At 37.8% G+C, this 144179-nt stretch overlaps 1 protein-coding gene across 2 annotated transcripts; it reads right to left on the bottom strand.

The window, feature by feature from the left end:
- Positions 1 to 40080: 40080 nt before the first annotated feature.
- On the bottom strand, positions 40081 to 107821 carry MAP6 (microtubule associated protein 6). 2 transcript variants are annotated; one of them, XM_053705085.1, is made up of 3 exons: positions 106648 to 107821; positions 73263 to 73476; positions 40081 to 40553 (listed from the first exon to the last, which is right to left on the bottom strand). In XM_053705085.1, exons 1-3 carry the CDS (start codon positions 107385 to 107387, stop codon positions 40344 to 40346), a joined length of 1164 nt encoding a protein of 387 aa, XP_053561060.1. In that variant the 5' UTR covers positions 107388 to 107821; the 3' UTR covers positions 40081 to 40343. The 2 variants fall into 2 exon arrangements, with proteins under 2 accessions (XP_053561060.1, XP_053561059.1); XM_053705084.1 differs by lacking the exon at positions 106648 to 107821 and adding an exon at positions 103652 to 104516.
- Between the last annotated feature and the right edge of the window lie 36358 nt (positions 107822 to 144179).

Genomic DNA, 144179 nt, shown 5'->3' with positions numbered 1-144179 from the left:
TCCGTTTCCGGTCTGTAGGGAGAGAATATGATTAGTACCATTATTGACATTTATCATTTCAATTGGTATATCTCTCGCCCCTCTTTCAGGTAATAATGCAGTATTTATGACTGTGCCTGTGGCCCACTGCTGGCCACTGGCTGTACCCCTAAAAAAGGATTGTTAGGTTGCTGGGCCATAAAAGCTTGACTCATATTAGTAAATAGTGTACAAATCTTCTATCTGAGCTACTAAACTTTGGTAATATTTTTGTAAGGTGGCCATGTTTTGGGCAAACTCATCAATTTTATTTTTGTCTATATTTAAATTCTCTTCGCATCTGCATGAGGAGCGAATACTATCTTCTAGCCCCTGTATTTGCAATTCCTTTTCTATACAGAGGAGGGACATTTCATCAATAATGCATATTACCAGGGGCCAAGATTGTAGTATTAACTCATTTTGCTTCTTAGAGTTTTTGCATTTATTCATTTTGGATAATTCTTGGAACAATTCACTTTTTTCATTCCAACTTCCATCATCAATAGCAATATTTTTAACCTTAATTGTAAGCATATCCATATAATCATTTAAATTACCTGCAATATTACACCTCTTTTTAATATGGCCTATAATGTCCATCTTAAGAACAGCGCCCTGAGTGCGGGGTAATATCGGGGAACAAATTTTTACACTATGTACAGATTCAAATGATTCACTTCTGGTTACAGACATTATTATATTGGCTTAGTATTTAGTTAAATTAAAACGCTAATACAATTTTGACCAACAAGAGAAAAAAAGATTATATTTTCAAAAATATTAATATTAATTTTGAAATATGAAAAATGTATTTATCAATTTTTCAAAATAATATTTTTGAATAATATTTCAAGATATTAATATTAATTTTGAAACATTTAATCACAAAAAAATTAATAATAATTTTTTTGGATTAATTTAAAAAAAAAATATATATTTTTTTAATAATTTCTATTTACTACAAATATATCATATCAATGTGACAAATATGAATAATATCTAAAGCAGTGCCTCCAAATAATATGTCAGTATATGGCCGGGTTATAATACAATATATTTAATAATTATTCTTTAAAACAAACCCCCAATCCCTATCAGGCAGAGTGGGTCTTATAAAAATGGTCTACTTCCCAAAAATACTTTATTTCTTCCAGACATTGCCTTTCCTACTTAAAAAGACAGACTTGCAGAACGTAGTGAGGATGGTCCTTCAATTTGTATGGTCCAATAAGAAACATAGGTTTAGCTATTCCAAACTTACAGCATCACGTGAGATGGGTGGCCTGGCATTACCTAACTTTGAATTTTATAACTGGGCAGCTCAGTGTAAGTTTGCTATTGATTGGTTGACGGGGCAAGGAAAATTCACAAACACTAAATTGGAAAACGCACTGATAAAACCTTGCACACTAGAAATTATACAACATATGACTCACTCACAGGCGACTAAATACCTCAATGACATTGACCTACTGAACCAACCGGCAAGAGCCTGGAGACTAACCTGTAAACATCTGGGAGGGGACCATAGGGTAATAGCTTATTTGCCATGGGGGGGAAATCCAGAATTCCCTGCGGGAATCACATCTGAAGCCTTCATTCACTGGAAAGAGCTAGGACTGCGCACAGTGGGCCAGATGTTGTTGCCAGAGGGGACTCACATGCAAACTTTTGATGGGCTGAGACAGGAGTTTGGGTTGCCTAGGACACACCATTATGCTTACTTGCAGGCTAGGCATTACTATTCAACACTACTGAGGGAGAAAAGAGGAGTTGAACAATCACAGATAGTGCAAAGTGTGCAGTTAGTAGAGCAGGGTATCACATCTATAACACCGCTATACAAGAAGCTGAATAGAGCAACGAACACCTCATGCTTAGGTAGACTTGCTGAGCTCTGGAGCTCCCTGTTGGGGGAAGAAGTGACTAGTAAGGAGATCGAGGAAAGTATACATAAGGTTAGACGAGCCACCCTCTCATCAGAAGTTAGGGAATCACATTTCAAACTCATACACGATAGCTATATAACACCTAAGAAATTCCAGAAATGGAAAGCAGAAAGAGATAATAAATGCCCAAAGTGTGGGAAGGAAGACGCAGACATTAGGCACATGCTATGGAACTGTCCCAAGCTAGTCAAATTTTGGAAGATGACATCTTACTGGGCAAACCTGAGTATGCATACCCACATTAATGAACTGACGCTTAGAAATATTACACTGGTAGACTTTGAGGGAATACAGAGAAATTCTAAACTATTTATGTCCAACATAGTTTTAATAGCTAGGCGTCTAATATTTCAGAACTGGCTCAAACGTAATCCACCTACTGTGACACAGTTGAATCAGACATTGCTAAATCAAATGCTCGTTGAACAATCAGACGGATTGGGAGACATGACTAAAAGAGTGAGGTCTTTTGTTACAAAATGGGAACCATTTATTCATACGCTCCCAATCACACGGCGTAAAATGGTTATGGCACCTTTCAGAAACACAGAATACATATAAGAGGCTAATCTGAGAGGCGAGTGGGAGTTTGACTAACCAGGGAACTGGGGGCTAGGGGAGATGAGGTGAAGCAATCCGAGTTGGCAAATGTTAGATTAAGTTAATAAAGATTATTTTGTCTATAAGTTAAAATATGCCTTATGGGAGGACCGACCCACTGTTCACAGGCCAAGATTATACCTTTAATAAGATTGCACTTTCCATGTAAGCCTTTGACCTTTCTACTGTTGAAGGTAAGAATCAGAATAGATAACCTTCATAATACCCTAGTCATGTTGAATTCTGTAACATTTTATCTATGTTGAATTATTAATGTTTTGGTTTTCCTGTATTTGGCACACAAAAATAAAGATATTTAAAAAAACAAACCCCCAATAAAATCCATGTACAAAACAATTAAAATGAATGTAAATTCCTAAATTCTTTATTTTAGTTAAAATTTATAGACACATTGAATTATATTTATAGGAACCAGGTTATGAATCAAACTATACATGTTTATGCTGTTATAATATGCTATACAAAAATCATAAAAATCCCCTTATTCACAATAATCTCCCAAATCAGAGTTGCATTTAAATGTAACAATGAGATGTCAAGGTATCGTGTGTTAACTTAAGCTATTTAGCCCACAAATGATCCAATATAACTCTAATTTAAAACATCAGAAATTATATATGTTATTTGTACAAACAACCAACTCCTATACCAATTTATCTGTGCTGAAATAAATTCTTAATTATCTACAATTAAGACAAATTCTAATATATTTGTCCCCAGGTTGCTGGGAACTTTGCAGCTGTCTGTCAGTGTTCAGGGCTGTGGAGTTAACAGTGGCTTAGGATGTGTACCCAGTCCAGTCTGTGAGCGCGGTCCATTCCTGTGTTTTGTATTTACATAGGGGAGGTTACAAAAGCCTGTGTCACCCTGGGAGGTTCCCAGTTGGTTTGTTTGGAAGCATGCATTGTGTGGGTGCTGGTTAGGGTCCCAGGAAGGGGGAGACCTTGTCGTGGTCCTGGGCTTGATCCTTTGGCGCCAAATGTAACTGACTTCCCCCAGTTTTGCTTTTAAACATTGCTGTGAATCTGCTAGTGAGTGCTGGGTTTTTTGTGTTTTGTGTTAATGTTTGTAATGCTCCCCTGCGGACCTGACACCCAGGTTGCTCGGGGGTTAACTGCCTGGGTTGCTGGGAACTTTGCAGCTGTCTGTCAGTGTTCAGGGCTGTGGAGTTAACAGTGGCTTAGGATGTGTACCCAGTCCAGTCTGTGAGTGCGGTCCATTCCTGTGTTTTGTATTTACATAGGGGAGGTTACAAAAGCCTGTGTCACCCTGGGAGGTTCCCAGTTGGTTTGTTTGGAAGCATGCATTGTGTGGGTGCTGGTTAGGGTCCCAGGAAGGGGGAGACCTTGTCGTGGTCCTGGGCTTGATCCTTTGGCGCCAAATGTAACTGACTTCCCCCAGTTTTGCTTTTAAACATTGCTGTGAATCTGCTAGTGAGTGCTGGGTTTTTTGTGTTTTGTGTTAATGTTTGTAATGCTCCCCTGCGGACCTGACACCCAGGTTGCTCGGGGGTTAACTGCCTGGGTTGCTGGGAACTTTGCAGCTGTCTGTCAGTGTTAAGGGCTGTGGAGTTAACAGTGGCTTAGGATGTGTACCCAGTCCAGTCTGTGAGTGCGGTCCATTCCTGTGTTTTGTATTTACATAGGGGAGGTTACAAAAGCCTGTGTCACCCTGGGAGGTTCCCAGTTGGTTTGTTTGGAAGCATGCATTGTGTGGGTGCTGGTTAGGGTCCCAGGAAGGGGGAGACCTTGTCGTGGTCCTGGGCTTGATCCTTTGGCGCCAAATGTAACTGACTTCCCCCAGTTTTGCTTTTAAACATTGCTGTGAATCTGCTAGTGAGTGCTGGGTTTTTTGTGTTTTGTGTTAATGTTTGTAATGCTCCCCTGCGGACCTGACACCCAGGTTGCTCGGGGGTTAACTGCCTGGGTTGCTGGGAACTTTGCAGCTGTCTGTCAGTGTTCAGGGCTGTGGAGTTAACAGTGGCTTAGGATGTGTACCCAGTCCAGTCTGTGAGTGCGGTCCATTCCTGTGTTTTGAATTTACATAGGGGAGGTTACAAAAGCCTGTGTCACCCTGGGAGGTTCCCAGTTGGTTTGTTTGGAAGCATGCATTGTGTGGGTGCTGGTTAGGGTCCCAGGAAGGGGGAGACCTTGTCGTGGTCCTGGGCTTGATCCTTTGGCGCCAAATGTAACTGACTTCCCCCAGTTTTGCTTTTAAACATTGCTGTGAATCTGCTAGTGAGTGCTGGGTTTTTTGTGTTTTATATATATATATATATATATGCAAAGATAAATTACTTAGCATTAATTATTAGTTTTAAAATACACAGGGCTATGAAACACAAGTTTAAAATACAAATTGGGCCCTTTTAAATATACTAACTGCAATTAGACTGTAGCAATAATGAATGTATTTGCTTTAAAATATCAAATGATATACTTTACCCAAACAAGCAAATCAATGTTTCATATTCCAGATTTTCTTGTGGGTCATCTATGGAGGGTTTACTCATAATGTGCACAGGTATAGGCTTCAAGAATTTTTAATCTTTCTTTGTTCAAGAAAGTGTCCCCCAAAATGGCAGAGAATATGCTTGGCATCAAAGCCTATGTATTTTCTCTCCAAAGTTAATGCTTCTTTTAGTCTCTCCTTGTCTCCTGTGTGTATCGGTCTATATCCAAAATAATAAAGAATCCCTCCTCCTTTTCTTTAATCATTCCCACAAGATTTTGATAGGCCCTTTGATGCTTGTCCCTGATCCGCACTTAATGGAGTTGAGCATTAATTGGTTATTTGGATTTGCATATGTTTTAAACAGTCAATTTGTTTGGCTGTCATACCAGTTTTTATCCCCTAGGGGGCAGCAAACAACCAGAAATGCAGTCTTATCATCAATGCTACTACAGTTTAATTATCTGACCTATAAAATGTTTATCTAACATATTATAATCTCTTTTATTAATAAATCATATGTTTCATATATGGTCCGCACTGTGTCATTTTCTCTGATCATTTTAAGACCAAACGTGAAAATATTCCACTTATAATATATTAAAATGCGTTTAAAATCATATTTTCTATGAAACAATTTAAAAGGATTATAATACCTTCATCAAGGATTCAATTACTTTCTCAGTCCTCATCTTAATAACGCATACATACCTTGAAGTCAGCAATCAGATGTCATTTTCATATAATTATATCTATATTGGATTACTATCCCATATAGATTAATATTTCATATATGTATATTTCTTTTTGAGTGTATAAAACATATGATATTATTTAAAACACCAATTATATATGTACTTATTAAATGCCTGAAAAATATAAAGAAATAGGTTATTAAAATTGGACATTTTAAATTGACTGTAAATTGACTGTATTGCTATTTATTAAATTCAGCATATATATCTCAATTTGTCCCTTAGATGTCTGACATTGTATTGTATCTCAATAGGAATGCAATATATTTCATATTTCTAATAAATTTTGAATGCATGGAACACCAGATGCAGGTCTGAAATGAGAGAAATAATGTTGTTATTAATTTTGAGACATTTTGAATCCTTAAGACATTCTATGCTTTCAAGGGACACATGTTTTTAAAACCATGATTTACATTTTCAGTTTATCTGGAAATGAGAATTTGGATTGTAACTCAGCAGGGTTAAACATGCCTCTCTGTTAGCTAGTACATATGTTTATCTAACACCGCAAGTACCAATTTGCATCGAAGTGTGAATGGTCACTTTCCCACAAATCTTGTCACTTGTCTCAGACTTTTAGGCTCTCTTGTAAGAATTAGGAAATCTTATTACACATTTCCAGGTAGTGGCTATAAGGTCTTTTGAAGTATATTGCCTTAACTAATGACCAAATGTTTCAGAGCAAGACAAATGGGGATTGTTTCACCCAGCCAAGACCATCTCATATCACTTTGGATTTTTAGCTACAAAATTAAAAATTAAATATGATATATCTGTAGTTTATTTAATGTTACTTACAGATACCCTGAAAATCCAATTGACATTTGTCCTTTGTTTTTTTGTTGACATGAACTCGTTTTCCTCCTCTACGTCCTCTATACGGGGGGTCGTATTTATTAATTCTTCCCTCTGCCTTTGGTTTGGAGCGTTTATTCTTGAATGATGTCCTAAAAAAACCTGGCTATTGTAATTGCTACTGGGATTACTCTTAGCTCCTCTATTATCGCCATGATAGTATGTGTTTTGATAGCGTGGAGTCACCTGTTTAGTAAACTCCCTATATTGTTGGTTTCTCATTTCTCTGTTCTCCTGATAATATCCCTTATTGGTATATGTTTGTGTATCTCTATATGAACTGTTTTGGATTTTGGTTTTGTGATAAAAAATTTTTTATTATAATTATTTTTGTAATGTATACCTTTGTTAGTACCTATGTATGCCTCAGGTTTTTTGCCTTGGTACTTGAGGGGTTGATATTCCTCCATTCGGGACTCAATCTTTCTTTTATCCATGCAAACGTACACATAATTTCTATTCCAATTCCCTCTTACTTTCCCTTCGCTGTTAAAATAAGGTGAACATAAATCCAGCCATTCCATACTGGATTTTCTATTATGAGAAGTTTCTAATGGGTCTTTCCATACTTCTGGAAACGGTTTTTCTACATAATCTCCCCTTTCATTTTCCCTTTTTTGTTCCTCATTTTCACTCCCACTTTTTAATTTTTCATTGTAGCCTCTCATAAAATTCCTCATTTTATTGTTTTCAACTTTTGCTTCAAATCCAGCAATTTTTGCCTTATTAGAGTTATCCAATTCTTTATAATATACGTCTCCCTTAAATACATTTAATCTAGTTCTAATGTCCTCTATTTCAGGTGTTAAATTGTCAAGTTTTTTTCTGTCTGTATCTAATCAGAATATTAATCATTGGAAGGGAGGCTTCCTCTAAGGCTGTATCCCACTCTGTGAGTAGTTCAACCACCGATTGATCTATAATTGAGTTTTTTTGTAACCTTAATCTTTGGACATAATTTTGATATTTAACATATCTCTCTAAATTTGTGCAATCATGCCAATTTAACAACTGTTAGCATGTCAATTTATCCAATTTTTCAAATAAATATTTAGGATTTGTAATTACCAAATTGTCCTCTAGGGATTGGGAACCCGTGCTAATAGAGAGCTTTTTCCCTTTGTTTTTAGTATCAAAGTATCCCCCATACTCAAACACAATAGGAGTAGCCATTAGGGAATCCCTATATTATAAAAGGCAGTGAATAGTATATAAAAATATATTATTATCGAATGTAGATCAACCTAAGGATAATATAAACAGAAACAGTAAGAAGAGATAATAATAATAATTGTATGTGGGGTATTAATAATAATAATAATAATAATAATAATTCTACCCCGGTGCTGCTATACCCTGAAAAAGGAATAAAAAGAATATCACAGCCCAAGAAGCTCAGGGTCTAAAAGCGCTCCAGAGTCATACAATAACTTATTAAATTAAAATATTAAAATACCATATAAGTAAAAAGCAAAATTGTTAATCAAAGAAAGTGTTCGATAAATAATGAATGAATATAGTAAGATAAAAGATCTGTAATCAAAAAAGAGGACCTGTGTAACAGAGCTGCAGCTACTCCCAAAAATGAAAAAAGAATCCTCAATTCCCCCTTCTATAGGGAAAAAAATAAAACAAGCAATACGAGGTAAGCAACAAGTCCCATAAGATATATGTAAATCTATATACTCATGACAAATGTATTGAAAATAAAAATAAAAAGTTCATAGGCAAATCAAATAAAAAAACAACAAAAATAATCCGCATGCTCTTGTCTTCTTATTAGTAATCCCCCTAAGGGAGTCCACTTACTTGAGTTTACCGTAATCAATATGAGGTAAGTAAAGACGTATCCACCAATACTCCCCACTGCTTGGGAAATCCGACAACGCTACTGTGTGTTCCTTCCTGACCCTTGGAGTCTCAGAAGAAGAACCTTAAGTCTTGCCCTCCTTGGCAGGTGCTGGAGCTGTGTAAGGACTCAGGCATGCTCATATAAAGACAAAGAGAAACACTAATAGTATATTAACCTTTATTGAGCTACAAATACACAGATACTCCTAACATAAACCTACTCACATTTAAAAACCTCAATATATATGAGGTATCAATATGGCACTTCAAGCAAAAGCATACGTCTTTACTTACCTCATATTGATTGAGGGGACTGTTGCTGCTGGAACACCGCTTACCTACTATTGCTTGTTTTATTTTTTTCCCTATAGAAGGGGGAATTGAGGATTCCCTTTTTGTTTTTGGGTGTAGCTGCAGCTCTGCTAGCACAGGTCCTTTTTTTTTATTACTGATCTTTTATCTTACTATTTGCATTATTTATTGAATACTTTCTTTGATTAACAATTTTGTCTATTTACTTATATAGTATTTTAATATTTTAATTTAATATTTTATTGTATGATTTTGGAGCTCTGGATTCCCTAATGGCTACTCCTATTGTGTTTGAGTATGGGGGATACTTTGATGCTAAAAGCAAAGTGAAAAAGCTCTCTATTAGCACGGATTCCCAATCCCTAGAGGAAAATTTGGAAATTACCAATCCTAAACATTTATTCAAAAAAATGGATAAATTGACACGCAAACAGTTGTTAAATTGGCATGATTGCACAAATTTAGAGAGATATGTTAAATATCAAAATTATCCCCAAACGTTTAATGTTAGAAGTAAACTCAATTATGGATCAATTGGAGGTTGAACTACTCACAGAGTGGGATACAGCCTTAGAGGAAGCCTCCTTTAAAATGATTAATATTCTGATTAGATACAGACAGAAAAAACTTGACAATTTAACAACTAAAATAGAGGACATTAGAACTAGATTAAATTTATTTAAGGGAAGACGTATATTATAAAGAATTGGATGACTCTAATAAGGTATAAATTGCTGGATTTGAAGCAATAATTTAAAATAATAAAATGAGGAAGTTTAAGAGAGACTACAATGAAAAATTAAATACTGGGAGTGAAAATGAGGAACAAAAAAGGGAGAATGAAAGGGGAGATGATGTAGAGACACCCTTTCGAGAAGTATGGAAGGACCCATTAGAAACCTCTCATGATAGAAAATTCAGTATGGAATGGCTGGATTTATATTCACTTAATTTTGACAGTTAAGGGAAAGTAAGAGGGAATTGCAATAGAAATTATGAGAAAGTTTGCATGCATAAAAGAAAGAATGAGTCATGAATGGAGGGATATCAACCCCACAAGTACCAAGGCAAAAAACCTGAGATATACATAGGTGCTAACAAAGGTATAAATTAGAAAAATAATCAGCTAGATTACAAGTTTTGCGGTAAGCTTAAAAAGCAGCGTTAACAGGTCCTAACGCTGCTTTTTTACGCCCGCTGGTATTACGAGTCTTGCAGGTTTAGGGGCACCGCACACTTTTTTGACCTTAACACAAATCAACTTACGTAAATTTCGTAAAGTCTTTTTTCAATGGTACTTGCATAGCGCCGGTATTACGAGTTTGTCCTGGGAGGCCAAAAAGTGAGCGGTACACCCTCTACCTCCAAGATTCCTAATGCATTTTAAAGTCAGTAGTTAAGAGTTTTAGGGTACAAAGCTGTAGCATAAAACTCATAACTAAAGTGCTAAAAAGTACACTAACACCCATAAACTACCTGTTAACCCCTAAACCGAGGCCCTCCCACATCACAAACACTAAAATAAAATCATTAACCCCTAATCTGCTGCTCCCGACATCGCCACCACTAGATTAAACATATTAACACCTAAACCGCTGCACTCCAGCCTCGCAAACACTAGTTAAATAACATTAACCACTAATCTGCTGCCTCTAACATCGTCGCCACCTACATTATACTTATTAACCCCTAATCTACCGTCCCCAACGTAGCCGCCACTATACTAAATTTATTAACCCCTAAACCTAAGTCTAACCCTAACCCTAACACCCCCAAACTTAAATATAATTTAAATAAATCTAAATAAAATTACTATCATTAACTAAATTATTCCTATTTAAAACTAAATACTTACCTATAAAATAAACCCTAAGTTAGCTACAATATAACTAATAGTTACATTGTAGCTAGCTTAGGGTTTATTTTTATTTTACAGGCAAGTTTGTATTTATTTTAACTAGGTAGAATAGTTACTAAATAGTTATTAACTATTTACTAACTACCTAGCTAAAATAAATACAAATTTACCTGTAAAATAAAACCTAACCTAAGTTACACTAACACCTAACACTACACTACAATTAAATAAATCAAATACAATTAGCTAAATTAAAAAAAAACAACAACATTAAATTACAGAAAATAAAAAACAAATTACAAGATCTTTAAACTAATTACACCTAATCTAATAGCCCTATCAAAATAAAAAGCCCACCCAAAATAAAAAAAAAACCCTAGCCTAAACTAAACTATCAATAGCCCTTAAAAGTGCCTTTTACGGGGAGCATCCTCTTCTTCCGACGTCTTCTTGCTGAATGAAGGTACCTTAAAATGACGTCATAGATGGCGTCCCTTAGATTCCGATTGGCTGATAGAATTCTATCAGCCAATCGGAATTAAGGTTGAAAAAATTATGTAAAAGGATGGATAATGATGTAAATCTAAAGTTCACAGAGAAATTCAATAAAATGGAGATAGAATTTCTAGACATAGTTTTAGTTCATGAGGGGGGTAAAATAGAAACTAAACTTTATAAAAAGGATACTGATAGTAATGGTTTTATCCATGCTACTAGTAATCACCATCCCAGCTGGATAAAAAAAACATTCCTTTTGGGCAGTTCCAGAGAATAAAAAGGAACTGCTAACGTTTGGAAGATTTCGAGAAGGAAGCTGTTAGCCTTAAAAATAAATTCCTGTAAAAGGGTTATGGAGAGAGAAAAATAAAGGCAGCATATATGAAAGCTAAGAACACTTTACCATTTGAGCAGGAATCAGACAGGGATGGAGGTATTGAAAATAAGAATATGAACAAAAATAAACATAACAATAATAATAAAAATAAGAATAAAAGTAATAATAAAGACAATAAAAGTAGAAATCAGTATGAAGATAACCCACAAAAAGACAGAATTAATTTTATTTTGACATACAATGAAGGATCAATAGGTGTCAAACATATCTTTCAAAAACATTGGCACATCTTAAAAAAGGACTCGATTCTTAATAAGATAATAGTAAAAAACTGCTTTTATTTTTTGAAAAAAACAGAAACCTAAAAAACATTCTTGCACCCAGTAAATTAAAGAAAACATGGTTGGGTGGAAGTGGGGCTAAGGGGGTCTATAAATGTAACAGATTAAATTGCTGTGCTTGTGATCATACACTAGACAGGTTCGTTCTACCCACTAGACAGGTTCCTTCTACGTCAAATGGTAAACTTTGTGAAATTCAATCATTATGTAATTGTAAGATGGATCATGTGGTTTATTTTCTACAGTGTATTTGTGACCTACAGTATATAGGTCATACAACCCTCCCCTTTAAGGAAAGAATGTATGAACATATTACGAATATTAAGGGGGGGGGTCTAAAATCCCATTGTCTGAACACCCATAATCAGGATCCTAAATGTTTGAAGGGCACTATTTTAGAACACGTAAAGATTGCAGAGAGAGAGGGGGATAAGGAATTAGTGCTTAGACAGAGGGAGACATATTGGATCCCTCTGCTCAATAGTATAATTCCATATGGTTTAATCAAGGAGATTGATATTGCTACTTTTTTATAAATATTTTTTTTATATATATTAATGTTTTAGGATTTTACATGTTTTTAACTATCCCTGATGGGTTCTTGGACTCTTTTATGTATATGTGTATGTATGTGTATGCACATATTAGTGGTTTTGGGTGCATATTAATGCATATACATGTGTTGAGATGTGGAGGTATTTATGAAGGCATACACAAATGCATGTATATGCAGATTTATGTATTTATATGTGGTCTTTCTGAGATAACTCCTCCTCTTTTACACTTATATAGCCTTCTCTATGTTTGATCAGTATCTATAGGGTTATCTTGTCCTTAAACAACAAATTGTCGGCTAGATTTAGAGTTTTGTCGGTAACGACCCGCGTATCTAACGCTGGCTTTTTTCTGGCCGCACCTTTAAAATAACTCTGGTATTGAGAGTCCACAGAATGGCTGCGTTAGGCTCCAAGAAAGGAGCGTAGAGCATATTTAACGCAACTTCAACTCTCGATACCAGAGTTGCTTACGGACGCGGCCAGCCTCAAAAACGTGCTCGTGCACGATTCCCCCATAGGAAACAATGGGGCTGTTTGAGCTGAAAAAAAACCTAACACCTGCAAAAAAGCCGCGTTCAGCTCCTAACGCAGCCCCATTGTTTGCTATGGGGAAACACTTCCTACGTCTGCACCTAACACTCTAACATGTACCCCGAGTCTAAACACCCCTAACCTTACACTTATTAACCCCTATTCTGCCGCCCCCGCTATCGCTGACCCCTGTATATTATTTTTAACCCCTAATCTGCCGCTCCGTAAACCGCCGCTACTTACATTATACCTATGTACCCCTAATCTGCTGCCCCTAACACCGCCAACCCCTATATTATATTTATTAACCCCTAATCTGCCCCCCACAACGTCGCCTCCACCTGCCTACACTTATTAACCCCTAATCTGCCAAGCGGACCTCACCGCTATTATTATAAAGTTATTAACCCCTAATCCGCCTCACTAACCCTATAATAAATAGTATTAACCCCTAATCTGCCCTCCCTAACATCGCTGACACCTAACTTCAAACATTAACCCCTAATCTGCCGACTGGAGCTCACCGCTATTCTAATAAATGTATTAACCCCTAAAGCTAAGTCTAACCCTAACACTAACACCCCCTAAGTTAAATATAATTTACATCTAACGAAATAAATTAACTCTTATTAAATAAATTATTCCTATTTAAAGCTAAATACTTACCTGTAAAATAAATCCTAATATAGCTACAATATAAATTATATTAATATTATAGCTATTTTAGGATTTACATTTATTTTACAGGTAACTTTGTATTTATTTTAACCAGGTACAATAGCTAAAATAGTTAAAATAATTACAAAATTACCTGTAAAATAAATCCTAACCTAAGTTACAATTAAACCTAACACTACACTATCAATAAATTAATTAAATAAAATACCTACAATTACCTACAATTAAACCTAACACTACACTATCAATACATTAATTAAATACAATATCTACAAATAAATACAATAAAATAAACTAACTAAAGTACAAAAATAAAAAAGAACTAAGTTACAAAAAATAAAAAAATATTTACAAACATCAGAAAAATATTACAACAATTTTAAACTAATTACACCTACTCTAAGCCCCCTAATAAAATAACAAAGACCCCCAAAATAAAAAAATGCCCTACCCTATTCTAAATTACTAAAGTTCAAAGCTCTTTTACCTTACCAGCCCTGAACATGGCCCTTTGCGGGGCATGCCCCAAAGAATTCAGCTCTTTTGCCTGTAAAAAAACACATACAATACCCCCCCCCAACATTACAACCCACCACCCACATACCCCTAATCTAACCCAAACCCCCCTTAAATAAACCTAACACTAAGCCCCTGAAGATCTTCCTACCTTATCTTCACATACCAGGTTCACTGATCGATCCAGAAGAGCTCCTCCGATGTCCTGATCCAAGCCCAAGCGGGGGGCTGAAGAGGTCCATGATCCGGCTGAAGTCATCATCCAAGCGGGAGCTGAAGAGGTCCATGATCCGGCTGAAGTCTTCATCCAAGCGGGAGCTGAAGAGGTCCATGATCCGGCTGAAGTCTTCTATCAACGGCATCTTCAATCTTCTTTCTTCGGGAGCCATCATCTTCCATCCGACGCGGAACATCCTCTTCTCCCGACGCCTACTCGCCAAATGACGGTTCCTTTAAATGACTTCATCCAAGATGGCGTCCCTCGAATTCCGATTGGCTGATAGGATTCTATCAGCCAATCGGAATTAAGGTAGGAATATTCTGATTGGCTGATGGAATCAGCCAATCAGAATCAAGTTCAGGTAATTTACAGGTAATTTTGTAATTATTTTAACTATTTTAGCTATTGTACCTGGTTAAAATAAATACAAAGTTACCTGTAAAATAAATATAAATCCTAAAATAGCTATAATATAAATATAATTTATATTGTAGCTATATTAGGATTTATTTTACAGGTAAGTAGCTTTAAATAGGAATAATTTATTTAATAAGAGTTAATTAATTTCGTTAGATGTAAATTATATTTAACTTAGGGGGGTGTTAGGGTTAGACTTAGCTTTAGGGGTTAATACATTTATTAGAATAGCGGTGAGCTCCAGTCGGCAGATTAGGGGTTAATGTTTGAAGTTAGGTGTCGGCGATGTTAGGGAGGGCAGATTAGGGGTTAATACTATTTATTATAGGGTTAGTGAGGTGGATTAGGGGTTAATAACTTTATTATAATAGCGGTGCGGTCCGGTCGGCAGATTAGGGGTTAATAAGTGTAGGCAGGTGGAGGCGACGTTGTGGGGGGCAGGTTAGGGGTTAATACATATAATATAGGGGTCGGCGGTGTTAGGGGCAGCAGATTAGGGGTACATAAGTATAACGTAGGTGGCGGTCGGCAGATTAGGGGTTAAAAAAATTTAATCGAGTGGCGGCGATGTGGGGGGACCTCGGTTTAGGGGTACATAGGTAGTTTATGGGTGTTAGTGTACTTTAGAGCACAGTAGTTAAGAGCTTTATAAACCGGCGTTAGCCCAGAAAGCTACTAACTACTGACTTTTTTCTGCGGCTGGAGTTTTGTCGTTAGATTTCTAACGCTCACTTCAGCCACGACTCTAAATACCGGAGTTAGAAAGATCCCATTGAAAAGATAGGATACGCAATTGACGTAAGGGGATCTGCGGTATGGAAAAGTCGCGGCTGAAAAGTGAGCGTTAGACCCTTTTTTGACTGACTCCAAATACCGGCGGTAGCTTAAAACCAGCGTTAGGAGCCTCTAACGCTGGTTTTCACGGCTACCGCCAAACTCCAAATCTAGGCCTGTATTTTTTGTTCCCATTACACCCTTTATTTATCACATATATGTTTAGTTGTTTTTCCCTGCATTTATCTTTTTATATATTTGCATATCTTACCCAGATTCCTTTGCTGCATTGGAAACAGTGTAGCCAGAGAGTTTCTGGGTTTAAAGCAAGTCTTCTGACTTGTTTAGATTTGTAAATGGTTTACACAATGAGTTATTTTATCGTTTCCTTTTTAACATGGTTTTAAATATTTTAAACATTGGTAATCTTTGTTTATATATGCGTTATTTCGCTATGCTCTTGTGAAGCAGAGATCCACCCCCTATGACGTAATGGCGCCTGGTGTCGTTAAATGACACGGAAGTTCCCCAGTAATTTCAAACCTCTGATGAAGAAGGCAGACGAATGTCATGGAGCCTTTGAAAGGCGTTAGGACTTTATTGTTTTACTTGAACTGGACTGTGATACAGGTGACCTGTACTCGCCTCTGCTGGAAACTCCTTGAGAACTGTGAGGAGTTAGTTTTTTTGTACGCTATTGTTTATGCGGTAATTAGATGCTGAGCCTCTTGTGGTTCTGTTTTGCTTTTTGCTTGAAGTGCTGTATTGATACTTCATATATATTGAGGTTTTTAAATGTGAGTAGGTTTATGCTAGGAGTATGTGTGTTTTTGTAGCTAAATAAAGGGTAATACACTATTAGTGTTTCTCTTTGTCTTTATATGAGCATACAGACAAGCAAAAGTTGTGTGTGTATATGCAGCACCAGTTCATATCAGAATAGGTTCCAGTCAGTAGTATTCATGTGCATATCTCAACAAAGTAGATATTGGTGTATAGGATAATAAACAGAAAGTCACTTACAGATATCTCACGCCAGCTGAACTTGTATCAAGATGGTGATCACGAAACCCACTCTGGGATCACACTTCCTCAGTGTTTTACTCAATTCGTATGCCCGATATACCTCCACTTGCTAGAATCCTCCGTGAAAAATTGAAGCCTTTTGGGCGCACAACCTCCGTGAGGATAACACTATCTGTGTTTTCCGTGCTCCGCCAAACACTCCTGGGTGTCACGCTTCAGCTGGAAGCCGGTCCGTAAGTACTTCCGGTCTGGTTGAAGTAATCTTGAAATTTTCTATGTGGATTACGAGCCCAATAGCCAGGTTCAAAACAGCAATATAGAGAATCCAAATGAGAGAGCTAGGGCAGCTCAGTAAAACACAGTTCATTTATTTACTTAAAAGACATGTTATTACACACAAAAAAGAAAAAAGCAGTTAGGGCTATCAACACAATAAAAACAAAGAGCTGTCACATCCCTAGCCAAAGGACGCATTTCGAGTTTCCCCGTATGAGCATACCTGAGTCCTTACACAGCTCCAGCACCTGCCAAGGAAAGCAAGACTGAAAGTTTCTTCTTCTGAGACTCCAAGGGTCAGGAAGGAACACACAGGCTGCGTTCGCTTGGAGCATTTTCTTAATACTTGCAAGTGAGACGCTGGCCATTTTTTAAGTGCTCTTCTGACGTAAGTCCCAATGCTTCCAGCATGCTGGAAAAGCTGGGACTTTTCAGAGCAAGCTCAGACACTTGACAACATGGCAGCCTCCACACATGTGTTGCTCATGGAGGCTGCCATGTTTTTATACGCAGCAGAGGAGGGACAGTAGGACAGATGGAGAGGTGGATAAGCCTAACAGCAGCATTTAGTACAGGCCAAAGTGGAGATAGGTTACTGAAACGTAAACCAACTAGCAGGGTGTTGCAGTAGTCAAAGAGTAATGTTTATGACACGGCACCATGTGTAAATAATTTCTCATTTAAAATTACTGTGACTAGAAAGAGGTGTGGGCTCTAGAGTAGCAATATTAACATACATATTCATTTGCTTATCCTGCCCCATTTATTTACATTAAATAACTTATGCTGCACAAACATTTTACAGGTGGCAGAGTTCCGATTTTTGCCGAAAGGCAGGGGAAACCAGAAACACAGGGGAAACCATTTTCGACGTAACACCGGCAATTATGAGTGGGGAATAGTGAGTGCACCCGACACAGACTGCAATATATATATATATATATATATATATATATATATATATATATATATATAGTCTATATCCAATAAGGGACTGCACTCGCTGGATTTGGTTTAAGAAACCTTCAAATCTTTATTATGGTAACGTTTCGGGGTTCGCAGACCCCTTCCTCTGCGAACCCCGAAACGTTACCATAATAAAGATTTGAAGGTTTCTTAAACCAAATCCAGCGAGTGCAGTCCCTTATTGGATATAGACTGTATACTTGATTGACTTTGCACCCTGGTCGATGACCACACAGCATTGGGAGTGCAGACACACACGGAGGATACATATATATATATATATATATATATATATATATATATATATATATATATATATATATATATATATATGTTGTAAACAAGCTACACACATGCTCAACTCTCTGCAGCCCATTGGCTATTTTTTAGCCCTATTTAGTAATAAATAGGGCTAATAAATAGGGCTAGTAAATAGCCAATATATATATATATATATAGTTATTTATACTACAAGGGAGCTTATAATAAACGTTATTATTGTGCAGCACATCCGTTTGCGCATGCAAACGTTTTTTCTAAGCTCCCTTGCTTGTGACGTCACCTAGTGCCACGTCATCGCTGGAGTAGAAGTGCCTCCACTAGCTCCTGAGCGCTGCCTGAACGCGGCCACAGTAGCGTTGTCGGATTTCCCAAGCAGTGTGGAGTATTGATATTAATTGAATATTGATTGAGGTAAGCTTAAGTAAGTGGACACCCTAGGGGGATTACTAATAAGAAGACAAGTGCATCCTGATTATTTTTTATTGTTTTTTGTTTTGATTTGCCTGTGAACTTTTTATTTGTATTTTTATTTTCAATACGTTTGTCATGAGTATATAGATTTACATATATCTTATGGGACTTATTGCTGCTGGAATATATATTTATATATATATTCACTAATAGATTTGTCATACCTTTACAGTTTTACCAACGCCAACATCCTCTTCATGTTTAGCAATTTCTAAGTTACTTTAAACAATTGAATCACTAAACTTTTTGGTTGGACAAAGGACATTGTACTGACACTGGAGAAACCTAGTGAATTTAGACAGCTAAATGCCTATTTTCATACATCCAGAGAAAATATTTGAAGGTGGAACTCTTGGAGTATTTTATTAGGTTAGAATTTTAGATTCTGAATGCAGGACCCTCAACCTTTAAGGTGTTTTGTGAACTAGGCATCTTATAAATGTCCCAATTTTAAAAGTGAAACTAGGGACCACTTACCCCCCTCTCCGCAGCCTGACCTCACTCACAATACTGCTAGATCTGTCCTCAGGTCTGACCATGGGGTTTTGTGAATCCACCACTGCTTCTCTCTGACTTTAGTTTCCTAGCCCCTGATTTCTGGTGGTGAAGGAAAACTTTTTTTATTTTTTTAAAATAGAATAGTAAGGACATTTAATTAAGAGGTTTTTATAATTTTCTTTTAAAAGTATTCTTTACAATCAAATATAAATAAAATTTTGGTGGGTATGTTTATTTTTAAGTGTTTAAAATAAATGTATGTAAGCCCCTTCAATTTTTAAATCATGCCTAATTCCAGTCTTACACCGTTCCTAGATTCCAAAAGGATACAACTCAATGACCTAAACCAAATTTCAGCCTTTTCCCTTGGTTAGTCCTCAGATGCTGCTCATTAGTTAATGAGTCTATGGGGCCGAATTATCAAGCCACTGTTTCTGTGTGAGCCTTCTAAAGACCAGTGCTCCATAACTTGTCCGCCTGCTCTGAGGCTGCGGACATCAATCCGCCCGATCCTATAAGATCGGGCTGATTGAAACCCCCTGCTAGCGGCCGATTGGCCGTGAATCTGCAGGGGGCGGCATTGCACATGCAGTTCACAAGAACTGCTTGTGCAGTGATAGATGCCGACAGCATTGTGCCGACATTGTGCTGACAGCAATGTGCGGCGGACATGATATGCTACATCACAGTGAACAAGTGCGCATGCGCACAAAACGCGTCTGTGTGTGAACCTGTTCATTTCACCTGTTGATTTTTAGATGTGCTGACTGCTTTGTTATTAAGTTAGTAAATAAAGCTTTTGAATTTTATCAGCGAGGTGTGGTTTGTATAACCTGCATAATGCGCTACTATACCTGGATCTATGTTGAGCTTGGCATGGATAGCAGAAAACGCCTAGTAGCAGCCTTTGCACTGGATCTACCTGGGGGTTTGTCCCCACCCATGCTCCATTGTGCTGTTTTACGGAGAACTTCTATACCGAGGAGACTGCGTGAGCGCTCCTATACACAGAGAATTCTGTTTTCCCTACATTGTATCATGTTCGCTCACACTTTCATAAATCAGCCCCAATGTATCAACTAGTTCTATATACAGTGAACAGGGATACAGGTTAGAGTCACACACCTTAGCAGTGACTGTGCAAAAAAGAATAGCTGTATGTGGAAATAAAATTAAATATACAACTAACTGGACTTTAAAGGGACAGTGTGGTCAAAATTAATCTTTCATGATTCAGATAGGGCATGCAATTTTAAACAACTTTCCAATTTACTTCTATTATCTAATTTGCTAAATTCTTTAGATATCCTTTGTTGAAGAAATAGCAATGCACATGTGTGAGCCAATCACACAAGGCCTCTATGTGCAGCAACCATTCAGCAGCTACTGGGCATATCTAGATATGCTTTTCAGCAAGTGATATCAAGAGAATGAAGCAAATTAGGTAATAGAAGTAAATTAGAAAGATGTTTAAAATGACATGCTCTTTCTAAATCACGAAAGAAAAAAATTGGGTTTCATGTCCCTTTAAGAGAATATATCATATTTCTTTACTTCATAAGGGTAAAAAGGGCATTTTAAATTTTAAAAAGTTGTGTTCTTGAGATGAAAAACAAACATTCTGCCGGTATTTAATGCTCCTGCTCGGAAGCTAACTCCGCTAGAAGTAAGCTTTTTGCACACATTGGGTAGCACTCATATTTCAAGTTGAAAGTAAAACGTTTTCACTTGCTAAACCGACACGTCTAAAAAGCCGAACTTTAAATATCATGTGCGCATAGACCTATTCCACCCATAGAAATCAATAAAGAAAAAAAAAGGGGGGGGGGGGAATCTAACTAGCACGCAAAGCCAATTACATATTTTAAAGTGCGCTAACACAACCAAATATATGAATATTTCGCATTCAAATGTTCTTCACATAGCAGAATATGTTCTAGATATATATTGGAAATATTACAGTAAATACAGTTGTGCTCACAAGTTTACATACCCTGGCAGAATTTATGATTTCTTGGCCATTTTTCAGAGAATATGAATGATAACACAAAAACTTTTCTTTCACTCATGGTTAGTGTTTGGCTGAAGCCGTTTATTATCAATCAACTGTGTTTACTCTTTTTAAATCATAATGACAACAGAAACTACCCAAATGACCCTGATCAAAAGTTTACATACACTGGTGATTTTGGCCTGATAACATGCACACAAGTTGACACAAAGGGGTTTGAATGGTTATTAAAGGTAACCATCCTGTGATCTGTTTGCTTGTAATTAGTGTGTGTGTATAAAAGGTCAATGAGTTTCTGGACTCCTGACAGACCCTTGCATCTTTCATCCAGTGCTGCACTGACGATTCTGGATTCTGAGTCATGGGGAAAGCAAAAGAATTGACAAAGGATCTGTGGGAAAAGGAAAATGAGGGGTTCTGATGAAACCAAACCACGGTCAGGTAGAACTAAAATTTCAGCCACAACTGCCAGGAAAATTGTTCGGGATGCAAAGACAAACCCACAAATAACTTCAGGTGAAATACAGGACATGTGGTGTGGCTGTTTCAAGATGCACAATAAGGAGGCACTTGAAGAAAGATGGGCTGCATGGTCGAGTCGCCAGAAGAAAGTCATTACCATGAAAATGCCCCAAAGTATGCCACTTACAAACAGCACAGAGAAAGCCTCAAACCTTCTGGCACAAAGTAATTTGGAGTGATGAGACCAAAATTGAGCTTTTTGGCCACAACCATAAACGCTACATTTGGAGAGGAGTCAACAAGGCCTATGATGAAAGGTACACCATTCCTACTGTGAAACACGGAGGTGGATCGCTGATGTTTTGGGGATGTGTGAGCTACAAAGGCACAGGAAATTTAGTCAGAATTGATGGCAAGATGAATGTAGTATGTTATCAAACAGAACCCCTCATTTTCCACTTCTTTATTAGAGTTTGAACACTGCTGATTGGCATTCTCAATTCCTTGGATATCTTTTTATATCCCTTTCCTGTTTTATACAGTTCAACTACCTTTTTCCCACAGATCCTTTAACAATTCTTTTTCTTTCCCCATGACTCAGAATCCAGAAACGTCAGTGCAACACTCGATGAAAGATGCAAGGGTCTGCCAGGAGTCCAGAAACGCATTGACCTTTTATACACACACACTAATTACAAGCAAACAGATCACAGGTGAGGATGGTTACCTTTAATAGCCATTCAAACCCCTTTGTGTCAACTTGTGTGCATGTTATCAGGCCAAAATCACCAGGGTATGTAAACTTTTGATTAGGGTCATTTGGGTAGTTTCTGTTGTCATTATGATTTAAAAAGAGTAAACATAATTGATTGATAATAAATGGCTTCAGCCAAACACTAACCATGAGTGATAGAAAAGTTTTTGTGTTATCATTCATATTCTCTGAAAAATGGCCAATAAATCATAAACTCTGCCCGGGTATGTAAACTTATGCACAAAGGGCTTCAATGCATATATGTGTATGTATATATATATATATATATATATATATATATATATATATATATATATATATATATATATATATATATATATATATATATATATGTGTGTCTATATACATTCACCGTACACTTTATTAGGTACACCTTGCTAGTATCGGGTTGGACCACCTTTTGCCTTCAGAACTGTCTTAATTCTTCGTGGCATAGATTCAACAAGGTGTTGGAAACATTCCTCAGACATTTTGGTCCATATTGACATGATAACATCACCCAGTTGCTGCAGATTTGTTGGCTGCACATCCATGATGCGAATCTCCCATTTCACCACATCCCAAAAGTGCTCTATTGGATTGAAATCTGGTGAATTTTGAGGCCATTGTAGTACAGTGAACTCATTATCATGTTCAAGAAACCAGTTTGAGATGATTTGAGCTTTGTGACATGGTGAATTATCCTGCTGGATGTAGTCATCAGAAGATGGGTACACTGTAGTAATAAAACTTGTAGCCTCAGTTTCCTGTTCTTAGCTGACAGGAGTGGCACCCAGTGTGGTCCTCTGCTACTGTAGCCCATCTGCTTCAAGGTTCGACATGTTGTGCGTTTAGAGATGGTTTTCTGCATACCTTGGTTGTAAAGAGTGGTTATTTGAGTTACTGTTGCCTTTCTATCATCTCAAACCAGTCTGCCCATTCTCCTCTGACCTCTGACATCAACAAGACATTTTTGTCCACACAACTGCCGCTCACTGTATATTTTCAGGCCATTCTCTGTAAACCCTAGAGATGGTGTGCATGAAAATACCAGTAGATCAGCAGTTCTTTAGACATGTATACGTATGTATCTCTATTTTATGCCCTTTGCCTGCCTTTTTTTTTTCTAACACCTGAGACCTCATATGTTTAAGCCCTTGTAACTTTTTTGGCCAATATTTTTTTAAATATTTTTTATCAGGTGTTAATATGAATACGCAGTAATCATTCTAGAGTAAATCCGCAATTGCCTTCACGCATTCCGTGTTTACTTGTAATATGAGCGCTAAACACCAGTGATAAACACCTTTTTGTGTCTGCATAACTGCTAGTGCACCACTCATAATCTGGCCCTTGGTGTTATGTTTCTGAATGAGCCTCGTCCCGCAATAAAACTATGAGTTTTCCATATCAGCCAGTGAGTTTTTATCACACAGACCAATTGAGCACTTGCAGTTAGTGTCAAAATCAAAACAACTTTAAATTAACCTTTTTAATGCAAAATATATTAAAAAGATTAAAGAGCTCCTATTTATATGCTGATAGGATAGGCTATGGTATGATAAACTGTATTAGTATAATGCCCCTTTAATTTGATTGTGTATCAATAAAGTCCTAAGGACACTTAAGAATATTCATCACTACAGCTACAATGTCCCCACAAAGCAACAATGCTTTTTGGAATTGTCTATATGATCCATAATTAAGTTCAGTAGTTTATACATGGCACTACTACGTGGTTCCACAGATTTGTCTAGGAATATTGTTTGGCTTTGATAATGCTAGGTTTACAATTTTATAATCTCCCACTGATTAAGAGGTATGGTGAGGTGGGTGATGATAATGCCACAATCTGAGAAATAGAAGAGGTACAGGGGGGCATATCATATGATTTAAATGCCAAGTGGTTAATCTTACTCTTTTAACAGTTGCACAGTTCTTGTTCCCAGGATTCAAATCCAAGCATAGAACTTTCCATTATTGTTTAAAACTCATCATAGACCCTTCTCATTACAGATCAGGATTTCTCTTGAGTCCTTCAATGAGTTAGGAGGTGCAGATTTTGTGTTCTTTGTTGGTGGCAAGTCTATTCCTCTAGATACAGATCCCATATGTGGAGATTGGAAATTTAATCTGGCAGGTAGGTTGGGGTTAGAGTATTATTGGGTTCTCTGATTTTTTGCCTTTGAATCACTTGTAATAACTGAACTACATGCTTCATATGTTTTCTTATTTAATTAGTAGAATTTGTGGAGTTGTTGGGTATTCAGAATCCCTTGACATTAGACATAATATTATATCACTTACATCATCAGCAGATGATGACTTATTCTCACATGCTGATCTACGATATAAGTTTTCTTTAGTTTTACACATTACTGTGTATGCATTTCTCTTGGAAACAAATATTCATCTTGTTTGTCTAGTCATTTTTATGACTTTTTCATGGGAACCTCTAGAAATGTTGCAGTGTGTGGGTTGAGGGGGTAAAAAGAAAATGACCCAAACATAATAGTATAAGTGTAGGCAAATACTGTATGCTATTAGATGAAAATGTACCTGTTGTGCACCCTAACCATAGAGATATGTGTGAATGTGTGTTTATGGTATTTGAACAGGGGCATTATCAGTGTATAGTGTTTTTGTTGGGTTATTAATTTGGCAAATTTTTATTTACTTTATTGATTGGGCATTTGTATCTGTTTGGTGATCTTGCTTCTTAACAATATCCAGAACGGTGATGGTAATGTATGGAAGGGTCTTTTGCACACGTGCAAAACCAATGTTACATACCAAAACCTTCAGGAAACACCGTAATAAGTCAAAAAGTGTTTTTTAGGGTGTATTGAACCCTTTTAGGTGTGGAATTCAATAAGTGAAAAATTACCATTTAAATTTGTTATTTAGTATTGGGACTTTGGTAGGGATCAGAAAAACAGGACTGGCACATGTAAAGTATAGGGCTGTTAATGAAAAAAGTGCTGCTGATGCTGATGAAAATGGCTGCTTGTGATAAGGGCTCATCTGCAGGTGTTAATATGCAGATGATTATAAAACAATCGATTATGATCAACCCCATAATCTATAGATGGTCATGTGACCTGTCATTTAATGATAAAAGACTCAGCTTCCTATAACGTGAGGTCACAGCTGTGTGTTAGTTTATCTTTTGCTTGAGAGGGTGATACAGCCTCTGTGCACAACATATTTTATTCCACCAAACTCAGTGTGTAGTGGGTTTAATTCTCACCATTGTTTCATTACCCATATAACATATTTTGCATTATGTATCTCCTAGGTGTAAACAGTTGTTTTTTCTGGAAAACACAAGCACAATCTCCCTTTTATGTATAATGGGTTAAGAAACTGAAATGTTTACACCTACCATGTGATCTAGAGAGTGAAGTGACCCCTTCTTTTAAAGAGGAAATGTCCTTTTGCTAAGGTCTCATGAGTGCAGATTTATTTTTTTGTGGACCCAAAAACACGTTTCCAAAGCTGTACCACATTTATTACTCCCAGTAAGAAAACTACCATTTTCACACTGTCAACGTAATATCCAGAGGGTCAAGTGATGTCTTCTTTTTCCATTGAGGGGTCACATGTACCTCTAAGTTTTATCTCTAAGTTGCACCTCTATGTTAAGAGCTCTTATACTGTCTATGCCAAGTTGCCGACTTTAGATGTGAGAAGGGGGCATTAGCACTATCTTGTCCCCAGGGGAGAGCAATGCAATGAATACTATTAATAAATCGCTCAATACCATAAATTGGTGCCAATAGAGGCACCTACAAAAGAATAAAATAATAGTGTTTACAAAACATAATAGTCCAGTCCAAAGAAATGGTATATGCAGCCGATGTAGGCTGTGAATATTCAGGAAGATCTCCTCAAGTGTCAAGCCAATCACATTAAGAATCCTATGAAATAAATTAGAGAAGTAATACAGCAAATCCCAGACTTCAAATTACCTGGTTAACTCGCCTCCCGTCACAGGAACATTTGCAACTGTGTGCAGGAGATCTACCAGCTAACTGCGGGCACTGAGCAGCGGGGAGTTAGCTAGGTGACTCTAAGGATCCGGTCTGCCTATATTGCACTTTGTGTGGATTCACCAAATGTGAGCTCTTTTCTTGCTTGATTTGAAGTGTGTGATTTCTGTATACGCTATGAGGCACCTTCTCTGTTTTATTTTATAACACTCAATACTATTGTCTTTTTCCTAGAAGATGTTCAAATGATATTATCCTGCTCATCATGATCTGAAATGCATTAGCCTATTTATTCTTTTATTTTGACAATACATTCATTTTTCAAATTAAAAAAATAATGTTCATGTTATTTAAGTCAAGTTCCATAACAGCACCCAACAAAAATATATGATTAAGGAACATAAAAATATATAAAAAAAAATATGAAATTTTGTTAAAGCATTTGAGGATTTTCATAGGTGCATTATTGCTACAGTGGGTGGGTGTGTTTTTGTGGTACATTTTGCTCATTTTTATTACAGTGAAAGAACTTATTAGCAATATTTTAACTTTAATTAATCAAGTGGTAGCATTTGTACGTGTTTGGTAACATTACTTCCTAATGTCATCCAAGATGGTTGCGGGTAATTACAGCATGTTTTGCCCAAGCCCAAACCCAACTTTTAGATTACTTGGTAATTTATTGAAGAGTTCTCAGGGGTTTACCAAGTCCTATTAGTTGTTGAATTCAATAAGTGAAACATTCCCCCATAAATGTGTCATTTAGTATAAAGAATTTGGATTGTGATAAGAAAAAAAGCAGTGCCACAAGTTAAAAAAAAACGATGTGGTGCAGGACACTTGTGGACTGAGTGATTGAGTCCCTGTGAATCTACGGCTGGTGAGTTTTGAGGAGGCTTTTTCTCTCTCTCCTGTACACCAGCGCTTCTAGGTAGTGCCAAGCCAGGGTGTGGCTTTGGTGTGGTAGGAGTTAGCTAGACATTCGTACTTTGGATGTGCTGATCGTTCTTTCTTGAGAGGCTCATCCGCACGATAGCGCTGGTCATATTTTTACTGTGGTGTGGCCGTCTCCCTTCCTGTATGGAACTAGAGGGTTGCCACTGAGCCAGTATTTTACCGACATGCTAGGTATTTTTAAGGTTCAGGTCAAAGTTGAAAATAAAGATTAAATATAGAAATAAAGATGTTATCATAGTGAAACATTGTACTTTTGTTAGAATATAATTAAGAATCAACTATCATTTAAAATAAGTCCTAGCAGCTTTAGTTTCTAATTTATGATGTAGAATTATTTATGCAAATCTATGCTAATGAGCATGGCCCGTATTTTTTTACAGAAAAGTTGGCAACTATAAACTGTACTGATTTCTGTATATGTATTGTGCCTTAACTAATCTGTATATATATTGCTCGGAGGGTCTTAGAGATCACCTGGTCTACAATTATTTTATGTATAGCATTTTGTATCTGTGTTGTGTTATTGAATTGTGGCTGTATCAATGGTCTGTTTATGTATTTCCACCTAATATTTTGTGTTTTATCGTTTTTGTAATTAATAAGCTAAATAAAATATTTTTTTATTATAAGAAAATAGTGCTGAATTCCCTTTCTATAGGTGGTGTTTAATTTCACCACTGGGTGCTTTCTTAAATTTGAAGTATATTCGTTTTTCAAGTCACCTTTGAGGAAGCAATGCATGACAGCATGACAGGCGTCACTGGTTTCCTTTATGTATTATAGCTGCTCTATAAAAATGCTAACTTTCATGACCTTGGATCTGCTTCTGTACGTGATCTAGAAGGTTACCGTCTACCATAAATGAGAACACTTGTTTAAAGTATTTATTAAAGGAACAATACATACATGACATTAATTCAGCTCCTGAGCAGGACATGGCTTCTGTATGCTACTGCTTCTCCTGATTGATTGGCTAGACATTTTCGGCTGGGGAGCTGCTTTGCTTATGAAAAGAGAGTTTGGACAAAGCTTTCCCCCTCGGCTCATCAAGTGTCAAACACAGATCAGGTAGGTCATTTTGAGATGTGACCAGCAATAACCAACACTGCTTCCAGAGACAGGTGACCAGTACAGCCAATCAGATCCATGCTCTCTGTGTGACTTTGCAGCGGACAGCCTGCTCACTTTACAGTCAATGCGGAACATGGTGCACATATGATTGACTGTACCACCCAACTATCGTATCGTATTGTAAAATAAAAAAAGCCTCTGGAAAGGGAGCTGGCAGTGCAGAGTGTGGGAGAGTACCTGAATAGGTGCAAAAAAATTTGTAAAGTAAAAATTTAAATTTCATGATTCAGATAGAGCATGCAATTTTAAATGACTTCCAATTTAGTTCTATTATCAAATTTGCTTTGTTCTGTTGGTATCCTTTGTTGAAAAGTAAACCTAGGTAGGCTGATAAGAGCTTAGGAGTGTCAGCAGTATTTCCAACATTGTAGCAAACACTTCTATCATATGGCTAAAGCACGTGCACGCTCCTGAGCTCACCTAGGATTTATCTTTAACAAAGGATACCAAGAGAACTACGCAAATTGATAATAGAGGCTAAGGGGCATATTTATCAAGCTCCGTATGGAGCTTGATGCCCCTTGTTAAAGACCACTGCTCCATAACCTGTCCGCCTGGTCTGAGGCGGCAGACTGAAATCAACCCGATCTAATACGATCGGGTTGAATCTGGCATTGCACCAGCAGTTCACAAGAATGCTGTCCGCTTGCACAATAATAAATAGACCCCTAACTGTAAAGTTGTTTAAAATTATATGCTCTGTCCAATCTTTTTCAGTTTAATTTTAACTTTACTGTTCCTTTAAGTAGAACTTCTGGGTGCATTCACAACATAAGAAGGGGGATAGTCTGGAGAAATTGTGAATTGCTCTAAGGCAGCAACGGAAAGAATTAGAATGAAAACACTGTATTAAATGGGATCACTATGAACAGCTGTGTTTTGTGACAAATGTTTTTACTTTCAGTACTAAATAAAACTGCAATTATAGAACATGATTTTCGTGTTATTTATCTAATATTAACAAATGTAACAAAGTAGCAAAGCTAACCAGCACTTCACTATCTGTTATACAGTTACATCTAGTTCAGTCTCATACTAACATCAGGAATGAATAAGCACCGAGGGATGGGAGTGGAACACATTACAAGAGGAAACAAAACTAGGTCACATAATATTAATTAGGTGTTTTCTATCTGCCATGAAACATACTGAGCGGAGAAAAATCCTGAATGATATTTTACATTCACAAGGGAGCAGTTCAGGGAAATAAAAAAACCTTTTGTAGAGATGTGTGCATATGTGTGTATAATGTTTATATAATAATAATATTAATAAATGTATAATTGCCAGAAATAACAATAATGTATAATGTTTCATTTAATTACAGGTACAAAATGATGCTTATTTCTTAAAGGACATTAAATACTAAATATATTTAATGCATCCCCCTCTAATGCTACCATTTTGGAACCTAGGTTACACTACAGGTATCTAAAGGAGAGTTGCTGCCCATGTGCAAACTGAAATGCAGCATTGAAATGCAACGAAAGCTTGATTTCAACACGGCAGCACCCATGACTAGAGGGAGAATGGGAATAACATTAATACTATACATATTAAATGTATTTCATGTTTTATGTCCCTTTAACCCCTTGTACCATATGGACATAAGTACTATGTCAGACAGTACTTTGCCCAGCATACTGTGTTGATATAGTACCTACGTCCAACACAAAGGCACATGCTGCGGTTCCTGCTGTATAAGCCTTGACAGCAGAGACTGCTTCTGGGGGCAGAAGGCATCTGCCTTTATATAGTAAGGGAGTGCTGATCATGCTCCCTTACTATATGAAGCCAGATCGCTGGGTCACTTTTGGTCACTCTCTGTAATGATCATCATTGGTGCCCTGTGGGAGGGAAGGAGGGAGTCAGGTGGATTGGCCTAGCAAGGAGGGGGGTGAGGGGGGGTTCATTTATTACACTATGGAAACAGAATGAGGAAGGGAGAGGGAGGAATGAGTCACTACACTATGAAACATGATTAGGAAGAGAGAGGGAGGGATGGGGCCCTACACTAAGGAAACAAGCGATCTTGGATAGGGGAGGGGGGAGCCTACAGAAAGAAAAAATAATTTAGTATGAAATAAAAAAAAAATCGTACTGGTACACTATCTGCCAATAAAAAAAAATGTCTCGCAGTGGGAGGGGGAGGGTTAGAGATCTGTTTGGGGGGAGTCAGGGAGGTGGGTGGATGAGGAGGGTTCCCTACACTACAGAAGTTAAAATATGTATGTGTGTGTATATATATATATATATATATATATATATATATATAAATTATAATAATAAACAACATTCTGGTAGTCTGTCTGCCAGTATCTAAGATGGCAGTGACCAGTGGGGGGTGAGTGAGGGAAGACAGAGAGCTGTTTAAGATGGGTTAAAGGGGTGGGAGATATCAGCTGAGAGCGTAATCTCTCTCTCTCTCAGCTAAAATTAACCTTACAAACTACCAGATTAATGCCTTCAGTGTTGGGAATTTCAGGTTGTTGTGAAGCTACATTTAGCAGCCTCCTAATTGCCAAAAACAATGGCAAAACCATGCATGTCTGCTGTTTCTGAACAAAGGAAATCCCAGGATAAGCTTTTACAACAATTTCTTCTTATGGTTGCAGTTGTTCTGTGTAAATAATTACAGTGAGAAATCCAAAGCTTGCAAAAACATTTACAATCTTTTTATATGACCGCATTTTGCAACCAAATAGTGGCATCAAATTTACCAAAATGGGACTAGATTAATACTTTGGGTTGTCTACTTAAAAATATATATATATTTTTTTTTTAATCTGTAAAAAAAAATTAACAAAGGCTCTATTTCTGTTTAAACGGAGTGGTAGCAAACATGCTATAAATTCTCTGTTATTTTGGGCAAGTTTTTGTCTGAAATTTCTGGTAGTGAAGGGGTTAAAAACAAACATCACTTTCATGAATATGAGAATTCAAAAGGAAGTTAGTCAACAATGCTCTATGAAGCATATGAACAGCAAGTAAACATAATATATTTTTGCATGGATAAAAAAAAAAAAAGTTAAAGCTATTAACAACAGGAAATGCATGTTTGTGCACATCTGATACATAAGTGTCAATTGCTCAATGATTGATAATGACAACTTACACAGCTGTAATGGTTGCCAGGTCTCTACAAAGATGAAAATAAAAAGTAGGTTTATAAAAAGAAAAACAAAACAGTATTACTATTTAAAATGTTGTCTTTTAGTTGCAATACAGAAAGTACATACTTCAATGTCCTTTTAAAAAGATGACACATTTTTATTTTACTAAACCCAATTTTTTTTCTTTCATGATTCAGATAGAGCAAGCAATTTTAAGCAACTTTCTAATTTACTCCTATTATTAATATGTCTTAATTCTCTTGCTATCTTTATTTAAAAAGCAGGAATGTGATGCATAGGAGCCGGCCCATTTTTCTTTGAGAACCTGGGTTATGCTTGCTTATTGGTGGGTTAATGTCAGCCTACAATAAGCAAGCGCTATCCATGGTGCTGAACATAAAATGGTCTGGCTGCTAAGATTTACATTCCTGCTTTTTAAAAAAAGATAGCAAGAGAATGAAGAAACATTGATAATAGGATTAAATTAGAAAGTTGTTTAAAATGTCATGCTCTATCTGAATCATGAAACAAAAAATTTTAAGGTTCAAACTCTTCTGTTCTTTAGGTCTGTAAGTCAGTATGAGTTAAATGTTTATAACAAAAAAATAAAAAAATTGTCTCATTGTGACAGGGGTGAGTCTGAACCATTGTTGGGGAATTAAATGTAAGTGAAAGACACTGTAATGACAATCACATGCTTTGTTTCATTCCAACAATGTTATACATTGTTGCAAACACTGTTGTTATAGGGGTCAATCAAAATCTATCTGCTCTTTTTAGCTCTTTTTCTGTCCGAAAAGACATCTCACAAAATAAAGAATAAAGTTCTCAGCCATAACAATCCATTTTCAAGAGACTTTTCAAAATATTTTCAAAACCAGTTTTGCCATTTCAAATTCAACACCTCAAGGCACTTGCTAAAGCCCTGAAATGGAATTGAATGGAAATGCTTTCAGGTTTTACAATGAATATTTGGTAGGTGTCTGGCGCACAACATGACAGGAAATAGTGCTGCCTTCTAGTGGCAACAAGTGGATAACATTCTTGCAAAACTGCTGCCATATACAGTACCTTGCAACGATATTAGATCCAATGGTCAAAATTGTAATTTTGATATTAAATTAATATTTATTCTTAACAGTGTTGATTGATTTTTCTGTTCTTTTGGATTGTGGGGATGATTTAAGCCCAAAACGGAAGTTCGCTTGCGGTTGACATCGCTATCTAAACCAAGAACTAACAGAAGAATTTGAGATATTTTAACTCAAAATAGGAAACTGCCTGCCAGAGTCTTGGCTAAACACATCAAAGTATCTGAGAGAACTGTTCAGTGATGATTAGCACCAGAGGGCCTGTAAGCCAGAAACCCTGCTCCAAAACCACCCTCACAGTCCATTTATTTCTTAATATTCTTTACACAACTACGTGATACGCCTACAATTTCAGCAATCTTGTACTGTGATATGTTTTTTGCCTTCAACAGGCCAACAATTTGACTTTCTTCAATTAGTTACTTTGTTTACCCATGTGTAAAAACATATACATTTGTTAATTTATCAAATATCTTAGTATATCAAATTACACGTAAATATGTATGGCAGATGTTGCCAATATAATACCGAATAGGAAATGGTTACAAAACTAATAAAAAAAAAAATTAACATTGTTAAGAATAATTATTTATAAATTAATATCAAAATTACGATTTATAACCAATGGGTCTAATAATTTGACAAGGTACCATACTGCTCTAGACATGCATGCGCCTGAGCATACAACACTGCTTTTTGACAAAAGATATCAAAAGAAAGAAGACAAATTTATAATAGAAGTAAATTTGGAAGTTGTTTAAATTGTCATATTCTACTTGAATCATAAAAGAAAAATTTTGGGGTTTCATGACCCCTTTATACAGTTCTTTCTTTTTAAAAGGACACAACTCAAAATGTAAATTCCCATAAATGTTTTAATTATGTTTAGTAAATGTAATTAAACATTGATCTATACTTTCAGTATTTAATGTATCCAGTTTCCCTGTAATTTAGCTCTGAAAACTGTTTTCTATACTGTATCCTACAGGAAACTGAATCTTTGCTGTCCTGCAAAAAAATACTTAGCAACCAACCGGTTATTAGGTTTTCAAGGGGTGTGTCAATTGACTGCAAAACAATTAAAATTTTACTCAAAATGCTAGATTACAAGAGGTGCGCTATTTAGCATTCTAACCAAAGGACTTTGCTCTATAGCGACCGCATTAACGTATTCTCCCTAAAAACTCAATGGAGAGTACAGAACAAATTAAACGTACACCTATCAATCATGTGCTAACCCAACAGGAATTATTCATATTTAACATTCTAGTTTTCTTCACTTACAGGATAATATCATTTTATTGTAAATACATATTTTTATATACATATATGTACACACCTATACCTGTATATCTATCCTATAAATATATAGCTATAGATAACTATTTTACATTAACATTATGACATCACAATATATATATATATATATAGATATATATTTTATTATAAAAAAAAAAATTCTATGTGAAGAACATTTTTTTCTGTCTTAAAAGGTCATCGAGATTCACGATTTAGGTCTAACACGATCTAGTGCACATGAAAAATACTACTCTAAAGGCACGTTATTGAAATATTACATATAAAATATTAACGTAAATGAATAATAATGATATAAAATTATTATAAATATTGTAATATATATATATATATATATTCTATGGATTATTTAGAATATTTTGCAGTATCTATAATACATTTTAATAATAATTATCCTAAATATTTTATATATACTATTTCAATAACGTGCCTTAAGATTAGTTTTTTTTATGTGCACTAACTCGACACTGCGTTAGATCTAAATCGCAAACCCAGATGCTCTTTTTATGCATATTTTATGTTTCTATGTTCTTCACATAGAATTTTTTTATTATTATAATATACTGTATATATATATATATATATATATATATATATATATATATGATAATGTTAATGTAAAATATGTATATAGGATGTATATATATATATATATATATATATATATATGATAATGTTAATGTAAAATATGTATATAGGATGTATATATATATATATATGATAATGTTAATGTAAAATATGTATATAGGATGTATATATATATATATATATATATATATATATATATATATATATATATATATGATAATGTTAATGTAAAATATGTATATAGGATGTGTATATATATATATATATATATATATATATATATATATATATAGGAATATGTATTTACAACAAAAAATATATTATCCTTTAAGTGAACATTGGAATGTTAATATGTACCTTAAATGTACAGTAAAACACAGTTATCATACAGTTCTCACATTTACTTTGAACTCTATTTCTGAAGCGTCCAAAAAGGTGATATTGCTCACGTGCAACAGTTAGCGTTACACTTGTAATCTAGCCCAAAAATCTCTTATTTATACACTAAACATGTCAGAGGAATTTATAGAAAATTCCAGACAGCTTTTTTTTTTAACATATATTCATTTAATTAGGGTAAACCTACATAATTATGCAATACAATAATTCATTAAGTGGGTTTTGTTTGTTTTCAAATACATGTTAAACAGTAGATTTATCAAGACCTTTTGAAATGCAAATGTGGCCCTGCCATTAAAATTAATGATGTGCACATTTCCCACAAGGACTAACAAGAGGGTGTAAAATGTAGACATTAGTATGACAGGTTGCAGATCTGCATTGTTGGTAAAAAAAAGGAAACAATAAAATATGCAAATTTCTAACATTATTTAAGTTAAATATGCAAATGATCTTAATGTCTTCCAATATTATTTGGCAAAAAAATAATATTCAGAACATCTATAAAGGGATATGAAACAAAATATATGTATAATGTTGCACATGAAATATCACTAAATAATATTTATTTTGTATACAGATATTTTGCAATGTCCTTTTAATGTGTGTTCAATGTATTGATCTGTAACTAATATGCACATAATGCAGAGTTGAATGTTGCATTGATTTATCTGTATAATGCCAAGAAAGCAAAATATATCTTACAACTACAACCACAGTGGTGCTAATGGATTTATAAAAAAAAAATGTTGTGTCACACAGTTTTTCCCCCATTTTTGTGATATTCAAGTATGTAACAGTGTGCGTTCGATAAACCCCAAAAACTGCATAGATTGCATGTGAAAATTCACAAAAGTGCTATTTTCATGCTTAATATGAGCAGTAACTTGCCGACGTCAGAGGTACACAGTAAGATATCATTAAAAAGAGTAAGTGCGTGCTCAGAACAGCAATGTTTATTGTCAAGAGACTTAGATCCTTCTGCGTGTAGCATGCATTTCAGATACAGAGAACACAATGTACCAGCATACTCTCAGTACAATAATTCACATTTTCACATTTCCTTTGAAATAAAAAGGGGGTATATTCACAATCAAGTGCACACACTTTGGTTTTCATACAAGTAAGACTGACTTGAAATACTTTGCCAAATTCTCATCGTTAGACTTAAATTCATAGCTGCCTTTGGCAGTTCCAACATGCTGAACAATACAAGTCACGCAATACATAGAGCTCCCTAGGGTTTTTTTTTTTGTCCCAGTGTACAACTGTTGCTATGACAACTGCATACTAAAAGCATTCCCCTGGCAGTTAGTACTAGAAAGTCATTGGGTTCTTCAATTTCCGCATTGTCTTTGTATTATTAACCCTTTAATGGCAAGCAAGGGCTGTAACGCAATGCGTTCCAGCCCTTCCTGACAACCAAGAGTTTAATCAACATGCTAATGTATTGTTTGCTCTAAAATAAACAATTTGTTCATTGACTCTTGCTTAGGTTCTTGTTGGAACAATGGGCATTTTTTACGTTTAATTATTTTTTAAACTAAAATTATTCTAATGTGTTACACTTTTTCTATGCAGAAAAAAATATATGTTTAATCCAACAACATAAATAAATAACACAGCATATCAAGTCATAATACACAGATTTCCCCCCCAAAATGGCTAAAAATGTCACTGATCCTCCTGTAATCAGTGATTTTTTTGAGGCAGTTTCATTAACATGTAGATCAACTGTACATCCCCTTTAAAGAGGGCATTTTATGAAAAATGTATAATAAAGGAATGTACCCTGCTCTACTTATTTAAGCAGTATTTCGTTTTTATAAGTCAATCTTTAAACGGGAAGTATGGCCTCCCAAATTTTCAGACTGTAAATGTTACATTTAGTGGCAGTACTCTATAATAAGCTTAACTGTAGTAAGAAATGTTTGTAATATCAAAAATCCTGCACCAATTCTGTTATTACACTAAGGAAACAGTTAGAGGAAGGTGCCTTTGACCAAATCCCCCCCCCCCCCCCCCGGGCGTAAGAAAATTGCTGAGAAGTAGGAGTACAATATAACTCTCCTGCCCTCCCTTTGAGTTTTGTATTATTGTCAAAGCATGTGAGCAGTAGTGGTAGCTCTCCCTGTTTTTTAGGTTAAATCATAATAGGCAGTTGGTGTTTTGGTACCTCCTGGGGTAAGTGGCCAGCAGATATAGTCATTGGACATGGGGTTTCTTGGAGAGACAATCATTTTATTTTTTATTATTGGGGAGGAGATGTCTAGAACCACTGGGGTCAATGAAAGTCATTTTATATTGATAATGTTATTTATGTCAGTTATTTACTGATGTTTATATATTTTGTTATCCGTAATTTTCTAATCAGCACGCAATGGGCAGTTTTGTGACCATACCCAGGTGTCACGCATCTTTATTCTGGGATAGGTGAAGGTTTATTGACTTGGGTGGGCTTGGAAGGCTTGAGAACCCATGATCTTTCCTTATAAGTAAAAACAATTAAATAAGCACAAATAAAATTAATAACTGCAATGAATACTGGGCATATATCTGTCTGTATCTTGGGAGAGAGGGCGGGTGAGTGAAAGAGAGCGAGAGAGAGGTAAAGAAAAAAAGAGAAATAGAAAGACAGGTATTTATGAGTCTCTAATCTAAATTTATTGACAACTAAGAGGCCTCAGTCTCAAGTAATTTATTTATGGAGTACTACAACAGAAACAGGCTCCCATACTCATTCTAATTGGAGAGACTTTGTCATATTTAATGAACTTAGGCCACTGTTGGATATATATTTGATTATCTTAAGATGGGATTAAGGAATTGCATAGGCGGTCATAAACTATCCATTAGGAACAGCTTGTACTAATACAAGAGCAGATCTTAGTCTTAATAAAACTTTTTCATGTTTTGTGTTTATTGTTCACTGGTCCCGGAAAAAAGTATGATCAAACAAAAAGTTGGAATATGCTTAAATGGGTTACTAAGATATAGTAATAAACAATTTCATAGGGAAAACAAATGATTTTTTATGCATATTATTTTGATAAAATGACATATTTTGAGGATCTGTAAGAACTTTATAAGGAATCACATCATCTTCTACTGTAATGTAATGCAATATTGTTTTCTTATTATAGTTTCTGTGCACATGAATATCACTTATAAAATATTTCTTTTTTAAAAATTAACCTTCTTTAGTACTTTTCTAAGCATTTAACATAAACAATCAATTATGGGTAGACTTGATGGGCCTTTTTGGTTCTTATCTACCGTCAAATTCTATGTTTCTAATCAGATATAATGAGTGATTTTTTCCAGCACTCTTTAAAAAAAACTAATTAAAAAATGTGTTAACCTTCTTTATTATTGTTAATGAATAATTTGTATTTAAAGGGACAATAAACCCAATTTTTTATTTCATGATTCAGGTAGAGCATGCAATTTTAAGCAACTTTCTAATTTACTCCTATTCAATTTTTCTTTGTTCTCTTGCTAAGGAGCCAGCCAATTTTTGGTTCAGTACCCCAGATAGCACTTGTTTATTAGTGCTGTCCAATCAGCAAGGACAACCCAGGTTGTGAACAAAACTGGGCCGGCTTCTAAACTTACATTCTTGATTTTCAAATAAAGATAGCAAGAGAATGAAGAAAAATTGATAATAGGAGTAAATTAGAAAGTTGCTTAAAATTGCATGCTCTATCTGAATCATGAAAGAAAAAATGTGGGTTCAGTGTCCCTTTAATGTCGTTTGTAAAAACAAAATATTGATATTACTAGCATTCACAAGAACAGCCTCAGTTACAACTATTCATAAAGTGCAGCATAATTATTCCCTAGGACAAAGTTCATTTTCCTAGGGGTGCAATTTCTCTTAAAAAGCCAGTGTTGTTTCAAGCGAAGTTACCTTAACTATGCACGTGCATCAAATGTGCATGCGTACAACCTGCTCTCTGTGTTTGGTCACGTGCACACTACTTAGTACACCTTGGTACCTTATAACTAAAGCAGCATTTTTTTAATGATTATTTTAAATAAAAAGAAATGGTTGCATTAATAATATACATGTAATATGGTTCAACTTTAATCAGAACCATTAATTAAGTTAAAAATATTACTTTTTATGAGAACTGGCTAAGTATAACATAAACAGAGGCTAGCGGGAAATGTAAGTTCCTCCTCAATGGATACTGAAGTATCATTTGCTCACTGACCAATATGGACAATTCACACTGTTTTATTGGAAGAGGGGAACAAGCCTTCACAAGCCTGATAAGAAAAAAACAAGTTTATTCAGCACTGGAACATCCATTTTACAAAAAAAAAAAAAAAAGAAAAGAAAAAGAAAGATATATATATATACAAATATTCTCTTTAAGATAGAACAAAGAAAGAAAATGTGTATAATGTTCTTTTAAAGGGGCATTGTATTAAAATATTCTATCATCCACATGAAAGCTCGTTATTTAAACATATTGACCTTTACATTGTCTAAATAAATATGAAGTAAAAGCTGTTTAAATTTAAACTGACATACCAGTATTAGTTGTGCATTTCCTACTAATGCTCGCTGACATATAGGTACTTCCTATATATTGGTCAGTTAACATTAGCAGGAAGTATTTATCCACCAATGAGCATTAGCAGGCAGTGGCTATCAACCAATCAGCATTAGCATCAAGTACCTACTCCAACCAATGAGCATTAACAGGAACTTGCTATCAACCAATAAGCATTAGTGGTAGGTACACAACCAATACTGTTGCGTTAGTAGGCATTTTATTTCAGACAGCTTTTAATTCACACTTCTTTGAAGCAAAAAAAAAAGAAGAAAAAGAAACAAATTAACATTTTAAATGCTGGTCTTTAATATGGATGACTAAAATAGTTTTTGTACAGTGTTCCTTTAAGGAAGATGATACCACATCCTTTCACATTTGTAATTATTTCTGGTACAGACATTTAACCCCTTGATTGCCAAAGAGGGCTACAGTGCATTGTGTGAGGGTGTGCTTTGTCGTCCTCTCTTGCAGCTCAAAATGAATTATTTGCAAAATCAGTTCCTACTATTGACTTCCACGTAGTGGTACATCTTACAACATCTAATGAGATATTTCTCAGGTAGGCAAGTCTGGTACACAAAGCAATACATTCTGATAATTAGCACCTTGAACAAGCATCTGAGTGGTCTGAGCCTATTCTGGATTTCAGATATTTATTTTCTGACCAAACAAATAACACTAAACACAAATAAATATACATATATATATATATAGCACTGAAGCATGAAATAATTTATATGTGAGATATATTCGGGGAAACCTGTGTAGATATCTAAGTTATGATGTCTACTCTGAGAGAAAAAAGATATATACTCTAGATCACAATCAAAGCAGATCAAAGTCTCTAATGCATTTTGTGGCCTTCAGAATATAAAATAAACAGTGTAAGTGCTATTAAATTACTCTTTTGCTTCAGCCAGTTTATTGTTCATCTCTTTGCTCTTTTCTTTGTCCTCTGGTTTTGTACTCGCGGTCGGGGTTGTTGTCTCAGGACCCTTCTTCTTTGAAACCCGGCCAGGAACGGTGGTCTTGTCTTTGGCCTTTTTCAATGGTTTATGGCTTGCGGTTATCTTTTTTGGTTTGGAAGTCTGAACACTAGGCTTTTCCACCTGGACAGACATACAGACAAACCACAAACACAGAAAACACACACAAAGAGGTGGAAAATATAGTTTAGAATATAGTTTAGAACATGGCTTTCAATAGATTGCTGTACTGTATCTTAGACTTAATCAGTGTATTAACCCCTTAGGTGCATCTTACTAATGCTTATTGGCTGAGAGGCACTTCCTACTTATAAGCCAATAAGTATTACTAAAAAATAACTAGCACTTCACATTCTCTCAGGGAACCCCCCAACTTTTTTTAAATGCTGCTGTTTCACGTGGATTATAGATTTTGTAGTAAAATGCCCCTCTACTTTAACTGTCCATACTTAAATAGCCAGATTAAGCTATTCAAATAACAACTTTATGGCAACAAGCAACAGATGTCACAGACAAAACATTTTTTTTTTATCAGAAAAGTAATTCAGGGAGTCAGAGTATCCCCCAGGGCCAGGGGACACTCCAATGCCAAATACAAAGCTAATCAAACAGATAATACATAGTTCTAAACAGAGTCCAAACTTGTATCCCCAAAAATGTATATATAATTATACATAATTATATTAGAATTGGTGCTTCAAAAAGTGTGCATATAAAAAGACTGTGCACAATTTAATAATAAATAGCTGTAAACTGGAAAGTGTTAAAATGTCATGCTCTATTGGATTCATGATAGTTTAACTTTAGTACAAAATTATCTTCACATTCTCAGCCACAGCAGAGACCAGGAACATGTGTTCAACCAGGTATTCTAAGGAGGTTATCCCTAGTTTACTTTGCAGTGGTAACATCCATATTATTTAACAATTCAAATTACTTAAGAACGGCTTCTGTATCCAAATGTTTTTCAGCTAGATTACAAGTTTTTGTCAGTAAGGCTGTGCGGTGCTAACGAGCCTTTTTTTCTTACCGCTTACTTAAGCCAACGCTGGTATTACAGGTTTTCTTCATCCGGCGTTAGCCTCAGAAAAGTGAGCGTTGAGCAAAATTTAGCTCCACATCTCACTGTAATACCAGCGCTGCTTACGGTAGCGGTAAACTGGCAAAACGTGCTTGTGCACAATTTTCCCATAGGAAACAATGGGGCTGAGCTGGCTGAAAAAAAACCTAACACCTGCAAAAAGCAGCGTTCACGTTCAGCTCCTAACGCAGCCCCATTGTTTCCTATTGGGAAATGAAAGTTATGTCTACACCTAACACCCTAACATGAGCCCCAATTCTAAGAACCCCTAATATTACACTTATTAACCCCTAATCTGCCGCCCCCAACATCGTCGACACCTACATTATATTATTAACCCCTAATCTGCCGCTCCAGACACCGCCGCCACCTACATTATAGTTATGAACCCCTAATCTGCCCCCCCCAACGTTGCCGCAACTATATTAAATTTATTAACCCCTAATCTGCTGCCGCCAATGTCGTTGCCACTATAATACATTTATTAACCCCTAAACCTAAGTCTAACCCTAACACCCCCCTAACTTAAATATAATTTAAATACATCTAAATAAATTTACTACAATTAAATAAATTATTCCTATTTAAAACTAAATACTTACCGATAAAATAAATCCTAAGCTAGCTACAATATAACTAATAGTTACTTTGTAGCTAGCTTAGGATTTATATTTATTTTACAGACAACTTTGTATTTATTTTAACTAGGTAGAATAGTTATTAAATAGTTATTAACTATTTAATAGCTACCTAGTTAAAATAAGTACAAATTTACCTGTAAAATAAATCCTAACCTAAATTACAATTACACCTAACACTACACTATCATTAAATTGATTACATAAATTACCTACAATTAACTACAATTAAATGAAATAAACTAAAGTACAAAAAAAACCCACTAAATGACAGAAAATAAAAAAGAATTACAATTTTTTAAACTAATTACACCTAATCTAATCCCCCTAATAAAATAAAAAAGCCCCCCAAAATAATAAAATTCCCTACCCTATACTAAATTACAAATAGCCCTTAAAAGGGCCTTTTGCGGGGCATTGCCCCAAAGTAATAAGCTCTTTTACCTGTAAAAAAAAAAGTTCTATCAGCCAATCGGAATTGAAGGGACACCATTTTGGATGATGTCACTTAAAGGAACCTTCATTCTTTAATCGCCGTCGGATGAAAGAGGATGCTCGCGTCGGATGTCTTCAAGATGGACCCGCTCCACTCCGGATGGAAAAAGATAGAAGATGCCTCCTGGATGAAGACTTCTGCTGCTTGGAGGACCTCTTCTGGCCTCTTCTGGCCGGACCGGATGAAGGTTTCTGCCCCTCTAGACGTCCACTTGTGCCCGGCTGGGTGAAGACGGCTCAAGGTAGGGTGATCTTCAAGGGGGTAGTGTTAGGTTTTTTTAAGGGGGGATTGGGTGGGTTTTAGAGTAGGGTTGGGTGTGCGGGTGGTGGGTTTTAATGTTGTGGGGGTATTGTCTTTTTTAAAAGAGCTGATTACTTTGGGGCAATGCCCCGCAAAAGGCCCTTTTAAGGGCTATTTGTAATTTAGCATAGGGTAGGGAATTTTATTATTTTGGGGGGCTTTTTTATTTTATTAGGGGGATTAGATTAGGTGTAATTAAAATTCTTGTAATTCTTTTTTTATTTTCTGTAATTTAGTGGGGGGGGTTTTGTACTTTAGTTTAATTTAATTGTAGTTAATTGTAGTTAATTGTAGGTAATTTATTTAATTAATTTAATGATAGTGTAGTGTTAGGTGTAATTGTAATTTAGGTTAGGATTTATTTTACAGGTAAATTTGTACTTATTTTAACTAGGAAGTTATTAAATAGTTAATAACTATTTAATAACTATTGTACCTAGTTAAAATAAATACAAAGTTGCCTGTAAAATAAAAATAAATCCTAATATAGCTACAATGTAACAATTAGTTATATTGTAGCTAGTTTAGGGTTTATTTTATCGGTAAGTATTTAGTTTTAAATAGGATTAATTTATTTAATAGTAGTACATTTATTTAGTTTTAGTTTAATTATATTTAAGTTAGGGGGGTGTTAGGGTTAGATTTAGGTTTAGGGATTAATAAATGTAATATAGTAGCGGTGACATTGGGGGCGGCAGATTAGGGGTTAATAAATGTAAGTAGGTGTCGGCGATGTTAGGGACGGCAGATTAGGGGTTAATAAAATTTAACTAGTGTTTGCGAGTGGGGAGTGCAGCGGTTTAGGGGTTAATAAATTTATTAAAGTGGCGGCGATGTCCGGTCGGCAGATTAGTGGTTAAACATTTTAGTTAAGTGTTTCCGATGTGGGGGGGCTTTGGTTTAGGGGTTAATATGTAGTTTATAGGTGTTAGTGTACTTTTTAGCACTTTAGTTAAGAGCTTTATGTTCTGGCGTTAGCCCATAAAACTCTTAACTACTGACTTTTAAATGCGGTAGGAGTCTTGCCAGGAGAGGGTGTACCGCTCACTTTTTCAGGGGATCGTAATACCAGCGTTAGGAAAATCCCATTAAAAAGATAGGATACGCAATTGACGTAAGGGGATTTGCGGTAAGCGAAAATCGCGAAAAAAAATGAGCGGTAGACCCTTTCCTGTCTGACTCGTAATACCAGCGGGCGTTAAAAAGCAGTGTTGGGACCCCTCAACGCTGCTTTTTAAGGCTAATGCAAGACTCGTAATCTAAACATTTGTTTTTTGTTTGCAATACAGTGCTTAAAGGGACAGTATACACCAAGTTTTATATAACTGCATGTATTAGACACTACTATAAAGAATAAAATGCACAGATAGTGATCTAAAAATCCAGTACAAAACCTTTTAAAAACTTACTTAGAAGCTCCCAGTTTAGCTCTGTTGATGAGGTTAGGCTGGGACACCCAGTGAAAGGGGCTGGCAAAACAAGAACAGTAGACAGCCCCCCCCCCTACCCCTTCCCTGCATATGAAAAGACAGATTATACAAACAGGAGCCGCAGATATCACTATCATCTAAAACTTTGGGGCTTGGTTAAGAATCTGAAAATCGGCACAATGTTATTAAAAAATAAGCAAAGCTATACCATTTTTATGAACATACTCCCAGATGGGCAATATAAATGGATCGTCAACAAAACTTTTATGCAAAGAAAAATCTAGTGTATAATGTCCCTTTAATTGTTTAACTTGCCCATAACCAAGTTTCATTTTACAGCGTTCCTATCTTTATTGAGGAAGCAGTTCCTAGTAGTAAGAAGAAACTTGAGTTTAAAGGGACATCACACTGTAAAATTGTTTTTATATTAATGTATTTATATATTTGTGTATATGAAATAGCTGGTTTTGTGCTTTTAAACCACAGCCTATTACAATGGGTTGAGCGTCAGGTAGTATCATATCTCATTATGTTATCACTTTGTGTACACACACACTAGCTTCCTTATCTTATATTTGTCTGTAAAACTAAAGCTCAATACATAGAGAGAACAATGGAAAAAAAGCATTTTATTACCTAACTATCCTGCACCCCACTGGGAGTGTTATTTCTGCTGATGGCTGTGTTTACTTAGGCTATTCAATAGCTGAGACTCCAGTATCAAATCTTTCAGTATAGGTTGGGAAACCACAAGCTAAATCAGCTATTTCAAAGGCTGAAATAGGGGTAAAGGAGCTACTTGTAAACAATTTAATATACTCCAGCAGGTAAAAGGGATCATTGAAACAATTTAAATGGGAGAACATTTTTGGGTGAACTGTCCCTTTAAACTTGCTTTCTTGTGGCATTCAGTGTCTGCTGGGTTTCTGTGTGCTTTTAGCGCATAGTCCCAGGAAGGATGAATAAAACATGCCAATAAAACATGCCTATGCATGTTTCAGTAGAAATACGTTGTGCAATGGGACATATTAACTGGAAAATGTTTTCTATAAACAGACTGTATGGCCTGGACTCGAGTACATTAAAACTCCCTTGCAAAAGCATCCTTTTTGTCTCCCTTGTTTTCTAAGCCATTCTCATCCATAAAAAGAACTGCCATTTTGCTAAAAAAAAAGATAGTTTTCAATGTAGCTTTTCACAAGTATTTTCACAGACCTTCAATAGGTAAAAGTATGGCTTCTAATTGATTCAGCAATACTGATAACTATATAGTGTATTTGAATGCAGGTTTTGTTTGCTTAAAGGGACATTATACACTAGATTTGTCTTTGAATAAATGTTTTGTAGATGATCCATTTATATAGCGTATATACAGCTTTTTCTTAAAAAAAACTAACGCTTAGATTACGAGTCTTGCGTTAGCCTTAAAAAGCTTTTTAACGCCCACTGGTATTACGAGTCTGGCAGGTACAGGTGTACCGCTCACTTTTTTTCTGCGACTCGATCATACCACAAATCCACTTACGTCAATTGCGTATCCTATCTTTTTAATGGGATTTGCCTAACGCCGGTATTACGAGTCTTGGAAAAAGTGAGTGGTAGACCCTCTCCTGTCAAGACTCCTACTGCATTTAAAAGTCAGTAGTTAAGAGTTTTATGGGCTAACGCAGTAACATAAAACTCTTAACTAAAGTGATAAAAAGTACACTAACACCCATAAACTACCTATTAACCCCTAAACCAAGGCCCCCCCGTACATCGCAAACACTTAATTACATTTTTTAAACCCTAATCTGCTGACCGGACATCGCCGCCACTGTAATAAATGTATTAACCCCTAAACTGCCGCACTCCCGCATTGCAAACACTAGTTAAATTTTATTAACCCCTAATCTGCGGTCCCTAACATCGCCGACACCTACCTACATTCATTAACCCTTAATCTGCCGCCCCCAATGTCTCCGCCACTATATTAAATGTATTAACCCCTAAAACTAAGTCTAACCCTAACCCTAACCCCCCCTAACTTAAATATAATTTAAAATAATAAAAAAAATTTACTACAATTAAATAAATTATTCCTATTTAAAACTAAATACTTACCCATAAAATAAACCCTAAGATAGCTACAATATAACTAATAATTACATTGCAGCTATCTAAGGGTTTATTTTTATTTTACAGGCAACTTTGTATTTATTTTAACTAGGTACAATAGTTATTAAATAGTTATTAACTATTTAATAACTTCCTAGTTAAAATAAGTACAAATTTACATGTAAAATAAACCCTAACCTACGTTACAATTACACCTAAGACTACACTATAATTAAATAAATTACCTAAATTAACTACAATTAATTACAATTAAATTAAATAAACTAAAGTAGGGAAAACATTTTTTTTTACAGAAAATAATAAAATAATTACAAGAATTTTAAAATAATTACACCTAATCTAATCCTAATAAAATAAAAAAGCCCCCCAAAATAATAAAAATATCTACCCTATACTAAATTACAAATAGCCCTTAAAAGGGCCTTTTGCAGGGCATTTCCCCAAAGTAATCAGCTCTTTTACCTGTAAAAAAAAATACAATACCCCCTCAACATTAAAACCCACCACCCACATACCCAACCCTACTCTACAACCCACCTAATCGCCCCTTAATAAAACCTCACACTAACCCCTTGAAGATCACCCTACCTTGAGACGTCTTCACCCAACCGGGCAGAAGTGATCCTCCAGACGGCCAGAAGTCTTCATCCGATCCGGGCAGAAGAGGACCTCCAGACGGAACAGCGAATAGAATGCAAGCTCAATCCTATTGGCTGATTGGATCAGCCAATAGGATTTTTTCTACCTTAATTCTGATTGGCTGATAGAATTCTATCAGCCAATCGGAATTGAAGGGACGCCATCTTGGATGACGTTACTTAAAGGTACCGTCATTTAGCGTTAGTCGTTGAATGGAAGAGGATGCTCCGCATCGGATGTCTTGAATATGGACCAACTCCGCTCCGGATGGATGAAGATAGAAGATGCCGCCTGGATGAAGATTTCTGGCCGTCTGGAGGACAACTTCTGCCCAGTTGGGTGAAGACGTCTCAAGGTAGAGTGATCTTCAAGGGGTTAGTGTTGGGATTTATTAAGGGGGGATTGGGTGGGTTTTAGAGTAGGGTTGGGTGTGTGGGTGGTGGGTTGTAAATGTTGGGGGGTATTGTATTTTTTTTTACAGGTAAAAGAGCTGATTACTTTGGGGCAATGACCCGCAAAAAGGCCCTTTTAAGGGCTATTTGTAATTTAGTATAGGGAAGGCCATTTTTTTATTTTTAGGGAACTCCTAATGCAGCCCCATTGATTCCTATGGGGAAACACATTTATGTCTACACCTAACACCCTAACATGAACCCCGAGTCTAAACACCCCTAATCTTACACTTATTAACCTCTAATCTGCCGTCCCCAACATTGTCGCCACCTACATTATAATTATTAACCCCTACTCTGCCGCTCCGGACACCGCCGCCACCTACATTATCCCTATGAACCCCTAATCTTATGCCCCTGACATCGCCGTACCCTACATTTTATTTATTTACCCCTAATCTGCCCCCCAACATCGCCACAACCTAACTGCATTTCTTAACCCCTAATCTGCCGCTGCCAAAGTCGCCGCCACTATAATAAAGTTATTAACCCCTAAACCTAAGTCTAACCCTAAGTCTAACCCCCCTAATTTAAATATAATTTAAATTAAACGAAATAAAATAACTACAATAAACTAAATTAATCCTATTTAAAACGAAATACTTACCTATAAAATAAACCATAAGAGAGCTACAATATAACTAATAGTTACATTGTAGCTATCTTAGGATTTATATTTATTTTACAGGCAAGTTTGTATTTATTTTAACTAGGTACAATAGTTATTAAATAATTATTAATTATTTAATAGCTACCTAGTTAAAATAAATACAACTTTACCTGTAAAATAAATCCTAACCTAAATTACAATTAAAACTAACACTAACACAATAATTAAATTAATTACATAAACTAACTACAATTAACTACAATTAAAATAAATAAACTAAAGTACAAAAAAAACAACACTAAATTACAGAAAATAAAAAAATAATTACAAGAATTTTAAACTAATTACACCTACTCTAATCCCTCTAATAAAATAAAAAAAATAAAAAAATTCCCTACCCTATACTAAATTAAAAATAGCCCTTAAATAGCCCAGGGCATTGCACCAAAGTAATCAGCTCTTTTACCTGTAAAAAAAAAAAAAGACAATACCCCCCCAACATTAAAACCCACCACCCACACACCCAACCCTACTCTAAAACCCACCCAATCCCCCCTTAAAAAACCTAACATTACCACCTTGAAGATCACCCTACCTTGAGACGTCTTCACCCAGCCGGGCACAAGTGGACCTCCAGAGCGGCAGAAGTCTTCATCTAATCCGGGCAGAAAAGGTCCTCCAAGCGGCAGAAGTCTTCATCCAGACGCATCTTCTATCTTCATCCATCTGGAGCGGAGTGGTCCATCTTCAATCCAGCCGGCGCGGAGCATCCTCTTCAAACAAAGTCCAAGCGAAGAATGAAGGTTCCTTTAAATTACGTCATCCAAGATGGCGTCCCTTGAATTCCGATTGGATGATTGGATACTATCAGCCAATCGGAATTAAGGTAGGAAAAATCCTATTGGCTGATCCAATCAGCCAATAGGATTGATAGTAGCGGCAACGTTGGGGCGGCAGATTAGGGGTTAATAAATGTAGATAGGTGTCGGCGATGTTAGGGACGGCAGATTAGGGGTTAGTAAAATTTAACTAGGCAGGAGTGCGGCGGTTTTGGGGTTATTATTTTTATTACAGTGGCGGCGATGTCCGGTCAGCAGATTAGGGGTTAAAAATTTTATTTAAATGTTTGAGATGTGGGGGGGAGGGCTCGGTTTAGGGGTTAATAGGTAGTTTATGGGTGTTAGTGTACTTTTTAGCACTTTAGTTAAGAGTTTTATGTTACAGCGTTAGCCCATAAAACTCTTAACTACTGACTTTTAAATGCGGTAGGAGTCTTGACAGGAGAGGGTGTACCGCTCACTTCTTCCATGACTCGTAATACCGGCGTTAGGCAAATCCCATTAAAAAGATAGGATACGCAATTGACGTAAGGGGATTTGCGGTATGCTCAAGTCACAGAAAAAAAGTGAGCGGTACACCTGTACCTGCAAGACTCGTAATATCAGCGGGTCTTAAAAAGCAGCATTGGGACCTCTCAATGCTGCTTTTTAAGGCTAACGCAAGACTCGTAATCTAGCAGCTTGTTAGGTGGGATCAGACTGATATACTTCAGAAAAATTCTCCTCTGTGAAAAGCACAATTGGGTTAAAAGAGGATGCACATAAGAAGTAGCTCACCATATAAAAAGCTACTGAGCTGCTGTTCATTCCTGGTAGAGCTCTTCTCTTTCTGTATGCATTTGACCATGGAAAGTCTCCCTAATGGTGATGGGGAAAACAGACATGGGCTCCATGCCCAAATGTGGTTTGAGGGATATGGCTGCACCTCACTGATAAGCCCCAAGAAAGGCTGAAACAACCACCTAGGGTTGTCATGTTCCTTGTTCAGAGGAGGATTACCTGGTATTTCGGGGCTTGACTGACCTTGCTAGGCAGGATCAGACTGATATACTTCAGGAAAGTTCTCTGATAAAAGCACAATAAGACTAGAAGAGGCTGCTCCTAGGAGGTAACTCACCATAGAACAAGCTACTGAGCTGTTGTTTGTTCCAGGTAGAGCTCTTTTCTTTCTGTATGCATAAACTATTTTCTAGCTGCAAACACTTTATCTGAGATACGTGTGGGCATACAGATGGCATAAAGGAGTTCTATGAACATGCACTTTATCCAAGGTTGTTGGGCCTACAGTTGCCATAAAGTAGTTGCTACATAATACTTTATCTGAGTTCTGTGTGGGCATATAACTGGAATTAATCTGAGGTGTTTTTGTCTAATATCAGATAAGACCTTCAAAAAACACAGTTTAAATGGACACTCAAGTTAAAATTAAAGTTTCATGATTCAGATAAAGCATGCAATTTAAAAAAAAACAACTTTCCAATATATGTCCATTATCAAAATGTGCACAATCTTTATATATACACATTTTCTGAGGCTCCAGCTCCAACTGAGCATGTGCAACGTGCATAGTATATACAATATTACATTTTGTGATTTACTGAAGGTTGTCAAATGATGCAGGGGACAGGAAAATTAGATTAAGTTTGAAATTTGCCAGAAACTATTCTATTGCTAATTTAAAATTCAAGTAAGTGCTATTGCGTTGTCTTTTTATTGTGTATTTTTCAGTTATCCAATTTGACTGTATTTAGTGGCCCTTTAATCATGAAATGCTGGGAAATTCTCCTGTAAACAAGACAAAAACAACTGACCTCAGATATATGTCATAGTGCCAGTGTTCTAATTAATGTAGCACTGCACAAATTGATTATATACTGTATGTCTAGCGCTGCAGAATCTGTTGGCACTCTACAAATATCCGATAATATATATATAAGAAAAAGAGGGGTTGTTGTCAGCAACACCAGTATTCCCCATTAAGGGCAAGTACAATTACCTGTGTTTAAATTACTTCCAGGCAATCAGTGCACGAAGAAAGTTACAATTTAAATACAGAATATATGAGAAAAAGGAGACTCTCCTACCCAGCACTCACTAATCCCTAATTCGTAATAAATGGATAAAGCTACCCAGAGAAATAAGGCAATTGGCACAGCAATCAATCACAATAATATAAATCACAGCAAATTAAAAAATGTGGAACAAAATAGCATTTATTTGATAGCAGTCATAAGAGCGGCTATACTTAAATCAATAATATAACCCCACATAATTCCATAATGCACTAATGGGAAAAAAAAGAGAGCTCTCAAAAAAAAAAAGAAGAAAAAATATATATTCAATTCAAAGTCTCAACATCCTGTTACAGCACAGGAACCAGCAATTGAACAAATAGTTCCCAAAATAGAAACACTGAACTCATTGAGGTTAATATATGATATGAGATGTGTTAGGAGACAAATACAGCATAGGCCCTTCACTATTGCAAAAGTGCTCACGCAGGGAGCTATGGGCAATCAAAGCTGTATATAATGCTTGTGTGTCAATCCCTCAATAGGGTTAGGTACTCACTCATACCCCCAGGGAAGCAATACTTCACTGCTGCTGTAAGATTTTCTCCGCCATAGCGGTCAGCATTCAGGACTGTTGGGGATCCCACTGTCGTGGTACCACACCTCCAAACCCTTTCCAGGTAACTTGGGTTATCCACCTAGTGTGTTATCCTCCCCAACAGGTGCATCCTCCAGCGGTTTGAAGTGAATTGAATCAACTCGTAGTAGCAAAGCTTTCTGACACGTCCTCTACGGTCTCTAGATAAATTTGGCCTGCTCGACTGTGTATCAAAACGTCAGCCAGCTATGCACGTTTCACCCCTAAGGCTCTGGGGCTTCTTCGGCTCCAAAAACAATCATGTTTGAGTAATTGTTCACACTATCCTTATAGGGAGAGACTGGAGGAAAACTCCTCCCTTAATGAAGCCATTTATTCATTTCATCTGGGGTGAAATAGTAACTATAACTTATTTAATTGATACTACATTGTTGATCTTACATAAACTTATATAATAGATACAATTTTACAGGATGTTTATCCCAATTTTGTTTGATATTGAGTAACTCATTTTTACGCTGTGAATGTTTCCAAATTCATTTCATATATACATTTTAAACTTAACATATGGTTATAAATCATCATAAGTTACATATAGTGAGAATTCATCATCATCTTGCAATTCAATAGACTTGATAAGCAAACTTGGTTGCTTGGCAGGGTTATATTATCCCTAAAATTAATCAACAGCATCTGTAATTAAAAAAAAACTGCCTTCAGTGTTTCTATTTTGGGAACTGTTTGTTCAATTGCTGGTTCCTGTGCAGGATTTTGAGACTTTGAATTGAATATATATATATTATTTTTTTTTGAGAGCTCTCTCTTTTTTTCCCATTAGTGCACTATGGAATTATGTGGGGTTATATTATTGATTGAAGTATAGCCGCTCTTATGACTGTTATCAAATAAATACTATCTTGTTCCACATTTTTTAATTTACTGTGATTTATATTATTGTGATTGATTGCTGTGCCAATTGCCTTCTTTCTCTGGGTGGCTTAATCCATTTATTACAAATTAGGGATTAGTGAGTGCTGGGTAGGAGAGTTTCCTTTTTTCATATATATATATATAATGTGACAGAAAGCAAGGCCTGGTTATAAATGGAAGATATTTAAGACCAAGCATTGTACATGCTTTTTCTCCTTTCAGTTAAAACCCCAGGGAGAAAGAGTGTGTATTTGATTATGTAGTTGATAAACTGTGTTCTGGGTCCCTGGGGTTTGGGATAATTGGAGAGAGGGTGGGCCATTATCCCAGACAGCTGTGAAGCTGTCCAGCAGCTAATCACAGGTGTGGCTAATTAGAAGTTGTGAGGGTTTAAATAGCAGCCTCACTTAGGCCTTGAGAGAGAGTTACACAGCTACAGAAGCTGGTGTGTGTGTTTGTTACACTGTGTAAAAGACTTTTGTTCCTGTGAACTGTAAAAGGACATTATTTTTACAAAGCACTTGTGGAATGCTCTGAAGTGCTGGGACACATTTAAAAGTACTTAACTTTGCTGCAGAGGAAGGATTTCCCTCTTTTGAAAATGAACTGCCTGTTTGTTATTGCTGTGAAAAATAAAGCCTTTTAAACTACAGTGGATTGTCCTGTGCTGCATTTGTGCCCTAGAAGACCGTGGTTAAAAGTGTTTACTGTTACACTTGGTGGAGAATGCGGGCAACCACGTTGTAAGTCTGTGGACATAATAATCTGCAAGCAACATGGAGGAAGTCATTAAAGCTTTGATCCATTCTGATGCTATACAGCAGGAGACTAATAGAAAAGCTGCTGAAAATAGTGCAGCACTGCAACAGTTGGTCTTGGCCCAGTCAGAGAGTGCTATGCTGCTGGCTAAATCACAGAAGGAGAATACTGAATTGTTGATACAACAGATGGCTGCTGTGCAAGCTGAGACATTCAGGAAGACCTGGGAGGAGCAGCAAAGTGTTACACAGACTCTGCAACGAGAGGTTCAAGCCAGATCAGAAAGACTGAACTCTGAATATGTTGGTGGCAGCCAAGGTTCCAGAGTAATAAGGGCTAGTCATTATCTTCAAAAAATTACAGCAGCTGATGATGTTGAGGCGTATCTTTTGGCATTTGAACGCACAGCAGAAAGAGAAAAATGGCCGACAGTTGAGTGGGCGAGTATACTTGCGCCATTTCTTAGTGGTGAACCTCAGAAGGCCTACTTTGATTTAGAGCCAGCACAAGCCAGTGACTATGAGAAATTGAAAGCAGAAATCCTTGCACGCCTGGGGGTGACTTCGGCAGTCCGTGCACAAAGATTCCATTCCTGGATGTTTTCATCTCATAATGCTGCAAGATCCCAGATGTTCGACCTTATACACCTTGCCAGGAAGTGGCTGCAACCAGAGGTTAATTTGGCTACCAAAATAGTGGAACTACTGGTGATGGACCGGTTTCAGCATGGATTACCTGCTTCCCTGCGGCGGTGGGTTAATCAAGGTGATACTCAAACAGCGGATCAGTTGATTGTATTGGTCGAAAGATTTATAGCTTCAGGAGAAGTTTTGCAACAATCTTCAATGGATCAGCCCCACAATCCCAAGTCCCAGAGCTCTACAAGAACTGGTAAGACTGTTCAGGGGATAAAGGGGATAAGAGAGCAGCAGGTGTATAGGCAAAACACCAGAGACATTTCCCCAGGAATTAAGGAAACATTTAAATATAACCAACCTGTAAGATGTTTTAAATGTAATGAGGTTGGGCATATTGCTAGAGACTGTGATAAAGATGAATTTATGGACTGTAATGTTGCACATTCACTATTGTCTAATAGCAACAGCTCTGTTAATAATGCTTCCCATTGGTGTACTGTGACGGTTAATGGTAAAGTGTCTAGGGCTTTGCTTGATTCAGGAAGTATGGTCACACTAGTGGCTAAATCTTTAGTACCAGATGCAGTATTAGATTATGGGAAAAAAAATGGGAATTGTCTGTGTTCATGGAGATAAACGGGAATATCCTACAGCTGAGGTGGAGATTGAGACTCAGTGTGGTAAATTAAAATATTGTGTTGGTGTAGTACCAAATTTAGCCCATGAGGTGGTGATAGGGAGAAATTTTCCAAAATTTCTGGAGTTATGGGAATCTCCAGAAATATGTCAAACTTCTGATATTTATGTATTTCCTTTCTCTGAAACTGATTTTGAAGGGGGTTCCATTGAAAAGAAGAAAAATAAGATTTATTGCCCTATGCCTGTATTAGTAGGTGATCAACCTTCTCAGAGTAATGAAGTACCAAGTACTAGCTCGGAAAATATTGATGATTTGATAGATCTGGTTGGTGGCCCTGGTAAGTTTAAAAAAGCCCAATGGGAGGATCCAACATTGGTAGAGCCAAGAAATAATATCAGGGTTATAAATGATGTTAATTACAAAGTAAGTCAGCCAGGGAGAAGGAAACCTGAGCAAATATATCATATAAATCTGTTAAAATCTTGGAAATATAGGAAAGTTTTAGTTACCTTAAAACCTACAGAACTCCCTGTCACTGAACCAGAGGTAAATATATCGGAAACCCTATCTGTACATCAGAAGCGAGAGGTCAAGGATTTTATTAGAATGAACAAAGAGGTATTTTCTGTGGTACAGGGGAAAAACTAATGTTATTAAGCATGACATAATAACAGAACCAGGGAAGAAGGTCTGCCTTAAACCCTATAGGGTCCCTGAGGCTCATAGAAAGGCTATTAAACTGGAGGTAGAACAAATGTTAAAGCTTGGGGTAATCGAGGAATCACAAAGTGAGTGGAACAGTCCAATCGTGCTTGTTCCAAAGCCGGATGGTTCATTAAGGTTCTGTAATGACTTTCGTAAGCTTAATTGTGTTTCCAAATTTGACACCTACCCAATGCCTAGAGTAGATGAGTTGATAGAAAAGCTAGGAAAAGCACGTTATCTCACTACAATTGATTTAGCAAAAGGGTATTGGCAGGTGCCTCTCACTAGTCAAGCAAAAGAAAAGACAGCTTTTTCAACCCCAGAGGGCTTATTTCAGTATACGGTGTTGCCATTTGGTTTACATGGGGCCCCGGCAACATTCCAGAGGATGATGGATAGAATTCTGAACCCCCATGTTCGTTATGCGGCAGCATATTTGGATGATGTTATAATTTATAGTACAGATTGGGAATCCCATCTTCCAAAAGTTCAAGCAGTACTTGATGCAATACGGTCCGCTGGGTTAACTGCCAATCCTGCAAAATGTACTGTTGGTTTACAGGAAGCTAAGTACTTGGGTTATACTATTGGTAGAGGATTAGTTAAACCTCAGACAACAAAAGTAGAGGCCATACAGAAGTGGCCACAGCCTCTAACTAAAAAACAAGTAAGAGCATTTATTGGGATAACTAGTTATTATAGAAGGTTTATCCCGAATTTCGCTACAATTGCGGCACCCTTGACAGATCTCACAAAAGCAAGGGCCCCAATTATGATAAAATGGTCCCCAGAAGCAGAACAAGCTTTTAAGCATTTGAAAGATGCCCTTTGTGCCCATCCAGTTTTGGTAACCCCCAATTTCGCTAAAGATTTTATTGTACAGACAGATGCCTCTGATGTTGGTTTAGGAGCAGTTCTCTCGCAGGAGTGTCAGGGAGAAGAGCATCCTGTCCTTTTCCTAAGCAGAAAACTTATTTCACCGGAAAAGAACTATTCTATAGTGGAGAAAGAATGCCTTGCCATTAAGTGGGCTTTAGAGACCCTTAGGTACTATCTGTTGGGAAGAAAATTTAAATTAATAACAGATCATGCTCCTCTCACATGGATGAGTCAGAATAAGGAAACAAATTCAAGGGTTACTAGGTGGTTTATTAGCTTGCAACCCTTCAATTTTACTGTTGAGCACAGGGCTGGTCTTTTGCAGGGCAATGCTGATGGTTTGTCTCGGGTACATTCATTGACGTCCATGGTCGCTCAACCCACTGGGTGTGAGCTGGGGGGGAGGATATGTGACAGAAAGCAAGGCCTGGTTATAAATGAAAGATATTTAAGACCAAGCATTGTACATGCTATTTCTCCTTTCAGTTAAAACCCCAGGGAGAAAGAGTGTGTATTTGATTATGCAGTTGATAAACTGTGTTCTGGGTCCCTGGGGTTTGGGATAATTGGAGAGAGGGTGGGCCATTATCCCAGACAGCTGTGAAGCTGTCCAGCAGCTAATCACAGGTGTGGCTAATTAGAAGTTGTGAGGGTTTAAATAGCAGCCTCACTTAGGCCTTGAGAGAGAGTTACACAGCTACAGAAGCTGGTGTGTGTGTTTGTTACACTGTGTAAAAGACTTTTGTTCCTGTGAACTGTAAAAGGACATTATTTTTACAAAGCACTTGTGGAATGCTCTGAAGTGCTGGGACACATTTAAAAGTACTTAACTTTGCTGCAGAGGAAGGATTTCCCTCTTTTGAAAATGAACTGCCTGTTTGTTATTGCTGTGAAAAATAAAGCCTTTTAAACTACAGTGGATTGTCCTGTGCTGCATTTGTGCCCTAGAAGACCGTGGTTAAAAGTGTTTCCTGTTACAATATACACACACACACACACACATATATATATATATATATATATATATATATATATATACACACACACACATATATATAAATATATATATACACACACACACAAATATATATATATATGCACACACACACACATATATATATATATATACACACACATATATATATATATATACATACACACACACACACACACACACACACACACATATATATATATATATATATATATATATATATATATATATATATATATATATATATACACACACACACACATATATATATATATATATATATATATATATATATATATATATATATATATATATATATATATATATATATATATATATATATATAAATGAATAAAAGGAAATTACATCTAATGGTAACAAATAATTTATCTCTGTAATTAGGAAACTGACAGTTCTCATCTTGCTTAGAAGCATACGATTAAAAAAAGTTTACAATTTACTCCTATTGTCACATTTTCTTTGTTCTAATGGTATTATTTGTTAAAGAGAATGCCTAGATGTGTCTGGAAATCTAGATGGTAGCAGTGTTTGCACAATGTATAAGTGCTGTGATAATAGTGCTCCAGACACGTGCACACTCCTGAGATTACTTACCTGCTTTTTAATAAAGGCCAAGAGAAATAAGGACATTTGATAATAGAAGCAAATTGGAATGTTTTTAATAGCTAAATCATGAAAGAAAACTGATTGGATTTATGCCCCTTTAATGTTGTTAATATTTTTTTTGGCCAATCAGAAATAGTCCTGCCATATTTTATAAATACCTCTCACTAAGAAATGCGGCATACATATGTACATTTGGAGGTGTTGTTCACTTTGTGATGCTCAGCTATTTTCGTTGCCGCATTTATTCTTGTGTAGCAGCAACACAGTAAAGTCTATGTATATCCTGATATTGGGGCCAATTTAACAATCTCTGTATTGGCCCCAATGCCTCTGTTTCGGCACGAGCCTTCAAGCTCGCCAGAAACCGGAGTTAAGAAGCAAAACTTGTCCGCTGCCTCTGAGGCTGCGGACATCAATCCGCCCGATCTCATACAATCGGGTTGATTGACACCCCCTGCTAGTGGCCAATTGGCCACGAATCTGCAGGGGGCGGCATAACACAAGCAGTTCACTAGAACTGCTTGTGCAATGATAAATGCCAACAGCGTATGCTACACCGGATCATGTCTGCCAGACACTTGACAAATCAGCCCCTTAGTGTGTTCCTGTGCACAAGAATAAATGTAGCAACAAAAATAGCCGAGCGGCACAAAGAGACTCTTTCTTCTGCATTCTGAGGTGAACGAAACCTGAGATATCAGCTTCAATGATCAAATATTTTACAAGCTGCTAAAAAAATATGTTCCTAAAAAAGAGTATCAATTCTAGTGTCACAAGTTAAGCGCACCAAAATTAGTATAAAGCAAGTTTTATGTTTGAAAGAAATATACCGCTATAGTTCTCACTATTGTCCCAATTAAGACTCACCAACATGAAAAAACATGCAAAGCACCCTTTTTCTTTGAGCAGTATATTGTAATAAATGTGTCTCATTCACATACAGAGCTACTCTTGTGAGATGCTGTAAGAAATCTCGCCTGTATTATGAAGCCCCTGTTGAACGTTGGTAAAGTCAGTTTTACCTTGAGAACAGTCTGTCTCACAAATGGGTGAAGTATATAACAGAGATATACTACAATAGAGCTTCCAAAAAATAAATAAATCATAATTTAAAAATGAAAATAAAACAAATAGTTGAAATTGTATTTTATGGAGAATTTAAAATTCATATTTGAATTACGCAGGTAAAAATATTAAAAATCGTAATAAAATTATACCTCAAAATTCTTATTTAACGTATGCAGGAAAACAAATAGTATTTAGTACACACAATAAAAATCTTATTTACTGTACAATGTAGCATAGGTAAAAAGTTAAAAACAAAAATGGCAAAGGCTACTTTGAGCTAGACTCATCAATTTGGGAATGAATAAGATTGACATGATGTGAACCTGTCCGCATTTGATCACAAATTGTGGGGTGCATTTGTTCCCCATATTTACCTGCCACCTCCCTACCCTAGTTTAACCAATTGCATGAGAGTGATGCTTGTCAATCACCCCCTCCCCAGTCTAATGAATCCGTGATGATTTTCATTCGCTAACTCTAATTTGGCAAGAGGGTTTATGAAACTGCTTCATAATAATCAGTTCAAGGCTCAAATGAGCTAGGCTTTAATCGATTGGGGCATTCGGACAATGATAAATCTAGCCCCATATGTTTCTATTTTGTGGGTGTCTGAGGATTTATTCTTTTCCCAAAGCATGCTACCCTATCAGCTGTTTTAAATAGCTGCATGTAATTTGGCACGTTTATCTAAAAATACATAATGCAAAAGTAGAAAAGAATCATGAAGTTCTCTGAAAACAGCATAATTTGATTTGTTTGTCATTCAAATGCACTCCAGAAAGCTTCATTAATTTCTTTTGGAAGGCAGCTTGCCACTCATCAGGACGTCCAGGTTCAGCCTGATTTTTCAGAGCGAGGGCTATCCATGGAGATATTTAACGCCATGCTGGAAAATTTTAGATTAAGCCCATAGACTTCTTATAAGATTTTTTTTTTGTGTGCAAATTACGGGAAAAAATGATTAACCGATTAACCTAAGTTATTGAAACTGATTTTTTTTCTTAGAAACTGAAACATTATAAACATCCTAACATGTACAACTAAATGTGTTTTCCACATAAGATTTTGCCAGCAGAGTGGTATTATGAAGTAGCAGGGTGGGGGCAGAATGGAGAGCACTGTGGGGCATATGTATCAAACTCCGAATGGAGCTTGATGCCCCGTGTTTCTGGCGAGCCTGCAGGCTCCCCAGAAACAGCAGTTATGAAGCAGCGTTCACAAAGACCGCTGCTCCATAACCTGTCCGTCTTCTCTGAGCAGGCGGACAGACATCGCCGAAAATCAACCCGATGGAGTACGATCGGGTTGATTGACACCTCCCTGCTGGCGGCCAATTGGCCGCGAGTCTGCAGGGGACGGCATTGCACCAGCAGCTCTTGTGAGCTGCTGGTGCAATGCTGAATACGGCGAGCAATACGCTGGTCCGACAGGTCCGACAGACATTGATAACTAGAGGCCTGTGTATCGAGTATGTGCTGGTAACAAACATATCAATTACATTTAAAAACTCTAAAGAGGGAACATAAATATGTTTTCAACATAATGGCTGCAACTGAATATAAAATCCAGCTACTGCAAACCCATTCAACAGTAATTTGTCTAAACAGCTAATAATAGGTGTGTAGCTGCTATGAAGACAGGGCACATTTAATCTTTTTTAGATTTAATTATATCTTGTGTTATGTTTTAACACAAGTAAATTTGTTTTTCATTGAAATAAAAATATTTGCAAACTCATGGCATGTTTTGGTGCTTAACCAGATATTTAGATTTTTTTATTTTACTATTATGCAGTTACAAACATAATTTAAAATGATATACAAATGAAGGCTACATTGTTAGCTTATGTTTGTTTGTTTTTTTACCATGATTCTTTAATAATAATAATAATATACCTAATTTTGGGCTACTTTGCTTGCCTTTATTGATAGTGACAAGTCAGACAATCGAGAGTTGGCCAATTGGCACACTCTAAAGTTTATTGGCTCATGTATCGTGACAGTCCGCAACTAATAGCCACTATTGCTGCAATGCACATATTTTTCCACAATCATGTTACAGCCACGGCAACAAAACAGACGGTGGAAGCAAGTTATATTATAGTCAACCCCATCCGCCAATAAACCTAACATGTTGTGTCATCAATATTCACGACAATGGCCCCCATTTATCAAGCTGCGTATGCAGTTCTAGGGGCCCATTGCTGCAGGCTCGCATGAGTGAGCCTGCAGCCAAAAGTTAGGAAGCAGTGATCATCAGACTGCCGCTTCCTAACCAGTATGCCAGCTATTAGGAGGCGGATTAAATTACTGGCTTGCACAAGCAGGGGGTGGCATTGCACAAGCAACCGCTTGTGCAATGTTAAATACTGGCATTGTATTGCTGCAATACGCTGCACACATTCTGCAATCCAAGGCAAACAGTGCCCATCTGGCAGATGCTAAGGGGCCTATCTATCAAGCTCCGAAAGGAGCTTGACGGCCGTGTTTCTGGCGAGCCTTCAGACTCGCTAGAAACAGCAGTTATGAAGCAGCAGTCACAAAGACCACTGCTCCATAACCCTGTCCGCCTGCTATGAGCAGGCGGACAGGAATCGCAACAATTCAACCCGATATAAATGCGGCACGTATATTTCACCCGTCGCCCGCAATTTTTAATCCCATAAGATAACATGGTATCCAATATTCAGCGCAAGGACTTACATGGCAAAAATTGAGAATTCTTACTCTATTTTCACCTCGCCACACAAGGCAGCCGCAGCAAGCCTTGCGCTGAGTATCGGAGCACAATAACTCCCGAAAATGCCTGCAAAAATAAACTAACAACTAACGCATGCGCAATATCTATCTACCTGTCAACCGCAATCCCCCACCGCAATAAATAATAAAGTGTATTAACCCCTATATCCGCCAACAAACCCACACCGCAAGTAATAACTAAACTATTAACCCCTAATCCTCCATTAACCCACAACGCAAACTACCTATTAAAGTATTAACCCATAAACCACCAAAGCCCATAACGCAATAAACCTATCAACGTATTAACCCCTAAACCACCAAAGCCCACAACGCAAATAAATAAATTACTAAGCCCCCTAACCTAACACCCCCTAACCTAACACCCCCTAAATGTACCCAAATTATAAGGTATCATTTTTTAAAATTTGGTAATTTTGTTTTTTATTTTATGTAATCTTAGATTTTTTTATTTTCTGTAATTTTAACTTAAAGGGACAGTCTACACCAGAATTTTAATTTTGACTAGACTGTCCCTTTAATTTATACTTAGGGGCCTATCTATCAAGCTCTGTACGGAGCTTGAGGGCCCGTGTTTCTGGCGGCCGATATTTCATAAATAGGCCTCTTAGTTTGTTTTTATTTTTAAAGTAGTGTTAGTTTTTTTTATTTTAATAGTAACTCTAGTATTTTGTAATTTAGGTAATTTGGGTACATTTAGGGGGTGTTAGGTTAGGGGGTGTTAGGTTAGGGGACTTAGTAATTTATTTATTTGCGTTGTGGGCTTTGGCAGTTTAGGGGCTAATATTTTAATAGGTAGTTTGCGTTGTTGGTTAATGGCGGATTAGGGGTTAATAGTTTTAATAGGTAGTTTGCGATGTTGGGGTTGGCGGATTTAGGGGTTAATAATTTAGTTATTACTTGTGGTGTAGGTTTGATTGCGGATATAGGGGTTAATAGATTAGGCATATTGGGTTGTGGGGGGTTTAGGGGTTAATATATTTATTATTAGTTGTGAGAGGGGGATTGCGGATGTAGAGGTTTTACGTGTCGGGTTTATTTTTGGGAGGCGTGTTAGACTTTTATGGGAGATTAGATTTTCTTTTTACTTTTCTTAGGCGCCAACAGTTTCTAAAGTGCCGTAAGTCACTAGCGACTCCAGAAATTTGTATTTACGCTCATTTCTGGACATCGCTAGTTTATGTGACTTACGGCACTTTATGAACGGTCGGCGGGGTTTATTGGATACCCCGATGTGCAAGGTGAAATTACGGGCGGCGCGGGTTGCAGCGCTTGCGCTGAACCCTGTGCCGTATATGTAATCTCGCCCAATGAGAGCTCTCTGCTATGTAAGTTCACAGTGTAGGACAAACTACACAAGAAGAACCCCGGCGTATGTTTAAAATTTAATATTACACCTAATATAAATCAAATTAAGCTGTTTTCAGTGCACTGTACCTTAAAATCGCTGTTATTTTCGCATGCATAGGTTTTCCGTTTAATAAAAGCTCACCACCTTTTAAGTTGTGAGATAAAAAAATGAGATCTGTAGGATTGAAATGTTTAGAGAACTAAGCTGAAATTTGAGGGACAATTTCATATATGCCCATGTTCAGCCCATTTTACGAAACAACAACAATTAAGCTTTGTATTTTGTACTTCAAAGTACAATTTTCTATCACCTAGATTACAAGTTTTGCGTTAACAGGGGTGTGGTGCTAACGAGCAGTTTTCACCTCACCGCTCACCTACAGACAGCGCTGGTATTACGGGTTTTTACAAACCCGGCGTTAGCCGCAAAAAGTGAGCGGAGAGAAAAATTTAGCTCCACATCTCACCTCAATACCAGCGCTGCTTACGTTAGCGGTGAGCTGGAAAAACGTGCTTGTGCACGATTTCCCCATAGGAATCAATAGGGCAGAGCTGGCTGAAAAAAAACCTAACACCTGCAAAAAAGCAGCGTAAAGCTCCTAACGCAGCCCCATTGATTCCTATGGGGAAATACTTTTAATGTCTACACCACCTAACACCCTAACATGAACCCTGAGTCTAAACACCCCTAATCTTACACTTATTAACCCCTAATCTGCTGCCCCCGACATTGCCGCAACATAACTACACTTATTAACCCCTAATCTGTCGCCCCCAACGTCGCCGTCACTATATTAAAGTTATTAACCCCTAAACCTAAGTCTAACCCTAACTCTAACACCCCCCTAACTTAAATATAATTTAAATAAATCTAAATAAAATTAATATAATTCACTAAATTATTCCTATTTAAAACTAAATACTTACCTATAAAATAAACCCTAAGATAGCTACACTATAACTAATAGTTACATTGTATCTATCTTAGGGTTTATTTTTATTTTACAGACAACTTTGTATTTATTTTAACTAGGTACAATAGTTTTTAAATAGTTATTAACTATTTAATAACTACCTAGTTAAAATAAAGACAAATTTACCTGTAAAATAAATCCTAACCTAAGTTAAAATTACACCTAACACTACACTATAATTAGATTAATTACCTAAATTTACTACAATTAAATACAATTGTAAAAAATTATCTAAAGTACGAACCCCCCTCCACTAAATTACAGAAAATAATAAAATAATTACAAGTTTTTTAAACTAATTACACCTAATCTAATCCCCCTAATAAAATAAAAAAGCCCCCCAAAATAATAAAAAGCCCTACCCTATACTAAATTACAAATAGCCCTTAAAAGGGCCTTTTGCGGGGCATTACCCCAAAGTAATCAGCTATATTACCTGTAAAAAAAAGTACAATACCCCCCCCAACATTAAAACCCACCACCCACACACCCAACCCTACTCTAAAACCCACCCAATACCCTCTTAATAAAACCTAACACTAACCCCTTGAAGATCACCCTACCTTGAGAAGTCTTCACCCAGCCGGGCCGAAGTCATCAACGAAGCCGGGCGAAGTGGTCCTCCAGACGGGCTGAAGTCTTCATCAAAGTCGGGAAGAAGAGGTCCTCCAAATGGGCAGAAGTCTTCATCCAGACGACATCTTCTATCTTCATCCATCCGGTGCGGAGCTGCTCCATCTTCAAGACATCCAACGCGGAGCATCCTCTTCCAACGAAGTCCAACTAAAGAATGAAGGTTCCTTTAAATGACGTCATCCAAGATGGCATCCCTTGAATTCCGATTGGCTGATAGAATTCTATCAGCCAATCGGAATTAAGGTAGAAAAAATCCTATTGGCTGATGCAATCAGCCAATAGGATTGAGCTTGCATTCTATTGGCTGATCCAATCAGCTAATAGAATGCCAGCTCAATCCTATTGGCTGATTGGATCAGCCAATAAGATTGAACTTCAATCCTATTAGCTGATTGCATCAGCCAATAGGGTTTTTTTCTACCTTAATTCCGATTGGCTGATAGAATTCTATCAGCCAATCGGAATTCAAGGGACGTCATCTTGGATTACGTCATTTAAAAGAACCTTCATTCTTCAGTTGGACTTCGTTGGAAGAGGATGCTCCCCTTCGGATGTCTTGAAGATGGAGCCGCTCCGCGCCGGATGGATGAAGATAGAAGATGCCGTCTGGATGAAGACTTCTGCCCGTCTGGAGGACCTCTTCTTCCCGGCTTCGATGAAGACTTCTGCCCGTCTGGAGGACCACTTCGTCTGGCTTTGTTGATGACTTCGGCCCGGCTGGGTGAAGACTTCTCAAGGTAGGGTGATCTTGAAGGGGTTAGTGTTAGGTTTTATTATGGGGCTGTTGGGTGAGTTTTAGAGTAGGGTTGGGTGTGTGGGTGGTGGGTTTTAATGTTGGGGGGGTATTGTACTTTTTTTACAGGTAATAGAGCTGAATACTTTGGGGCAATGCCCTGCAAAAGGCCCTTTTAAGGGCTATTTGTAATTTAGTGTAGGGTAGGGCTTTTTATTATTTTAGGGGGCTTTTTTATTTTTTAAGGGCAATAGATTATGTGTAGTTAGTTTAAAAAACTTGTAATTATTTTATTATTTTCTGTAATTTAGTTTTTTTTCGTACTTTAGATCATTTTGTTTTATTGTAATTAATTGTATTTAGTTTAGGTAATTAATTTAATTATAGTGTAGTGTTAGGTGTAATTGTAACTTAGGTTAGGATTTATTTTACAGGTAAATTTGTCTTTATTTTAACTAAGTAGCTATTAAATAGTTAATAACTATTTAATAACTATTGTACCTAATTAAAATAAATACAAACTTGCCTGTAAAATAAAAATAAATCCTAAGCTAGATACAATGTAATTATTAGTTATATTGTAGCTATCTTAGGGTTTACTTTATAGGTAAGTATTTAGTTTTAAATAGGAATAATTTAGTGAATTGTAGTAATTTTATTTAGATTTATTTAAATTATATTTAAGTTAGGGGGGTTAGGGTTAGACTTAGATTTAGGGGTTAATAACGTTAATATAGTTGCGGCAACGTTGGGGGAGGCAGATTAGGGGTTAATAAATGTAGGTAGGTGTCAGCAATGTTAGGGACGGCAGATTAGGGGTTAATAAAATTAAACTAGTGTTTGCGATGCGGGAGGGTGGCGGTTTAGGGGTTAATATATTTTTTATGGTGGCGACGATGTCTGGTTTGGCAGATTAGGGGTTAAACATTTTTATTTAGTGTTTGCGATGTGGGAGGGCCTATGTTTAGGGTTTAATAGGTAGTTTATGGGTGTTAGTGTACTTTTTAGTACTTTTTAGCCGTATGTGTTTTTTTGTATATCCAGTGTACTTAAATTACGATTTACACTGCGCATATTTAATATGATTTATTACTTTGTAATTTACCTACAAATTTTATGATAAAACACAATCGGCTAGATTACGAGTTGTGCGTTAGGTTAAAAAAGTAGCGTTAAGAGGTCCTAACGCTGCTTTTTAATGCCCGCTGGTATTACGAGTCTTGAAGGTACAGGTGTACCGCTCACTTTTTTGGCCAGACTTGGAAATACCGCAAATCCACTTATGTACATTGCGTATCCTCTTTTTTCAATGGGACTTGCATAGCGCCGGTATTACGAGTCTGCCAAAAAGTGAGCTGTAGACCCTCTCCTGTCAAGACTGGTACCGCATTTTAAAGTCAGTAGTTAAGAGTTTTAAACTACAACACTGTAGCATAACACTCTTAACTAAAGTGCTAAAAAGTACACTAACACCCATAAACTACCTATTAACCCCTAAACCGAGGCCCCCCACATCGCAAACACTAAAATAAAAGTTTTAACCCCTAATCTGCCGAACCGGACATCGCCGCCACTATAATAAATATATTAACCCCTAAACCGTCGCACTCCCGCCTTGCAAACATTAGTTAAATATTATTAACCCCTAATCTGCCAACCCTAACATCGCCAACACCTACCCCACATTTATTAACCCCTAATCTGCCGCCCCCAACGTCACCGCCACTATACTAAAGTTATTAACCCCTAAATCTAAGCCTAACCCTAACCCCCCTAACGTAAATATAATTTAAATAAATCTAAATAAAAATGACTATAATTAACTAAATTATTCCTATTTAAAACTAAATGCTTACCTATAAAATACACCCTAAGATAGCTACAATATAACTAATAGTTACATTGTAGCTATCTTTGGGTTTATTTTTATTTTACAGGCAAGATTGTATTTATTTTAACTAGGTAGAATAGTTATTAAATAGTTATTAACTATTTAATAACTACCTAGCTAAAATAAATACAAAAGTACCTGTAAAATAAAACCTAACCTAAGTTACAATAACACCTAACACTACACTATAATTAAATGACTTACCTAAATGATATGCAATTAAATAAAATTAGCTAAAGTACAAAAACAAACAAACACTAAATTACAGAAAATAATAAACAAATTACAAGATTTTTAAACTAATTACACCTAATCTAATCCCCCTAACAAAATAAAAAAGCCCCCCCAAAATAAAAAAGCCCTACCTTACACTAAATTACAAATAGCCCTTAAAAGGGCCTTTTGCGGGGCATTGCCCCAAAGTAATCAGCTCTTTTACCTGTAAAAAAAAAAATACAAATCCCCCCCAACATTAAAACCCACCACCCACACAACCAACCCTACTCTAAAACCCACCCAATACCCCCTTAAAAAAACCTAACACTACCCCCTTGAAGATAACCTTACCGGGAGAAGTCTTCATTCAACCGGGCCGAAGTCCTCAATGAAGCCGGGAGAAGTCTTCATCCAAGCCGGGCGAAGTGGTCCTCCAGACGGGCAGAAGTCTTCATCCAGACGGCATCTTCTATCTTCATCCATCCGGCGCGGAGCGGGTCCATCTTCAAGACATCCGACACGGAGCATCTCCTTCATCCGACGGCTCTTCTGGAATGAAGGTTCCTTTAAATGACTTCATCCAAGATGGCGTCCCTTCAATTCCGATTGGCTGATAGAATTCTATCAGCCAATCGGAATTAAGGTAGAAAAAATGCTATTGGCTGATGCAATCAGCCAATAGGATTGAGCTCGCATTATATTGGCTGATTGGAACAGCCAATAGAATGCCAGCTCAATCCTATTGGCTGATTGCATCAGCCAATAGGATTGAACTTCAATCCTATTGGCTGATTGTATCAGCCAATAGGATTTTTTCTACCTTAATTTCGATTGGCTGATAGAATTCTATCAGCCAATCGGAATTCAAGGGACGCCATCTTGGATGACGTCATTTAAAGGAACCTTCATTCCAGAAGAGCTGTCGGATGAAGGAGATGCTCCGCGTCGGATGTCTTGAAGATGGACCCGCTCCGCGCCGGATGGATGAAGATGCTGCCTGGATGAAGACTTCTGCCCGTCTAGAGGAGCACTTCGCCCGGCTTGGATGAAGACTTCTCCTGGCTTCGTTGAGGACTTCGGCCCGGTTGAATGAAGACTTCTCCCGGTAAGGTGATCTTCAAGGGGTTAGTGTTAGGTTTTTTTAAGGGGGTATTGGGTGGGTTTTAGAGTAGGGTTGGTTGTGTGGGTGGTGGGTTTTAATGTTGGGGGGATTTGTAATTTTATTTACAGGTAAAAGAGCTGATTACTTTGGGGCAATGCCCCGCAAAAGGCCCTTTTAAGGGCTATTTGTAATTTAGGGTAGGGTAGGACTTTTTTTTATTTTGGGGGGGCTTTTTTATTTTGTTAGGGGGATTAGATTAGGTGTAATTAGTTTAAAAATCTTGTAATTTGCTTATTATTTTCTGTAATTTAGTGGGGGGGGTTTTGGTAGTTTAGATAATTTAATTTAATTGTATTTAAATGTATTTAATTTATGGAAATAATTTAATTATAGTGTAGTGTTAGGTGTAATTGTAACTTAGGTTAGGTTTTATTTTACAGGTACTTTTGTATTTATTGTATCTAGGTAGTTATTAAATAGTTAATAACTATTTAATAACTATTGTACCTAGTTAAAATAAATACAAACTTGCCTGTAAAATAAAAATGAACCCTAAGCTAGATACAATGTAACTATTAGTTATATTGTAGCTAGCTTAGGGTTTATTTTATAGGTAAGTATTTAGTTTTAAATAGGAATAATTTAGTTAATGATAGGAATTTTTATTTCGATTTCTTTTAATTATATTTAAGTTAGGGGGTGTTAGGTTTAGGGTTAGACTTAGGTTTAGGGGTTAATAAGTTTAATATAGTGGCGGCTATGTTGGGGCGGCAGATTAAGGGTTAATAAATGTAGGTAGGTGTTGGCGATGTTAGGGCCGGCAGATTAGGGGTTAATAATATTTAACTAATGTTTGCGAGGCGGGAGTGCAGCGGTTTAGGGGTTAATATGTTTATTATAGTGGCGGTGACGTTGGTGGGGGCAGATTAGGGGTTAAAAAGTGTAGGTAGGTTGCGGTGACATTGGGGGCGATGGATTAGGGGTTAATAAATATATTGTAGGTGTCGGCGATGTTGGGGGCAGCAGATTAGGGGTTCATAAGTATAATGTAGGTGGCGGTGGTGTTCGGAGCGGCAGATTAGGGGTTAATAAGTGTAAGATTAGGGGTGTTTAGACTCGGGTTCATGTTAGGGTGTTAGGTGTAGACATAAAATGTATTTCCCCATAGGAATCAATGGGGCTGCGTTAAGGAGTTTTACGCTGCTTTTTTGCAGGTGTTAGACTTTTTGTCAGCCGGCTCTCCTCGTTGATTCCTATGGGGAAATTGTGCACGAGCACGTTACACCAGCTCACCGCTAACGTAAGCAGCGCTGGTTTTGGAGTGCGGTAATGAGCAACATTTTTCTCAACGCTCACTTCTTGTTTGGTTTGTAAAAACCCGTAATAGCAGCGCTGTCTGTAAGTGAGCGGTGAGCATAAACTGCTCATTAGCACCGCACAGCCTCTAACTCAAAACTCGTAATCTAGGTGAATTTTTGGTGAACAATTGTGTTACAATTTTTGAGACACCTTAGCAATATAATTATTTTTCCAAACAAAAATGGAGTATCCCATAGCAAGACACCCTGTTTTCAGGGTAAAAGGTGGCTTCATAGAATTCCAGCAGGGAAATAAACATACTGGCAAGACTTCTTAAAGAATCACAAGCCCAGAGACCATTACAGAATGAGGCCCCCTGTTAAACTTTTAATTTTCTCTGATAAATAGTATGCTTCAGACACATATAAATGTGCCTGTAATAAAACCTTAAGTAAATGTTAACACTTTGGTACTGTGTGCCCTATAGATTTTCCCAGGCCACTCTCAAGTATGGACAGTTTTTTCTTTAGCTGTGGGGGTTACAACTAAAGAGAAGGCTGCAGCCTATTCAATTCCCTTCCTTCTATCTTCCCCCCTGATTCTGCCTCTGCCCAGCTTCCTGAAGCAAATAGACCACACATGTGATGGCCTGGAGAACCTTACTCATGGGTTTAAAATGTAAAATATTCTTCTGCTATAGCAACTATGGATGTGTTAATGATAGCTGAAGACTATATGACAATACAATTATAAGGTATACATTTGTTTAACATTTATTATCATGTAAATAAAAAGTATAACTATATTGAGCAAGATAAAAGTCTACATTTTGCAGCTATATTAATTTCTACAATAAATGTGTTTTATTTTTTGTTATCTGTAAATTTAGTTACTGTGAAATCTAAGAGATTGTGATCTACACAAAATAAGACAGATGTAAAGGATTAAAGAACAGAGTGGAGTAAAAAAATGAACAAGAACAAGTGCTTCAATAAGAAAAACAGATGGAAGTTAAGGGGGGAAGTAGAAAAGGTTGGAGGGGGGCAGAGCAGAAAGATCAGGGAGGCTGGTGGGGTAAAATGAAGAATATGGTAAGAAATTAAACGAAGAGAAATGTTGGGGATTAATTAAAAAGAGGAGATACACATTTGTTAGAATTTAAGAAGAAGAAAGATCGGTTGCTCTAGAAATGGAAAAGAAGAGAAGATAGAGAGGAGATAGAGGTTTGTTAGAATCGAAGAAGAGAGATAGGGGTTGGGGAGAAAATATAAAGAAGTGAGACAGGTAAGGGGATGATAAATATCTAGAAGGATAGGTTGGGGAGAAATGAAGACAAAGAAAGGCTGGCTAAAAATGAAGAAGAGAAAGAGGGAAGAAGGAGACGTTGTGGGCAATGAAGAAAAAGAAATGAAATTAAAGAAAAAGGTTAGAAATGAAGAAAAAGAAAGATAGGTTAGTTAAAAAAGTGAAAGAAAGATAGTTTGGGAGGAATGAAGAAGAAGAGAGAGAGTTTGGTTAGAGAGGAAGAAAAAGAGAAATAGGCTGGTTAGAAATTAAAAAAAGAGAAGGAGAAGTTGAGGGGAAATATTGAAGATGATGGGAGGAAGACAGAGGTTGGAAGAAATAAAAAAAGAGGAAAAGTCCGGGGAAAGATGATTAAGTAAAGACAGAGGTTTGGGAGAAATTAAAAAAGGAAAGAGGGCTTTGGGAGAAATGAAGATGAAAAGAGTTTAGTAAGAAATTAAGACAAGTAGAGAGAGGTTGAGGAGAGATAAATAAAAAGAAAGCGAGACTGTTAGAAATTAAGAAGATAAATGGTGGTTAGGTAGAAATGAGGAAACAAAAAAGAGAGGCAGGTTAGAAATGAAGAAGATAAAAGGCGGTTAGGTATAAACAAGGTAAAAGAAATAGAGACCGGTTAGAAATGAAGAAGACAAACGGTGGTTAAGTAGAAATGAAGAAAAGAGAAAGGTTTGGGAGAAAATTATAAAAAGAGAAAAGGGGTTGGGGAGAAAGGAAGAAGAGAGACGTATGGGAGAAATAAAGGGAGACATAAGAAAATTTAAAAAAAAAACAAGACTAGAGAGAATTCATCAGAAAGGATATGGGACGGTGAGAGAAAATGAGAAATACAGCAAAACATGTATGGAGGTGTTGCATTATGGAGAAAGAAAGATAAAATGTTAAAGTTGGTAAATATAGGATGGCAATTAAGGGAGAATTGGGGAGTAAACTGTAATTTAAATTGGGGAGAAAATGTAATGAAAGTTTGAGGGTAAAATAAAGAGATGAGAATCTCATTCATAAATGAGCATTGCTAAATATCCATGATTATATAACCATGTCCTAGAAGTTCTATGAGCAGAGTTTAGATGGTACAAATGGTGCTGGGCAAGAAGGAGGAGGGACATATTAGGCAGGAAAATGCTTGTTAGTTTGTTGTGAAAGGCAAAATTAGGAGAAAACAAAATAATATGAAACCTAAAGCAGTGCAAGTCTGTCATGAAGCAGACAACAGATATATAGAGACTGATGTGTTAGAGATCCCTGTACTGGCGCACCCCCTAAAACACCCTGTAGATGCATGTAATGAGCATAACTCAAAAACAATTTACTTCATTTTAAAGTCAAAGTGATTCAGTTAGATACGTTTTCTAGGTTATTTTATCAATTTATACCTTGCAACATTTGTTGGATGCTTTCTGGGATGCAAGAGTTTAAGGAGTTGTAGGCAGTGACCCACCAGCATTTTGTGGGTCAGGCCATGTCAGAAATGTGAGGCTATGAGGGAATAGGCAGGGCTACAGAAGGTTGGTGGGTGTGTCTTGGTGGGACATGGGCATGGCTCAGCAAGTCCCTTAAAACAGACACGAGGGAGTCTGCGAATGGGAAGCGGCCAGACCTCAGAATCTGTTGACAATGCCATAGGTTGAAGGATGGTTGTTGTTTTTGCATTACATAACTTCATAATCAACCATATATTGCTTATTTGTGTATAATAAAAATGATTTGCAAACTACTTTTATTACTTATTTTGCCTGCTTTTCCTCTAATATTTTAATTTTTCCCCTAATGCATATATGGAACTGTGACCCTGCAACACTCTACACAGTGATTGCTTATTTAGTGCAGGAGCTTATTTATTCCTGTTCCACACTATTCACAGCAAAGGAGGTTCAAAAATATACTCAAGATGTTTTTTCAAGAGGTATGCCCGAGAATTGCAAAACAATATGACATTTTTAAATGATTATACAACAATTATTTTGAATGCAGAACTTTATCAATGTAAATGTAAAAATGATAAATGCTGGATCTACTATGTATATATAAAATAATGCTTATAATGTTACTTTACAGATTATTAAAAAGATTCTGGACTGACCACATATGGACGTAATGTAAAACACATAGCTCACCTTTGAGGACTCTTTGTGAGGTTCACTGTACAGACTGCGTATTCTTCTACGTTCGGTCAGCTTGTTGTCACCTGCAGTGGGTAGGTTGATTTCACCCTTATACGTAGCCTTATAACTGGTCTCATGAGAAACTTTGTCCTCTGGGGGCTTATACTGGGACTTAGCCTTAATGGGCTTCACTGGTTTTATATCAGTCCAGGGCTTGAACTCATTTCTGTAACCAGAACACAAAGAGAACGCTTTAAAAGATGACCACTATTAAAATAATGCAGTGATACAGATGTAAACTTAAATATTGCTTATACATAAAGTGGTAACAACCTATCAGCTAGATTACGAGTTTGGAGTTATGATTGAAAAAGCAGTGTTTTGGCCCATAACGTTTTTTTTTTCCCGAACGCAGCTATTACAATTCTTGTCGGTATAGCTGTACCGCACACCTTTTAGCCAGTCACGCAACATCAGTACCGTACTTTAAAAAAGGTCTTTTTTCAATGGGACTCCCATAGCGCCAGTATTACGAGTTTGCCTGGGAGGCCAAAAAGTGAGCGGTACACCCTATACTGACAAGATCCATACAGCCATCTAAAGTCAGTAGTTATGAGTTTTATGTTACAAATCTGTAGCATAAAACTCATAACTAAAATGTTAAAAAGTACACTAACACCTATAAATTACCTACTAACCCCTAAACTGAGGCCCTCCCGCTTCGCAAACACTATAATAAATGTATTAACCCCTAATCTGCCGCTCCGGACATCGCCACCACTATTAAAATGTATTAACCCCTATTCCGCCGATCCCCGACATCGTTGCCACTATAATAAACGTATTAACCCCTAAACCGCTGCCCTCCCGCATTGCAAACACTATTTAAATATTATTAACCCCTAATCTGCCGTCTGCCCACACCGCCGCTATAATTAATCTATTGACCCCTAAACCGCAAGCCCCCCACAACGAAATATACTAAAATAAACTATTAACCCCTAAACCTAATGACCCCCTAACTTTAAATTAAAATTACAATTTCCCTTTCTTAAATTAAATTAAAACTTACCTGTCAAATTAAATAAATTAATTTTAAACTAACAATTAAACTAAGATAATTATTAAACTACAATTAACTACCAATTAAATTAAACTAAACTACACATTAAAAAAATCCTAACACTACTCTAAAAATTAAAAAATTATCTAATTACCAAAAAAATAAAATAACTAAATTACAAAAAGAAAAACCACTAAATTACGAAAAATAAGAAACAAATGATCAAAAATAAAAAAGAATTACACCTAATCTAATAGCCCTATCAAAATAAAAAAAGTCCCCCTAAAATAAAAAAAAAACCCTAGCCTACAATTAACTACCAATGGCCCTTTAAAAGGGCCTTTTGTGGGGCATTGCCCCAAAGAATTCAGCTCTTTTAACTGTAAAAAAAATACAAACACCCCCAACAGTAAAACCCACCACCCCCACAACCAACCCCCCCCAAATAAAATAACTATCTAAAAAATCTAAGCTCCCCATTGCCCTGAAAAGGGCATTTGTATGGTCATTGCCCTTAAAAGGGCATTTAGCTCTTTTACATGCCCAGACCCTAATCTAAAAATAAAACCCACCCAAAAAACCCTTAAATAAACCTAACACTAACCCCAAAGATCCACTTACAGTTATTGAAGTCCTGCTTGAAGGATCCATCCAGCCAGCAAGAAGTCTTCATCCAGGCAGCCTCTTCGATCTTCATCAAGCCAGCGAAGTCCTCATCCAGGCAGCAATAAGTCTTCATCCACACGGCATCTTCTATCTTCATCCATCCGGCGCGGAGCGGGTCCATCCTGAAGACATCCGGCGCGGAGCATCCTCTTCATATGGTCGCCGCCGTAAACTGGAACTTCAATGCAAGTGACGTCATCCAAGATGACATCCCTTGCATTCCTATTGACTGAAAGATTTCAATCAGCCAATTGCATTAGAGCTGCTAAAATCCTATTGGTTGTTCCAATCAGCCAATAGGATTTGAGCAGCTCTCATCCTATTGGCTGTTCCAATCAGCCAATAGGATTGAGCTCTCATCCTATTACAGCTGATTGGAACAGTCAATAGAATGAGAGCTGCTCAAATCCTATAGGGTTTATTTAAGTTTTTTTTTGGGTGGGATTTATTTTTAGATTAGGGTCTGGGTATGTAAAAGAGCTAAATGCCCTTTTAAGGGCAATGCCCATACAAATGCCCTTTTCAGAGCAATGGGGAGCTTAGGTTTTTTTAGATAGTTATTTTATTTGGGGGGGTTGGTTGTGGGGGTGGGGGGTTTTACTGTTGGGGGGGTGTTTGTATTTTTTTTACAGGTAAAAGAGCTGAATTCTTTAGGGCAATGCCCCACAAAAGGCCCTTTTAAGGGCCATTGGTAGTTTATTGTAGGCTAGGTTTTTTTTATTTTGGGGGGCTTTTAATTTTGATAGGGCTATTAGATTAGGAGAAATTCTTTTTTATTTTTGATCATTTGTTTCTTATTTTTTGTAATTTAGTGTTTGTTTTTTATGTAATTTAGTTATTTTTATTTTTAGTAATTTTAGTTTTTTTTTTTTTTTGTAATGTTAGGTTTTAGTGTAAGGCAGGTTAGGTTTTATTTAACAGGTAAGTTTGTATTTATTTTAATTATGTAGTTAGTAAATAGTTAATAACTATTTACTAACTAGTCTACCTAGTTAAAATAAATACAAACTTACCTGTGAAATAAAAATAAAACCTAAGCTAAATAGGTATTTTTTAGTTAATAATTGTAACTTTAATTTAGCTCTATTTTAATTATGTTAAAGTTGGGGGGGTTAGGGTTAGGTTTAGGGTTAGGTTTAGGGGTTAATATATTTTAATTTAGCTTGTTGCGATGTGGGGGGGCTTGGGGTTTAGGGGTTAATAGGTTTATTTAGTTAATACTTGTAAATTTAATTTAGCTATATTTTTATAATGTTAAAGTTAGTGGGTGTTAGGGGTTAGGCTTAGGGTTACGTTAGGGTTAGGGGTTAATGGATTTATTTAGAAGTAGTGATGTGGGAGGCCAGAGGTTTAGGGGTTAATAACTTTAGTATAATGGCGGCGACATTGGGAGCGGCAGATTAGGGGTTAATAGTTTTATGTAGGTGGCGGCGATGTTGGGGGCAGCAGATTAGGGTTTAATAACTGTATGTTGGTGGCGGCGATGTTGTGGGCATCAGATTACGAGTTAATAACTGTATATAAGCATAGGCAATGTTGGGGGCATCAGATTAGAGGTGAATAACTGTATGTAGGTGGCGGCGATGTCAGGGGCAGCAGATTAGGGGTGTTTAGACTCTGGGTTTATGTTAGGGTGTTAGGTTTAAACATTAGCCTATGACTAAGCGCCACTAGAGGGCGCAAAACGCGTCAGGTAGTTGAGCTATTCCCTCCCTGTACTTGTGTCTAGCCTGTATATGTATTTTAACTTTTTCATTAAAGTATATTTTTTATTGCACCCACCTTGTAGTAGTGCCTGCTACCTGCCTTCCTCTCCTGTATGCTACATTCAGCGGTCACAGATCCGACCGCAGCTACGGCACTCTACCAGCATATTTTTCACTGGACACATACACTTTGCAATTATTTCCGGTTACTCTGACGCAGCTATACCGCGTGGATTCTTTGTTTGCCTTAAACATTATTTTCTTTTTCCCCATAGACATCAATGGGGCTGCGTTACGGAGCTTTTGTTTCCGTGATCGCAGGTGTGAGGCTTTTTTTTGGCCGGCTCTCCCCATTGATGTCTATGGGGAAATCGTGCATGAGCACGTCAAAGGAGCGCTTGTTTTCGGTCCGGTATGGAGCTCAACGCCACCATATCGCCCGCACAAGCCTGCTTTTTCAAAACCTGTAATACCAGCGCTATAGGGAGGTGAAATAACGCCGCTTTTATGGCGGTCGTTAAAATCCCTATAGCACTCAAAACTCGTAATCTAGCTGTATGTGCTTGTGTTATGTGGGCTAGGCACATCAATGGAAATTCAGAAGATAGAAAATTAAAAAATGTCTGCCTCTGCAAAATCAAATCTTTGTTTGTTTATTTTATTTTATTGTTTACCCACAGGAAAGTTTTCTGTGGATGCCCAAGTCCACATTCCATATTTGAATTAGCAAATGGGGATAGTTTAGGTAGGAGATTAAGTACCCCCTTTAAAAGGACATTGTACTCAATATTTATTAGAAAGTGTAGCAGTTAAACATGTTAAAAATGTATCAGGAAATGATTGTGACTCTACAGCTCAGTAGGTGATAGTGATAACTCATACAGAATTATTTTTCAGCACAGGAACATCCAATTTTTTTTTAAAAAACTACTTCTCCATAATAAATTTTAAAAATGATTTTCTAGATGAAACAGAGAATTCAGTTTCCCTTGAGGTAACTTTGGATTTTGTTTAAGGACTAAAAGAGTTACAGCTAAGAAAGCATTTCATTTTGGGGTTCTGTTGTGAAAGGAACCACAAATTATATAACTATGTTGTTGATGATGGTTATTGAGAATACTCAGGTATGTCATCTGGGATTTTGAACTTGCAATTGTAATTTATTAGATAATTAACCCTTACCGTAGGATACATTTACTTTTAAGACCATGCTTACTTTTTACAGTGAGTCTGAGGGTGATTTCTTTTGGAGTGTGTACAGACATTAAGGGTACAAGTGTTATAAGTACTTTTTATTGATTTGTATAAGCTAACAAGCCCTCTAACTAAAAATGACATTTGTAGCAGTGACAGTTTTATGAGGGTAGATCCCCACTAGTCTTTTAAGCTGCATTCCTTTTGTGCTGAGTAGGAAGGGGAAAATAGCCTCCCTGCTACTGTTTCGTCCTGCCTAGCCACACCTCTACAATGACTAAGCACTCAAAAACATCTGTGTTTCACCAAACTTTAGCCACTGAATAGTACCTGCTCTACCCATATTTACTCTGCCCAATGAATGCTCACGTTTCCGATCCGGTTGGGATAAACATTATTTTAACACCCACTATTAATTTGTTGCTGGAACAGCCACTGAGCTGTTAAACATTAATTTCTTCATTATGGAATGCTGATTTCTGATTGGCTAAAGTAAAAGTGATCCACTAGTCTGTAACACTAACACCTGTACAATCAGGACAGCATTTAGAAAATATGGCTATTTTATGGACAGGAATAGTATCTACTGAATACAAACACCTGAATCAACATTTCTTTTATAATGTAGAACCCTTGCATAGATAATTATGAAACTGTATTATTTCTGTTCCAAAATCTTTAAAAGGAACATTAAACTTAAAATGGAATGCCCTATAAAGGGCCAGACTACAAGTGTCTTGCTAACAGTTACACGCAAGTGAAAGGGGTTTATCGCAGCTCATGTCAGGTGTAGCTCTCGTATTACAAGTTCAAGGTAAACACGATCGCTTGAGCGCAATTGAAGTCAACGTGCGTCGAGAAAATGACTGTTTGCCCAAACAAAAAAGTTTCACAAAACACATAAAAAATACATTAAAAACTGCAGTTACACTAAAAATAACACTAATATAAATTATTTTAAAAAAAATATATTGCACAAAAAAAGTTATATAAGGGCTCAAAGATATGAGGTCTTGTGTAAGAAAAAAAAAGGCAGGCAAAGAGTTTTAACATTGAGATACATAAATATACATATCTAAATATGTATATTTAAGTATAGATATATGGTTATACAGTGGGACAAAAAAGTATTTAGTCAGCCACCAATAGTGCAAGTTCTCCCACTTAAGAAGATGAGAGAGGCCTGTAATTTTCATCATAGGTATACCTCAACTATGAGAGACAAAATGTGTAAACAAATCCAGAAAATCACATTGTCTGATTTGGAAAGAATTTATTTGCATATTATGGTGGAAAATAAGCATTTGGTCACCTACAAACAAGCAAGATTTCTAGCTCTCAAAGACCTGTATCTTCTTCTTTAAGAGGCTCCCCTGTCCTCCACTCATTACCTGTATTAATGGCATTTGTTTGAACTTGTTATCAGTATAAAAGACACCTGTCCACAACCTCAAACAGTCACACTCCAAACTCCACTATGGTGAAGACCAAAGAGCTGTCGAAGGACACCAGAAACAAAATTGTAGACCTGCACCAGGCTGGGAAGACTGAATCTGCAATAGGCAAGCAGCTTGGTGTGAAAAAATCAACTGTGGGAGCTATAATTAGAAAATGGAAGACATACAAGACCACTGATAATCTCCCTCGATCTGGGGCTCCATGCAAGATCTCACCCGTGGGGTCAAAATGATCACAAGAACGGTGAGCAAACTTCCCAGAACCACATGGGGGGACCTAGTGAATGACCTGCAGAGAGCTGGGACCAACATAACAAAGGCCACCATCAGTAACACACTATGCCGACAGGGACTCAGATGCTGCAGTGCCAGGCGTGTCCCCCTGCTTAAGCCAGTACATGTCCGGGCCCGTCTGAAGTATGCTAGAGAGCATTTGGATGATCCAGAAGCAGATTGGGAGAATGTCATATGGTCAGATGAAACCAAAGTAGAACTGTTTGGTAGAAACACAACTCTTCGTGTTTGGAGGAGAGATAATGCTGAGTGAAGCATGGGGGTGGCAACATCATACTTTGGGGCTGTTTCTCTGCAAAGGGAACAGGATGACTGAAAGAATGAATGGGGCCATGTATCGTGAGATTTTGAGTGCAAACCTCCTTCCATCAGCAAGGGCATTGAAGATGAAACGTGGCTGGGTCTTTCAGCATGACAATGATCCCAAACACACCGCCTGGGCAACGAAGGAGTGGCTTCGTAAGAAGCATTTCAAGGTCCTGGAGTGGCCTAGCCAGTCTCCAGATCTCAACCCCATAGAAAACCTTTAGAGGGAGTTGAAAATCCGTGTTGCCTAGCGACAGCCCCAAAACATCACTGCTCTAGAGGAGATCTGCATGCAGGAATGGGCTACCAGCAACAGTGTGTGACAACCTTGTGAAGACTTACAGAAAACGTTTGATCTCTGTCATTGCCAACAAAGGATATATAACAAAGTATTGAGATGAACTTTTGATATTGACCAAATACTTATTTTTCACCATAATATGCAAATACATTCTTTCCAAATCAGACATTGCGATTGTCTGGATTTGTTTCCACATTTTGTCTCTCATAGTTGAGGTTTACCTATGATGAAAATTACAGGCCTCTCTCATCTTCTTAAGTGGGAGAACTTACACAATTGGTGGCTGACTAAATACTTTTTTGCCCCACTGTATATGTGTGTACATATGTATTTATGTATTACTATGTCTATATATGTATTTTTAGAAATATATACACATATGTATGAACACTTACATACATATGTATACATATATAGACATATTCATATTTAGTAAAGTGTATTTACTGTAAATATTTTACATTCCAATGTGGTGCACATAGCAGAATATGTTTAATGTATTTATAAAGAAAAATACCATGAGATATATAAAGAAATATGTATCCATGAATAAATAGAACATATTCTGCTATGTGAAGAACATTAGAAGGTGAAATATTAATATTTTCATGTTGGGTTAGCGCACTTGAGAATATGTGATCGGGTTTGCGCTCAAGTAGGGTGTTCGTCCCGTCCACCCCCCCCCACCCACACACACTTTTTTTGCTCTATTAAAGGGACAGTCTAGACCAGAATATTTATTGTTTTAAAATATAGATAATCCCTTTACTACGTATTCTCCAGTTTTGCATAACCAACACTTTTATATTAATAACTTTTTTCATCTGTGATTATCTTGTATCTAAGCCTCTAAAGACTGCCCCCTTTATTTCAGTTCTTTTGACAGACTTGCATTTTAGTCAATCAGTGCTGGTTCCTAGGAACTCCACGTGCGTGAACACAGTGTTATCTATATGAAACAAATGAACTAACACCCTCTAGTGGAGAAAAACTGTCAACATGCCCTGAGATAAGAGGCGGCCTTTAAGGGCTTAGAAATTAGCATATGAATCTTCTAGGTTTAGCTTTCAACTAAGAATACAAAGAGGACAAAGCAAGATTGGTGATAGAAGTAAATTTGAAAATTGTTTAAAATGACACGCCCTATCTGAATAATGAAAGTTCGTTTTGGACTAGACTGTCCCTTTAACTTCTATGGGGGAATACGTTAACAAGATCACAATATTTGAAGTTCGGCGCCCATGGGGTTAGTCCACGAGTGAAAACTTTTTACTTTCAACTTGTAATATGAGATCTACCCAACGCACGCAAAACCTTACTTCTAAAGGAGTTAGCATGTGAATGGGAGTGTTTAAAGCGTTTCACTTGTAATCTGGCCCAAAATGTTTAAATATGCATAGTTAATTAAAAAATGCAGGAGGGCGAAGTAAGGCATGTCATGAGAGGGGCACTGACAGAGCTAGGGTTGGCCAAAGCAGAGTGGTAATGAAAAGCAGGGGATTACCACCGTGCTCCTCCTGGAACAATTGGCGACGCCACTGTTTGCGATGGAAAATCTAAAAAATGTGCATTCTGTGGAATTTAGAACCATAATATGTCTGCAGTTTGGTTCTTAAATGCTGATATATGTTATACATATATCAAGGGGTAGTCCCTGGCCTACAAAACAATGCACATTTTGCTACCAAATTGAAAGTTTTTAATACTTCTAAAACATTTCCTTTGTATGCTGAATTTTGCAGGACACTGCTTAGTGAATGATGTATATGTAAAACCTATACTAGTGTCAAGCAAATTGAAATTTCTTTAAGCTATTTAACTTAAATTAATATTAAATTTAACAATTCAAAATATCCTATCTTTTGTGCTCTGTGACATATTAGTTTAGAAATTAGTCAGACTGAAAGAAGTCTATAGTGCAATAGATACATAATCTAATACATGCTAATCTTGATATTTATCCCCTTTAAGATTATTTCTATGCATATTTTTTTTGAAGTACTGTAGAATAATTCTATAAATGCTTCTTACACACATAAGCTAATCATCCTCTTGTGTAAAGTATTACATTCATCCTTGTCATAGCTCAGCAAAAAGGAGAGAGTTTTCCGTCTCTGAGAGTAAGTTTATAGAAGAGACATCAGAATTTATTCCATAATATGTTTTTACATTAGTCTTGAAATATACTTTCCCATAAAATGCTTAAAGGGACATTTGTTATTTGTTATGTAATGTTTTAAAGCATTTTATTATCGCACTATTAAATGCATATAACTATGGGGTCAATCTTGCGTGTTTAAGGCAGAGAGCGATTTTTATAGAGAGATATATATTGATGGCAGATAAGTACCATAGGCCCAACAAGTCTGACCAATATTTCCTAAAAGTATAAACTTATATAGTTGGTAGGATAGCCTTATACTTATCCAAGACATTCTTAAAGTCCCCCACAGTGTTTGTCATTACTACCTCTTGTGGAAGTTTATTCCATGAATCAATCACTGTTTCTGTAAATAAGTGCTTCCTCAAATTACTCCTTAATATACTACCCTTCAGATTGAGATCATGACCCCTTGTTCTTAATTTTTTTTTTTATGAAAAATACTTGCACCCTCAGTGTTACTAAGCCCCTTAATATACTTGAAACTTACTATCATATCACCTCTTTCCCTTCTCTCCTCTTAGCTTTACATATTTAGGTCATTGAGCCTTTCCTGGTACATTTTATGTTTTAGACCATGGACCAGTTTGATAGCTCTCCTTTGTACAGATTCCAGTTTGATTCTAACCTTCTGGAGATATGGCCTCCAGAACTGCACACAATACTCAAGATGAGGCCTAACTAATGATCTGTAAAGTGGCATAAGAACCTTGCTATTTCTGCTGCAAATACCTGGCCTTACTCGCTGCATTACTCCATTGTTTATAACTTCAGATGGTATTGTCAAGTGTGTTTGTCCAATGATCATAATACCTTTGAATATGGGAATTGTTACCTTCCGAAAACAACACAAAATCTTTATCTGCATCGTTAATCTTTAGATTTCGTAATCCAAAACTGAAATGTACACGATTTATATCACATGTTTAAAGGCCTGTATTTTGGTTGATCATTTTTAATAGTGTGTATTGCAGCTATTATGAGACATATATGTTATTAACCTGTTGGGCTCCAAATCCACAGAGAAATGTGTGTATCTGCCTTTATTGGATTTGAACAAGGGCATTATTGGTAGAGTTGGTATGTGTATTCATTGGGTTATGGATTTCGCTATTTTTAGTGTAAAAGTCCTTTTTTTTATAACTTTAATTGAGTAAGCAGGTAGCATTTATATCTGGTGACATTGCTGATAATACCATCCAATATGGCGGTTGTAATGTCAATGGGCTAGCTTACAAGTTGAGTGGTATTTTGCGTTCCTGCTCGTGCACTAACTCCGCAAGAAGCAAGCTTTTTGTGCGTGTTGGGTAGGTCTTGTATTACAAAATGAAAGTTAAACGTTTTTGCTTGCACGCTGACTCAATGCACGCAAAAAGCCGAAGTTAGGATATCGCTCAAGCATTTATTTATTCTCCCATAGATACCAATGGAGCAAAAAAGGTGGAAAAAACCCTACTCGCGCGCAAACCTGATTTCATATTCTCAAGTGCGCTAACCCAACATGAAAATATTAATTTTTCACATTCCAATGTTCTTCACAAAGCAGAAAATGTTCTATTTATTCATAAATACTTATTTCTACATATATCTGATGCTTTTTTGTTACAATATATATCTATACCTATATAAATATATATGATTATATATAGGTATAGATATATACATATATATATATATATAGGAATATCTGTTTATAAATACATTGGGGTCAATTTATTAGACCCCGGGTGGACATGCGAATCATGTTTGCCCTACACCACTAAATGCCAACAGCAAACGCTAGCATGGGGTGTCAATGATATCGATTGTTTTCTAGCAGGGGGTGTCAATCATCACAATCGTATCTAAAAGGTGGCGGCCAAGTTAAGGAGCAGCGGTCTTATGACCGCTGCTTCTTAACATCTTCGGATCTTCGGAAACTTTGTGCGGATTAAGCAGCATCCACTGCTTATTAACTCTGCCTCATAGAACATATTCTGCTATACACCACAATGTGTTAAAGCTACAATTAAATATGGCACAGGAGGGATGCTTTGCCTATTGTGGAGCTGGTAAATTGCACATGATCTGCTACACTTTAGACTTCAATGGAGCCGAAAAAGTTGGGAAAAAAACAAGCACTCTCAAGTGGCACAAATATGAATGTAGTTATTTAAAAGTTATTATATATAGGTATAGATATTAACATATAGATATAGGAATATCTATTTAAAATACTTATATTCCCTTATATATGTGTACATATGTATTTGTGTGTTTATATGTGTATATATATATATATATATGTCTAAAAATACATACAGTTTATACACATATAAATACATAAATGCATACAGTTTATACACATATAAATACATAAATACATACAGTTTATACACATATAAATACATAAATACATACAGTTTATACACATATAAATACATAAATGCATACAGTTTATACACATATAAACAGGGCCGTCTTTAACACAGGGCAAAAGGGGCAGCTGCCCTGGGCCCAGTCTTTGTTGAGGGGCCCAAGATTCCAAGATTAGTTCATGCCAGACTGCTGATGTCATGTGACATGGGGGTGACACACAGTAAATCTTAATACTTTCACAGTCAAAAGTTCTCTGCTTATATTTATTTGTGAGAAACTGTGCCAGAATGTGCCGGTGTCATGTGACATGCCAAGCTAGTGCCATGTGCTGTTTTAGATGTGCACTGTGCAGCACTGAATGCTAAGCCCTAACTCAGCACCACTGCATCAGAAAAGGGCACTGCATTAGAACTTGTTCCTAGCAAAGAAGTGACATGTGCTGGTGTGGCTGATGTATAGTGTCATGCTGATACTTCACACATTAAGGTAAGGTTTATTCTTATAGTTTTTTTTCTCTCTGTCTCAGATTTTACACCTTCCCATAGTAGTTTTGCTGTTCTAGTCAGTAAACTTATATTTGTCTGCACCTCCATGCTTCCTCCTCAGTCTTTAACTTTCTTTGCTCCTGTTGGCTGCCCTAAATCTCTTAAACAAGCTAACCTTACTCCAGAATCACATTCAAAAGCATATTAAATTACTCCACAGTGGAGGAATTTATACTTATTAGTACTGCTTAGGTCCAGTTTCACATATTACAATTTCTTTTTTTTTTAAATGATTATCCCAGCAGTGGATGATCCACTGCTGGGCTAATAATTAAAAAAAAAAAAAAAGAAAATTATAAATTAAATTGATTTAGTTGCCTTTTGGGATGTTGGTGTGGAGATCGAAATTGCATGGGGGGGGGGGGGGCAAGAAAATGTTTGCCCAGGGTCCAGTCAATATTAAAGATGGCCCTGCATATAAATACATACAGTATGTACACACATATAAACATATATATATATATATATATATATATATATACATATGCATATTTAGACATGTACTGTATGTATCTCAATGTTAAAGCCCTCTGTCTGCCTTTTTTTCTGTCACCTGAGGTCTCATACCTTTAAGCCCTTATAACTTTTTTGTGCCATTTTTTTAAAATAATTTTTATTAGTGTTATTATGAGTGTAACTGTACTTTTAAATGTATTTTTATGTGTTTTGTGAGACTTGTTTGTTTCTCAATATAGTTAACCAGAGCTCTGAGGTCGTGCTAACGGCCTGCGTTAAATTCAGTTGTGCTCAAATGCGTTTACTTTCATCTTGTAATACAAGCTCTACATCCGTCTCGTGCAAGCGATAAACAGGAGGAGGATAGAAATACAAATGCACAAACAATAAGGCAGAAAAGAACAACAGAATGATACAGTAATATCTGGGCATAAAACCTCTCCCTAGTAGTATAAACCAGTGTTTTCAATTAGCAATTGACCCCACACGAGTTTTTAACAGAAACATTGGATACCAAGTTTCAAAATGATAACCACTTGGGACTGTGCCTATGCTCACTGAAATTTATGATCTGTCCGATGGGAAGGAAACGCTAAACTAGGCACATAAAACGTAGGCTTATTTTACTCTAAATAATCATAGAAGTATAGAAACTAGAGGAATATTTTAAACTGACCAAAAATTGATCAGATCGAACTCAGAGTTGAGGCCTTCTGGAAGCCTAGTTTTAAGTTTAAAGATCCAGAAGGCCTCTCTCTCCCCCAGTTTAGAAGTTTGATCAGCCAAACCCCTCTTTGGTGGTACCCTGTCGATGAGAGTCCAGACAAAAGATCTGGACGACTTTTGATGCTCATCCACAAAATGTTTTATAAGAGGGGTTGTTAGTGTACCTGTCATGATATCGGACAGGTGTTCTTTAATACGTGTTCTGGCCTCCCTTGTGGTGAGACCCACGTACTGTAGCGAGCAGATGTTGCATGTGATAAGATATATGACATAAGTATGTCTGCAATTCAAGCAGTATTTCATTTCAAATGTCTCTCCTGTTGCTGAGAAGACAAACGAGTTTCCCACTGTTAATCTTTCACATGCAACACACGCATGATAGTGGCATCTGAAGGTACCCAAACAGGTAAGCCAAGAGGAGGGAGTTGAGCCAATAGGCTTAATTCTGGTTGGTGCAACTGAATTCCCAATCGTTTTATTCCTTTTGTATGCATATCTGATCCCCCGGTCAATTACATCAGTGAGAAGATGCTTCCCCACAATCTGACAGATCTCATGATACTGTCTAGAATATTCTGTGATCAAAGTGACCTTGGTGTCAGGCCTATCCAACAAAGGGGCCTCCCTCCGTTTGCTACTGCTTGGGTCCAGTAGACTAGCCCGGGGAATCTTCTCCACAGATTGTCTAGCTTTCACTATGGTCCGCATGTTATATATAGCCTATTTCACTGAGTTTCAGAGCCAACTCATCCGCATTTGCCTCATAGACTGATGGTACTGAACAATTTCTCTTAAGGCGGATGAATTGGCTCTTGGCCACACCCCCGAAGACCCTTCGGGGGTGACAGCTGGAGGCGTGGAGGACAGAATTACCCGCTATCGGTTTGTGGTATACCTCAGTAGCTATCTCTTTGCCTGAGATGCCAATTAGAGTGATATCTAGAAAGTTGACTTGTGAAGCCTGTATTTCTGTGGTGAACTCAATACCAACTGTATTCATATTTAAGTAGGTAGTGAACTCCTCTAAACGGGATTCAGAGCCCTTCCAAATAAAGAGGAGGTCATCTATGTAGTGTCCAAACCACATGATCTCCCCTCGGTGGGGATTTACATCTCCAAAGATGTGGGACAGCTCCCACCAACCCATGAAAAGGTTGGCATAGGAGGGGGCAAATTTAGCCCCCATCGCCGTCCCACGTCTCTGGAGATAGAAATCCCCACCGAATTCAAAATAATTATGGGTTAAGAGGAATCTGGTTACCTCCACCACATAATCAACAAAGTCAGAATTCTCAGAACACCTGGTCATGAAAAATCGAATAGCCTCCAGGCCCCTGTCATGTGGGATCGAGGTGTACAAAGATTTTACGTCCACAGTGAGCCACCTGTAGTTCTCCTGCCAAATCACTTTTTCCAGGAGATTGATTACATGTCTAGTGTCGGCCAAATGGCTCCACAGGGTGCTCACTATGGGCTGTAAGATGTCGTCCAGCCATTCTGACATGTGTTCCAGTAGAGAGCCTATGCCGCTAACAATTGGCCTCCCCTGTACATTAGTAAGCGTCTTGTGTACCTTAGGTAGATGATTAAAAGTCGCAATCACGGGGTTTCACACCAGCAAATAATTTCTGGTGTTGGGATCAATAAACCCAAACTCCACCCCATCATCCACAAGGGAGGCCAATTGTTTCTGAAAGACACTGGTGGGATCACTCAATAATTGTGTGTAGTCATCCTTGTTATGTAGCTGTCTTTCAGCCTCCGCTACAAAGTCTCTCCTGTTCATGATGACCACAGTCCCACCCTTGTCAGCGGCCCTGACAATAATGTTCTCATTTCTACTCAGACTCTCTATTGCTTTTTTCTGTTAATTCGTCAGATTACTGCTTTTTCCTCTGACTGATTTATAATGCAATCTAGACAAATCCTCTTCCACTCTTTTCTGGAATTTTTCGAGAAGGTTACCCCTACAATGTAGGGGATAGAATGTGGACTTTTCCCGAAATGACGGTAATTTCACACAGTCTTGGTCACTAAGCCTAGTACCTTCTTCCAAAGATTCCAGAGTGCCCACATCACACAATTCTTGGAAATCAAGGGTATTATCTCTTAACCTTTTAAAGCTCCCAGCCCTAACCGGAATGTGATCGTGACTCTCATCACCCACTGCCGGGTGTATATTGAAAAACTTCCTCAGTGTCAGATCTCTTATCAATTTATTTACATTAAGTAAAGTCTTAAAAAGGTTAAAGTCCGCTGATGGTGCAAATGTTAGTCCCAGGCTTAGAACTTTCATCTCCTGGGGGTTTGGGGAATAGTTGGATAGATTGATTATGTTCCGTAACCGTAGTTCCCCCTTCTCCTTCCTCTTCTCTGTGGGTACCTCCGTTGTTCCGGGTATTGATACCCTGTATCCTGGCTTTGTTTTTCTCCTCCCCCCTTCTGGTTTTCTGTGGGGGATGGAAAAAACCTGTTCCAATTGAGCTCGGTCACGTTCCTCTGTTGCACTGCATGTTCCTGTCCCAGGAGTGGGATCCTCCCTATAGTTGGAATTGGTGTTGAATAGTGGGGTTGGTGGTTTCAGGATTGGTGCACTCGATTTGGGTCTCACAGCTTGTTCTTGAATAACTTCTTCACCTCCTGAGCCCGAACCTGAGCCTTCGTCCCAAGACTCACCCTCACTCTCATGAAAGTTCACTCTCCTGCCCCTATTTCGCCTCTGTTTATTGGGGCCTCGTCGTTGATTTGGTTGAAAGGAATTTCTATTTTGTTCTCTTCTGAAGAGTGTCCTTTCCCTTCTATTCCAAATATAGACCCTATTTAGGTCATAATCCTGCTGATCCCTCAGGTATTTGTTGTGTTTCACTTGTAAAAGCAGGGTTTTGTCTGCTCGCACCATAATAAATAGGCCCCAAAGTGGAGACTCAGCAACGATGATGCTGATTGGTTGTTATTTTTTTTTCACTTTTGAAACTTCTGGACAGAGCATCTAGATTAAGGCCTAGATTACAGGTAGAACGCTATTGATAACACAGGGTTAGCTGACCATATTGTGGGCCTCGCTCAGAATAGCGCGCAGACTGATATTACAAGTAAATGTTTAAACAGAATAATCAGAGAATGTTTAGCATGACAACATATTATAAGTTGTAAATTATGTGTTGTGCGAAAGTGCAACACATATCAGAACTAAAAAATTTAGCTCGACTGGATGCCTGAAGTAATGAGATAGTTCTAGAATAAAAGTATAACAAACCAGGTACTGTAAGCATTCTAAAATAAAGTATTACACTCATATATACATATATATATTAATATATGTATGTGTTTATTATTGAAATAAATGGGTTTAAAAGGTGATTTCACATGATATGATATATAACAAGGTGGTGAACATATAATATATATATTCTTTCTGTAGCAATAGGTGCACTCCCACTAACAATCTTCATATGCCAGGGTGCTAGGAGTGGTAAATGGGGCTAATGGACAAAGCACTCTCTGGTCTTATCAAGTGTATTACACAATTTTATTACAGTGACGTTTCAGGGTACCATATCATGTCAAAACACTGTTACCACTTTTATTTATTTTTAAAAACAAAATAGTTTAAATACCTTTGTTCTTCTTTGAACTATTTCTTAATGCAATATGGCTTATCGCACCACCTTTGGGTTAGCGCTCGAGTAAAGCCAGAGCATAGTTTGGTAGAACGCTCTTTAGAAGTCTATGGGAGGGTCCCTAGCCTACCTAGAGGTTAACGCACCTGAGGCTTTCACTTCAGAGCAACTATTTTAATTTCAACTTGTAATATCAGTGCAAAACTAAGAGCTCCGTTCATTTAATTCAAGTGTTGTTTTTGTACTCCACTAATCTAAAAGTTTAAAGTTCCTCTTTAATGGTATGTGGCTACTGTGGAAATTGTGAGGTATAAAATAGACATGTGCGTTTTGTTTCGTTGTAAAACTCTGAGCTTTGGATCGATTCGAATTTCCGAATTACCCTAGCAACGACACTAAACTAATCTGAATGCATTTGTAATGAATAAATTCAAATTAGATCGGATTTATTCATTACATTCGAATTGCCATGAACTAATCACAATTACACTAGTATTGTACAGTATATTAGGTTATATCACTCTGCTAGCTCTGTGCAAGGCACATTATGTAGCTGGTACCTGTGAGGTTGGTACTTAGGTGGGATGTGCTGTGTATTAGACTAGTATTATGTACTGTATATTAGGTTATAAACCTCTGCTAGCTCTGTGCATATTGTGTAGCTGGTACCTGTGAGGTTGGTACTTAGGTGGGATGTGCTGTGTATTACACTAGTATTATGTACTGTATATTAGGTTATAAACCTCTGCTAGCTCTGTGCATATTGTGTAGCTGGTACCTGTGAGGTTGGTACTTATGTTGATTCAGATGGTTTACACCTAATATACAGTACATAATACTAGTCTAATACATAGCACATCCCAGGTAACACATACCGAACTTCCGAATTTACGAATCGAATCCGAACCGAATACATCCGAATAAATCTGAAACTAATACATTCTAATGTATCCAAATTCGAATCGATCCGAAGACAAAATTCTAAAAAATCCCAATAGGTCCGAAACGAACCGAAACAAATTTTTCCGCCGCGCACAATTCTAGTATAATATCTTCCATAGAGTAGATATTTTCTTGTCAGCTTTTAGAGATATGAAGCAGCACTTTCAAGTGCTTTAGCATATGGGCGACGTTCTTTTAAATGCAGCCTCTATATTTATATTTACGACTCTCTAGATTCTGTTTGTACATATCTCCAAACCAAACGCCATAAACCACAAGCCGACACAATGGTTTGCTATATTATTCCTTCATCACCTCTGTAGTAACATTGCCTTAAAGGGATAGTCTAAACAAAATTAAACTTTCATGATTCAGATAGAGCATGCAATTTTAAGCAACTTTCTAATTTACTCCTATTATCAAATTTTCTTCATTCTCTTGGTGTCTTTATTTGAAAACGCAAGAATGTAAAGCTTAAATCTGATCCTTGCCACTGTTCATCTATCACAAGGCCCCTGTGTATCACTCTGCTCTCTCACCAGACCCCTCCATTTCTTGTGCAAAATGTTCCTGCAATAAACTAAAAAGTGCATTGGAATTTGGAGCCCTTTGCAGTTAAGTAGATGAAAACATTCAAAAACATATTTATGCAAGTATGAACTGTGTAATATTATCTTCTTATGTTGTGCTTTTAAATATCTGTGATCGTGTTTGCTTGACTTGTGGGTGTTTTTTGGCTCCATTGAAGCCTATGGGGGAATGCGATTTTGCGTTTGCGACTTCTCAAACTCTATTTGTTACCACTACTTTGCAAACACAAGAGCGCAAACTTTTTACTTTCAACTCACAACACGAGTGTAAATCTCTGAGAGCAAAAAAATTAAAGTTGGAAAAAACACCCACAAACACTATCGCGGTTATTTAAATGCGCAAAACCCAATGTTCTGCACATAGCAGAATAGGTTTTTTTTTATTTTTAAAGAGATATTTAAATTTATATCTGATGGATATGAGCGCAAATATATATCTATACCTATATATATATATATATATATATATATATATATATATATATATATATATATATATATATATATATATATAGTTATGTTGAGATATATAAAGGAATATCTACTTAGAAATCCATAGAACATATTCTGCTATGTGCAGGGCATTAGAATGTTGTGAAATATTTCCATTAAATACACAGCAAAACACTTTATTAAATATGAATATTGCATAAATATGATCTTTTATGTTTTCATATATATATATATATATATATACATATACAGTACGTATCCATCTTTAGACATGTATATGTATGTATCGCTATGTTAAAGCCCTTTGCCTGCCTTTTCTTTTCCAACACCTGAGACCTCATATCTTAGAGCCCTTATAACGTTTTATTGCAATATATTTTTAATATTTTTATTAGACAGTGTTATTATGAGTGTATCTGTACTTTTACACGTATTTTTGATGTGTTTTATGACACTTTCTTGACTCGTGTAACAGTTAACCAGAGCTCTAAAGTCGCATTAGTTATTCTAGCGTAATTTGCGATTGTGCTCACGCGTTCGCATTTAACTTTCAACATGTAATACGAGCAGAATTTAACTTGCGCACAAACAGCCACAAAAACCTGATAACTTGAGAATAAATGATAGCGTTCCCCTCGTAATCTAACCCATTGTTTTTATGTCAACTAATTTTCCAAGAGATATGATAAATATAAATTTATTTAAATCCTCATTCCAATTTATTATTTGACCCTAGCAAACCTATTGCTATCCACTGATAATTTTTGCTTTTTTAGAATGTCATGACATCTCATGTCTAGAGTATTTTATTTCGGTTGCAAAAGAAGTATGAGGTTTTTTGTTGCACAAAAGTCATTTCAACAGGAATAGAAAATAATCCCAAGTAAGACACTTGATCTTGTTAAAAACAGGTGTAACATTGCTTCTGTGCAAATATTCTTCCATAGGTGCTTGTTTTTTTGCCTGTTCATTTTCTGCAAATTTAATAACACAAAAAATCTTTATCTCCATCTCTCCAGGATGTGGGAGATTAAGAGTTTGTGGACAATGGCCCACAGCTAATTTATGGGTGGGGCCAAGTATGAGAGGGACAGGTTACAGGTGTCACAAGGACGTGTACGGTTGGTAGTGGGCAGGATTGGGTGAATCATAAGCAGGGATAGGCACGAGCCAAGGCTGTGGCGGACATTTTCTAAAGTAAAGACCTTTAGTGAAGGACACCAAGGTACATTTACAATTAAAAATATTATTTTATAGTGCTGAATTTTATTATACTGATGCAGATACCACTGATCCTATAACCAGCCCTTGTCTGGCTATACATGTGCCAGTGTCACTTCTGTGTCTTTATATAGTGCTGGGTTTTATTATACTGATGCAGATAACACTGATCCTATAACCAGCCCTTGTCTGGCTATACATGTGCCAGTGTCACTTCTGTGTCTTTGTATAGAGCTGGGTGTTATTATACAGATGCAGAAGATACACATCCAGTATTTCACTCAGGCTTTATTTATTCCATAACTTATCACCCTATATTGCTAGCAGTCTCTTGACAAGCCACTAATTTTATTCTCACTAAATATTTTCCCTTTCCTATTATTTAATCAGAAAGAAAAGATATACTAAGGTTATGATTCACAACCTTACTATATCTTTTCTTTCTGTTTAAATACTACTTATAATAAACCTCAGGTTCTGGTTAAAGTGCTTTACCTTTGCATATAAAGCTCCAGGGACACAGTGGCAGCTTGCTTCTTGAATCTTCCCTCTCTCTCTGTCTCACTCAGAGTCATTTTCTGGTACTAAGCGGCATCATGTGGGAGTGGCCACAACCCTGCAAAAGGTGGCGCCGCGTGTGTTAAGGAGGAGTCAGGACCAGTATTCATTTGTCTTACTCCTCCCTCCCCACAGCAAAATGGGCAGCGGACACTGCAAGGGCCAGTCACGGTGTATCCCTGATCATAAGGGTAACTGAGCAGGGCTCAACAGTCCCTTAAAACTAGGGCACCAAGGGACTACGGGTGGGAAGCAGGCAATGGGGCATATTTATCAATCTCTGTATGAAGCTTGGTGCCCCTTGTTTCCGCCAAGCCTTCAGGCTCCCCGGAAACAGAGGTTACGAAGCAGCGGTCTTAAGACCGCTGCTCCATAACTTGCCCGCCTGCTCTGAGGCAGCGGACAGAAATCAACCCGATCGAATACGATCGGGTTGATTGACACCCCCTGCTACCGAATCTGCAGGGGGCGGCATTGCACCAGCGTATGCTGTCGGCATTTATCGATGTGAGGTGGACGTGATACGCTACTTGGTATCATGTCAGCTCGCACATTGATAAATACGCCCCTAAACCTCTTAACCTTTAACAGTCCTGCAGGATGTGGGATGGATGGAAGGTATGTGGAAGTTCTAGAGCAAGTTGAGGATGCTAAGTACATCAATTTTTTTATTGTAGCACCCCAGACCTCAATCTGCCCTGATTTCAATGTATTCCATTTTATTATATACCCATTGCTCTACCCAGCACAAGGAGAGAAGTGATGAGTGATATTAATAACTAAAAAAACAGGCCCACCTTGTGCCATTAATATGTAGCATTGTGGATACTTTAGTAAGCGCCACTTCTGGATCCCTTGAGTCTGGAATTTTAGTACTGAAGATCAAAAAGGGGGACATTATTTCACCTACATTTATTTTTCCCTCACCATTAACATGTTATATTCCTTCTGGATGCCAGCTAAGATTTACAGCTCAGTCTCACCCTACAGGTAGATGGTAGTGGTTTTTTTACCCAGAAAGTGCTATTCATAAAATAGCAACCTAAAATTACCATGACAACAGGTGATGCTGTAACCAAGGCTTTTGGCATCCCCCCTCAGACAGTCTTTAGGTGTTCCATGCCAAAATATATTATTCAAGGCTTTCTGCAGTTTTGATAAATTAACCTATTAAACTGAGAAAGCTTTTCATAGAAATAGAAAATACCAACAACAGTGCTATTGTGAAAGAACTATTAATCTGCTAGATTACGAGTTTTGCGGTATGAGTGTAAAAGCAGCGTTATGGCTCTTTTTCACTACCGCTGGTATTACAAGTCTTGCAGGTTTAACTGCACCGCACGCTTTTTTGGCCATAATGCAACGTAACAACCGCAGCTTTCCAAAAGTCCTTTTTCAATGGGATTTCCTTTGTATTACGAGTTTGCCTGGGAGGCCAAAAACTGAGCGGTACAGCCTATACCGTCAAGATCCATACCATAAACTGAAAGTCAGTAGTTATGGGTTTTATGCTACAACGCCGTAACATAAAACTCATAACTAAAGTGCTAAAAAGTACACTAACACCCATAAACTACCTATTAACCCCTACATGAGGCCCTCCCGCATCGCAAACACTAAAATAAAATTATTAACCCCTAATCTGCCCTCCAGACTTCGCCACCACTATAATATACATATTAACCCCTAAACCACCGTACTCCCGCATTGCAAACACTAGTTAAATATTATTAACCCCTAATCTGCTGTCCCTAACATCACCGCAACCTACATTACTGTTATTAACCCCTAATCTGCTGCCCCCAAATTCGTCGCCACTATACTAAAGTTATTAACCCCTAAACTTAACCCTAACCACCCTAACTTTAACATAATTAAAAGAAATCTAAATAAAACCTACTATTAATACCTAAATAATTCCTATTTAAAACTAAATACTTACCTATAAAATAAACCCTAAGATAGCTACAATATAACTAATAGTTACATTGTATCTATCTTAGGTTTTATTTTTATTTCACATCTAAGTTTGTATTTATTTTAACTAGGTAGAATAGTTAGTAAATAGTTATTAACTATTTACTAGCTACCTAGTTAAAATAAATACAAATTTACCAGTAAAATAAAACCTAACTTGAGTTACACTAAAACCTAACCTTACACTACAATTAACTAAATTACATTTATTAAATACAATTAACTAAATTAAAAAAAATAAAATACTAAATTACACAAAATAAAAAAGAAATGATCAAATATTTTAACTAATTACACCTAATCTAATAGCCCTATCAAAATAAAAAAGCCCCCCCAAAATAAAAAAACCCTAGCCTAAATTAAACTGCCAATAGCCCTTAAAAGGGCCTTTTGTGGGGCATTGCCCCAAAGAAATCATCTCTTTTACCTGTTAAAAAAAAATACAAACACCCCCCAACAGTAAAACCCACCACCCACACAACCAAAACCCCCAAATAAAAACCTACCTAAAAAACCTAAGCTTACACTACAATTAAATAAATTACATTTATTAAATACAATTAACTAAATTACAAAAAAAACAAACACTAAATTACACAAAATAAAAAAGAAATGATCAAATATTTTAACTAATTACACCTAATCTAATAGCCCTATCAAAATAAAAAAGCCCCCCCAAAATAAAAAACCCTAGCCTAAACTAAACTGCCAATAGCCCTTAAAAGTGCCTTTTGCGGGGCATTGCCTGAAAGAAATCAGCTCTTTTACCTGTAAAAAAAAATACAAACACCCCTCAACAGTAAAACCCACCACCCACCCACACAACCAAACCCCCCAAATAAAAAACCTACCTAAAAAACCTAATCCAAAAGGGCATTTGGATGGGCATTGCCCTTAAAAAGGTATTTAGCACTTTTTCAGCCCAAACCCTAAGCTAAAAATAAAACCCACCCATTAAACCATCCATCATCAAAGAAGCGGCAGAAGTCCTCAGCGAAGCCGGCAGAAGTCTTCATCCGAGCGGGCCGAAGTCTTCATCCAAGCCGGCAAAAGTCTTCATCCAGACGGCATCTTCTATCTTCTATCTTCTATTGGCTGATTGGAACCTTCATTCAAGAAGAGCCATTGGAAGAAGAGGATGCTCCGCGCTGGATGTCTTGAAGATGGAGAACGCTCCGCACCGGATGGATGAAGATAGAAGATGCCGTCTCGATGAAGACTTCTGCCGGCTTGGTTGAAGACTTCGTCCCGCTAGGATGAAGACTTCTGCTGGCTTCGCTGAGGACTTTTGCTGCTTCGTTGAAGATGGATGTCGGGTCTTCAAAAACTGTAAGTGGATCTTCGGGGGTTAGTGTTAGGTTTTTTTAAGGGTTTATTGGATGGGTTTTATTTTTAGCTTAGGGTTTAGGCTGAAAAAGAGCTAAATGCCCTTTTAAGGGCAATGCCCATCCAAATGCCCTTTTCAGGGCAATGGGGAGCTTAGGTTTTTTAGGTAGGTTTTTATTTGGGGGGTTAGGTTGTGTGGGTGGTGGGTTTTACCTACTAATAGTAGGTTTTATTTAGATTTATTTTAATTACATTAAAGTTAGTGGGTATTAGGGTTAGGGTTACGTTAGGGTTAGACTAGGGTTAGGGGTTAATAACTTTAGTATAGTGGCGGCGACGTTGGGGGTGGAATATTAGGGGTTAATAATTGTATGTAGGTGGCAGCGATGTTGGGGGCGGAAGATTAGGAGTTAATAACTGTAATGTAGGTGGCGGCGAAATTGGGGGCAGCAGATTAGGGGTTAATAAATGTAGGTAGGTGGGAGCGATGTTAGGGGTGGCAGATTAGGGGTTAATAAATGTATGTAGGTTGTGGTGATGTTGGGGCGGCAGATTAGGGGTTAATAACAGTAATGTAGGTGGTGGCAATGTCGGGGGCAGCAGATTAGGGGTTAATAAGTGTAGGTAGGGGGTGGCAGATTAGGGGTTAATAAGTGTAATGTAGGTGTCGGCGATGTCAGGGGCAGCAGATTAGGGGTGTTTAAACTCAGGGTTTATGTTAGGGTGTTAGGTGTAAACATAAATTTTGTTTCCCCATAGGAATCAATGGGGCTGCGTTACAGAGCTTTACGCTGCTTTATTGCAGGTGTTAGGCTTTTTTTTAGCCGGCTCTCCCCATTGATGTCTATGGGGAAATCGTGCACGAGCATGTAAAACCAGCTCAAAGCAGCGCTGGTATTGGATTGCGGTATGGAGCTCAATTTTGCTCAACACTGCAATATATAGCAGCGCTATAGGGAGGTGAGCGGTGGAAATAACTTGCAAGTTAGTACCGAGCCACTCTTACCACAAAACTCGTAATCTAGCCGTAAATTAGCTAATCTGTACCCAAATGCATTATATTAATTTTTTGTATATAACATAGTATTTATGGAGTTCTGAGTTTGTTTTTGTATATTTCCATTACAAATTTCCTATTGTAGCCTAAAATAGGAAATTGAAAAACTGATTTTGCCAGAGGACAGCCATTTTGTATTGACTTTCAATATGTAATCCTCGAAATTACATTGGATTTACAAATCTTCATAACATAGCAATACGTCCTTCCTGGAAAATCCATTTACCAATGTGTACCATACAAAGACTGGCAGGATGTCAAACAGTTGCTGTGCCAGTTTTTGATTAACTATTTTGATTCCATTAACATAATTTAAATGGCTATTCCCTTGGGCAATGGATAGTCTACATTCATGCAAATTCCATACATGTTCCCTCTCCATTATTTAATTTTCAGTTCCTGGACGCTCAATATCTCATTCAGCTTACATAACCTACAGCATGACATTTAAGACACATTTGACAGCCTCCAGCATGGATCTGACGGTTCCTATATTTTTATTTCCAGTGGGGATTTTCACAATTTCGTTCTGTAAAGCCACAGGGAACGATTTGTCCTTTGCATCATTTTTTTCTATCACCTCTCTAGCTGTGCAGCATTTCTTTTTCTATTCCTTTGTTCTTTGCGCCCCTCCCTCCATACAGACACACAGCTCATGTCCTCACTACAAACAGATTGGGAACCATTTTTGAAGATACCTGTGTATGATCAGTAAACATTATAGTGTCGATCCTAATTCCTTAGAAATGCTTTTCAAATGATTAATCTAAGAAAATAATAAACAAAGGAAAATAAAGGATTTTGCATTTTTGTTTAAGGTTATAAATCTATGTTTTTCACACTAATATTATTTTATGAACATGTTAATTAAGCCACATAATAAAAAGAAAACAAGTAGGTATTATGCTGATGATTATTATATTATTAATTAATTAATAATACAGATGAAAATATATGGCCATTTTAATGTTAATCCTTGGTTGTCGGAATGAGCAGTAGGACATTGCTTCCCATAACTTCTGACAGCTAAGGGGTTAACTTTTGAAAGGAAGGAAGAAATGAATAAAAAATAAGTGATACTTTCCTACAACAAATAATTGCTAAGGGAAATAAGAATGAATTATCAAATGTCACAGCGGATAAATGCACAGTATGGTAATGTAAAAGCTACAGGAGGGGGGGACATAAACATTTGTTGGTTTCCAGTCTCCATGACAACAATGTCTGGAACAGAGAATGAAAGAGTGTTTGTTTAGCTAGTTAGCGCCATATGCAGTTCATACACATACTAGCACTACGGGGGCACACACACTAGCACTCCACACACACACAGTTACACTATACACACACACACTAGCACTCCACACACAGTTATACTATACACACACACTAGCACTCCACACATACAGTTACACTATACACACACACTAGCACTACATACACACACACTAGCACTCCACACACAGTTACACTATACACACACACTAGCACTCCACACACACACAGTTACACTATACACACACACTAGCACTCCACACACACAGTTACACTATACACACACACTAGCACTCCACACACACACAGTTACACTATACACACACACTAGCACTACACACACAGTTATACTATACACACACTAGCACTCCACACACACACAGTTACACTATACACACACACTAGCACTACACACACACACAGTTACATTATACACACACACTAGCACTCCACATACACACACACACACACACACTATACACACACACTAGCACTCCACACACACACACAGTTACACTACACACACACTAGCACTCCCCACACACACAGTTACACTATACACACACACTAACACTCCACACACACACACAGTTACACTATACACACACACTAGCACTCCACACACACACAGTTACACTATATAAACACACTAGCATTACACACACACACAGTTACACTATACACACACACTAGCACTCCACATACACACACTATACACACACACTAGCACTTCACACACACACACAGTTACACTACACACACACTAGCACTCCACACACACACAGTTACACAATACACACACTAACACTCCACACACACACAGTTACACTATATACACACTAGCACTCCACACACACACAGTTACACTATACACACACATTAACACTCCACACACACACACACACACACACACAGTTACACTATACACACGCACTAACACTCCACACACACATAGTTACACTATACACACACTTGCATTCCACACACACAGTTACACTATACACACACACTAACACTCCACAAACACAGTTACACTATACACACACACACACACACACTAGCACTCCACACACACACAGTTACACTATACACACACACTAACACTCCACACACACACAGTTACACTATACACACACTAGCACTCCACACACACACAGTTACCCTATACACACACATTAACACTCCACACACACAGTTACACTATACACACACACTAACACTCCACACACACATAGTTACACTATACACACACTTGCACTCCACACACACAGTTACACTATACACACACACTAACGCTCCACACACACACAGTTACACTATACACACACACATACACATAAGCACTACACACACATACAGTTACACTATACATACACACTAGCACTCCACACACACACAGTTACACTATACACACACACTAACACTCCACACACACACAGTTACACTATACACACACACTAGCACTACATACACATACACACAATCACTCCACACACATACAGTTACACTATACACACACACTAGCACTACACCCACATACACATAAGCTCTCCACACACACATACAGTTACACTATACACACGTACTAGCACTACGGACCCACACACTAGAACTCCACACACACACACACAGTTACACAATTAACGCACACTAGCACTACGGGCACACACACACCAACACTCCACACACATTCAGTTACACTATACACACATACTAGCACTACACACACATACGCACAAGCACTCCACACACACACATACACACAGTTTCACTCTACACACACACTAGCACTCTACACACACACACTAACACTCCACACACATACAGTTGCACTATACACACACACTAGCACTACACACACATACAGACAAGCACTACACACACACACACACACAGTTACACTATATAAACACACTAGCACTACACCCACATACACACAAGCACTCCACACACATACAGTTACACTATACACACACACTAACACTACACACACATACACACAAGCACTCCACACACACACACACAGTTACACTATACACATACACTACGGACACACTAGCACTACACACACACACACTAACACTCCACACACATACAGTTACACTATACACACACATACACTAACACTCCACACAGTTGCACTATAACCACACACTAGCACTAAACACACATACACACTAGCACTACACATACACAAACATTACACTACTCACACATATACACAGACACTAGCACTACAAACACACACACTTGCACAGACATTTACGATAGCACTACATACACACACTTACACTATACACACACTAGCACTACAGACTCACACTATACACACACACATACACACTAGCACTCCCCGCACACATACACTAACATTACACACACACACACACAGTTACACTATATACACACACTAGCACTACACACACATACACACTAGCACTACACATACACACACACACATTACACTGCACAGACACACACACACCCACAGCACTCCACACACAAATTAGCACTCCACACACACACTTACACTATACATACACACTAGCACTACACACACATATATACACTAGCACTACATACACACACACTGTACATACACACTAGCACTATATACACATACTAGCCCTACACACACATACATATTAGCACTAAACATACACACAAGCACTCCACACACACACACTTATACTATACACACACACTAGCACTACACATACACACACAAACTATCACATTGCATATATTATATATATTTTACGTGAATATAAAAATGAATTGTAGTACTAACACAGCCCCACAAAAACTCATGATGAGTCACTATTTGGGAATCCAGTTTGTTTACAAAAAGATAAAAATTGTTACTGAAGGGTACACAAGAACCCCTCTCCAACAAACAAACGGTATTGTGGTGCAAATTACAATTATTAAGATAGATAGATCGATCAATCAACCGATATTTATTAGGTTTGTAGCCAAGCAAACTGACTTTATGGTTTTATGATATATAATTTCTATCAATGGATCTCCAGTCCAACTGCCAGAGCATTGTGGGATTTAAATGGATTATGGGAAAACATGAGGAAGCAGACCGGGACAAGAAGATGGTATTAACTGCAGAACGGCAAGCAAACTCTGCTTCCAGTTAGATATTTGTTGCTGTTAAAAAAGCAATTTAAAAATGAAAAATAAGTGCAACATTCTCATGTGCCTCAAATGCTAAAAAAGACAGCAGCCATCTTATAAAATGACTTGAGCAATCTTGAATTATTACACAAAGGAGTGGACTGGCAAATCTGACTTTAATCCGGTTATGATCACATCAGATAACCATGTTTTTTCAAAATGAAATTAATTAAGACAAAGAAATAAATTGTTCAAATGGTTGATGATGGTGGGAAGTAAAAAATTAAGGACCAAAATATGTTAAATAAACAGGTAAAAAAAAACATGAACATGGAAAAAAAGTACCAGTATAGCTAATGAAGTGTAGTAATGCTAATAAATCTGCCATATAATCTCCCAGCATAATAAATATTAATTATGATGGGGGAAAAACAACCTTGTTTAATGTTATTTGGGTGAAACTGGGTATCCTGCTATGAGTAAGAGAAAGTAAAATATCCCAAGAAAGACACAAATATAACATTATTTAAAATAAAAATAAATATATATATATATATATATTAAGATAAAACCTCATTACTCTGACTGTTCTTATCTTATCTACTTCATACTATAACGTTTTATGTTGCTTTTTAATCGCAGGAATGTCATATGTCTATCTTAACAATATATAAATTCCATTACTGATTTTTCAATAACCACATTTACTAAAAAGCTGTGCCACGAATCTACTACCCTTACTAAAAGGTAGCATCTTTCCTAGCCAATCACCCTCTAGCTTTCAAAAATGATGAATTTAACAAACAAAAAAAAAAACATAATGCTCTGATATACTCTTTGCTCCTTTACAATGTTGAAAACTGAATTGTCCTCAGTTTACCCTAGTATAAAAAAAAAATACAAATACCATATTAATATCAATATTCATTCCAAATAATTAAAATAACTTCAAATGGAAATTACATTTACTCCAAGAAAAGCAAAATGAAAACATTTGTGGGATATACAGTTCCTACTTCTGACCTGTATGAAGTTCCTGATCCACCTTCATCAGTGATCTGACTTTGAAGTGAAGCAACTGTATCCCTGGTCTTCAATGCATCTGAGGAAGGTAGCCTGGCCAAGAACTTTTCTCTGTTTTGCTTTTCCTCTACAACTGCAAGTAAAATTTCGGAGGTCACATTGAAAGCAACTGGGGCCTTCACCTTCATTGATTTTGTATCTGAGCTTTCCCCCTGGTCTGTGCTAAGTATTTTCTTCTCAGCTGGAGGTTGGATTGACGGCTGCAGCACTTCTCTTTTCTTTCTATCTTCAATAGTAATAATTTGAGGTGTAGGTCCAGGAATGGGTTTTGGAATCCAAGGATGGTCACCCTGGCGAGGAATAGGCCAGGACCTAAAGTCCTTTTTATATTGTGTTTCTCGCTCCAAGGGTGCCTCTGTCGGTTGGTACTCAATTTTAGGCTTGCAACTTGGTTCAGGACTTGACTTCCAAGGTTTGTAATCCTGTTGCATTACTGAGGCCTTTGCAGTCTCCAACTGCTTAGAGTAGTCTCTTGACAATCTATTTTGGCCTCCATAATATGAATCTGACAGTGATGGATGCGTTTCTATGGTAGCAGACCTTGGACGAGGTTGTGTCTGTTGCAGATGTGGATTTGGAGCCCCATCTGTCACCTCTGAATATTTAGAAAACATAAGTGGGACTGCAATATCCCCCTTGTCTTGGTGATTCCCAAAGCGGGCAATGCAACATGCCCTTGTCACGCAAGGCCAAGCCATATTCAACAGATTTGATATTGATATTGAGTTAATGAGATATATCCTTTTCAAGAAAAATCTTCACACCAAGAGAACGTCTGCTATGAACTCCGGTTCCCAAATTATAGCACAGCAATTCTTTTTTTTTCGCAATGGAAAATGCTAGACAAGACCTGCCTGGCAAACGAAAGCTGATGTTCTCTTCTTTTGTGGTTATCCACTAGATCATGTAAACATTGCTCTTCACAATAGCAGATTTTTCTATATATTTATATTTGTAAATTCATACCTTGTCTCTTCAGAAATATAGACTAATTCCTATTTATAATCTGGTCAGTAGCAGCCAAAAGAGAAAACGAGAAGCATCACTAAAAGGAAAGGACCCCACCCACCTTGCTCTCTACATCCCCAGATGCCAAGGAGGAAAAGAGGAGGGGGCTAAGGGGAGGAGAATTTAATGCTGGCAAGAAATCGCCACTATGCAGCATATAAACTGTCATAAAAATCTGGGAGGGGGTAGAGTCCTTAGTTAATTTAACACAGTAGCCCTGATTGGGCATCCTGGTCTGCAACCCTTTAATAGCAATAATTGCACCTAGACATTATGGTCTATGGTTAAAATGAAGACAATCTGTTTAAATCGGTTGTCAAATATGGTTCACACATTAAATGCACAACGCCTTAATTCTGCAGTATTTATTTGTGCATTTAGTTATACATAGATCAATACACCAGCCACAGCTGGGAATTATATATATTATAGAAACTGTGATTAAAATATTTACACAGTATAGTAGGCTTTTCCTGACCTAAAATGGTTCACATTAATTCATATTTTAGTGGCAAAATAAATATTATAATTAATCATGCTTGAAATCCCTTGGGAAAAAAGCCTTTCTTTTGTGTCAATATGCACATTAACATCAAAATCACTGCTACGCAAATATCTGTTAATGTATATATAGTGTGCACTAATTGTCAATTATTCATGTTCTATACTAAGGCCAATCCCTATGAAAAATATTAATAACAGAGGTGGAGAATGTTGGTAATAAACACACATAATTATATATTTGTAAAAATAAAACATACATGATTTATTTACTACCTTCTGTACAACAACGAAGCACCAGTTATATTTACTTCAGTACTAGCAAAATTTCGGACAGCTCCCTAAACATTTGTACATTTTCCTTTTTCTGTTGTACTATTTCTTTTTATTTATTTACACATTTTAGAAGTTTAATCAAGACTATATTGTCTTACAGACATAAAATAGATACATGCAGCTGATTACTAACACACAATTATTGTATTTATGGGGGAACAACATGTCACCTATAAGCTCTGACATTCTTACCTTCTCTGCATATTTACAGTACATAGGCCACCAACATGTGACTATAAATATGCTAATTACCATCTTAGCAAACAAGTTCATTTTAATACTAATATTCAGTAGTATTATACAAAATAATATATCTACTAGAAAGATGGATATATATATATATATATATATATATATATATATATAAATAAATATATACTGCATAAATAAATATATATAACATAATTCCTTTACATATTTTTTGTAATCCATTGGCTAGAGTATTACAGTACAATCAAACATAAATAACAGTTTAATGTTCCACAGTTATACCAAGTTCTTATCTTTTACAAAATAAACTAAACAACATTGATGAAGGAAAGATTTTTTTCTGTAAGGTTGTTGACATCAGAATGTATTTTAGTGTGGATGCATCTGTCATATGTCACCTATCTCTACAACAGATCATTCTGATTTCTATAAGTAACTTCACATTGAACACATGTAGTTGACATACTTTACAACAGTTCTGTTCCAGATTTACAGTCACAAAATGTAGGCAGGGGATAGATATACTACACAAAAGTTACACAATGATGTGCATAATATAGAAAGTTATGACTGTACATTTGACAATGGTTAAATGTACAAATATTATTATTTCGTAGATGCATAAGGCAAATTCTTATGAGCACTTTAGGGATAGCGTTTTAGGAATGGGTAAAAGGCCTAACATACTAGGGGATGAAAGCTATGGTTAGGCAGAAGAACTTTGCCTCTAAGATAACAGTAGTATCAATTAAGCATTATGACATGAAAAATAGATATTGAATAGTTATATTCTGTACAATGTGATTAAGAAATGAGCAGCATAACAACAGATACTTTTTATTGTCATTACATTTTTAGATTCTATTTATCATATAACTTACCTATATGAGGTCCCAAGTCCTTCTTCTTTGATATGCCTGTTGAAAATATCTGCAGCATCCCTGCCCCTCAAACCCTCTGTGGAGGAAAGTCCAGCTGCAGGTCTCCCTTTCTTTTCCTGGCTGTCCCCAGCAGTATGCAGCACTTCAGATAACACGGGTGCCTTGACTTGTTCTATGGTGTCTGCTTTGGGGGGCTCATCGTGTCTTTTATCAGGTTTGGGTGTAGTATCAGGTTTGGGTGTAGGTGCCCTCTTTCTCTTGGCCTCGCTGGAGGCTGTAGGGGCAGCGAGGCCTGCAGCAGGTTTAGTTATCCATGGGTGGTCTCCACGCTTTGGAATGGGCCAAGGTTTGTAGTCCTTCTGATACTGAGTTTCCCTTTGGAAGGGTGTTTCTGATGGGTGGTACTCACTCTTAGGCTTGCAGCTGGCCTCTGGCTTTATGTGCCAGGCCCTATAGTCCTGCTGCATGACAGAGCCAGAATGGTCTTTATCACTCACAGCCCCAGACTGTTGGGGCAAGTCTTTGGTGTGGCCTCCATGCTCTTCTATTGCAGATGGTTGCCTCTCAAGGTTGGCAGAGCTGGGACGTGCTTGTGGTTGCAGCAGATAGGCATACTGCGGACCCCCATCAGTAACCTCTGAGTACTTGGTAAATACCAAAGGCACTGCAATGTCACCCTTGTCCAGCTGATTCCAGAAACGGGCAATGCAGCAAGCCCTAGTGATACACGGCCATGCCATGCTCTACACCCTGCTACCAAACCCTGCCTCCAATACAACTCACACCACCCTTCCTCACACTTGTCAACTGAGATCCACAAAGGCTTGTGCTAGATATTTATCTTGATTTGTTTATTCAAATAGAAAACTGGATGCCACTTGTTTACAAAAAAAAAATACTGTCCCTTCACATAAATTCCCAACAATCTGCTGCAGTTTATCTAAGTCATGTTGTAAAAAGAATACTCCAGGATCCTTGTTTAATGCAGTTAGCAGCACCACTGCAGAACGAAAAATCCCTATTCTGCAAAGGATTTATATATAAGAGGAAGGAATCCAATATATTCCTTAATGCATCATGCTTGTGATCTTCTATCTAGTTTACAGAGCTAGAAGATAACTGCAACCTACAATTTGTCACGATGCAGATACAGTGCCAGGCTGGCACAGACCTTCTGAGGACCTCTCACACCCACTATCTCTGAATACGATGTTTTTCTTTGCAACCCTGTCAGCACCAGCCTGCTTTAGTCATAAGGCAATGGGGAAGCATCTCTGCAGGAAGTGGCCCCACCCACATCACTCTCTGTATCTCCTGATGCTGATGAGGGGATGGGGAGGGTAGAGAAGGAAGAGGCTGGGAGGGGGCTGGAATGGGGGGGGGGGGGGGCTGATGCTAGGCAGTGAAACTCAGCCACTGAAAAGGAGAAAGGGAGCTGCTTTTTGTTAACTATTCAACACCTGAAGGGTTCAGCTAGAGCATAAAAGGATTGCATTACTGGTTTAGTTCAGTCTGATTCATACATGGTTCAGGGGCTATGCTGGGAATTGTTTCTGGGCAGTGAACCATAACTGTTTTTACTTCTTTATCGTACAAACACACAGGCCAAGACTTAAATAATTAAATACCCTTTATAATCAATTCTTTATATAAAAACAGTATGTTGTCGTTTTTTTGTCTTTGCATATTTTGCTAGAGTTTGCTACAGTAAAATAAATATAAATCTGTAATTTAAGTGATGCAAATATGGTAAAATTTAACTCTGAATATGATTAATGTACTGAATTTATTTGTAAGTCTTCTTCATACAGGGTAAATAAGTATAATATACTAGTTCTGCTACAGTAGGGACAGTTCTAGACCTTAGAAACATACGTACACATAGACACACACAAACATCACACAATCATAAGTATACACATACACACACATACACACAAATATTCATACATACACACAAGCACACACACAAATATCACACAATCATAAGTATACACATACACACACATACACACAAATATTCATACATACACACATGCACACACACACACAAACATCACACAATCATAAGTATACACATGCACACACACACACAAACATCACACAATCATAAGTATACACATACACACACAAACATCACACAATCATAAGTATACACATACATACATCATACACATACACACACATACATCACACAATCATAAGTATACACATACACACACACACAAACATTCATACACACACACACACACACACATACACACACATTCACACACACACACATTCATACATACACACACATTCACACATATATACACACACACACATACACACATTCACACACACACATTCATACATACACACACATACACACACACATTCATACATACACACACATTCACACATATACACACACATTCATACATACACACACATTCACACACACACATTCATACATACATACACACACACACACATTCATACATACACACACATATACACACACACATTTACACATACAAACACACACACATTCACACAAATCACACAATCATAAGTACATACATACACAGTGTCATATACACACACACAATCATAAGTACATACATACATACACAGTGTCATACACACACACACACATACACAAATGCATAACAGTGTCATACACACACACACACACAATCATAAGTACACACATACATACACAGCGTCATGCACACACACACACAATCATAAGTACACACATATATACACAGTGGCATACACACACAAACACACATACACAAATGCATAACAGTGTCATACACACACAATCATAAGTACACACATACATACACAGTGTCATATACACACACACACAATCATAAGTACACATACATACACAGTGTCATACACACACACATACACAAATGCATAACAGTGTCATAAACACACACACACAATCATAAGTACACACATACATACACAGTGTCATGCACACACACACACAATCATAAGTACACACATACATACACAGTGGCATACACACACAAACACACATACACAAATGCATAACAGTGTCATACACACACAACCATAAGTACAAACATACATACACAGTGTCATATACACACACACAATCATAAGTACACACATACATACACAGTGTCATATACACACACACAATCATAAATACACACATACATACACAGTGTCATACACACACACATACACAAATGCATAACAGTGTCATAAACACACACACACAATCATAAGTACACACATACATACACAGTGTCATGCACACACACACACACACAATCATAAGTACACACATACATACACAGTGGCATACACACACACAAACACACATATACATATATACATGCATAGAAACACATATACATCACACAGTCCCAAAATATACAGTTTATACACACACACATACATTATACTGTATTACACACACACACATGTAGTTATAGATTTTCTAGGAATAGCTATATTCCTTTTGGAAATAAACCCATATACAAAAAATGTATACAGAGCTATGGAATTTGGTTGTGCTTTGCAAATTCAAAAAAAATAATAGTAATTTTATTTATTTATATATATATATATATATATATATATATATATATATATATATATATATATATACAGTGAAGCATTTTTTTACAGTGAGTCTGATATTTCAGTTTACGTATGCTATAAGGAGTCTTGTAGGGGTTTCCACCAGCATGCTGGCTTAAAAAGCTGTCTCTCACCTAGTGTATGGTAGAATAATATCCAGGTACAAAGGAGCATATATAGGGGTCAATTTATCAAAGTGCGAGCGGACATGATACGATGTAGCGTATCATGTACGCCGCACATCGAGAAATGCCGACAGCATATGCTGTCGGCATTTATCATTACACAAGCAGTTCTTGTGAACTGCTTGTGCAATGCCGCTCCCCTGCAGATTCGCGGCCAATCGCAGAAACTTTCCTGTCTGATCCCGCCAAATAAGGTCATAAAGTTTTCCTCTGTGAAAAGCACACTGGTCTAAAAGAGGCTGCTTCCGGGTGGTAAATCACCATAGAACTAGCTGATGAGCTGTTGTTCGTTAATGGAAGAGCACTTCTCTCTTTGTATGCAAATGAATATGACCCTGGGGAAGTCTCCCTATGGGTGATGGGGGAAATCAGACGTGGACTCCTTGCCCAGTGTGCTTAGAGGAATGTGGCTGCACCTCACTGACGAGGCCCATAGGAGGCCAAAAACGATCATCTGGGGTTGTCATGTTCCTTGTTCAGAGGAGAATTGCCTGGTATTTCGGGGCTGGGCTGACCTTACTTGGCAGGATCAGACTGATATACTTCAGAAAAGTTTTCCTCTGTGAAAAGCACACTGGTCTAAAAGAGGCTGCTTCCAGGTGGTAAATCGCCATAGAACTAGCTGATGAGCTGTTGTTCATTAATGGTAGAGCGCTTCTCTCTTTGTATGCAAATTAATATGACCCTGGGGAAGTCTCCCTATGGGTGATGGGGGAAATCAGACGTGGACTCCTTGCCCAGTGTGCTTAGAGGAATGTGGCTGCATCTTACTGACGAGGCCCATAGGAGGCCGAAACGATCGTCTGGGGTTGTCATGTTCCTTGTTCAGAGAAGAATTGCCTGGTATTTTGGGGCTGGGCTGACCTTACTTGGCGGGATCAGACTGATATACTTCAGGAAAGTTTTCCTCTGTGAAAAGCCCACTGGTCTAAAAGTAGCTGCTTCCGGGTGGTAAATCGCCATAGAACTAGCTGATGAGCCGTTTGTTCCTGGTAGATCGCTTCTCTCTTTGAATGCAATATATATATACATATCCTTATGGTGACCAGAGTGAGAGTACTCTGCAAAAAGTTTGCGGCACTCTATGAGCTCCACAGCAGGCAAATAAGGTTGCATTTTTTACCTTAACTACCTTATCCCAGATACTATTTCATCCTATCTATTTGCAAATGGGTGCGCTGGGTTATGTCCCTTGCACGGGTTCCTCTATCCTTTGGTGCCCATTCCATCGGGGGAGCTTCTGCATCCTGTGCTTTTAGGATAGGTTGATCTCTGCAAGACCTGCAAGCTTTTTTTTAATCTTTTCTCTCAAGCTGTTTTGACTCTTTTAGATACTTAAAGGGACAGTCAACACCAGAATGTTTGTTGTTTAAAAAGATAGATAATCCCTTAATTACCCACTCCCCAGTTTTGCATAACCAATATAGTTATAATAATACAAGTTTTACCTCTGTGATTACCTTGTATCTAAGCTTCGGCAAACTGCCCCCTTATTTCAGTTCTTTTGACAGACTTGTATTTTAGCCAATCAGTGTTGATTCCAAGGTGACTTCACTTGCGTGAGCTCAATGTAATCAATATGACACACATGAATTTATGCCCTCTAGTGGTGAAAAACTGTCAAAATGCATTCAGATTAGAGGAGGCCTTCAAGGTCTAGGAAATTAGCATTTGAGCCTACCTAATTTAGCTTTCAGCTAAGAATACCAAGAGAACAAAGCAAACTTGGTGATAAAAGTAAATTGGAAAGTTGTTTAAAATGAAATGCCCTATCTGAATCATGAAAGTTTATGTTGGACTTGACTGCCCCTTTAAGCTTTCAAAAAGCAAAATAGGAGCCTCCTGTCTTGACATAAAATGTGGATTATGATAACTTTGGTAACTCTATAGTCCCAATTTTATTAAAGACAGGAGGCGAGTATTTTGCCCCACCCCATTTGTTCTTGTGTTCCCTCCCCCCCCCCAAAATAAGAATATATATATACACATTTGTTATCATTACTTGTTATTATGCAATCTTTATTTAGTTGCAGTGTGAATCAGCTGAGTACTCTCTGTTGGAGTTGCAACACAGAGGAATTCTGTTATCTTGTTGAACCTGTTCAAGTTGCTGTTGGAGCCCTCTTGGCCCTACTTTCGATTTAAGCATCCATGAAGATTCGGTCCTGCTTCAGGTTCAGTAGAGAAAGAGGAAGTGGATTGTTTAAAGTCCCGCTATATTGTCATGCTCTGTGCTCCTATTGGTTGGAGGAGCGATACTTTGTTTCTTTTTTCTGTATTTGTATTACTGCTTGAGTTTTAAAGTAAAGAAAGTAAAGCAAAATACTCGCCTCCTGTCTTTAATAAAATTGGGACTACAGAATCACCAAGGCTATCATGATCCACACTATTATTTGGATTATTCCAAGTGACTTTTTATCAAGCTCTTTACAAACTTTTTATGCCCATTTATTTTGCTGATTGTAAAGTATGGTGCTATTTATTTGTATATGTTAATCTACCACCAATGTTTTTTTATGTGTAATAAATATTTATGTTAGCTTTTGAGCACAAGCATTGTGTGTGTGTTTTTGAAATGTTATCTAATTTTCTTGGTTCTCTTGACATCCTTTGTTGAAAAGCATACCTAGGTAGGCTCAGGAGCTGGTTGCAGAAAAACAGAAACAGAAAGTCAACTTGTTACATTGTGTTATATACATTATTGCCTTTTATATATTTTCTAACCTAATAATATTTGCTTGTTACAGTTGGGGGTACTTAGGGAATAGGGGTACTTAGAGGTACTTGCTAGAAAATGTTTGGAAAACACTGATGTAGTGGAACACGTTTCACAAATCTAGCGCTCCATTATTAGCTACCATACCATGTGTTTAATAAGAAGACCACAGTGGTAAAACGACACAGGGGAGCACTTTTGAAGAAGGTATGTTGTGTATAAATGAGAATAACTAGAATGCTGAACATTGTTTTATGGGGAGTAGTGTCCTCAGTTCTTCTTGTATGTAGTTATGTTAGAGCTGCAATTTGTTGTACAGCCTGGGAAATGGTCATTTGAGATAGTAATCTATAGGTATTATTATTATAAGTTATTTGTAGAGTGGCAACAGATTCCACAGTGCTATAAACACAGGTATTATATGTAAGGTAGCATTTATGGGAGACAAATCAGTAGAGGGCCCTGCCAAGAGTTGCACTGTTGTAAATCAGCTCTCATGAATGTGATCTACATAGCAGCTAGGAGCATAGGCTACATGCTAAGGGGGTTCAGGGGTTGAAAAAAGGAGGAGAGGAAGTGAGGTAAGAAAGGTTAACGTATGTTGTATGCATCCCTGAACAATATAGTCTTTAATGAGCGCTTGAATCTTTGAAAACTAATGGTCTTGTGGAGCGAGGCAGAGAGTTCCACAAGATAGGGGTTAATCTGGAGTAGACGGAAATGTGAGAAGGTAACAAGAGAGGAGTAGAGAAGAGGGGATGGGAGGGAGAGTATCTGGAGTTGAGGTCTGATATATTTGGAGGAGCAGTGTTACTGAGGGCCTTGATTGTCAGAGTCAGGATTTTGTGTTTTATTCTGAAGGTTAGAGGAAGACAGTGAAGGTATTGGCAGAGAGGTGCAGCATTTGAAAAGTGTCAATTAAGGAAGGTCAGCTTGTCAGAGGCATTCACTATGGATTGTAAAGGAGATAGACAGCAGCTAGAAAGACCAGAGAGTATGGAGTTGCAATAGTCAAGATGGAAGATAATGAGAAAATAGATTACAATTTTAGTTGTGTCTTGCGTGAGGAAGTGGTGACTTTTGGAGATGTTTTTATGGTGAAAACGTCAAGAATTGGCCAAAGACTGGATGTGGTGAGTGAACGAAAGTGGCTCAAGACATCAGGAATGTAGGGTTGGGGTAATGATGTTATTATCAACAGTTATTGAAAGTTGAGGGATAGAGATTTTGGAAGAAGGGTGGCAAATAAGAGCTCAATTTTGGAGGGATTTAGCTTAAAATATTGAGAGGACATCCAGGATGAAATATTAGAAAGTCAATTAGTGATACGAGTTAGCAAGGTAGGTGATAGGTCTAATGCAGAGAGGTAGATTTCGGTATCATCAGCATACAAATGATAATGAAACCTGTGCGACTTTATTAAGGAACCTAAGGATGACGTATAAATTGAGAAGAGAAGGGAACCAAGGATAGAGCCTTCTGGTACTCAAACCAAAAGTGGTAAAGGAGCAGAGGTTGTGCCAGAGAAGGCAACACTAAAGGTGCGGTCAGACAGGTAGGAAGAGAACCACGAGAGGGCTGTGTTGCAGATGTTCAAGGATTGGAGAGTTTGGAGCAAGAGAGGGTGGTCAACAGTATCAAAGGTTGCAGAAAGATCAAGAAGGATTAACAGAGAGCAGTAGCGTTTCGATTTTGTTGTAATTAGGTCTTTAGTAACCTTAATGATTGCTGTCTCAGTAGAGTGTTGGGGGCGAAATCCAGATTGTAATGGATCAAGGAGGGAGTTCAATGTGAGGAAATGTGATAAATGTGTATATGCAAGCCTTTCCAAAAGTTTTAAGGCAAGGGGGAGTAGGGAAATAGGGTGGTAGTTGGATTTGGATGTTGGAACAAGTAAAGGATAGGTGTGACTAGTGCATGTTTATGGGATGAGGGAAATATACCAGTGCTAAGGGACAGGCTGAAAATATGTGTGAAGATTTGACTAAGAGTAGGAGAGAAGGAGGTCAGTAGTTGTGAGGGGATGGGATCAAGGGGACAAGTAGTGAGGTGAGAGGAAGATATAAGGGCAGAAACTTCTTCCTAAATAACAGGGGCAAAAGAGCTGAATTTGTGGGTTTTGGACGTTTGATAACGTTGAGTGGCTTGGAGACTGGTAGTATAATGAAAGATTAATTAATTTCTTATGGAATTGATGTTGTTGTTGAAGTGGCTGGCAAAATCTTGATCTGAAAAAGAAGTGGTAATAGAAGGTGCCGTACGGTGGATACAAGTAGAGAAGTAATCCTGCTTAAAAAGGTTAAAGGGATATGAAACCCACATTTTTTTTTCATTATTCAGGTAACAACTTTTTAATTTACTTGTATCATCAATTTTTCTTTGATCGCTTGGAATCTTTTGTTGAAAAGCAGTGACGCATGCTTAGGAGCTGGTCCATATCTGGAGCACTATAAGGCAGCACTTTTGTAAGAATGTTATCCATTTGTAAGAGCACTAGATGGCAGCACTATCTCCTGCCTGCTTCCGTGCTCCAGGCACCTACCTGGGTATCACTTCAACACAGAATATCATGAGAACAACTTTATAATAGAAGTTAATTGGAAACTTTTTAAAAATGGTTTGCTCTATCTTAATCGCAAAATAAAATTTTGGCCCTTAAAGAGCTGAATAATAGGGGTTCAAGGTGAACGTGTAATGAAGAAAGGCAGCTAAACATTTTCTCCAATGTTGTTCAGCAGTGCGGGAACATCTGTGTAGGTAGTGTGTCCAAGGCGTATGCCAGGGCTCAGGATAAGTGCGCGATTTGCAAGCTATAGAAGTAGTGACACATAGATTGGTCTGGAATTAGAAGGTGATGGAAGGTTTGGCAGATTTAGTAACTTAATGCTTCTGTGGAGTTTGTTCTGAGTGTTAGACTGAGGGCAGTATAAAGTGCTGTGATGTTGCAAGTGAGGAGATGTTTGGTCAGCACGAGGAAAAGTGGCATTTGAGAAATTTGAGAGAGTGAATCAATAGCTGATAATCAAATCAAGGAAGTTTCTATATTGGTTAGTGGGAGAGTCGGTCCATTGTGACGGACCACAAGAGGAAGTGAGCTGGAGAAGTTTTGTTGCTTCAGGGGATGGTCATAAGGGAGGTTGAAGTTGTAATCAAGTCAAGAGAGTAGGAGAACTGTAACAAGTCAGGTCTGAGTTCAGTAGATGATATTCCATTAAAGCATCCCCAGTATCTTCAGCTCTGTGCAGCTGCTTCATATTTACAATCACTCCAAAATGTACCTGCCGAACACCTTGTATCTGCATTTAGCTGGTACAATGTAGTATCCTTCTCATGGAAAGCAACTAAGTTTTAGCAAAGGATAAACAAGACAAAAATATAACTTGAATACAATTATACATCATATCTGAGTCATAAGAGTTTAATTTTGCCTTTAGGATTTTTGCATCAAATATAGCAGCATTGTCTACTGTTTATTTAGAGGAACATAGTCCTACAGATATTCCAACCTTCACATTGTGTTAAGCAATAAAAAGACCTGGCTCAGTCTGTGTTTCTATTGGCATATAAACAAGGATTTGCCTTAAATGGGTTTGTTTAGAATGCAGATCTTTTGCAGTATACTGCTTTACTGCTGCTTCTTAACTTATGTTTCACGGGAACCTGAAACTATGGGGGGTAGATTGCAGGCAATTTAGAGCAACTTTCTAATTTACTCCTATTGTCAATTTGCCTTCGTTCACTTGCTATTTTTATTTGAAAAAGCAGGAATCTAAGCTTAGGAGCCAATCCATTTTATTTTCAGCACCCTGGGTAGTGCTTGCTGATTGGTGGGTACATTTAGCATTTTTGGGACAATTGGGGGACATTTTTTAAGTTTACCAGAGGTCTGACCTCTGGTTAAGTTTCCGGCGAATTTGCCCGTTTATGGGAGCAGGTTAAACTAGCGCTCCACTTGTAATCTAGCCCAGTATTTTTTAAATTAAATATATCTTAAATTAAGATATTATATGCATAATAGGAAGTATAGAGAGAGATAAAGTTCAACTAATTAATGAACACCCACTGGATTACATAATGAAACATTTTATTGCTACATTCTCAGTCTTAAATGGCCACTAGAGTCAAAATTAAAGTTTCGGGATTCATATAAAGAATGCTATTTTATTGTCTTTTCATTGTGTATTTGACCGATTTAATTCTACTTTATCTAGTGGCCCTTTAAGACCCTTCCTTAGACCTTTTAGTACAGAGAAGCTATTCCTCTTTTTAAAGATTGTAAGATCTTAAATTGATTGGTTGTCTGCAGATATAGTGCACTGTTGATATATATATATATATATATATATATATATATATATATCTCAAGCATCAAATTATCTATACAAAATGTATATATTTATTTTTTTACAATGTGTTTTAAAGGGATATTAAACAGTGCTCCTTTGGTAAAAACTAATATGTTAAAGCAAAGTAAACATACAAAGAAAGAGATTGTTTAAAAAAGCAGCAAATAACTTACTTGTTTATTGCAGAGTTAGCAATTAGAATTCCCCACTCTAGCCCCTGCCCTCAGTGTGATAAGAGAGGTCATTTTTAAAACTTTTATTGTGTCAGTTCTAAGCACAAGCAAATCTGCCCCCTGTTAACTAGACTATTCACTTTATAGTAAACCAGCCTAGAAGTTTTATGTGATCATGTTGAGATAAACCTTCCTGCAGAGGTCTCTTCCTCCTTGTAGGGCTGTGACAAGAAGTAATGGACACTGCACAAATGCAGTGTAAAAAAAATAAATTAAAGTTAAAATTAATTTAAAATAATGAATAATACATATTGCATAAAAGTGCTTTTTCTATTGCAACAAAGAAACAGACTTTAACAATCCTTTAACGCCTTTAAAACGTTATGACTTTCCATGCGCGGGGCTTTAACACAGGATAGCACGAAACGTCCTACCATATGCAGCTTCCCCCTTTGGCGTAGGCAAGGATCAGACTGTGGGGGGGGGGGGGGCGAGCCTAGCAGCGTAGGTAGTCCCCCATGATCCGATCCCAGCCTTGAAATGAAGCGATCACATCGACGATCCCATGATTTTGTGTTTACTAATAGTGTTTCAATCGGAAAGAACACTATTGCACTGCCACAAAGGGCTTAAATAAATATGTGCTGTTAATTGTAATACTTGAAAACTTGGCTTAATACATCATCTGTATTTGAAAACAGAATGTAACAGATTTGTTTGTTTTTTTAGTCACAACACTTTGTGATGTCATCAGATAGGCAAATTAGTGAACACTATGAAATACTTATTAAAAGTTTGCTGGTTTGTTTACAGTCACTTAAAGGGGCGGTATACTGTAAAACTGTTTTCCCCTTAATGTGTTTACAATAATTTATACCAGTAGCAGAGTATAAAATGTGTAAGAAATTGCTTCTTTAGGTTTAATTATTTATATTAAATAGATGTTTTTGTTCTTTGAAACCACAACCTATCAAAATGGGTTGAGGTTGCAGATCTTATGTTATCACTTTCTCTACAAACAAATGACAATCTTTGTTTATATACAAAATTGCTATACTCAGAGAGAATAATTGGATATTAAAATTGTATTACTTATCTCTCCTACTACTTCACCTACCTCCCACTTGGAGTGTAATTTATTCTGCTGTCTTTGTTTACACAGGTTCTTTATAGCCTATACCTAAGTATAGAAATGTTAAGAATAGGTCGGGATACCACTGGAAAAATTAGCTGTTTCAAATGCTGATATAAAGGTAAAGGAGCTAATTGTAAACAATTTAATACACTCCAGTAGATTAAATGGATCATTGGGAACAAATTAATAGGGAGAACATTTTTGGGTACACTGTACCTGTAATATAACAAGCTATGTCTTGAACACAATTCTTTAATAACTGATACAATATAAATTTGATTAGTCTCATGCGCCATCTAGTGGTATAAATCGGAAAAAACGTCATGATAGTTATCCCTTTTTAGACAAATGTAAAAATTACATATTTTTCCATATTTATTGCATTTGTCTGAAAACAATAAACAAATACCCCTTTAATGAAAAACAAACAGAATGCATGCAAGAAAAAAAAAATGTTTTCATGCAGTTAAAACTGTTATTCTACGTGTGGGAAAGACTTTTCTGCAGGTGGGAAAAACTTTAAAAAGTTCATATATCCACTATTTAGGCAGGATAGACTTTAAAAGTTCAGATTTCACTATTTAGTAATGTTTCATTACTTGCTATTGGGCAATATTCCTATTACGGTTGTTCTCGGCCAATCCTGACTCCATAAAAAAATAATTTTTTGTTAACATATACATGATTCCAAACACAAATAAATAACAAAGCTGGTCATGTTAAAACTATATTTCTACCCTCCATGTCTGCATGGGAAAACAAAGTTAACAAAACCATATTATTAGAAATATACTACTGTTTGAAGAACGGTCACATGGACTTCTTTCATGATATTCGATTCTACTGGTATTCTTATTTAAACACGTAAGTAAAACTGATGTGAGTAAATAATTAACTGCCTGTCGGACAACCTAGAAAAGTATATTTCTTAACCAATTGTGTATAATGCCTTGTCTATTTTGTTTTGTTATGTTATGTAAGAGTTTACTATTTGTTACCCTAAGTTCATTTTGTGGAACTAATCTAATGAAGATCTTATGCCAATAAGAGACATTTTCCAAGGCCTTAAAAGGACACTGAACCCAAAAAAATTTCTGTCGTGATTCAGATAGAGCATGCAATTTTAAGCAACTTTCTAATTTACTGCTATTATTATTAAATTTTCTTCATTCTCTTTGTATTTTTATTTGAAAAGCAAGAATGTAAGTTTAGATGCCGGCCCATTTTTGGTGAACAATCTGGGTTGTTCTTGCTGCTTGGTGGATAATTTCACCCTCCAATAAACAAGTGCTGTCCATGGTGCTGAACAAAAAATGGCTGGCTCCTTAGCTTAGATCAAAAAGGTATTTCAGCACTCAGACTAAGGATTGCACGTTACCCAAGGACCACTGCCCAGGTCCTCAATGAATATGTGAAAAATGGCAAGCGGGTAACAGAAAAAAACAGATCGGAACAGTCTGTTACGGTTTGAAAGTGCCCACCCTCCATCCCTCCTTAGATCCCTTCCTCATAGCCAAATGCTACGAGTGAGGGGGGGGGGAGAGGGGGGGAGATAGAGAGGGGGGAGAGAGAGGGGAGAGAAAGAGAGAGAGAGAGAGAGAGAGAGAGAGAGAGGGGAGAGGTGGGAGAGAGAGGGGGGAGAGAGAGAGGGGGGAGAGAGAGGGGAGAGAGGGGGGAGAGAAAGAGAGAGAGAGAGAGAGAGAGAGAGAGAGAGGGGGGGGGGGGGAGAGAGAGGGGAGAGAGAGGGGGCAGAGAGAGGGGGGGGAGAGAGAGGGGGGGAGAAAGCGCAAAAGAGAGGGGGGAAAAGAGGGGGGAGAGAGGGGGGAGAGAGAGAGAGGGGGAGAGAGAGCAAAAGAGAGGGGGGAGAGAGAGCAAAAGAGAGGGGGAGAGAGCACAAAAGAGAGGGGGGAGAGAGAGCGCAAAAGAGAGGGGGGAGAGAGAGCGCAAAAGAGAGGAGGAAGAGAGAGCGCAAGAGAGAGGGGGAGAAAGAGAGTGCAAAAGAGAGGGGGAGAAAGAGAGCGCAAAAGAGAGGGGGGGGGAGAGAGAGCAAAAGAGAGGGGGAGTGAGAGAGCACAAAAGAGAGGGGGAGAGAGAGAGCGCAAAAGAGAGGGGGGAGAGAGAGAGCAAAAAAGAGAGGGGGGAGAGCTCAAAAGAGATTGGGAGAGAGCGCAAAAGAGAGGGGGAGAGAGCGAGCGCAAAAGAGAGGGGGGGAGAGAGAGCAAAAGAGAGGGGGAGGGAGAAAGTGCAAGGGGTGGGACCGCTGTACTGCAAAAAATGGCCCGTGAGAACGGGCTTTAGGACTAGTTACTAATATTAAGACGGTGACACACCCTCTAATGTATGCACATGTCTCTCAAATCAATGTGGAAAATATATTTGTCATGCACTGTAAAATATACTCTGTAAATCAATAAAAACAATATAAATAAAGATAAAAACTATATTTCTATGCTTTTAGTAAAAAATGCAAAAATGTTTTTATACAATGTGCAGGAAAGCAGCTATGTCTCTGTTTGTTGAAAGAGTATAATTTTTTCAGCTTCACAAAACTGGAGATGAGTTAATTGTTAGAAAAGCAGAGGGATTTGGTTAACAGAATGAAGCAGGTTGATTTTTTGTTAACTGTTAGCAGAGAAAGAGAGGAAAACAGAAAGCAGATTGATTCTTGTTAAAAGCACAAAGCAGATTAATTTCTGAGTAAAATAAAATACGGTTGTTGCGCTAAAAAAGCCAGGTAAATAATGTTTACAGAACAAATATTTTACAAAAATAACAATATTTAATATATCATCATAAAAACAATGCAATATAATTAATGCTAAGCAATATAGTTAAATAACCACCAGTGGTACACTATTAGTTTAAAAAAGGATGAATGTACCCTTCAAAATATTAGGACTGTCCAGAGAGGTAATTGATCACGATGATAGAAATCTGAATAGTAACGAACACAAGCTCAAATAAGTCTGAGTTCAATATACACGCTTGTGTGGCTACAGGCCAATCAGATTCAGTTTCTCACGCTGTCAGGTAAAAAATACAATGGTCATCGATGACCATTGTATTTTTTACCTGGAACTAAAGACTTTTTAAACAACAGAGCGCTCTGTGTTATACTCTCAAAGTCTACAATCCTGTGGCTGACAGCGTGAGAAACTGAATCTGATTGGTTTCACACGGAAGGAAGAATAACCGCTACACGCCAAGTAAAGTCGTTGGATATCGCAGGAGACTCATAGTAGGACGACCGGACACCTATAAGGTAGATTCCTAACCCGGCCCTGAAGGTTGTTTGTAGACCGATAGAGGCGATCCATGGGAGAAGGTCGTAGCCGAATGAATGGAGTTATGCTGCTGATCCTACATTGGTAACATAGTAGCATGTTAGCCTGAATACTCGCTGTCTGCACTTTTACATGTACTATTTCTAAGCCGACTGCTTTTCTCTTTTTTGCCTGTGCCATTGCCTGTAGCCACACACAAGCGTGTATATTGAACTCAGACTTATTTGAGCTTGTGTTCGTTACTATTTGGATTTTCTGTGGACAGTCCTAATATTTTGAAGGGTACATTCCCCCTTTTTTAAAGGATTACTTTCTGTTATAATTTTTAAGCTAAACAACTAACATATTAAAGTTAATAAACATTAATTAAAACCTACTGACCTATATTTTCTCCAAAACGAAGTTTCATAACGTTCTAAAAGTTATAGTTTTTATTCGCAGATGATGTCACGTTATCCTGCCCACTATTTTCAGCACTGCATGTTCAAAATACTTAAACCAATAACTTTGTGTTTAAAGCGCCATTTTGAAACCTAGGTATTGTAAACGGATTGGTACAGAGCAAAGGATACCCACGGAGTGGGTTTGGAAAACAATTAAATTTGCAGACAAGATTTCTGATATACGGTAGAGATATGTTAATGAAATGCTATTGATAAAAAGTGTATTTGGGGTAGTTAGTTAGTAACAGGCATAGAAAATATTTACTTACAGTGGCCCTTTAAACTAATAGAGTACCACCGGTGGTTATTTAACTATATTGCTTAGCATTAATTATATTGCATTGTTTTTATGATGATATAATAAATATTGTTATTTTTGTAAAATATTTGTTCTGTAAACATTATTTACCTGGCTTTTTTAGCGCAACATGCATATTTTATTTTATTTATGCTTCCCTGAATTGCCCTCAGAGTACTTTTAATTTTTGATGTTTGCTGGTATTTATAAAGTGTAAGAGAGTTTAAAAATGTTTCTGTGAGATTAATTTCTGAGTCAAGCTCAACTGATTGTCAACAGTTTCTGGGCCTGATATTCAAAAGCTGGACATAGAGAGAAATCAAGCAACATCTTTGGGATTTTTTTACACCTTATATTATAATGTAGGATTCTTTCCTTCACATCAATAACCCTGAATAGTGACATAAACATCTTTTAAATTAAAAATTGTGTTTCTAACATTTTTTTAGGGACCTCTTCTTACTGACGAGATGCCTGAATATCAGGCCCTGTGTGAGAATATACTTGACCCCACATTTCCAATTCATCCATTCCTTCACATCAATAAACCAACACAAGTTTTGGGGAGAAAAGGCTGCAGCTTATTTATTAACAAAATAACAACCATTAAACTTTTGTTTACTCAACATTTGACAACCATTTGTTTCTCTTAAAATACACCCCAGTGCTTGCTTATTGACCTCTCTTTTAGCCAGCACCCTTACAGGGCGGGGCGTCCACCATCACTTTATTTTCTGTTACCAACCAAAGTACCAGCCACTATCCATCAGGCGTAAGCCTCAATAGACCATAGCAAGCACCCCCGCCATAGCTGCGACAAAACCCTTTCCACCTAACTCAGGGAGGGAGGGCGGGCAAAAGACACCTGCCGTACTGCTCCAGAAAATGGCTCCTGACATCTTCCAGCAGGGGAGGGTATATAACCCCTCCTATTCAACTCCACCCCTTCAGCGGAACCATCCATTCTGATGGTAAGTAGGGGTCAATGTGCCCTTATTCTATTTCTTTCAAACGGGCTTTCTTGACCCCACATTTCCAATTCAGCCATTCCTTCACATCAATAAACCAACACAAGTTTTGGGGAGAAAAGGCCGCAGCTTATTTATTAGCAAAATAACAACCATTAAACTTTTGTTTACTCAACATTTGACAACCATTTGTTTCTCTTTAAATACACCCAATGCTTGCTTATTGACCTCTCTTTTAGCCCCCACCCTTACAGGGCGGGGCGTCCACCATCACTTTATTTTCTGTTACCAAACAAAGTACCAGCCACTATCCATCAGGCGTAAGCCTCAATAGACCATAGCAAGCACCCCCGCCACAACTTGCTTTCAGCGAGTACCGCCACACAAAGCCAAGGACTTTTCAATCCCCTCCCTCAGTGTAAAATTGAACAGGTGCAACCCCACCTCGTTTAAATGCACCCCATCTTTCAGGTAGAAACACCTACCCGACTCGCCCTCAAATTCAACATGACGGAGCCCAAAGCCCCCCAATTTCTTCACAAACCCGCTAACCATCCTGTTTACCTTACACCCTGGGACATGCACTGCCCTAAATGAAATATTGCAATGCAAACACTCCAGCACAAAGACTCTAAGCAGCCGTATCACCGCCTGCAATTTCACCGTAAGATGGTTAATGGCCCACACCACACCCAAATTGTCAGAATGAAAGCAAACACCCTTGTTGCTTAACCTTTCTGGCCAGATTCTCAAAGCTACCACCAACGGGAAAAGCTCCAAGAACGTTAAGTTCTTGGTCAGCCCACAACCTCTCCACTCGTGTGGCCACTCTGCCGCACACCAGTGACCATTCAGAAATGCCCCAAAGCCATGGGCCCCCGATGCATCAGTGTATAGACACAGCTGGTCGTCTGACCACCCAGTCTCCTGAATCAACAGTCTACCATTAAAATCTTCCAGGAAGATTTTCCATACCCTCAAGTCCTCTTTAACCTCCTTTTTCAGACGAATGTGAAAATTCGGGCCGGTAACCCCCACCGTTGCCAAAGACAGCCTCCGACAAAATACCCGCCCAATGCGAATAATGCGGCCCGCGAAATTCAATTTCCCCAAGAGCGATTGCACCTTGCGCAGCAACACTTTCTTGCTCCTCAACACCCTATCAATCACCATCTGCAGATCCCGGACTTTATCCTCCGGTAGTCTGCACTCCATCTCAACCAAATCTACCTCAATGCCCAGAAAACTCAACTTTGTGGACGGGCCCTCCGACTTCTCTGCCGCCACCGGGATACCAAAATCCTGGGCCACCTCAACGAAAACCCTGACCAATAATTCACAAACCTCCGAACCCGCCGGGCCGACGAACAAAAAGTCGTCCAAATAGTGCACTACAGAAAACTTCTTTGCCTTCCTCTTCACCACCCATTCCACGAATGAGCTGAACCTTTCAAAATATGAACAGGATATCGAACAGCCCATCGGGAGACAGAGGTCCACAAAATAAAGATCATCAAATTAACACCCCAAAAGGTGATGACATTTTGGGTGTACCGGCAAGAGGCGAAAGCGGATTCAACATCCGCCTTCGCCATCAATGCTCCCCTACCCGCTGCTCTCACCACCGCCACCGCCTTATCGAAGGACGTGTATTTGACTGAAACCAGCTCTGGGTCGATGCCATCATTGACTGACAACCCTTTTGGGTAGGACAGATGATGGATCATCCGGAATTGCCCTGGAGCCTTCTTAGGGACCACCCCCAGCTGTGATACCCTCAGGTTTGGCAACAGTGGGTCCCGAAATGGACCAGCCATCCTGCCCAAGCTTACCTCCTTCCACAACTTTCCCCTCAAAATCTCCGGATATTCCCTACCCGACTTTAAATTCCCCACAACTCCCGACCCCTCTTGTTCTTTAAACGGGATCCCTGTACTGAAACCAGTCAAAATCAACTCCGCGTCCCCAGCGTGCCCCCGCTCACGGGCGTACTCCCCTAACCACGGCACCATCCTTTCTACTTTCACCGGTGTCTGTGCCCAATGGACCCACCACCCCTGCACGGGTTCTGGGTCTCCCCTTCTTAAAACACTTTGCACCGGAGTGCATCCCCCCACATACGGAACATTCATGCTTATACTTGCACAAGGCCTTGAACCTACACTGGCCTTCATTGAACTGGAAACAGAGGCCTACCCAGCTCCACTACTTGCTCCGCTACTCCCACTTGCCTGCCCGTAGCCTCGAATGGAATGGCTCCCCCGTAATGGGGTCTTCATCTCTAACCAAATTCCCATGTCCCTATCATCCCACCTCATCTCGGGACGAACCGCCATCCTTTGCCTAAATCCCTCATCGTACCTCCACCATGCCATCCCCCCGTAAGTCCTGTATGCACTCAATATTTCATCGAAATAACAAAACAAATGAGCTCCATGCTCCAGGAATTTCTCGCATACCACGCTGGCCAATATACAAAAGGCCCGGGACCAATTCCAAAATGTCTTAATTTTTCTCCACCGCTTTTTTCGCTCCTCCTCCTCCTTTTTCCCTTTCTCCTTCTCATCTTCCTTTACTTCCAATACATGCTCCAATGGCAGCAAGGAAAAAATCTCCACAAATTCCCTCTTCCCTATCTTTTCCCTTAAGTCACTCGTTAAGTGAATACCCAGCGGTCCTACTGAGCTTATCTCCCCAACCCCATAATTGCCTTCCCCCCTGCACCCTGACAACCCGTGCATGTAGGACCCCCTTATTTTTTCTACTCTCCCTACTAGACACCCTATTGCCCACCCCTCCGCCATTCCTCAAGCTACCTCCCCGGAACCGCCTGCCCCCCCTCCCCCCGCTTAAATGCCCCCTTCTGCCCCGCCCTCAGTGCCTATCATCTCTACCACTCCTACCCTCACGTTTCTTTTGTGTCTTCTCTTGTTTTTCTGTTGTGTTTTTTTTAGGGCACACAACCCCTCCCTCCAGGCCCCTGCTCAACAAACCCCCCTTCTCTCCCTATCCACCTGCCTCCTCAACCCCTGCGCTGTCTTCCATGCGGCCTGTGAAGCCCTGCACCCGTCTGACCAGACCAGTTACCCCTACTAAGGCCTTGCTTCCGGCCTACCCCAACGGCCTTAATGGCGGCCTCCCCGCAATCCTATGAAGCTGGCCTTATCCCCCGGCCTCCCAGCAATCCCATAGCAGTCTGATCCCCCTACTGCGCTTTCTAATGGCCTTATCTACAGCCTGTGCCAAACCCTACCGCACGCTACAAAAGAACCTTCTTTGCCCAGTAAGCCCCCTAACAGTCTCCCTAAAGGCCTTATCTACGGTCTGCCCCCAAATTCCCTGTCACCCGCTCACCCTTCTAAGTAGTAGGCCTCATCTAAAGATCCTACAAGGCCTTATCTACGACCTGCCCCAAAAAAATCCAGTCAACCCTAATCCCTCTAACCCGTAGGCCTCATATTGGGTACCTAACAAGCCTTATCTACGGCCTGCCCCAATCCTTCTCCCCCGCTAAAGCCTTCTAACCCATAGGCCTCCTACCTGGCCTCCCTCGTTCATGCAGCCAGCCCCTTATTCACATCTAGGCCTTATATATGGCCTCCTTTCAACCATCCAGTCCCCCCCCCATGTTGGCCTTAGGCTTTGGCCCAATCCATGCATGCCCCCCTTTCAAAGTCCCGTTCCGGGACCCTCCACCACTTTCTCACCTTGCCCCTTTTAAAAGGCCCCGCTCTTCGATAACTCAGCCTCACTTACCAGTCCCTCCGCCGCTCCTTCTGGCTCTCGCGGGCCTCCTCCTACCGCGCCCTGCGCCCGGCTCCTCACCACATTGCCCGTCCATGACATCATCAGCTGGCACCGTTACTGGCCGCACATCAACCGCCGCTCCGGACCGTCGACTTCTCCCGGCATCCGACCTCGCTGTCACCGCTGCCTGGCCGCCAGGCCCTCCGCTCCTCAGCCTGCTGCCGTATCCCTTCCGGACTGAGCCATTCTGGAGGCCTCGACCTCCTGTTCAGCCGTGATCCGCTCCGGTCTGCTGGCTCCCCTTCGACTGGGACTCCTGCTGTTGCTGCACCTTCTCCCTGCAGCCTCTCTCAGATCCACTGCTCCCCATTCCTCTTGGCAGCCACAAGCAGCTCCTGCAGAAGACTCTCCATGATGCAGCAAAAGACACCTACCGTACTGCTCCAGAAAATGGCTCCTGACGTCTTCCAGCAGGGGAGGGTATATAACCCCTCCAATTCAACTCCACCCCTTCAGCGGAACCATCCATTCTGATGGTAAGTAGGGGTCAATGCGCCCTTATTCTATTTCTTTCAAACAGGCTTTCTTGTTTCCTGTTTCTGTTGGGATCTTTCTGAAATATCTTCCTCAAATTGTCATCTGATGATGAAGTTGCATTAAGTTTGTAGTTGCCATATTCGTTGTGACCTACCTACGTGTATGATACGAATCGCATATAACCAAAGCTAAGTATTGCTGAATGTATAATCATTGCTTTGTTTTGGTATAAGTTTAAATAAAAGTGACCTTATATCACAGCATTTCAGTCTCCTCACATTTTCAGCACTAATAGGTATATTTGGTGCTCTTCATGACGCAAACAAACCCAATTAATAATTATCGGCCAAAAGAAAAAAAAAATGCTTTCCCCCTGATAAATGATTTGTCCAAAACAATATTTTGTCTGTGTACAAGTCTACTATTAAACAGAAAATTACTTGAGTAATGCTGTTTTAAATAAATAGTAAAGGGAAGAGACATAAAGAGAGAAGAAAAAGTCCAAGAAGGGGAATAGGTGGGAAATGTCAACATTATGGGCTCGATCACATATTTTTAGTCTACTTTTTAGTGATCGAATGATCACATACCCAGCGCAGCAGACAAGTTACGTTACACATTGCATAAATTTTTTACTCCCATAAACTAACTGGCGTCGCCAATCGGTATCACATATGCAACGCAAGGATTTACGCACACAGAATGGAGATATTTTACTCCATTTTCATCTCGCCACACATAGACAGGGGCAGGAAGCCTTGCGCTCAGTAAAAAAAACTCCCTGGAAGCTTTATCAAACACCTAATGCATGCACAATATCAGCCCCTAATCTGCCATCCCCCCACATTGCATTGTCTAATAAAATGTATTAACCCCTAAACCGCCATCCCCCCACATCACAATCACTACACAATGCAAACACTTAATTAAACTATTAACCACTAAACCTTCAACCCCCCCACATCACAAACACCTAATTAACCTATTAACCCCTAATCCGCCAACCCCCTACAAAGCAAAGTATCTAATTAAACTATAAACCCCTAAACCACCATCCTCCCACAATGCAAAGTATGAAATAACTAAGCACCCTAACCTAAAACCCCCTAACTTAACCCCAATTAAAATACACTTAAATAAAATTAAAAAGATACTAACTACCATAAAATAATAAAAATTTACAAAAAATTAAAAGACCTAAATTACTAAAAAAAATTAACATTACGGAAAAAAAAATAACATTACAGAAAAAAAACTAACATTACACAAAATAAAAACCCTAACATTACAAAAATTTTAAAAAAATAACATTATAAAAAATAACAAACAAAATTATCCAAAATAAAAAGTTATTTCTATTCTAATACCCCGTCTTACCGCCCAAAAAAACAAATAATCTATAAATAAACTAGCAATAGCCCTTAAAAGGGCCTTTTGTAGGGCATTGCCCTAAAGTTAACAGCTCTTTTGAAAAAATAAATAAAGAAAATACCCCCTAATATTACAACCCCATCTACCCATTGCTCCGAAAAGGGCATTTGGATGGACATTGCCCTTAAAAGAGCATTCAGTTCTTTTTGTCCCCCCCCCAAAAAAATAACACTAACCCCAAAATCGGTACTCACCATTGATGAAGTCTGGCGAAACATCTTCATCCCAGCTGCAAAAGATCTTCGTGCAGACGGCTCCATCTTTATCCATTGATAAAGGTTTTACTATTCTGCCCTTAATCTATATAAGCAACATTACTTCTCCACTCTTATCTCTACTCTTTCTTTAAACCCAAAACGTCTATTCTCCACATTTAATACTCTTCTCCTCCCACCCCCATTTCCCTCTACAACTTTTCTCTCAGCTCAAGATTTTGCAAGCTACTTCAACAACAAAATCAACTCCATCAGAAATGAGATCATCTCTCAACATACTACTAGTCTCCCATCCCCTCAAAAGCTCACAATCATCCAAAACCCACATAGCCATAAATTTAGCTCTTTTGCCCCTGTTACAGAGGAATACATTTCTGCCCTTATACTATCCTCTCACCTCACTACCTGTCCCCTCGATCCCATCCCCTCATAACTACTCCCCTCCCTCTCTTCTACCCTTACCCCTATACTCACACACACCTTCAACCTCTTCCTTAGCACTGGTATAGTTCCCACATCTCTTAAACATGCATTAGTCACACCTATCCTCAAAAAAACTTCTCTCAATCCAACCTCCTCATCCATCTACCGCCCTATTTCCCTACTCCCTCTTGCCTCAAAGCTTCTTGAAAAACTATTATATGCACGTCTATCTCATTTCCTTACATTAAACTCCCTCCTTGATCCAGTGCAATCTGGATATCACCACCTTCACTCAACAGAGACAGCAATTGTTAAGGTTACCAAAGACCTACTTACAGCAATATCCAAAGACCACTTCTCTCTACTTATCTTCCTTGATCTGTCTGCAGCCTTTGATACTGTCGACCACCCTCTTTTGCTCCATACCCTCCAATCCTTCTGCATCTGTGACACGGCTCTCTCTTGGTTCTCTTCCTATCCGTCTAACCATACCTTTAGTGTAGCCTTCTCTGGGGCATCCTATGCCCTATTACCTCTTTCTGTTGGGGTACCGCAAGGCTCTGTTCTCTGTCCCCTTCTCTTCTCAATCTATACTTCCTCATTAGGTATCTTAATAAAGTCCCACTGGTTTCACTATCATCTGTATGCCAATGATACCCAAATCTACCTCTCTGCACCAGAACTATCTCCTTCCTTGCTAACCCGTGTCACTAACTGTCTCTCTCATATCTCATCTTGGATGTCCTCTCACTACCTCAAACTAAATCTCTTCAAAACAGAGCTCCTTATTTCCCCCCCTTCTTCCAAAATCTCCACACCCCATGTCTTTATAACTGTTGATAACTCCATCATTACCCCAACCTCACATGCCCGATGTCTTGGGGTCACACTTGATTTAGATCTTTCTTTCACTCCTCACATTCAGTCCTTGGCTAAAACCTGCCACTTCCACCTTAAAAACATCATTAAAATAAGACATTTCCTTACACAAGACACAAGTAAGATTTTAATCCACTCTCTCATCCTTTCCCACCTCGACTACTGCAACTCCATCCTCTCTGGTCTCCCTAGCTGCCACCTAGCTCTTTTCCAATCCATAATGAATGCCTCTGCCAGGCTCATCTTCCTTACACGTCGCTCTTCATCTGCTGCACCTCTCTGCCAATCCCTTCACTGGCTTTCTCTTGCCTCCAGGATAAAACACAAAATTCTCACTCTGACTTATAAAGCCCTCAATTGCATTACTCCCTCCTACATCTCAGACCTTGTCTCAAGATACTCTCCCTCCCGATCCCTTCACTCTTCTCATGATCTCCTACTCTCCTCCTCTCTTGTTACCTCCTCACATTCAGATTTACAAGATTTCTCCAGGCTGGCTCCCATCTTATGGAACTCTCTGCCTCGCTCCACAAGACTCTCCCCAAGTTTTAAAAGCTTCAAGTGCTCCCCTTTTATATAAGGGTACCCTTGCATTCCTATTGGCTGACAAATTCAAATCAGTCAATAGGAGGAATGCTGCTTACATCCTATTGGCTGATTTGACGTGTGAAATGAACGTTTATTTATTTTTTAGTTACGCATGCAAGATGATATACTGGCGTAAGTTACTGGCGACGCCAGAAATGTGAATTTGTGCATTTCTGAACCTCGCCAGTTTTTCCGACGGCACGTGTTATGTGATTCACCCGATGTGCGAGGTGAACTTACAGGCGATGTGGGTTTCAGTAGTGGCACTGACATTTACGCCACATATGTAATCTCGCCCCATGTGTCTGCAAATCTAATGACTTTGTTCTACATAAGCCAGTAATAAATCAGAAAAAATATTCTCTTTTATGATATATTTGATCTTTAAGGAACATTAAAGTAATACATTAACTTTGATGAAAACTTTTCACTAGAACAGCAGTACAGCAAAATATTAAAAAAAATTATATTTGAAACTAGGTTTTTTTTTTTTTTTTTTCATTCATAGTTTTTATTAGAACATTAGAGAGTGTACAACAACAAAGAAACAGGTAAAATAGATACATGATGGTACATTTTGCAGTCATTCTATGACTGAAGTAGGTAAATTAAATTAGCTTCCAATTTCACTAATATCAAATAAACTTAATCTTTCCTACTTATCCTTTGTCAATGTGTTTCCTTTATCACCAGTTGACGAGAATTAATAAATTATATCCATACTTATATATAACTTCAGACAACACATATCAACATCAATGTTCTCTTCATCAGTGGTACAATATATCTACACCTCTAACATCCATATTTTTCACAAATTAAATTATACAGGATTTGGGTTATCGCCTCATCCTAGAGCAATAAGTCCATACACATACTCGAAATTAGGGTCATATTAGCATTTAGCATATTTAACATATAAGGTATACCAGAATCACTATTAGCAATAGGAACATAAATAATAACACAAAGAGAGGAAAAAAAAAAAAAAATATTTTCCCTTCCCCCTTCCTCTCCCCTCACTCTCCCTATCCCTCCGCCTCATCATTAATTCATACCTGGCTCCTCTGTAGTAAATACTCCACATAGTTACATGTGTAGAAGGGAGCTAGAAACTTAGCTTGCGTGTTTTTATCATATGACTGTATGAAACTGTACCATTTATTACAATATTTCTTTATACGTTGTTCTGAGCCGGTGGAACAATCAAATTGTTCTAGTACCGCTTGTTTCATCATTAGATGTATTAAGTTGTGAATAGAAGGTTTTTTTTTATCTTTCCAACCTTTAAGAATCAAGTATCTACCACCTAGGATCATACAATTAATAAAACGCACATTTAATTGTCTATGCGTATCATAATCGACTAGGAAAAATATGTGTTTTTTTCCAGCTTAACAGTGACCTGTAATAGCTTATCTTGGCTCAAAATTGATAAATTTTGGGACACGTCCAAAACATATGTATTATATCAGCATTGATATTTGTGCATTTAGAACACACATGCTCAGAATTGTGAGACCACTTATTTAAGGTAGCGGGAGGGATATAACTACGAGTTAACAATTTGAAGTGGCTTTCTCTCCAATTCGCCGCCAAAGTAGCATTTTCTACCTTCTGTATACTTCTAATAATATCTTCTATTTGTATATCTTGGAAGTCTACTGTCCACCTAACAAGCAAGCGTCCAAGATTCTCCTCACCTAACTGTTTTAATATTACTTTAAGCCAATATTTTAGGGAATGGATACCAGCTTGATATAAGATTATTCCTGAGTGTATGTCAGTTTACCCAAGTATAATTTGGTCTCCTAATAATTGAGTTATACCAATAACGTAATTGTAAATATGCATAAAAGTCTGAGTTAGCTAAGCCATATTGCTGCCTAATATCTGCAAATGTTTGTATATTAGGGCCACTGGAGTCTTTTAATTGGTAAATATACTTTAGGCCCTTATTGGCCCAGTTTTTGAATAATTTATTATTAATTCCTGCTAGAAAATAAGGGTTTCCAACTATCGGTAAACGGTTGGAAACCGTATGATCAACTTTAAGCCAGACACATATACGATACCAGGCTTTTACAATATTACATATAGTAGTATATTTTTTATCTTAGGTGGTATCTTTCTTGAATGACAATGTAATAATGCTTGTAAGCTGTATGGTGATACAATACATTCCTCCGCCACCAAGGAGGCGATATAATTACCTTGTGTGAGCCAATCTAATGCTACTTTTCCTAAACAAACACAATTATATATCTTCAAAGAAGGAAGTGCTAGCCCCCCCGAATACTTAGCTTGCATTAGCGTATTCAATGCAATTTTATTACGTCCCTTACCCCATATAAACAGCCTAAAGTTTTTATATACAATTTCAATATCCTTTTTGGGCATCAAAACGGGTATATTGTGCATCAGATATAAAAACTTCGGTATTAGTATCATTTTAATTAGATTAACTTTGGCGGTGAGTGAGAGTGATAATTTGGCCCAGCTTTCTAGATTCCGAATAATTTTATTGATCAACGGAGTATAATTTATTTTATACCAGAGTTTTGGATCACTGCATACATTAATACCCAAATATGTGAATTGTGTATTTATTTCTTTAAATGGAGTTTGTATAGTTCGTTTCCCATTTTGCAGGATCCAGAATAGTTCAGATTTTGCTGCATTAATCTGATACCCAGAGAAGGAACCGAACATCTGTATAATTTCCAATACCGTATCAACCTCTAAACTAGCATCTTTAATAAATAACAGTAAATCATCTGCGTAAAGTAACAGAATAAGTTTCTGCTTTCCTAAACATATTCCTTCTAAACGCTCTCTAAGCTTGATTGCTAACGGCTCAATTGCCAAATTGAACAAGAGTGGTGAGATTGGACATCCTTGTCTTGTCCCTTTTGCTAGGTCAAAGTTATTTGTTCTAGTACCGTTAATCAGTAAAGCCAAAGATGCTTTAGTATATAAAGCTTTAATACAGTCTACAAACTGATATTTAATCCCGAATTGTCCCAGCGTAAAGAACAGATGGTCCCAAATTATCGAGTCAAATGCTTTTTGTGCATCTATTGATAATATAGCAGCATTCTGTAATAACCTACTTTCCTTCTTATTTTTAGCCAAATTTACACATGCATCTAACAATAGGAAAACTTTACGAAGATTAGCTGATGGATTATGATTAGGCATAAAACCAGTTTGATCAACACTTATTAAAGGAGAAATAATTTTTTTCAATCTTTTAGCCAATATACTTGTGAAAATTTTATAATCGGCATTCAATAAAGAAATAGGTCTGTAAGAGTCTATAGATTCAGGGTTCTTCCGTTTCTTGTGTATCACTGTTATTAAAGATTCTGAAAAAAATCTTGAAGGAACTCCTCCTTTAATAAGATAGCTGTTAAAAAGGTTCATTAAACTCGGGGCAATCTGAACTTTTAGTATTTTCTAAAATTCACCAGGTAATAGATCCGGGCCTGCCGCTTTTTTGAGTTTTATATTGTCAATAGCCTCCTGAACTTCTATGAGAGATATTGGAGTATTTAAAGCCTCTAAATTTTCTGTATCTATTTGTGGGAGAGAGATATCCTGCCAAAAACTGGCCTTATTTGTTATATTTATTTTTGGGTTAGAGTATAAATTTTTAAAAAATTTATAGAATTCATCCTGTATCTTAACAGGGTCTGTTATATATTTATCATTTACTTTAATCCTTTTAATATAATTTTTTACACCCTGTATCTTCACACAATTGGCCAGTAATTTACCGATTTTATCCCCAAAGCGATAGAATTTCGCTCTGAGTCTAAGATCTTTAATATTATTTTTTTGTTCTGTTATTAGTGTCCATTCGGCTCTTGCTTTCATATATCTATCCCAGTTTTCTTTGATGGGGGTGCCAATATAAGCATTGTAACTGTTTTTTAAGTAATTTGAACACTGAGTTTCTTTCCGATTTATCTCTTTCCTACAGTTCAAAGAATATTTTCTGATGTCCCCCCTTAAAACTACTTTGGCTGCTTCCCAAAAGGTTTCCTCTTTGTATATATCAGCTATATTGTTTAATTTATATGTATGCCATTGCTGAATCAACCAATTCTTAAATTTAAAATTATCTGCAAGATACGTTGGGAATCTATAACTCCTGGTTATATCATTGATTCCTTCCCCCCAATTCATCTTAAGTGAAATTATGGCGTGGTCTGAGATTGTAAAATCTCCGATATCTAATTCTGGTTTTAAACCTAACATTGCTGTTGAGACTAAAAAAAAATCAATTCTAGATAGCGACTTGTATTTCTTAGCTTGGCACGTGTATGCTCGCGTAGTAGGGTTATAAAGACGCCAAGCATCAGTTAGATTAAGAGCTTTACAAAATTTCTTGAGGGGTTTATTTGATGTCCTAACTTCAACCTCCCTATTTGCAGTTTTCAATCTGTCTATATTATTAAATGTCATGTTGAAGTCGCCAGCTATTATCAAGGTAGAATTCAAAAATTGATATAAGTTATTTCTTAAATCTAACCAGAATTTGGGTTCATTCTTATTTGACCCATATACATTACAAATTACAAAAATTCTATCTTTGACTTGGATTTTGATTATTATATATCTTTCTTTACTATCAATATCTTTAGAAAGAATTTGATATTCCAAGTTTCGATGGAATAATATTGCCACCCCTCTTTTCCTAGATGTACATGATGTAGTTATAACTTCTTGAACCCAATTTACCTTTAATTTTTCAGTTTCGGCTTTGGTGAGATGTGTCTCTTGGATTAAAGCTATATCAGCTTTACTTTTTTTAATATCAGCAAGTAGTCGTTTCCTCTTTATCAGGCTAGTTATACCTCCCACATTCCATGATGTTATTTTAATGTTGGCCATATCTACAAGTTATCTCCTTATTCGGGAGAGAGAGTGAGAGAGAGAGAGGAGAGAAGGAAAAAAAATAAAAAAATGTATCCTATAAAACCAATTTTCAACAACTCCCATCGCCATTTTTTTAAAAAAATTCTAATACCTCTTGGCTTGTTCTGAGAAAGCTAATTTTATCCTCTTTAATGATCTTAATATTGGCAGGGTATATCATTCTAGCTAGAAAGCCTGCCTGTATCAGTTTTGTACAATACAGAGCCATTTCTTTCCTTTTAGACGTGGTCTGGGCCGAAAAGTCTTGAAAGAGTAAAACCTTATTTTGTGCTATTTCCAAGTTATTTATTCCTCTATAGGCTCTGAGAATGTTTACTTTATCTTGAAAATTCAAGAACTTAATCATGATTGGTCTTCTATATACACCATTTTCTGACGGAGCTTTTAGATATCCTGTTCTATGTGCCCTTTCAATTGGTATTGCTCTGTCTTGTATATCTATACCTAGAGCCTGTGGTAAAATAGTGGATGCAAACTTCATTAAATCCTGAAACTCATTGTTCTCTGGTATCCCTACAACCCTAAGGTTATTCCTACGGGACCTATCTTCAAGTTCCTCAATCTTCCTCTGCATGTCTGCTATTTGCTCACTGTGTATTTGTACATTCTGTTCCTGTGTGTCCAATGTGTCCTCTACTACTGAGATCCTATTTTCAGCCTCTGTAATTCTTGCCATAAACTGTTTAGTTTCTGTTGTTAATAGTGCCACATCTTGTCTAATCTTATCCAGTTGTGGTAGAAGCAAATTTGCTACTTGCTTTGAAATTTCACTTATATCTGCAGGGTTGATACCTGTCGCTACGGTTTCTGTCCTAATTTCTGCGCTATTCTCTACGCTATTCCTCATTGTTACCCTTTTATCTCTATTTTTGGCAGGCATTACGGGTGACTTATTAGATAGGAATCTATCCATATGTGAATATAAAAAGACAGGGTGAAATTAAGTGAAAAAAAAAAAGAAAAAACAATATATAACTATATATCTACAAATATGGTGATGCACACTTTACAGCCATCCGCAAATGGGATGTAATAAGCAAGTTTACCCTTGTGATTTTTTTGTTGTTGTTGTTGTTGTTGTTGTTTCCTTTTCCCTTTTAGAGAACAAGAAAAAAAATGTGTATAAATAGAATACGTGATGCGTGTCTGTGTACTATTATTAGTAATGCACTGCTACATTTATTGCATTATCCTCTCAGAAAGGTACTTCTTACTATTGATTTTCAACACATCAATTAATAAGAGTTTTACCTCTAATAATCTTGTATATTTCTATCAGGTACCACCCTGCCTGGGAATAGTAGGTAAAGGAACCAGTTTGCAAGTAATTAATATCCTTCTACCCAAAATAACACTATTCCTTAAGCAGCATACACATATTATAGCTTTTGTGAGCTTTTGTGAGCATGCAAGTTAAGCTGTAATTCTTACTGATCATATATACATATATGGAACATAACTCAGGAAAATATACAATAGCAAAGAAAAATCCAGTGCAGTAAAAGCGCCAACATAGAGCAATACCCAGGAGAAAGTATAACAAGGCGAACAGACTAAAGTCACTTGTCTTGACTCCCAGACTCTTTCCAAAGCTCTCGCATCTTGTTTACTGGCATTTGTTCATACAGTGTCCCTGGGTGATATTTGGACTTTTATACCACCCTTTCCCAGATTAAGTTATAGTAAAGTCCAGCATCCGCAAATTTACATTGGGCCCTGGTACTAGTGGACAGTTACAGCAGATGTCTCACGCCACCTGCTTCTTCTTGGCCTCCATATAGCCCCAGCAACAAGACAGGATAAGTTCTTTCTTTATTCTGGTGCTTTCCCTTCTATTATGGCCCTCTGCTTCTATAGGCATACAACACTACAGGAACAATAATTCTATTAGTCCTTACAGCGCACTTTAAGCCTGTAGAGACAACACTGCCACTTCAGTGCGCTCAGGGATACTTTAGTTGTAGGCCAATCAACGGGAGCCACTAATTTTAACGTCTTTTCTTTTTCTCTATCGAGCCTACTTCTCCTTAGAGCCCTCTAAGTGTCCATAGAGAAAAACAGCATAGCGTACTTTGTATGGTACGGCCCTACCTGTGACAGGGTACTTCACTCTTCCACCGACTCCGCAAGTTCCCGCTGCCAGCTGCAGCCTCACCTACCCCGTAGGTTATCCCCCTTCCTGCCGACTCCTCCGCAAGAAGAAAGGGACTACCTAGCCAAGGTCCACAGTGTATCCAAGCGTCAGGTTCTCCCTCCTGTCGTAGGGCCAGTACCGCCAAACTTGTGCAGCCTCCGAGATCTTGAGTCCGTATGCAACGGACTACCGTGAGTTCCCACTCGCGGTTCTGTATTGTGGGCTTCAGGACCATCCAGTGTCCTTGTAAGATGGGATCATTTCCGGCCAGAGTTGTTGTAATCCCGGCCTAGGAAATCTACAACAGTGTTTGGTAGCGCACACGACCATGCGCTCCTCACGTCTGCCAACTCCTCCTCCTGAGCGTGACGTCTAACACTTGAAACTAGGTTGGCGGAAGATATAGTCAGAGGCCTTAGTCCTTGTGACCTTCAGTTATCAGTTACCTAACATTATCCTGTGCATTACCAAACTCTTTTGAAAACTCTCCCTAACCTTAGTGCTAAATTAATCCCTAAGCCTTCACTCACTATTACCTAAGCTATGCCAACCATTATGTAAACCTAAGCCAATCCTTAAGATAAGTTCCCATTCCACAAGGGATAGCTCAAACCAGCAGTGATACCTCCAAATCTTTCCATTATTTTTGTGGAAGACAATAGGCAATGCTACTTAAGCCTCCCATCATAGGTATGACCCCTAGAAACATGGTCCCTGTAGGCCTGTTTTGGCAGCTATATCCCAAATGAGAGAACAAATCAGACGCATAACCACGGCAAACTCCATTCTACCAGCAATAGATCCAAATTAGACCTCAGGTGTATAATGGACCCTGCAGACCCCAATATATCAGTTATGTGCTGAAGTCAGACCCCTAGATAAGATCCTTAGCTCTGTATCACCCTTTATGCCAGCACAACACTAAGAGATGGTGAATTTCCTATTGTTCCATTCCTGTCTAGCCAGGACCTCTGATAAGCCCTCCTTGCCTGTAGGTCCTGTAATTTATATGCTCACATCAAACCTCAGATGGGACTTATTTCCCAAAAGCCCCTATCATCTTTATATGCAATCATCAAGCCCCTGTCAAATGTATAACACATTAAACCTCAGATCAGACCTATGGTGCGAGAGCTTCTGAAAACGATAAGCCAAATTATACTTCAGACTCAGTAGTCTTTTTAAATATTTTTACTGGACTGTCTGGTTAAATACTGCATTCCTGTCAATGAGACATGGGCATTTGTTTTGTTACGAATGCACATTCGTTAACAAAATACGGATATTCACCTTGTTTTCACAAACCGAATATCCTGGCAAATGAAGCACAAAATTAAATTAAAACAAATGAATAATGACAAAATACTTACCTGTAAATACTTAACTGTAAATACTTAACTGTAAATACTTACCTGTTCCAAGATAAAAAGTTCACCTGTAGTGTTAAATATTACCTTTAGTGCTCTGGAGAGCCGCACTAATCCTGTCCTCTTCTTCACAGAGCCTCAGCCACGCTAATAGGAGGCTTAGTGTGGCGGCTCCCAGGCCCTGCACTAAAGGAGAAGCCGCCACACTAAGCCTCCTATTAGCTAAAGGTAAGTATTTAACGCTACAGGTGAACTTTGTTATCTGTAGCAAAGGAACATTTATATTTGCTTAACGAAAACAAATGTAAATGTTCCACAAATGGTCGTTATTTGTTTCATATATTTTGCCTGTGCACACCTCTACTGGCAACTATAGTTGATATACACACGGCTTTTAAAAATGAAAGCATTTGTTTCTTAGAGTTCATTTGTTGGAAACTTCAAGACAGAAAAAACAATGTGGCCAATTTACCAAAGTGTGAGCAGACATGATACGATGTAGCGTATCATGTCCGCCGCACATCGATAAATGCGACAGCATACGCTGTCGGCATTTATCATTGCACAAGCAGTTATTGTGAACTGCTTGTGCAATGCTGCCCCCTGCAGATTCGCAGCCAATCGGCCAACTGGTCCGCCTCAGAGCAGGCGGACCAGTTATGGAGCAGAGGTCTGCCATTCGGAGCTTGGTAATTCGGCCCCAATATCTGCAGATACTGACAATATTAAATTCTGACAACTCCCATTTACTCCAGGCTACAACTAAAACAAAACATCAGCACTCAAAGCCATACTGCACTACCTAAAGGGGTTTCTGCACCATTGTTTTCAGTGTTTGCAAAGGAAATGGCAGAGGCAGGAAGCAGTGTCCCCATCTGTGACATCAGCCACCACTATCCATTTAGTCTTCCCAGCATCCTAACTCCCATACTCCATCATTACAAAAATCATTGCTTCATAATAAACAATATATTTATTAAAAAATAAATTCACGGGGGGGCGGAGCCAACCTTCATGAGGATCAGACGTGTTTTCATGTAGCTCCTGGCCTTTGGGCTCCTATATGGAGTATTACATCGATATAATCCCTGAAACTTTCTTTAATTTACATTCTGAAGACTTCAGATAAATACCCCATGGTATGGACAATCTGAAAACAAACCATATTTGCGGACTTAGAGACTCCATTTACTTCTAAGTACAGTGCAGCCACGTGGGTTGCCCCGCCATCTTGGTGATTGTACTCCTCTTATACTTACAAGCCAGCTCAACCTATAAAGGACCATCGGCTCACTTATAGACAATGGAGGACAGCTACTTTGAAATAAGAGCTTACTTAAAGAAACTGGAGCTTCGCATGGACTACCACTTCACTTGTCTGAGTGGCGTCATTAGAGGCAGCTCCGATCATAATGGGATATCAGAGACAGAAACAGTGGAGCAGATGGAGCTCCGGTCCCGTGCGCAGCTATCTACGGCTCTAGATCCTGAGCCACAGTGTAACTCAGCGACTTCATCGCAACGGACCCAGGTGATTCCCATACAGCCCAGAGAGGTGGAAGCTGTCCACCCGGAGGAAGGGACAAGTGACCAGATGCCTGATAAAAAATCACCTAAGTGCGGTAACAGCATCCCTAAACCCACCCCTATCGTGAGAGATCAGGAGCCGGGCATTGAGGATAATATATTTTCTCCCGTTAGCAGCCTTAACATGTTGAATAGCCCGTCTGCAGTAATATGTTGGGAGGAGCAGCTGCACATAAGCGGTCAGCCCGACAGCGTTAATCTCTTGTTTCCAGCCATGATCTCGGATGTTTTGCCGTTGCTGGCCCTGGCGAGGACCAACGGTCCTGCTGGCCTGGGGCCTCCGCTGGAGCTCAGCTCTGGCAGTTGTGCGGCTGGCGAATACCGGCTGATGATCACAGTGAGAGTTCATCGAGATCACCTGAAAAGCAATTTATATCTACTTGGCCTGACTGAAATGATGAAGCTGATCAGCACTCCTGTTTTTAGCCTGTGGAATCGGGTGATATGATATTTTCTCTTGCATACCTATTGTCTGCCCCTAAGTATCCCTTTATTGGGCCATATGACTGACTCCTGTAGGATTCATGATGAGGGCCCATTACTAGAGTGTTATTTGTAGATTCTGTAACCATTTGAATTTATACAGATGTCATGTAAGACCTGTTCTATAAGGGGCATACAAATTATAGTACCCTATATAAGAGACTGGACTATTTATTTTACTGGAGTTATTTGGTCAGCACCAGCACAGCATTATTAACCCATAGTTTACCCAATGTTCTGTATTTTTTTTTTTTGCTGCTTTTTGATTATGCCGTTAGGGTTATATGAATGTACCACTTAGCATTTAGGAGTGGGTTAGCCTGACAGCTTGCCTATAAGTTTGCATGTATTTCAGTGTTGTTTTTCTATGTACCTTAAAGTGCTACTCCCCCCAGCATATCATTTATCCTACTTGGTTAGCTCCTTTTTAAACTTGGGACCCAGGGACAAGAGGGACGACACTCATATTGGACTCCTTGCACACTGCACTACAGACCATCATTTAAGGGAATGATACCACTAGGTGGCAATATACCATTAGCTAAGATCTATAATGTTAAAATGAATCTCCATCACTGGTCTGGATAGCTATAACTATGGTTCTAAATGTTGTGGAACTTACTGTAACCAGCCACTACTATATTTTGCTCATCTATAGCTCACATTAGACTACAATCCTTCCAGTAATTTGTCCCTTAGAGCTTATATTAGCTGGAGGGGATACTGAGAGGGTAAGACGTACCTATTTTCACATATATATGGTGTTTTAGAGACCCTATGTATAAGCAATATTGGCACCATTGAAACAAGCAGGTATATTATTGGCTTAAGCATGTATGCAAGTACTGTTCCCCATAAATCATAGTATCTGAGGTATACCACATGCCTAAACATTTATCACTTGTTAGGTTTTATACCTGTTTAACTGGCTATTAATGCCTAACCTAGTATACCAGCTAATGAACTAATGCAGAAAATGTGTAATGATTTCCCTCTCTCAGTAATTTTTACTTACTGCCTAGTAAACTTGGTACATATACTAAAACTATTAACATACGGTTCAATAAGCTGGGACATCTTAAGGGGAGTTATTTCTACTGCCAGCAACATACTAGTTCATAAATTACTAACAGCAACTGGGTAACAAGTTCAAAACCTGTTCTATATTGTGTTCAATATTTATTGTTGTTTATATTGGTGTATGTGACTTTTTTTTTTCATTAGGCATACTTAAACATGCAGTTTCTAGAGATGCCTCAGGGTAAAGTTACTTATCATCTAACTTGCAGTCCGATATATTCAGTTATATAGGTATCTGTTTTGTTGCCTAGATGTTGTGATATATTTATATTATTTGTTACTCGCTATCATCATCTGTGACTGTATGACTGTCGTCCCTAATTTATCAATGCTCCTGCTCACATTACTAGCACATAATAGTTGTCTGGGTTGAGCCTCTCTCCTCCATTTCCCGCTGGTACTTAATGCCTGCGGGTCATATCCATTCTCCATTTTCCTGCATCGCCTATAGGTGGCACTCCCCTAGGAGAGGGGCTCACCCAGAGGTTCCCCAGGTCCCCCAGACTCCAACTATTCTAATGTCCCCCCTCCACTTAATATTACATTATGTTTTCAGGCTCCCTCTATAGGAGTACAAGGGTTTAGATGAGTGTGATTATGCTCATATTAAGTAATAATACTCTAGTCCCAACTAAATTTGCTCCTGGTGCGGACATACTAACTGGCTCCGCCCTCCACCTCCCCCTCCCCCCCCCTATTACATTTTGAGCGGCTCTTGCCCGCTGCATCCCCCTTCCCCATATAACTATAGAGTTACCTCCTCCCTAGTCTCACCCTTATCTGAATAGATACCTTACTTCTCTTTGTATATAGCTAGGAGAGGACCATTTTTGCCTATATTACATTTATTATACTCTAAAACAAAGCTGAAGTCTCTTTATGTGATAGCCCACATTTTTTGGAAATGTTTGAGATGCTAGAATACATTGTCTCCTAATTATGCTCTGTATACATTGA

The sequence above is a fragment of the Bombina bombina genome, chromosome 3 (assembly GCF_027579735.1).
Source record: "Bombina bombina isolate aBomBom1 chromosome 3, aBomBom1.pri, whole genome shotgun sequence".
Taxonomy (NCBI): domain Eukaryota; kingdom Metazoa; phylum Chordata; class Amphibia; order Anura; family Bombinatoridae; genus Bombina; species Bombina bombina.
This window is presented reverse-complemented; position numbering and strand designations above follow the sequence as displayed.

Excerpts from the sequence above, each read along its gene's own strand:
- MAP6 (XM_053705084.1), bottom strand. The coding sequence starts at position 104,409 with ATGGCTTGGCCTTGCGTGACAAGGGCATGTTGCATTGCCCGCTTTGGG. Across the intron at positions 73,477-103,651 it reads GGATCAGGAACTTCATACAG|AAATGAGTTCAAGCCCTGGA; the intron begins GTCAGAAGTAGG and ends TTCTGGTTACAG. Across the intron at positions 40,554-73,262 it reads CTCACAAAGAGTCCTCAAAG|GTGGAAAAGCCTAGTGTTCA; the intron begins GTGAGCTATGTG and ends ATGTCTGTCCAG.